Source organism: Chiloscyllium plagiosum, unplaced genomic scaffold (genome assembly GCF_037043375.1).
Source record: "Chiloscyllium plagiosum isolate Xiang-an unplaced genomic scaffold, Cpla_swu_hap1 HiC_scaffold_3, whole genome shotgun sequence".
NCBI lineage: Eukaryota > Metazoa > Chordata > Chondrichthyes > Orectolobiformes > Hemiscylliidae > Chiloscyllium > Chiloscyllium plagiosum.
Window position 1 is genome coordinate 38,456,449 of NW_028270141.1, and position 144,179 is coordinate 38,600,627.

Sequence of the window (144,179 nt, forward strand, 5' to 3'; positions counted from 1 at the left end):
GTTGATACTCCACTGATGATTCATACCAAAACACCCAGAGAAGATCGCCTTGCCTCATAATCTGATAAGGAAGTGTGACAAAGGGAATAGCCTGCCTCTCAACCCCATCAACCCCCATCTAACTGACAAGAAGTTGTTAAATTACATTCATCCTTTCACTCACTCTTAAATTAACAAGTAACACTTTACATATCTAACTCCAACAGTGAACAAATTAACAGAATTACTAACAGACAGAATAAATCTCTTCTAATTTCTACCTATTCTCTTACTGAATTAAATTCTAATAGGTGTACAGTTTCAATAATACAGGTCCCACTTATATAAATCCAACTAATAATAATAATAAATTAAAATTTAATTTCCCCATGTTCACACAGTTTACATCTTCTCCATTTTATCTCCAATCTTCCTTTTGGTGATCTCACGTCACAAACACCTTTCTTCCGACGATTGGTCTGTAACAATTTTGAGCTGGAAATACTGTGGTACCTTTGATGGGTCTTTTTAGAGAGCTTAATGATTTTTGCGAGAGCCTGATATTTACTGGACAGAAAACAGCTGACTCTTTGTTCAGATGACAGTTGCCTCTCTCCGAACGTTCAAATATCCTGATTTTATATATATTCCCCTTGTTTTCTGGGTAAAAATGCTGCTTCGTTGTTTGATACAAAATGTTTCTTTTTGGGTGCCATCCCAATTTGGAACCACAAACAAATCCTGCGAAGAGCCCTCAATGTGTTATGGAACAGGCCCAACCTGTCAAAACATCCTTGAGCAGGTAACACAGACCATAACTCTGCTATTTATTTTAGATAAGGTTGTAGCGGATAGTCCCAGAGTGAATCGACTGATCAGACTGCAGAGTATTAAACAAACAGAATTCATTTACAAAATTACAGAATGAAACACAACAAACCAAAAATAGAATATCTGAATAACTTATCTGATCCAAACCCGACAGGTTATCCTGACTTAATAATGTTGTTCCAAAATACTTCCAACAGTCCCAATAAACAAACCCTTAGCACAAAGGGGAACACTGACACAAAAAAGCTGACAGGTTACGAAGTCAGAAGGGCAGAAGGAGAGGGAGTGCATCCAGTTTCAGCTGTGACCCTGACTCAACTAACCACCAAACTGACCTGACCTGCACAGCCAGAAAGCTGTCCATGTCCCCTTGATTATACCAGTTTTTTTTAAAGACTTGAAAGCTTCCTGAATGAAGCATTATCTCTTGGGTATAAAAAAGGGGCCCCCTAATCTATTCAAACCCAGTCTAGTAGGAGCCTGGCCAATTAGCCTCTCAATGAAAAAAACTCATGGACAGAGTAACTTTGAGAAAGGACCAGTTTTGTGACAGCTTCCCCTTCAAAAGAAAACTGAACTATCAATGTCCAAAAATGGCTATATTTCTTCAAAACACCCTAAAAGAATCAGTTAGTACTCTAAAACATACACATTCACTGACTCTGGATTAGAGTGGTGCTGGAAAAGCACAGCAGTTCAGACAGCATCCAAGAAGCAGGAACGTTGACGTTTCGGGCAAAAGCCCTTCATCAGGAATACATGCAGAGTGCCTGAAGTGTGGAGAGATAAATGAGAGGAGAGTGGAGATGGGGAGAAAGTAGTATAGAGTACAATAGGTGAATGGGGGTGGGGATGGAGGTGATAGGTCAAGGAGGAGGGTGGGAGAAGATAGCAAAGAGTACAATGGGTGAATGGGGGTGGGGATGAAGGTGATAGGTCAGAGAGGAGGGTGGAGTGGATAGGTGGAAGGAAGATAGGCAGGTAGGACAGGTCATGGGGGCAGTGCTGAACTGGAAGTTTGGAGCTGGAGTGAGATGGGGGGAGGGGAAATGAGGAAACTGGTGAAGTCCATATTGATGCCCTGGGGTTGAAGTGTTCCATAGCGGAAGATGAGGCGAGTTACCTCCAGGCGTCGGGTGGTGAGGGAGTGGCGGTGAAGGAGGCCCAGGACCTCCATGTCCTCGGCTGAATGGGAGGGGGAGTTGAAATGTTTGGCCACAGGGGCAGTGTAGTTGATTGGTGCGGGTGTCCCGGAGATGTTCCCTGAAGCGCTCTGCTAGGAGGCGCCCAGTCTCCCTAATGTAGAGGAGACCGCATCGGGAGCAATGGATACAATAAATGATATTGGTGGATGTGCAGGTAAAACTTTGATGGATGTGGAAGGCTCCTTTAGGGCCTTGGATGGAGGTGAGGGAGGAGGTGTGAGCACAGGTTTTATAATTCCTGTGGTGGCAGGGGAAGGTGCCAGGATGGAAGCATGGATTGTTTGGGGCGTGGACCTGACCAGGTAGTCACGGAGAGAACGGTCTTTGCGGAAGGTGGAAAGGCGGTCGGGAGGGAAATATATTCCTGGTGGTGGGGTCCGTTTGGAGGTGGCGGAAATGTCGGCGGATGATTTGGTTTATGCAAAGGTTGGTAGGGTGGAAGGTGAGCACCAGGGGGGCTCTGTCCTTGTTACGATTGGAGGGGTGGGGTCTGAGGGCGGAGGTGCTACTTTCTCCCCACCCCCACCTTCCTCTCATTTATCTCTACACCCTTCAGGCACTCTGCCTGTATTCCTGATGAAGGGCTTTTGCCCAAAATGTCGATTTTCCTGCTCCTTGGATGCTGTCCAGAATCTGGTTTCCAGCATCTGCAGTCATTGTTTTTACCTACATTCACTGACTCTAATCATGCAAACATGCACAGCTACATTCAGATTCAATCTGTGGTTTTCCCACCACTGAATACCTGTTTCTCTTTCGGGTCTCAACATTGTGTTGGCAATCACACTTTCTCATCCTGCCACATTCACAATTTTCAAATTGATTGGCTGTAACAACAAGCTCCATATAAACAGTTTGCAATTTTCTTCCTTAAATTTCTCCACAAACTTCAATGGGTTATGATCAGTGTGTACTGTTGTCTCAGTTGCATTGTTAGTAACATAAAGACTGAAATGTTGTACACCCAACACCAAGCTCAAAGTCTCCTACTCAACTGTTGAATATTTCTGTTGATGAATCCTCAACTTCCTGGAGAAATACCCACTCAGTCTTTCTATCTTCTCATTGTCTTCCTGCAAGAGCACAGCACTGACAACCACATCACTTGCATCGAGAGACACCTTGAAAGGCTTTGCGTAATCCAGTTTGGCTAATACAGGGACAATGGTTAACACAGCTTTCAGGCTGTCAAACATCTTCTGACTATCCACTGTCCACTGAAACCTCTTGTCTTTCTTCAGCAATTCAGTGAGTGGAGCAGCCGCACTGCTAAAATTCAGCACAAACTTTCAATAAAATCTACTCAATCCCCGGAACAATAGTAGTGCTCGTTTTATCGATGGTATGGGAAATCCCCCAATGACCTTCATTTTCGCATCCAGTGGGGCCATTTATCCATGTCCAATAGTATGGCCCAGGAAGGTGACTTGGGCTTTGGCAAGGTTTTAACAAGGTTTATCACCAAGCCTGCCTTTCAAACTCAGTGGAAAAAGTCCAATAAATGTTGTAAATGTCCCTTCCCTGAGTGAATAAAAATAACCAGGTCATCGATGTACATCACACAGCTCGGCATCTGGCAATGACCTTATTGGGTAGTCTCTGAAATGTGGCTGGCACATTTTTCATACCAAACAACATGACTTTAAACTGGTACAGTCTGTTTGGCATTATGAAAGCCAAAACTGCCTTTGCTCTTTCTGACAAACGGACCTGCCAGTAGCCTCTGAGCAAGTCCAACTTCGAAATGTAAGTTGCTTGTCCCACCTTTTTAACTCAGTCTTCCAACCGCAGATTCAGGTGTGCATCAATCCTTGTTACTGCATTGACATTGCAATAGTCCACACATAACCACTGGGTACCAACTGGTTTTGGCACCATTAGTATGGGTGAGATCCAGCTACGGAAATGGAAATGTGTTGCTGGAGAAGCGCAGCAGGTCAGGCAGCATCTAGGGAACACGAGAATCGACGTTTCGGGCATTAGCCCTTCTTCAGATCCAGCTACGGTAACTCACTTCAATTATGTCATCTCAGAGCAGGCGCTCTATCTTCTTCTGAACCTGTGCCAACTTTAAAGCATTCTGCCTATAAGGATGTCGCTTAATCAGAACAGCATCTCCTATATCTACATCATGCACAATTAGTTTAGTACTTCACAGTTTATTTCTGCATATCTCCCCATGTGATAATGTTGTGAAAGTGTAAGGGGTACTGTACCTTTAAGAGAGTTGAAGGTCTTAACAAGCACACAGAGTGCTGGAGAATTCTCAATGTAACATTTGGTCCAGCAGCTAGCAGTACCTGGGTTGGTACGAGGCAAAAAATCAAATTCAAAATTGGCCAATCAGTTTACATTATGCCCCGAGATACTAAACTTCAATCAAGTTTTGGGGTAGTTCTTTGCCTCTCAAATTTTAACAGATTACAGCACAATTTAAATCATTTCTGTGTTACAGGTTAAAATTAGTGAGGGGGGGGGGGTTTACCCCACGTCATAGCAATAGGAATATCACTTTCAGGTCATTTCAATTTTTCTCAGGAAAGTAACTCAATAATTTATCCCAACTTTTGCACCTTCCTCATTGTCTAATTTAATTTGAGGAATATCCAATTCGTAATCCTCTGAATTTGATTCTTCCCTCTGTATTGTAATCATTAATACCTTCTCCTCTTGCTTTCCTTCCCCCTCAAAATACCTTTTGAGCATATTCATAGAGCACACTCTGTGAGATTTCTTCCTGTCTGGAGTTCCTATCAAGTTGTTCACCTCACTCAATTTCTTTTCAATTTGATAAGGTCCACTAAAACTTGCTTTTAAAGGTTCACCTATTACTGGAAATAACACTAATACCTTATCACCGAGAGCAAAATTGCAAATTTTTGATTTCATGTCCATTTCCTGTTTCATTGCATGTTGTGATACTTTTAAATGCTGTCTAACCAACTCTCCAACTCTATTTAATCATTCCCTAAACTTTGACACATAGTCCAAATATGTGATCTCTACATTCTGACTCACTAATTTCTCCTTAATCAGTTTTAATGGTCCTCTCACTTCATGCCCAAAAACAAATTCAAATGGACTGAATTTGGTTGATTTATTTGGTGCTTCTCTGTTGGCAAAAAGCACAAACAGAATTCCCTAATCCCAATCGTGGGCGGCACGGTGGCACAGTGGTTAGCACTGCTGCCTCACAGCGCCAGAGACCCGGGTTCAGTTCCCGCCTCAGGCGACTGACTGTGTGGAGTTTGCACATTCTCCCCGTGTCTGCGTGGGTTTCCTCCGGGTGCTCCGGTTTCCTCCCACAGTTCCAAAGATGTGCAGGTCAGGTGAATTGGCCATGCTAAATTGTCCGTAGTGTTAGGTAAGGGGTAAATGTAGGGGTATGGGTGGTTTGCGCTTCGGCGGGTCGGTGTGAACTTGTTGGGCCGAAGGGCCTGTTTCCACACTGTAAAGTAATCTAATCTAATCAATTGTCTGGATAGTCCTGACAATAAGCCCTCAACCTTGTCTTTAATGTTTGATGCCACCTTTCTAGTGCTTGCTGTGATTCTGGACGGTACCCAATAGATTTGAATTGTTTTATTCCTAAACTGTATGTAACTTCCTTGAGTAGTTTGAATGTGAAGCTTGACCCTTGATCTGACCGTATCTCTATTGGTAGTCGGTACGCAGTGAAAAATTCGAGTGATTCCTCTGCAATCTTTTTAGCTATGGTATTGTCTAATGGAACGGCCTCTGGAAATCCGGTCAAAACATCCATTATTGTTAACAAATACTGATTCCCACCTTTTGTTTGAGGTAGGGGAGCTCCGCAATCAACTAAGACTCTTGTAAAATGTTCCTCAAATGCTGGAATAGGTATTAAAGGTACAGATTTTATTACCACCTGTGGTTTTCCGAATGCCTGATATTTATGACACATCTGGCAAAATTCAAGTACATCCTTGTCTAGTTCAGGCCAGTAAAAATGTTTTTGTATTTTAGGCTGTGTTTTTCTCACCCCTAAATGACCTCCAAATGGTAGCTCATGTGCCACCTACAACACATCCTTTCCACACCCCACTGACAAGACAATTTGATAAATTTCTGCCCAATTGCCATCTGCCTGAATTTGTGATGATCTCAATTTCCACAATAAGACATAATTTTTCAGATAATAACAATCAAGGATACATTCAGATTCCATTTCTGTAAATGCCTTTTGATACAACTGCTTTAAATTTTCATCTTTCTGCTGTAACTCAATTAGTTTAGCTGAGCTAAAGATGTCTGCAGTGTCATCTATTTGCTCCTGTTTTGTCTCAATTATCTGATCAAACAAAGTCTGCTAATGCCATTTCAGCTACCTTAACTGTAGCTTTGATTTCTCCTGATTCAACTGGTGACTTTGTGACCTCATTACCACACAATCAGGAAAGATTCCACAATATGACACCTGCATTGCTTCAATTTCCTGAGTCTCTACTAGCTTTTCAACCACAGTAGGCCGTGCTCCTACTGGTGAATCAGCTGTATCATTCACAAGGACAAATTGTATTCCTGGAGCTGAGAGTTTGTCCAGTACTCCTCCCACAAATTCTCCACTCTTTTCTGGACACTTGAATCTCACTTTACATAAATGAATGCTTTTTGTCTCACCATGAATTCACATTACAGGTACATTTTCTGGCATTAGTCCTTCAGAAGTACATATCTCATTACCTTTTAACTTCACAGACTGAGAGGGTCCTGTGTCCCTTAATATTGTAACCGCTTTACCTGCTACTCCTGGCCAATGTGAATCAACTTTACCTTTGCAGGTATATTTTCTAAGCAGGTCTGGCATTTCCTCCTTAACCAACCTCCGATCAGCTTGTACATTCTGATGCAGCTTTCTCGCTTTCACTGCGCTTTCTGTTACCATTCCAACAAAGTTCCCAGGCTTATCTTGCTTTCCCACATCCAGCTTTCCAGTGCTTCACCTAGCCCACCAACACTGATTTCATGTGGCCTACTTTATTGCAATGTAAACACCAGAGCTTTTTAACTTTTTTTCCCTTCAAGGGTTTTTTTTTAACTTGTGGTAAGTTATCCTTCTGATCTTCACTGAGATCTACCTTTCCCTTTCCACGTGAGGATTTCTCTTTGCCCCAATTTCTATCCCTCATGGACTGAAATTGATTTTGGAAGCCAAACCGTGCTTTATGGACCAGCTCATAACCATTAGCCACTTGAGCTGCTAACCTTGCTGTTTAACTCTCTGCTCTTCCACACGAGTTTGCACTACTTCAGGCAGTGAATTTTTGAATTCCTCCAAAATAATTGTCTCTATTTTTAACACCCTCATCCACCTATCAAAATTACTTTGTTTGATTATTTCAAACTCAATATAGGTTTGACCAGGATCCCTCCTTAGATTCCTGCAACATTGTCTGTGGGCTTCTGATACAAGCTTGTATGGACTTACAATGGCTTTATTCACCTCCTCATACTTCCCAGATCCCTCCTCTGACAGTGATGCAAGTACCTCACTAGCTCTACCTCCAAGTTTGTTTGGATCAATAAAATCCACATGGTGGCTGGCCACTGCATTTGTTTAGTCACATTTTCAAATGAGATGAGAAAGGCTTCCACATCCCTATCATCAAATTTAGGCAATGCTTGAATATACTTAAACAGTTTCGCACCGGGCTTTTGAATACCATGGGTTTGCTCATCCTCATCTTTTCCTCACTAGACATAACTTCAGCTTTCATCTCCATCCTTCTAAGCTGATTGTCTTTTCTAAGTGTCATTTTCTGAAGTTCTGCTTTCATTCTTAACTCAAACTCTTTCATTTCTGCTGCCCTTTCCTTATCTCTCGCCTCTAACTCAAGCTGCTTCATTTGCCAATGAATTTTAGCGATCTCTACAGATCCTGATGGTGTTTCCAGCAAATGTAATTGCTGAGCTATTGTTGTAATCATCTCATCTTTCCTCACGGTAGGAGGTCGCTTCAACTCCAGCTTTTCTGCTAGTTCCCACAGCTTGGCCTTACCTACCTTTTGTAAAAAACCCCAAGATCACTTCTTCCACCCCCAGAAAACTCTTGGTGACTGAAGGAGCCATTGCTATCCCAAGCGCTGTTCAAACCAAACAAATCAACACCAGGAACAAAGACACTGACACTACCACTCGCTGCCTCCAAGTCCAAACAATTCAAATCACAAATCCCAGTTTGGAACTACAAACAAATCCTGCAAAGAGCCCACAAACTGTTATGGACCAGGCCCGACTCCTCCAAACATTTTTAAGCAGGTAGCCCAGACCGTAACTCCACTATTTGTTTCAGGTAAGTGTGGATTGGATATTCCCAGAGTGAATTCGCTGGTCAGACTGCAGAGTTTTAAACAAGCAGAATTTATTTATGAAATTGTGAAATGAAGCACAACAAACTGAAAATAGAATACACAAATAACTTATCCTATCTGAATCCCACAGGTTATCCCGACGTAATGATGCTGGTTCAAAACACTTCCAACAGTCCCAATAAACAAAACCCTTAGTGCATAGAGTAAAAATGTCAGAAAAAGCTGATAGGTTATGAAGTCAGAAGGGCAGAAGGAGAGAGAGAGTGTCCAGTTTAAACTGTGATCCTAACCCTCAAACTGAACTGACCTGTGCAGGTCAGGAGCTGGCCATGCCCCCTTTATTATGCCAGTTTTTTTAAAGACTTGAAAGCTTCCTGCCTGAAGCATTATCTGTTAGGTGCAAACAAAAAGCACCCCAATAATCTATTCTAACCCAGTCTAATTGGAGCCTGGCCAATTACCCTCCACTGAAAAAATCTCATGGGCACAGTAAGTTTGAGAAAGGACCAGCAAACATGACATGTGAAAAAAGAATACAAGCATGGACTACTTTCTAAATGGTGAGAAAATTCGTAAAGCCAAAGTACAAAGGGATCTGGGAGTGCTAGTTGAGGATTCTCTAAAGGTAAACATGCAGGTTGAATCCGTGATTAAGAAAGCGAATGCAATGTTGTCATTTATCTCAAGAGGGTTGGAATATAAAAGCACCGTTGTGCTACTGAGACTTTATTAAGCTCTGGTTAGGCCCCATTTGGAGTACTGTGTCCAGCTTTGGTCCCCACACCTCAGGAAGGACATACTGGCACTGGAGCATGTCCAGTGGAGATTCACAAGGATGATCCCAGGAATGGTAGGTCTAACATATGAGGAACGGCTGAGGATCCTGGGATTGTATTCATTGGAGTTTAGAAGATTAAGGGGAGATCTATTAGAAACTTAGAAGATAATACATTGCTTGGAAAGAGTGGACGCTAGGAAATTGTTTCCACTAGGCGGGGAGACTAGGACCCGTGGACACAGCCTTAGAATTAGAGGGGGTCAATTCAGAACAGAAATGCGGAGACGTTTCTTCAGCCAGAGAGTGGTGGGCCTGTGGAATTCATTGCCGCAGAGTGCAGTGGAGGCTGGGACGCTAAATGTCTTCAAGGCAGAGATTGATAAATTCTTGATGTCACAAGGAATTAAGGGCTACGGGGAGAATGCGGGTAAGTGGAGTTCAAATGCCCATCAGCCATGATTGAATGGTGGAGTGGACTCGATGGGCCAAATGGCCTGACTTCCGCTCCTATGTCTTATGGTTGTATGGTTTTATGGTGATGTCATTCATCTATTCTTCCTGCTAAACAGTCCAAGCTGTTCTGTTTTCTCTTGTCAATTGATATTTCCCTGAATTACGATTAACTTATAAGTTTTACAACCTGTTAATTTATGAGAGCTGGAACTTCGGAATTGGCTACAATGTTATGTTAAGAAGAAATGATTCTTTAATATTTGAAAGAAAGGTTTGTCTATTATCAATATTTATTTATTCATGTGTGTCAATGTAATTTACTACACGCGAAGCAATTCTCATGTGATGCCAGAGCTCACCACCAACATTATGTTCCCCAGGAAGAAATCAGCAAGCTCTGTTAGAAATATGATTCGGGATCAATAACAAAAACAGGAATTGCTGGAGTAATTCAGCCGGTCTGGCAGCCTGTGTAGAATGAAAACAACATTAACATTTCGAGTCCATTGAGACTTCATCAGAACTGTTAACAGCTCAGAGAAAGTGGTATCTACAGTGAAGCTTAAGTCCGTGAGGAGGTGAAGGGGAGATGTGAACAGATATGTCGTAACAGAACTTAGAGTAGAGAAATACAAACATAGGAGCTAAACACAGAGATAATGGATAGCAGGCCAGGTCAGAAGAAAAACTGAAGAAGTGATCGTAAGGAAAAGAGTGAACACAATAGGTGAGCTGTGATGAATATATGCAATCTGATCATGGGCATGGGGTGTGTGGGAATCGGCCACTGTGTTAAAATCAGACCATATCACAACAAGACCGATTGTTGTGGGAACAAAAACCAGAGAAGGGTGGAATCAGACATAAACGTTATTGAACTTGACATTAAGTCATCGAAGCTGCAGGATCTCAAAGCAAAAGATTAGAGATGATTAGATTACTTACAGTGTGGAAACAGGCCCTTCGGCCCAACAAGTCCACACCAACCCGCCCAACACTACTGGCAATTTAGCATGGCCAATTCACCTAACCTGCACATTTTTGGACTGTGGGAGGAAACCCACACAGACACAGGGGGAATGTGCAAACTCCATACAGTCAGTCGCCTGAGGTGGAAATTGACCCCGGGTCTCTGGTGCTGTGAGGCAGCAGTGCTAACCACTGTGCCACCGTGCCATCAAATGTTCGTTGATTTTGTGCTGAGATTCACTGAAAAACTGCAGCAAGCACAAGTCGGAAATGCTGCCCTGGGAACGCAGGGGTAGGCAGCTGGGAGCTCATGGTGAGTGTGCAGCACCCTCACCTCTTTATTATAGTTTAGGGACCAGTAACATTTATTTATAAAGTAAACAATGGACTTGTTGAGAGAATAAAGCCACAAGATTTGATGGTTTTGAATAAACCTAACTCTTTACTATAGAAGGCGAACACGATTGCAATGTACAGTCCATGTGTAACTCATTTCTAACATTCAGAATTGAAGCATGGTACACATGGGTAATATCCTGTGATGGAACACACCACAAGGCACATCACATAGAAAATAATGACATGACAGTTCCAATTGCTATCTCAGCTACTCCACTCAGATGTAAATAACATGATGCATCATTACACATCATAACACGTCACCAGGAATCACAGATTATTGTTACTTTTTCTGATCCAACCTTGAAACTTGCTCTCAACAGCCTTTCTGTCATGGACTGACACAACTGCTCCTGTCATTGATCAATCATCCTACTGTCCTGGGTTCACATTCCCCTTGTCTCTGAATCTACACTCCAGTCCTTACCCACAGGGACAGGTCCACATTTTCATCTGCAGCTCATTGTAGCAAATACCTGGTTTCTCCCTCAGTTCTAACCATCTCAGTTGTACAAAGATTTACTGCTTATGGGGTTTGTCAATGCCCCCTCTCTCAGTGTGCTGAAATGTTAATGTTCTCACGCTTATTCTAACCAAATCAGCCTTTGTAGCTCTGCATTCATGACACAGTAAAATTAAAATCTTTAAAGACCCTCAAAGTTAACTGCTATGGTTCCAAATCAAACATTTTTAATAACCAATCACAAACTCTGCAAGTAATCAATTGGTCTCCAGTCTTAACAAAAGTCTAATCAGTGCATTCACTGTACAGTAAAGCTAGCAGAGAAAAAATAACTTAGCGAGTCATCTGATTGGTCTATGCTAGAGGGCTCTAACATTTGTAAATGATACAGAAAGTCAATCTTCTGGCATTCAGTTTCTTTAAGAGAAATTCAAAGAGAAATAGCAAAATCAGCTCTGGGGAATGGGGTAAAGGTTTGCCTCAGCAATAACTGCATCATAACCAGAGTGTTTTTGGACAGAGGCAAATGCTGAAAGACATAAGAGTGACATTAGCTGTATGTGTAAACTCATAATCATGATGGAGATGGCAAGCTTGCATGGTTGTGTAAAAATAGGACCAGTTTTGCCTTAACTTCATACCATTCAGAAATGATAACCTTCTTCACAATGACATTGACTCTCCTTATGATTCAAAAAGATTTCTCAATATGGTTTCTGTTTCTCTCAAATGTTGTGGCATGGGTTTGCACGGTGGTTCATTGGTTAGCAAGCTCCCTGACAGTTCCCCAGGGACCTGGGTTCGATTCCGACCTCTGACAATTGTCTGTGTGGAGTTTGCACATTCTCCTTGTGTCTGCATAGGTTTCCTCCGGATGCTACGGATTCCTCCCACAATCCAAAGATGTGCAGGTCGGGTGAATTGGCAATGCTAAATTGCACATAGTGTTAGGTGCATAACTCAGAGGGAAACGTCTCTGGTAGGGTTATTCTTTGAAGGGTTGGTGTGGACTTATTGGGCCAAATGGCCTGTTTCCACCATGTAGGGAATCTAATCAAATCATTCTCTCTAGTCTGGGAATGGGAAAGTGAACGTGTGGAGCTATCACCATGCAGGAATGATTAAGGCTTATGGATAGTGCATACCATTCCAACTCGTCAGGTATATTTCAAAATGGTTATCACTTACAGACAATACATTCACTCCCAACAGTCTCTCATTTCTTCTTACCAATATGATTCCTGCTGGGAAGCAGATCACTTGAGGACTTGAGATGTTTTGTGACACCAGATGGCATTGTTGGAAGAAAATGGAGCTTGGAAAGCACAACCTTTGAGAGAAACAAAAACCATATTGAGAAATATTCTTGAATCACAAGCAGAGTTGTTGTCAGTGTGAAGAAGGTAATTATTTATGAATGTACAAATAAAGATCAAATGTAATCACACACTTCTGGGTTGTTTCAAAACAATTCAAAATGGTCCAAAGATGAAAGATCAGTGTCAGCAAAGTTGGAGCCCTTAACTGAATTTCAGTCTCTCAAACAAGAATTGGATTGATTTTCTTCATTTTTCAGCAATCTTTCAATCTGTGCCCAGGGAACTTTCAGAACCTTCTTAAACTCTTCCCTGAAATTCCTCTGGGTAGCTGCATAAATGCACGTGTTTGTGCAGGAATTCAAATGTTTTATCATCACTCCACACTCAGTGGCGATATACACAGAGGATGTACGGTCTCCTTAATAGTAAGTTGTGTTTGTTAGTCTTGTCGTTACAACAGTCACAATTGCTGGCAGCCACAACAATATAAAACTTCCTGATATTGTGAAGAGTAAAATGATGGATTTCATTCTTTTTTCCATCTCTGAACCTCTCTCATTCTCACTTGTGTGACCCCGGAGAGCTCTACAGACTTTTGTGGCCATGACAACACATCATACAGTCAAAGAATTTAACAAAATGAGTAAGATGAATGGGAGCCAAACACGCCAAACACTGTGAAACCAGGTGAACACAACACCAAAAGTTGAGGAAAGAAAGGCAAAACTTCCCTCACAGCACCACAGCATTTTCCTAATTCCATGTCCATGTTCACATCCATACCAAACAGGAATATCCTTTATAATGATCAAGATAGAGAATATTGTTATCACCATAGATGCTGTTCCCTTGGTGCAGTATTTTGATTTAAACCTCTGGTGGCAGATAATTATAAAACAGTCAAAAGTGAACAAGACAGTGAACCAAACCGTCAAATCAGGGTTGACAATAGTCGCGTACAAAATGAAAGTGCTCACAGGAGTGTGAGATAGAAATGAATGTGGAAAATGATAACTGAAAATATAATACACCATTATATTGATGATCAAAACCATTAAATTTGAGGTTGCCATAGCTATCATGTAGAGAGAGATACATTTTGAAAGACCGCATTTTCCTTGGTAGAGGATTGCAATTGTCATGATGTTCACTCTAAGAAAAGAAAAAAGATTATAAGTGCCACAATCTAAAATATTTTATTGCAGGTAGACAACAAAACATTCAAAGAATCAATTTATAATATTCAGCAAGAATACATTTCATTGAAAATCAAAAACACAGTGAGTTCGATCCATACCAGGAAGTTGCGGACAGTAATTGGAATCATTCATTAGGTGTGAGTATTTCTCACAAGGGCAGCAAATACTCCCCATTTCAAATTGAACAGAGAACATTTCAGAGTTCAATGATTTTCTGAGAGTGGTGGAGTTAACTGTCAGCCAGACCCAATAATGATGGAAGATTACCTTTTTCTTAGCGAAGTAGCTGGGATTTTACTGAATAAAAAATGATATTAGTTACATCATCAGTGTCAGGTTAGATTTCTTTATTCCAATTATTTATTGAATTGATATTTTCCCACCTGCAATGGAGGGACTGAGACCTATGTTCCCAGAGCAGTAGCCTGAGGTTTTGGACTTTAAATCTAATGATATTGTCAGTATACCATCAGTATACCTCCATTCAGCATTGCATGAGGTAATGTTAATGTTGCAATTAATTAAAACACAATGGATTGTTGGGAATATGTTAGAATCCAGCAGAGACCTCCAAACATTGAGAAAAATTAAAACAAAACTAGAACACTAAATTAACTGGCCATGATTATAATAACAAGGGATATCAAAGAAAGAGAGTAGCTAAACTATATGTTAGCCACTCAGTACAAATCATAGCACAAATTATTATGGATATGGCAGAGATATAACCTGCTTGGGCGGGTCGCTTTTGTGGGCGGCACGGTGGCACAGTGGTTAGCACTGCTGCCTCACAGCGCCTGAGACCCGGGTTCAATTCCCGCCTCAGGCGACTGACTGTGTGGAGTTTGCACGTTCTCCCCGTGTCTGCGTGGGTTTCCTCCGGGTGCTCTGGTTTCCTCCCACAGTCCAAAGATGTGCAGGTCAGGTGAATTGGCCATGCTAAATTGCCCGTAGTGTTAGGTAAGGGGTAAATGTAGGGGCATGGGTGGGTTGCGCTTCGGCGGGTCGGTGTGGACTTGTTGGGCCGAAGGGCCGGTTTCCACGCTGTAATGTAATCTAATCTGTAATCTAAAAAAAATATTTTGCATTTGTCTGTAAAATAGATATCCCTGGCTGGTTTCTCAGGCAATCCAGGGATTCCAGGAATGGGTGGGAAAGTGAAGTTGAAGCCAAAACTCACTCTTGATTGTTTTGAGTGGCTGAACAGGCTCAAAGGGCAATATAGTGCATTCCTGCTGCTATCTCTTATTATCTTTTGAATTTAATATACATATTTATGGAGATACAGTTTGAGAGCATTTTACCCAATTCCATGCAAATATCAATGTCACAATATGAGAAAAATTATTATCAAAGTCATCATGTGAAAGGCTTACCTACACATTCATGTTACATCGCTATGTTGGCACCAAATGACAGTTTGGTCCAAAAATACTGTCGTTTGCTAAACTAAACTAAAATCCTTGCACATAAACTTGCGCATTATAACATCTAGAAGCTTAAAAGATTCAAGAAATGTGGAAATCAAGAGCAAGAGATTCATGAGTTGGTCCCAACAACTACCAAAGTTATGACACAATCACACAGGAAACATATCTCATTATTGTATCCGAAAACAGGGAGAATATCTACACTGATTCACAACAAGCAGATTACAATAACTCACCAGGGACACCAACAATTGAGAGAATTATGTAGTAACTCTCTTTCACAAGCAGAATAATTTGAAGTTGTTCCATTCTGAATTGTGTCCAAGCTGAAATGTGCGACTGGTGCATGGCTGATACATGAGCAGGGAATTCTCTACTTATTCACACATCAATCCCCCAGTGAATCAGACAGATTACATCATTAGTGACATTAACTACAGCAATGTAACAAATAAACTCAAATCTTGTTTTTGTTTGTCTAAAATTTCACCAAAAAAAAAGAGTTTGAAAATGTTATTGACCAATTTGACAGAAGGTATGCAGTGAAACAACTTTTCACAATATAGATTGGAATCTGTCACTGTTGTGGTGGTACTGTCTCTATTCATACAGGATTGTGGGAGATAGATTCTCAATATCTGTTATCCTGACTGTGCTCTTCATTCATCCAAAATGTCCCTTTCCTCCACTACCAAAAATTAGCATATTTTACCAGGATTAATGATATCATACATATGCACCAGAGTTCACTCTGCTACTGTAATAGTAGTTATACCTTACTCTGCCAGTAATATTAACACTGTTCTTCCAGTACAAGTTGTAATTTGCATTATCAGGAGCTTGTTATTCTGGTACTAGTGGCAACCTACCTAGACACTTGAGGTAACTGTGTTATTGCAGTTCTATTATATCCAACATTGATACGAGAGTTGATTATATTACTTTCAGTACTAATAATACCCTACAGCGACTTGAGAGTTAGCCATGTTTCTCCAATACTCATGGTACCTTACATTTACACTAGAATTACTCATATAATTTTAATTACCTATTCTGGATTCAACCAAAGAATGAGTTAAATCCAAAATAGTAACGTATCACAAATTAAAATTAATTAATGATTTCTTAGCAGGGACAATCTGAAGAATCGGTAGCGATTATTTGATTGAGATTTACATGAGTTTGTCATAGAGAATAGTGAGTTCATGACTCGTATTTTAAAATTCAATGAGGAGAACTAGAGGTTATTTTCAGACCTTTAAGTATAGGAGTTAATATATTATGGTGCGTTACACAGGATGTTAGTGGGGCCTCGTTTGTAGTTCAGTGTCCAGTTCTGCTTCCACTATTATTGAAGCACCAGGGTCCCTGTTTCAATTCCAGACTTGGGCAATGGTCTGGATGGCGTTTGCACATTCTGTCCATGTCAGTGTGGGTTTCCTCCGGGTGCTCCGGTTTCCTCCCACAGGTCAACGGTGTGCAGGTCAGGTGAATTGGCCATGCTAAATTGCCTTTAATGTTAGGTGCATTAGTCAGAGGGAAATGGGTCTGGGTGGGTTACTCTTTGGAGAGTCGGCGTGGACTTGTTGGGCCGAAGGGCCTGTTTCCACACTGTAAGGAATCTAATCTTAAAAATGATGCTGAAGTAGAAGTAATGGAGAACATAGAAATGGCAGCGGAACTGAACAAGTATTCTATGTCATTCTTCACTGAGTAAGACGCAAGTAACATCCAAATATTCAAGAGTGGCAGGGGGCAGGGGTGAATATCATGGCCATCATCAAGCAGAATGTGCTAGAAAAAACTGAAAGTCTAAAAGTGGATAAATCACCTGGACCAGATGGACTACACCCCAGTGTACTGAAGGAGGTAGCTGAGCAGAAACTGGAGACATAAGTGGCGAACTTACAGGAATTACTGCAGTCAAGGAAGGCCCCAGAGGATTGGAAGATCACAAAAATAATTCAGCTGTTTTAGAAGGGCTGTGTGGCAGAAAGCAGAGAGTTGTTAAAAAAGATTCTTTGTCAGGATAGCAACCAATGACTAGTGATGTTCTGCAAGGCTCAATGTTGAGTCTACAATGTTTCCTTTGATATAATAATGACCTAGATGAAAGAATTGAGGACGTTCTGGCTGAGTTTACAGATGATACAAAGAATTGGTGAGGGAACAGGTAGTATTGAGGGGATGGGGAGGTTGCAGAAGAACTTAGACAGGATAGGAAAGTGACAAGGAAGTGGCAGATGGAATACACTGTGGGAAGTATGATGTCATGAACTTTGGCAGGAAGAATAGAGGCATGCATTATGTTCTAAATGGAAGAAAATTTAGAAATCTGGAGTACAAAGGGAATGGGAGCCCATGTCCAAAGTTCTCTTAAGGTAAACTTGCAGGTTGAATCGGCAGTTAGGAAGGTAAATATGATGTTTTGAAAGGAATAGAATACAAGAGCAGGGAAATCCTTCTGAGGACTTATAAGCCTCTGGTCAGACCACATTTATATTATTGTGAGTTAATTGGCATTTCTCTGTGTTGTTCTGTTAAAAGGAAAGGAGTCTTTAATTTTAGAAATTGGGGTCTGTCTATAATCAATATTTATACATGTATGTTGACATACTTCATTACATTCAAAGTAATTCATATTTTTTAGCAGAGCTGCCCACCAACATGACGTTACCCAGGAAGAGATCATCAAATTCTACTACAATCTGATGAGGGACCAATAACAAAATTAAGAAATTCTTGGAGAGACACTGCAGGTCTGGCAGCATGTGGAGTAGGAGGGTTGATGCAGCATTTTGGAGATTTTACTCTGAACTGTACCAGTCCGAAAGTTGTGAGGATGGGCGGGTTAGGATGGCATCTTTTATCAAGAATCTGGATCTTCCGGGTGTAACACCCAAACAAGAGTCTTCCCTTAATGCCCCATTGTCAGTGCAAGAGTTGTAGGAGGCTGAGAAGCAGCTCCAGAGCTGAAAGGTGCCTGGTTCTGACAGACTTCCCAGTGAATTTTATAAGGAATGTATAAACATACTGTCAGGACCGATGCTCAGTATGTTCAATGATTCGCTCAGTCATGCCTTCTTCCACCATCTTTAAGGGAGGCTCATATCTCTCATATTCTTAAAAAAGAGAAGGTCTCAGAGGATTGTGCTTCCTATAGGCCCAGCTCGCATCTGAATGTTGATTTCAAAATCCTATCTAAGACTTTTGCACTCAGACTAGAAACTGTGCTGACTTTTATTATTAAGGAGGACCACAAGACTTTATTAAAGTCCTCAAATCATCTAATAATGTCAAGAGGTTATTCAGTGTGATCCAAGCATGTTGACAACAAGCTGTACAGGCATTGGTGATCTCTCTAGATGCAGAAAATGCATTCGAGCGAGTTGAGTGGCCGTAACTTTTTTATACTTTGGAATGGTTTGATTTGGGTGAAGTCTTTATCAGATGGGTAAAGGTTCTTTATAGTGACCCTCTGCCCACAGTTCTCACCAAGCGTGTGCGGTCAAGCAATTGTACTATCCTTAGGAGCAGTCGACAGTCACCTCTCACCATTGCTTCTTACATTGGTGATTGATCCGCTGGTGGAGACAATACATAGGGATCCCAAAATATCTGCTCCAGAAGTGGGAACGAAGTCGCATAAGATCACATGGTATGCAGCTGTTTCTCTTTATATTAGATTCCCTGCAGTGTGGAAACAGGTTATTTGGCCCAAGAAGTCCACACCGACTCTTCAAAGAGTAACTAACCCAGACCCACTTGCCTCTGACTAATGCACCAAACACCTTGGGCAATTTAGCATGGCCAATTCACCTGACCTGCACATCTTTCTGGCTTTTATTGGTAGAGGAATTGAGTTCCGGAGTCCTGAGGTCATGTTGCAGTTGTATAAGACTCTGGTGCGGCCATATCTGCAGTATTGTGTGCAGTTTTGGAGCCATACTATAGGAAGGATGTGGAGGCACTGGAACGGTGCAGAGGAGGTTTACCAGGATGTTGCCTAGTATGGTAGGAAGATCGTATGAGGAAAGGCTGAGGCACTTGGGGTTGTTTTCATTGGAGAAAAGAAGGTTTAGGGGTGACTTGATAGAGGTGTACAAGATGATTAGGGGTTTAGATAGGGTTGACAGTGAGAATCATTTTCCTCGTATGGAGTCAGCTATTACAAGGGGCATAGCTTTAAATTAAGGGGGGGTCGGTATAGGACAGATGTTAGGGGTAGGTTCTTTACTCAGCGAGTCGTGAGTTCATGGAATGCCCTGCCAGTAGCAGTGGTGGACTCTCCCTCATTCTGGGCATTTAAGCGGGCATTGGATAGGCATATGGAGGATAGTGGAGAAAGTGAAGACTGCAGATTCTGGAGATCAGAGCTGAAAATGTGTTGCTTGAAAAGCGCAGCAGGTCAGGCAGCATCCAGGGAACAGGAGAATCGACGTTTCGGGCATAAGCCCTTCTTCAGGAATGAAGCCTGAAGAAGGGCTTATGCCCGAAACATCGATTCTCCTGTTCCCTGGATGCTGCCTGACCTGCTGCGCTTTTTCAGCAACACATTTTCAGCATATGGAGGATAGTGGGCTAGTGTAGGTTAGGTGGGCTTGGATCGGCGCAACATCGAGGGCCGAAGGGCCTGTACTGCGCTGTATTCTTCTATGTTCTATGTTCTATGTTCTATGTTCTTTGGACTGTGGGAGGAAAGAAGAGCATCCGGAGGAAACTCCCGCAGACACAGGGAGAATGTGCAAACTCCACACAGACAATCGCCCAAGGCAGGAATTGAACCCAGGTCCCTGGCACGGTGAGTCAACAGCACTAAGCACTGAGCACCATGCCACCCCTTGTTGTCTTTTGTAAAACCTAACAATTTCGGTACCTCATCTGATACAATGCATCAACTCGTTTGGGGTTTTTTTTTCCAGGTTAAAAGAAATCGGAAGCCATGCCTATGTGTGGTCTCCCAATAATTCCTGATCTCGAGGATGAGTCTTGATTTCCCTTTAAATTGTCACCGGGGTGGGGTAGGACGGGATGTTGTTCATTACTTAAGTATATTCATTACTCCCTTTGACCTTTACAAGGCAAACATTGAAGAGACTGAATGGCCGGGTCAGTTCTTTCATTTGGCATCGTAAGTGACCCCTTATTAAATTAACTAAATTACAGCTATCCCACAGTTTGAGAGGATTGGACCTCCCGGGTATTAAAAACTATCAATTAAGCTTGTTGTTATCTTCTGTGAGTGACTGGATGTATGGGGACCCTCTCTCACTATGGTTGGACATCGAACTGTCTCAGGCAAGGTGCCCCCTTACTCGCTTATTGTTCTTGGACAAAATGAGGACAGTTAAGGAATATTGCCATCACCCAATAGTAATCAATACTGTTAAAGCATGGAGGGCAATGTGGCAGTGGGAAGGCAATATTTCCAAAACATCATTTCTTACACCCATAATTGGGATGCTGGGTTTTCAAATGGGATGATGGATTCAGGTTTAAACTTTGGTCAGCTCAGGGGGGGGAGTATCTTGCCTGAATGACCAATTTGAGGGGGACATATTGACCAGTTAGCTCAGATATACGAGGGACCTTTTCCGGTTTTTTTTCAAATCAGGGACTTCAGTCAGTAAAGAACTACACTCCTAACTGACTCTTACTGATCCAACATAGAGAAGAGGGTGCTTAGTGCTAAGAACATGCTTTCTGTCAGTGCGCTTCACCAACTGTTGGGAGAGGGCTCCTCAACAAGACTGAGCAACTTTGTAAGGTATGGGAGAGGGAGCTGGGCATCTAGATCTCCTCAGAAACATGACAGGATATCTGGGAAAATGCAAGAAGGATCTCGAATTGCAATAGGACCCATACCTTGCAATTGAAGATTCTCCACAGGGTGCACTTAGATCCAGATTGCTTCTCATAATTTAAAGTGGGGTATCATCAACATGTCCCAAGTGCAAAATGAGTACAGGTAATCTCACTGACTGTCTCTGGTCCTGCCACAGGCTCCGGACATACTGGACGGCTGTGGTAGGTGAAATAGAGAGGATCTTGGAGACAGAGGTGTAGATGGACCCGGTATCTCTTTTTCTTAGCCTAGCTAATGTACCTCCTTTAGATGCACACACAACATAAAACTTTTCAGTATCCTCACTTTTTGTACAAAAAAAGCCATTCTGTTCAGGTGGGTACCCGAAAATCCCTCGGGGCTGTTGGGCTGGTGTAAGCTAGTCATGGAGCACATCCCTTTGGATTTTCTCACAATTTTGGTGAACCACAAAACTGAGAATTTCTGTAGAATGTGGTGGCCCTTTTTGGATTGCTTGGGCACAGATTATTCTGCCACATTGATAAGGGCTTTCATATAGCCTCGACGATTGTTAGCGAGTTTTGAGAAGATTTGTAGCTCGAATTGAGGTTCTGGGTGTAGGTTTGCTCACTGAGCTGGAAGGTTCATTTTGAGACAGGTAATCTCACTGACTGTCTCTGGTCCTGCCACAGGCTCCGGACATACTGGACGGCTGTGGTAGGTGAAATAGAGAGGATCTTGGAGACAGACTAGGTAACATCTTCAATGAGCATCCAGACGAAGCACTGCTGATGATTCTTGCTTTCTGTTTATATGTTTGGGTTGATGATATCATTTCCTGGGGTGATGTCATTTCCTATGGTGATATCATTTCCTTTTCTTTTTTTCAGGGAATGGTAAATGGGGTCAAAATCTATGTGTTTGTTGATAGAGTTCCAGTTGGAATGCAATGCTTCTAAGAATTCTTGTGCGTGTCTCTGTTTGGCTTGTCCTAAGATGGATGTGATGTCCCAGTCGAAGTGGTGTCCTTACTTATCTGTACGTAAGGATGCTAGTGAGAGAGGGTCATGTTCTTTTCTGGTAGTTGATGTTCATGTATCCTGATGACTAATGTTCTGCCTGTTTGTCCAATGTAGTGTTTGTTACAGTTCTTACATGGTATTTTGTAAATGACATTACTTTTGCTCGTGGTCTGTATAGGGTCTTTCAAGTTCATTAGCTACTGTTTTAGTGTGTTTGTGGGTTTGTGGGCTACCATGATGCCAAGGGGTCTGAGAAGTCTGGCAGTCATTTCCGAGATATCTTTGATGTAGGGGAGAGTGGCTCGGGTTTCTAGGGTTTTTTGTCTGCTTGTTTGGGTTTCTTGCTGAGAAATTGGTGGACTGTGTTCATTGGGTACCCACTTTTTGAATACGCTATATGGGTGATTTTCCGCTGTTCTGTGTAGTTCCTCTGTGCTGCAGTGTGTGGTGGCTCATTGAAGTAATGTTCTAATGCAGCTTCATTTGTGGATGTTGGGATGATTGCTTCTGTAGTTCAATATTTGGTCCATACGTGTTGTTTTCCTGGAGACAATGGTTTGAAGTTCCCCATTGGCTGTTTGCTGTAATGTAGGTAAAAACAAGGTCTGCAGATGCTGGAAACCAGAGTCTAGATGAGAGTGGTGCTGGAAAAGCACACCAGGTCAGACAGCATGCAAGGAGCAGGAAAATCAACGTTTCGGGCAAAAGCCTGATGAAGTCAATTTTCCTGATCCTTGGATGCTGTCTGACCTGCTGTGCTTTTCCGGCACCACCCTGTTCGCTGTAATGTGACACCTAGGAATGGCAGTTTGTTGTTGTTTTCCTCCTCTTTGATGAATTTTATGCCAGTAAGGCTATTACTGATGGCCTTGAAAGTTTCCTCTAATTTGTTTCGTTTCCTGATGACAAAGATATCATCCACATAGCAGACCCAAAGTTTGGGTTAGATGGTTAGCAGAGCAGTTTGTTTGAGTCTCTTCATTACTGTCTCTGCTAAGAACCCTGATCTCAGAGATCCCATGGGTGTGCCTTTGGTTGGTCTGAAGGTTTTGTTGTTGAAGGTGAAGTGGGTTGTAAGGCATAGTTCCACTAGCTTGACGATACTGTCCTTATTGATGAAGTTGCTGTGGTGTGGTGTTGTGTGATTTTTAACTTGGTGCTTGGTGCATGTGTCTTTGGTTCTTCTAATCGTGTCATGTGTGTTTCCTTGGCCACGTTAATGTTGATTAATGTGAACAGGGCTGTTACATCGAAGGAGACCATTGTTTCATCCTCTTCTATCTTGGTATCTTTGATAGTCTTCAGGAATTCTTGGGTAGAGTGGATGGAGTGGTGTGAGTCTTCCACTAAGTGTTTTAGTGGTGCAGCTCCTTGGCTAATCTGTAAGTTGGTGTTAAAGGTGGCAAGACTATCAGTCTGAGGGTGGCTCCTGGCTTGTGAATTTTGGGTTATCTTTAAAAGCATGGTGTATTGGATGCATCTGGTTTCATTTTTTGGATGCCATTTTTTGCAAATTAGCAGACAAAATGCATCCAGAAACCCTCGCCACTCTCCCCTACATCAAAAACATCTCAGAAATGACAGCCAGACTACTCAGACCCCTTGGCATCATGGTAGCCCACAAACCCACAAACACACTAAAACAGCAGCTAATGAACTTGAAAAACCTGATACAAACAACACGCAAAAGTAATGTCATTTACAAAATACCGTGCAAGAACTGTAACAAACACTACATTGGACAAACAAGCAGGAAACGAGCCACCAGGAAACATGAGCATCAACTAGCCACAAAATGACATGACCCTCTCTCACTCGTATCCTTACGTAAGGAACAACACCACTTCGACTGGGACGACACATCCATCCTAGGGAAAGCCAAACGGAGACATGCATGAGAATTCTGAGAAACACGGCCTTCCAACCGGAACCCTATCAAAAAACACATGGACTTGGACCCCATTTACCAACCCTGAGAAACAGAACAGGAAATTACATCACCATAGGAAATGACATCACCAACCCAGAGAAATCCAAACATATAAATAGAAAGCAGGAATCATCAGTAGTACTTCGTCCAAGGGCTCACTGATAATGTTACCTAGTCTGGTGATGAAACGTCTCAAAATGAACCTTCCAGCTCGGAGAGAAAACTTACATCCAAGATGATTGTGTGTAATGAATCTAATATCCAAAGAGGAAAAGTTACAGACATGTGAATAAGTATAAATTAATACTCTCGATGTTCAAGAGCTTTTTTATTGTCTCATTCAACCATATTATTACTATCATTTATTTATTAGTGGTTAGTTGTTCATTGTTATTTATTTATCAATGTAATTAAATCCACATTTAATGCACTTTTTCATTGTACTGTTTTGAATTGTCTTGTTTTGGATTTGTTGCAATATTTTTGTAAAAATTCTTTTTCAACCAAAATATATGTTGAAAAAGTGAAATGTCTGGAATTCAATTCCTTTAACAGCTTTAGTCAATGAGAATGTCAATTTAGTCTTGTTTGGGCATTATAAACAACAGAATGTCTATGGAGTGGCTAAGTAAGTCCCTCAAGGACTTTGGGATGTTCTGTGATACCAGACATTTGAGAAGAAATGTGGAGCTTGGAAAAGACAACATTTTAGAGAAATAAAAGTCACACTTTGAGGCAACCCATTAGAATTCCATGAATCATAAGACAGGTTATTGTTAGAGTTAAGACAGTGATCACTTAAATAAAAACCAAATTTAATCACAAATCTGTGAATTGTTTCAGAAGCCAACTTAAAATAGGCAAAAGAGGAAAATTCATCCTCAACAAAGTCAGAGAAATGGAATTCTAGTCTTTCAACAAGGTCCAAGTTGATGTTGTTTCTTTTTCAATGATCGCTCAATCAATGCCCAGGGAAATTTCAGTACCTTCTTAAATTCTTCCCTGAAATTCCTCTGGGTCGGTGCATAAATACATGTATTTGTGCAGGAATTCAAATGTTTATCATCGCTCCGCACTCAATGGCAATGTACGCGGGGTTGTACGGTCTCCTTGATAGTAAGTTGTGTTTGTTAGTTTTGTTGTTACAAAGCTCACATTTGTTGTCAGCCACAACAATATAAAACTGCCTGATATTGTGAAGAGTAGAATGATGAATTTCCTTCGGTTCTCCATCTCTGAATCTCTCTCATTCTCATGTGTGTGACCCCGGAGAGCTCTACGGGCTCTTGTAGCCAATACAACGCATCTCACTGTCAAAAAATTTAATAAAATGATTAAAATGAATGGGAGCCAAACACGCCAAATGCCAGGAAACCAGATGGACACAATACCAAAAGTTGAGGAAAAAAATGTGGGCGGCACGGTGGCACAGTGGTTAGCACTGTATGCCTCACAGCGCCAGAGACCCGGGTTCAATTCCCGCCTCAGGCGACCGACTGTGTGGTGTTTGCACATTCTCCCCGTGTCTGCGTGGGTTTACTCCGGGTGCTCCGGTTTCCTCCCACACTCCAAAAATGTGCAGGTTAGGTGAATTGGCCATGCTAAATTGCCTGTAGTGTTAGGTGCAGGAGTAAATGTAGGGGAATGGGTCTGGGTAGGTGCGCTTCGGCGGGTCGGTGTGAACTTGTTGGGCTGAAGGGCCTGTTTCCACACTGTAAGTAATCTAATCTAAAAAATACCAAACTTCCACGACAGCCCCAACCCATTTTGTTAATTACGTGTTCATGTTCATATGCAAACCAAACAGTGATGTTCTTTATAAAGACCAGGATAGAAAATGTTGTTATAACCATAGATGCTGTTCTCTTGGTGCAGTATTTTGTTTTCAATCTCTGATAGCAGATAATTTTAAAACAGTCAAATGTGAAAGTGACAGTGAACCAAACGGACAAATCAAGGCTGACAAGTACAGACAGGAGTGTGAGACAGGAACAAATGTGGAAAATGATAACTCAAAATATAATACACCATTATATTGATGATCAAATTTACAGCTGCCATGGCTATCATGTAGAGAGAGATGCAGTTTGAAAAACCACACTTTCCTTGCAACAGAATTATAATTGTTATTAGGTTCTCTGTAAGAAAGCAAAAGAAGAAAGTATAAGTACCATGATCTAAAATATATTGTTGTAATAAAACAATAATGAACAACAAGAATACAGTCCACTGAAAATCAAAAACTCAGTATGGAACCTCCCAGGAAGTTAAGGACAGTGATTTTATTCATTCATCTGGTCTTTCTAACTGGATCAGTGAGTATTTCCCATTTTCAATTAATCAAAGAATTTCAGAGTTCACCATTTTTCTGTGAGGTGTGGAATCAATGTCAGCCAGATCCAATAATGATGGACAATTTCCCTTTCTAAGGGAAGTTTGTGAAATAGATGGGAATTTTATTTTTAAAAAATGACATTGGTTACATGGTCACTATTAGGTTCTCTTTTTAAAACGATGGTTACTTATTAAATTTAGATTTCTCCAGGTGCCATGGTGCCATAGAGAGCCACGAACCCGGAACATTAGTGTGAGATTTTGGATTTTGAATTGAATTATATTGTCAGTGTACCATTACCCCACTAAGCTTAGCATGAGATTATGTTAGTGTTACATTGAATTAAAGCACAATAGAGGATTGGGTATCTGTTAACATCCAGTTAAGCCCACCAAACATTGGTAAGAATGGACAAAACAACAATATGAAAGTAAACAGACCATGAATATAACAGCAGATGCTCATGGCCTTCAAAGGGATATCAAAAGAAAAAGAGTAACTAAATTGTATGGTAGTCCCTTTGCAAAAAGGCACTATTTCAAATTAATATAGATATGACCAATGGCAGATATATTGAAAAAATATTTGGGTGTGTCTTTACAAGAAATTTTTCATCCCAAAAATAAGGAAGAAGCTAGTGCCTATTTAGAGTAAGGAAATTAAACACATTAATATCAATTGGGTAACCTTAAGGAAGTAGAATTAGAGCTTGCTGAGTCAAGGGTAATAACATGGATAGAGGGTTAGGTACGCACAGTGTCACCACTGGTTCACTTTATTTTTAACTTCCAGATATTTATTGAATTCAAATTTCTCCATCTGGGGAAAGGAGAGTAAGAAAAAATTGTGCATTTTTATATTGGCAGACCATGACAAGTTGAGTGCTGCAAGAATCAGTGCCCTTCACCTCAGTGATTTACAGACTACATTAAAAAGTGTTAGGGAAAATGTATCTAAGTCTGGTGGCAATACAAAGTAGGGTGGTAATGTTAGCTGCAAAGACAATTTAGAGATGCTTCAGAGAAACTAAGACAAGTCAATTGAGTAGACAACACCATGGCAGGTGGAGTATTAAGAGGGCAAGTTTGACGTTGCAAGAATAGAAATTCTGAATATTTTTTTAAAAGGCATGGAATTTTCAGAGAGACCTGTATTTATATGTACAAAAAAACACACAAATTCAGTCAAAGTGAAATATTTTTGATGTTGGAAAGGCGGAGTGAATTTGGCCGATATCCCCCAAAGTTTAGTAGAATGGGCAAGTTGTTTGATGAAACACTCCAGATTTTGAAGGGAGTTATCCATGATCAATACATACTGGAAAGTATTCCCGTTGACTGGGCAATCTAGTATATATGAACACAGTCTCATATATGGAACACAATAAGTTCGGAACCGGGTGAAAAATTGCTTCTTCAAAGGATTGACGATTTATGGAAGTTGACTGAGCAATCTAGTATATATGAACACAGTCTCAGTTACAGCACAATAATTTAGGAAGCAGATGAAAATTTACTTCATCAAAGGATTGACAATTTATGCAAATTTGTATTCCACAAGAGTGTAGATATTCTATCACTGACTGAACAAGATAGAACTTTGGTTCCTCAGGCAGTCTAAGGATGTATGGAATGGTGGGAAAGTGGAATTGAAATGCAAGATCAATTATGATCGCTTTGAATGTGTGAACAGGCTCAAAAAGCAGTGTGGTAAGGTCCTGCTCCTATCTCTTGTGTTTTTATTAATCTAATTTCAACAAATTTTGTGAAATAGGTTGTGAGCATTTTACTTGATTCCATGCAAACATCAACACAGCAGTGTGAGAAAAATCATTATTGTAGCCATCATGTGGAAAATCTGCCCACACATTCATCTTACAGCCCTATGTTGGCACTAAATGACAGGATGGTCCAACAATCCCAGAATTACTTGTGTTATTATGGGACTAATTTTACTTACACAATCTGGATTCAAACAAAGAACAGGCAAAACCAAACCGTGTAGCAAATTAGCATTAAGTAATGACTTCATAGGAGGGACAGCATGAAGCAGCAGTGACCATAATATTTTTGAATTTTATATTAGTTTGAGGGCGAGAAACTTTGATTCAAGACTTGCATGAAAAATTTCAATGATAACTAGAGATCATACTCAGACCTTTGAGTATCAGAGTTGAGACATTCAGTTGAGGCTGTCCAGGACATTGATGAGTTGTGTACAGAGGGTTGTGTACAGTTCTGGTCAAACTGTCAGAAGGATATTACTGAGGGGGTTTAGAAGAGATTTACAGGATGTTACCTGGAATGGAAGGTTTGAATCATAAGGAGAGCTGGAGAGGCTGAATTGGTTGGGATTGTTTCATATTGCAGTGTAGTATTTTGCGAGTTGACTTTATGGAGGTTTATAACATTATAAGGGATTTAGATAAGGTGAAGGCAGATTTTTTTTCCCTAGGCTGGATGATTTCACGACTAGGGGGCATAGATGTTAGGTGAGAGGAGAAAGATTTAATAGGACATGAGGGCAATCATTTTACACAGAGCGTGCTTCATATGTGAAGTGAATTTCCAGAGTAAGTGGTGGATGTGGGTCCAGTTAAAAAGTTTAAAGACATTTAAATAAGCACATGAATAGGAAATATTTGGAGGGATATGGGCCAAGCGCAGGCACGTGGGATTAGTTTAATTTGAGAAACTTGGTCAGCATGGACTGGTTGGACTAAAGTGAGTGTTTCCCTGCTGGATGCCTCTATGATTCTCTCACTCTATGATTCTTGTTAGATTGGAAACTATGGCCAGCTCAGTACAGTTGGGGATTCAATCACGGCTTGTGTCTAAGCTTCTATTGCAATCCAAGCCACACAAGTCCCGCCACCTATCGTCCTGGCTGTGGATGCAAAGGAGTTTGAACTGTGTGAACTGTGAAAGCAAACATAATTAGTGATATAATTCATTTGCCCTTTCATGTCCTCTCCTGACAATTATAAACTAATGTACTGTCTCCAGTAATTCAGTATGTCACTGAAGTAAGATTAACTTTTCTCGCGTAGTTCCAACTTTCTCCATTGTACGAAGCAATTATTGCATACGGGATTTTTCAATGTCCCTTCTCTCAGTGTGATGAAATGTTCATGTTTAGATTACATTAGATTCCCGACAGTGTGGAGACAGTCCCTTCAGACCAACAAGTCTACACCAACACTCTGAAGAGTAACCCACCCAGACTCATTTCCCTCTGACTAATACACCTATCACTACAGGCAATTTAGCATGGCCAATTCACCTGACCTGTACATCTCTGGACTGTGGGAGGAAACCGGAGCACCCGGAGGAATCCCACGCAGGCATGTAGAGAATGCGCAAACTCCACACAGACAGTCGCCTGAGGCTGGAATCAAACCTATGTCACTGGTGCTGTGAGGCAGCAGTGTTAATCACTGAGCCACCATGCCACCCCTGTGCTCAGGTTTCTTCTGAGCAATGCCACCTCCCCCACACAGCTTCCTATTAACTCAATCCAGACACTCACCCTATCACTTTGTCAGCTCCTCTTAATTCCTCCTGAGGCCTGATTTCACACGGTTCGCCAAAGGCTCTTGGCTTCTTCCCTGAAGGACAGCTAAAATTCCATGCTTCAAAGAGGGAGTCTGCCCCTCTTTCTGTACAAATAAACTGTGACCCCTGGGCAATCCTTTGTGACCCTTTTAATACCTTGCAATGAGCCCCTTCACTACTGCATGACATGGAGACACACAGCCCAACTAAGCCAGCCTTCCTACTTCTATATTCTCAGAAAAGGGAAATTAAAATCTTTAAAGACCCTCAAAATTGACTGCTATGGTTCCTAACCAGAACTTTGAGTCACCACTCCCAGTCTCTGCAAATACTCAATTCTTGATAACTGCTCTGTTACTGTAAACAATGTCTTAACAATTTAGTTACAATAATGTAACTGTAGCAGAGCAAATTTAAACAGAAAAATCATTTAATTGGTCCATATTAGAGGGATATAACATTTTTAGGATGATACAAAAGATCAACCTTCAGGCAGTCAGGTCCTTAACAGTTTCAATACTTAAGGAAGTCAAAGAGAATAGCAAATTAGTCTTGGAAATATCAACAACATGTCTAGGGAATAGGATAAACATTTAAATAATAAAGCCTTTGTTTTCAGCCCAGTCACACAGAAGGCAGGCACACAAATACATACAGTTAAGGGACAAATAAAAGAATAATCCTGGCCAGATTACTGAAGTGGTTTTCACGATGCATTGTTGATCAGGGTCACATTTACAGTTTACTCAGTTAGAGGCAGTATTACTTGTCAGTTAGGTTTCTTTCTCTGAACTTCCAAGAGATGCTCCCGGGGGCTTAGACAGGGAGCTTTCAAATCTTCATGCTGTAGCATTAACAGCCAGATTCCTCCTTTTACAGAAAACACAGTCCAAAATATAATCTACACTCCCTAAAATGAAACAATGATATCCTAATAAACAGTCACCAGACTCAAACTGTCCACTTTACTTTCTTCCCACATAGGATGCCAGACCTGCTGAAAGTTGCCAGCTATTTCTGTTTACATTTCTGACCACTCACAAGGTCCCATTTGTCATTCAACTTCTGCCATCTTCTTGAGCAGAAGGTCTTATTCCAGACTTGCTGGAACCAATTCCCAGCTACTAAAGTCACTAATAACCAATGTCTGCTATCTGTTTAATCATAATGCTCTTCGCCAGTGATGAAGCATCTGCAAAACATTTCAATCAGGAAACAACATGCAATTAACTTCCAGACCTGGCCTTACAAATAGACAAACTTTGATTAGCCAGTTTTCTTTTTAACACAAACTTTTGTTACTATCCAAAAGCCAATTTGAGTTCATGGTTTCCAGCTCACTCCTGCAAAACAAAACTGTTGCTTTAAGAAAAACAATATCAATGAAAAATCAGCAAGGGCTCTATTGTTTTCAAGGTGATACAAAAAGACAATCTTCTTGTATTCAGTTCCTTTTGCAGATTAATAAACTGAGAAAGTCAAAGAGAGTGGTAACATCGTCTTGTTTGGGAAATATCAGGAACATTCCAGGAAATGGGCTGAATATTTGCCAAAGCATTAACTGCATCAGAGGCAAATGCTAAAGGGTATAATTGTGACCTCAAATGTACAAATGTACAAATGAAATATTCATGAAGAAGTCAAGGTTGCATGGTTTTGTAAAATATAATCAGTTTCCATTTATATTGAGATCATTCTCTCTGGTGTGGAGGATTGTGAGTGAAAATATGGAGGTCTCCGGGAGCAGGAGGTAGTCAGGTTTATGAATAATGCAAAGTGTTCTAATTCATCTGGCAAATGTCAAAATGGTGCATCAGTACATCCTGTGCATTCATTCCCAATTATCTCCAGTATTTCTTTTACAGTTTTTTTTCCTCTAAGAAGCAGGTCACTCAAGGATTGGGATGTTTGTGAAATGAGAGAGCATTCAACCAAGAAACATGAAGCATCGAAAAGATAAGGTTTAAGGTGAATACAAATGAGACATTGAGGCACCTCAATAAAATTCCATGATTCAAAACCAGAGTTATGGTTGGTATTAAGAAGGTTATCACCTAGAATTCCACAAATAAAGACTAGATATAACCACACACCTCTGGATTGTTTCAGAAGCCAACTTAAAATGGCCAAAGAAGGAACATTTAGACTCAGCAAAGTAGGTGCTGAAATGCAATTCTATTGTCTCTAACAAGGTCAAGGTTAATTTTGTTTTTTTTTAATTTTTCAGTCAGTGCCCATGGAAGTTTCAGAACTTTCTGAAACTCTTCCTTCTCATTCCTTTTAGTAGCTGCATAAATACAAGCCTTTGTGCAGGAATTCAAATGTTTTATCATTGCTCCGGACTAAGTGGCATGTATTCAGGGGATGGACGGTCCCCTCAATATCAAGGTGGGATTGTTAGTTTTGCCTAAACAAAGTTCACATTTCGTGTCAGCCACAACAATATAAAACTGCCCAATATCGTCAAAAGTGAAATGATGGATTTCCTTCAGTTCTCCATCTCTGAATCTCTCTCATTCTCATGTGTCTGACCCCGGAGAGCTCTACGTGCTTTTATGGCCACGAGAACATATCTCACTGTCAAAGGATTTAACAAAATGTTTAAAGTGAGTGGGAACCAAACAATCCAGATGCTATGAAACAAGACGGACACTATGCCGACACTTGAGGATAAAATCGACAAATTTCCCTGACAAGCCCACCTTGTTTTGTTAATTACATGTTCATGTCGTATGCGAATCAAATAGGAATAGTCTTGATGAAGAGCAGGGCAGAGAACATTGTTATAACCACGGGTGTTGTTCACGGTGCATTATTTTGCTTTCAACCTCTGGCAGCAGATAATTATAAAATGATGAAAAGTTAAAGAGACAGTGAACCAAACAGTCACATCAAGGCTGACAAAAGTCATGTACAAAATGAAAGTACACTCAAGTGTGAGACAGGAATGAATGTAGAAAATTATAACTCAAAATTTAATGCACCATTATATTCATGATGAGACCAGCCATTTTTCTGTTTTCATGGCCACCATGTAGAGAAATACACTTGGAAAGACCACACATTCCTTTGAAGAGAATTACAATTGCTATTAGGTTCACTGTAAGAAAAGGTGGCATTTCCGCCACCTCCAAACGGACCCCACCACCAAGGATATATTTCCCTCCCCTCCCCTATCAGCATTCCGTAAAGACCACTCCCTCCGTAACTCCCTTGTCAGATCCACACCCCCCACCAACCCAACTTCCACTCCCGGCACCTTCCCCTGCAACCACAGGAGGTGCAAGACTTGCGCCCACACCTCCCCCCTCACCTCCCTCCAAGGCCCCAAAGGAAACTTCCATATCCGCCACAGATTCACCTGTACCTCCACACATATCGTCTATTGCATCCTTTGCACCCGATGTGGCCTCCTCTATATTGGGGAGACAGGCCGCCTACTTGCGGAGCGTTTCAGAGAACACCTCTGGAACACCCGGACCAACCAACCCAACCACCCTGTAGCTCAACAGTTCAATTCCCCCTCCCACTCCACCAAGGATATGCAGGTCTTTGGACTTCTCCATCGTCAGACCACAGCGAAACGACGGTTGGAGGAAGAACGCCTCATCTTCCGGCTAGGAACCCTCCAGCCACAAGGGATGAACTCGGATTTCACCAGTTTCCTCATTTCCCCTCCCCCCAGCCTATCTCAGTCAAATCCATCAAATTCAGCACCGCCTTCCTAACCTGCAATCTTCTTCCCGACCTCTCCGCCCCCATCCCAGTCTGACCTATCACCCTCACCTTGACCTCTTTCCACCTATCACATTTCTGACGCCCCTCCCCCAAGTCCCTCCTCCCTATCTTTTATCTTAGCCTGCTGGACCAACTTTCCTCATTCCTGAAGAAGGGCTAATGCCCGAAACGTCGATTCTCCTGTTCCCTAGATGCTGCCTGACCTGCTGCGTTTTTCCAGCAACACATTTCCATCTCTGATCTCCAGCATCTGCAGACCTCACTTTCTCCTCACTGTAAGAAAAAGAAGGGAGAGGTTATAAGTGCCCCCTAATAGTTATAAACCCCCTAATAGTCAGAGGGAAACTGAGAAACAAATTTGTAAGGAGATCTCAGTTATCTGTAAGAATGATAGGATGGTTAAATTGGGGGATTTTAACTTTCCAAGCATAGACTGGGACTTGCATGGTGTTAAGGGTTTAGATGGAGCTAAATTTGTTAAGTGTGTACAAGACAATTTCCTGATTCAGTATGTGGATGTAACTACTAAAGAAGGTGCAAAACTTGACCTACTCTTGGGAAATAAGGCAGAGCAGGTGACTGAGTTATCAGTGAGGCAGCACTTTGGGACCAGCGACCATAATTCTATTAGCTTCAAAATAGTGATGGAAAAGGATTGACCAGATCTAAAAGTTGAAGTTCTAAATTGGAGAAAAGCCAATTTTGATGGTATTAGGCAAGAACTTTCAAAAGCTGATTGGGGGCAGGCGTTCGCAGGTAAAGGGACAGCTGGAAAATGGGAAGCCTTCAGAAATGAGATAACGAGAATCCAGAGAAAGTATATTCCTGTCAGGGTGAAAGGGAAGGCTGGTAGGTATAGGGAATGCTGAATGAAATGCAGGAAGCATATGTCATGTATAGACAAGATAAATTAAGTGAATCCTTAGAATAGTGTAAAGGCATTAGGAATACACTTAAGAGGGATATCAGGAGGGCAAAAAGGGGACATGAGATATTTTGGCAAGTAGAGTTAAGGAGAATCCAAAGGGTTTTTACAAATACATTAAGGACAAAATGGCAACAAGGGAGCGAATAGGGCCCCTCAAAGATCAGCAAGGCTGCCTTTGTGTGGAGCCGCCAGGGATGGGGGAGATACTAAAAGAGTATTTTGCATCGGTATTTCCTGTGAAGAAGGACATTGAAGATATAGAATGAAGGGAAATAGATGGTGACATCTTGAAAAAGGCCATATTACAGAGGAGGAAGTGCTGGATGTCTTGAAATGCATAAAAGTGGATAAATCGCCAGGACCTGATCAGGTCAGAACTCTGTGGGAAGGTAGGAAAGTGATTGCCGGGCCTCTTGCTGAAATATTTGTATCATTCATATGCACAGGTGAGTTACCAGAAGACTGGAGGTTGGCTGATGTGGTGCCACCACTTAAGAAAGGTTGTAAGGACAAGACAGGGAACTATAGACCAGTGAGCCTGATGTTGGTGTTGGCAAGTTGATGGGGGAATCCTGAGAGACAGGACGTACATCTGTTTGGAAAGGCAAGGACTGATTAGGGATCATCAACATGTCTCAAAAACTTGATTGAGTATTATGAAGAAGTAACAACGAAGATTGATGAGGGCAGAGCGGTAGATGTGATCTGTATAGACTTCAGAAGGTATTCGATAAGATTCCCCATGGGAGACTGGTTAGTAAGGTTAGATCTCATGGAATACAGGGAGAACTTGCCATTTGGATACAGTACTGGCTCAATGGTAGAAGACAGAGGGTGGTGGTGGAGGTTTGCTTTTCAGATTGGAGGCCTGTGACCAGTGGAGTGCCACAACGGTCGGTGCTGAGTCCACTACTTTTCATCATTTATATAAATGATTTGGATGTGATCATAAGAGGCATAATTAATAAGTTTGTAGATGACTCCAAAATTGGATGTGTAGTGATAGAGAAAAAGATTACCTCTGATTACAACAGGATCTTGATCAGATGGGCCAATGGGCTAAGAAGTGGCAGGCAGAGTTTAATTTAGATAAATGCGAGGTGCTGCATTTTGGGAAAGCAAATCTTAGCAGGACTTATACACTGAATGGTAAGGTCTGAAGGAATGTTGCTCAACAAAGAGACCTTGCACTGCAGCTTCATATCTCCTTGAACGTGGAGTCACAGGTAGATAGGATACTGAAGAAGGCATTTGGTATGCTTTCCTTTATTGGTCAGAGTATTAACTAAAGGAGTTGGGAGGTCATCTTGCAGCTGTACAGGACATTAGTTAGGCCACTGTTGGAATATTGCATGCACTTCTAGTCTCCTTCCTGTCAGAAAGAAATTGTGAAACTTGAAAGTGTTCAGAAAAGATTTACAAGGATGTTACCAAGGTTAGATGATTTGAGCTATAGGGAGAGGCTGGGGCTGTTTTTCCTGCAGTGTCGGAGGTTGAGGGGTGACCTTGTAGAGGTTTATAAAGTCATGAGGGGAATGGATAGGATAAATAAACAAAGTCTGGGGGATTCCAAATCTAGAGGGCTTGACTTTAGGGTGAGAGGGTAATGATATAAGAGACCTATGGGGCAACTTTTTCATGCAGTGGGTGGTACATGTCTGGAATGAGCTGCCAGAGCAAGTGTTGGAGGCTAGTACAATTGCAACATTTAAAAGACATCTGGATGGGTATCTGAATAGGAATGGTTTGGAGAAATATGGGCTGGGTGCTGGCAGATGGGATTACGTTGGGTTAAGATATCTGGTCGGCACGGGCAAGTTGGACCGAACAGTTTGTTTCCGCGCTGTACACCTCTATGACTCCATGGCTATTCATTTCTCAGATGAAGGTATTTCTAGCAAGGCCAGCGACTGCTTCCCATTTCAAATAGAAAGAAAACATTTTAGAGTTCATTATTTTGCCATTGGTGTGGACAAATGTAGGCCAGATCCGATAATGATGCAAGATTTCCCTTATTCAGGGAGATTAGTGAAATGTATAGGGCTTTAAAAAGAATTACACAGTCGATTACACAGTCACTATTCAGTGAGCTTTTTTTTTAAATGCCACATATCTACTGAATTGAAATGACACCCCTGCCATGGTGTGATTGAGACCCATATCCCCAGAACAGTACCCTGAGGGTCTGAATTTCTAATCTAATGATATTTCCATGTTACAAATTGAAGTTCAATACTCCTCTGAGAATTAAAACTGAAACACCGAGAGAAGATTGCCTCTTCATAATCTGATAAAGAATTGTGACAAGGGATATAACCAAATTCTCAACCCTGCAAGATGACCTCCCAACTCCTATAGTCAACCGCAATCTATTATAAAGGAATGGTTAAATGAAATGAAATTCTTTCACTCACTCTATAATTATCAAGTGACAATTTAATTATTTCATTCCAACAGTGAACAAATTTACAGAATTACTAACAAACAGACTAAATCTCTTATAACTTCTACTTATTGCTTTATTGAGCTAAATTCCAATATGTATGCTGTTTCAATGATACAGGCTCCACATAAATAAATCCAAGGAATAAGAATAATAAATTAAAATTTAATTTCTCCCAGTTCGCACAGTCTATGTCTTCTTTGCTTTATCTGCAATCTTCTTTCTGCTGATGTCACATCATAAATGTTGTTTTTCCAATGATTCTTCTGTGAGGATTTTGAGTTGGAAAACTATTATTATTGTGAGCTACATAAGTCATTAATCTAAAGTTATATTTTTTGTACTAATTCTGCATACAAATCAAACATTGGACGATACTGGTTTTAACTTATCGATGTGTTTCCTTTAAGCTCGCGATAATGCATCTGCAATAATATTTTTATAACTCGCAAAATGTACAATTTGTAAATTAAAATTCTATGACAGAAGCCCCCAATGAAATAGTCTCATATTTTTGTCCTTCAATCTTTCCAAAAAAGTGAGAGGTTTGTGGTTCGTGTATACAAAACTGTCTCTGAAACATTGTTTATAACACAAACATTAAAATGTTGTAAGGGCAGGACCAAACACAATACTTCTTTCCTGACAGTGGAGAATTTTTGAAAAATAATCAATTGGCTTATCAATTCTGCCATTATCTTCTTGCATCAGCACAGCTCCAATCACTTTATTGCTGGTGTCGATCGTGACTTTAAAGGTTTAAAAGAAATTTGGTGTAGCTAAAATTGGTGCAGTGGTTAACACAGCTTTTATGTTCTCAGGTGCCTCCTGGGAGTGCCCTGTCCATTGAAATTTCATGTTCTTCTTCAGCAAATCGATCAGCGATGCCACCATACTGATGAAGTTTGGGAACAATATCCAGTAGGAAGCATTCAGTCCAAACGATTGCAGCACCTCTTTCTTCGAAGATGGTCTTGAAAATTCCTTGATGGCCTTCATCTTCACATTCTTCACAGTCACATTCTTCAGGGTCACCCTTCCATGTCCGATGTTATATCCCAAGCACGTCACTTCTGCCTTTGAAAATTCAAATATTCCTATATTTAAGGCCAGTTTTTTTCTTTCTGTAGTCTTTCAAAGATCTCTGCCAAATGCACCATGTAGTCTTTCCACAAATGGTTAAAGATCACTAATTCAAATGTGGGCGGCACGGTGGCACAGTGGTTAGCACTGCTGCCTCACAGCGCCTGATGTCCCGGGTTCAATTCCCGCCTCAGGTGACTGACTATGTGGAGTTTGCACATTCTCCCCGTGTCTGCATGGGTTTCCTCCGGGTGCTCCGGTTTCCTCCCACAGTCCAAAGATGTGCAGGTCAGGTGAATTGGCCATGCTAAATTGCCCGTAGTGTTAGGTGAGGGGTAAATGTAGGGGTGGGTTGTGCTTCGGCGGGTCGGTGTGGACTTGTTGGGCCGAAGGGCCTGTTTCCACACTGTAATGTAATGTAATCTAATCATTGAGATAAACAGCACAATTAGTTATTCCTGCCACAACTCTGATCATGAGTCTTTGAAACATGGTGGGTGTGTTCTTCATTCCAATGGGCATTACTTTGAATTGATATATCCCTTTTATGGTTCCAAACACAGAAACTGCTTTTGCTCTCTCCAGCAAAGGTACTTGCCAGTAACCACAGAGTAAGTCCAACCTTGTGATGTAAGTGGCTTGTCCAACATTTCTTCAAAGTCCTCCAGCCATGGAATTGGGCATGAGTCTGATTTAGTTACAGTGTTGACTTTCCGATAATTCATGCAGAACCATTGAGAACCATCAGGCTCCAGAACCAACACGATTGGTGAACTCCACATGCTCTGACTCGACTTGATGATGTCTTCTTGGAACATCATTTCCACTTCCTTCTCTACCTGTGCTACTTTGAGAGGATTAACTCTGTAGGGGGTGTTGATTAATCAGAACAGCATTCCCTACATCAATCTCATGCACAACAGTATTAGTCCTCCCCATTCTATTCCTACATACGTCCTCATATTGCTGCAACAAACCTTTCAACTCAGTTTTCCATTCCAGAGACTGATAGTTTACTAACCAATCCCATTCTTTCAGGACTTCCTCATTTGACAATCTAATCTGAGGTACACTAAAATCTGAATCATCTGGATTTGATTCCTCAATCTGAGGGGCAGTAACTAATAAATTTTTTTCCAGTTCTGTCTAAATCTGTCCAAAACTATCCAAATCCCGGATGCGAACACCCAATCTGTTATGACACAGAGGTCAACATTCCTCTAATAATTCGACCAAAACACCCAGAGAAGATCACCTTGCCTCATAATCTGATAAGGAAGTATGACAAGGCTAATAACCTGCCTCTGTTGTGGAGAAAATATAGAGAACCACCAGGAGAAGCAGAGAGTTCTTCAAGAAGTAGGTCTTTTATTTGCAAACAAAAAACCGTGACACTGAGAAAGCTGATTCTCGAATGCCCCGAACATCAGGGTCCATGGATTTTTATATCTTTTTTATCATGTTTCTGTTAGTTTATCAGCATGTCCAAATCTATTAGCCAAAGTACCTCACTCTAGCTACACAATAAACCAGTGGTGTTAGTACCCATTATCTCTTTAGCTGTACATTCTACTTAATGTTATTCTAATGCCATGGTTAGATATGTATTGCTAAATGTGCTACAGTGATCTTCAATTGCCGACTAATCTTTCATGATAGATATTTAGCTATTCCATCTGTTACAATAGTCTCCTGTCTCAAGCTGACTCTACTATTAATTAGATATTTTGATGTCATGTCCCAAATATTTACAGTCCCAATCCTGTCATAATAACACTTAACAGAGAAACTTGCTTTATTACTTGTGTTATCTCATCTCGTCATAGTGACCTTTCAGCCTTAACTTACGCTGCTAATTGGTGAAGAATGTTCCACTCTGGTTATCCCATCCTGCTTCCACAGAACACAGATTCACAGTGGTCATCATGCTTTAACCCTTCCCATGCTTTCATGTTCTTTATTTTCCATACCTCTCTACCCCCAATCCGTTATAAAGTAGTTGTTAAATGAAATAAAATCTTTTCACTCACTTTTAAATTAACAAGTAACAATTTATGTAACTAACTCGAACAGTGAACAAATTAACAGCATTACTAACAAACAGAATAAATCTCTTCTAACTTCCACATATTCCCTTACTGAATTAAATTCTAATAGGTATGCTGTTTCAATAATACGGGTCCAACTAATAAGAATAATAAATTAAAATTTAATCTCCCCATGTTCACGCAGTCTATGTCTTCTCCACTTTATCTCCAATGTTCCTTTTGGTGAGCTCACATCACAAACACCTTTCTTCCGATAGTAGTCATGATTTGGAGATGCCGGTGTTGGACTAGGGTGTACAAAGTTAAAAATCACACAACACCAGGTTATAGTCCAACACGTTTAATTGGAAGCACGCTAGCTTTCGGAGCGACGCTCCTTCATCAGGTGATAGTGGAGGGCTCAATCGTAATACAGAATTTATAGCAAAAATTTACAGTGTGATGTAACTGAAATTATACATTGAAAAATTGATTGTCTATTAAGCCTTTCATCTGTTAGAAAACAGTGATAGTTTCACTTCTTTCATGTGTAAATCACAAAACCTTCTTTTTAAAAAGTTGCACTCTCGAGTTAGCTGTTAACAATGGTGATAGCTAGACAATATGTTGAAGGTGTTGGCCCCTGTGCTCTCTGTCTATGACCTGATGTTTAGATTGATTCTAATCTAAAAAGTGAGATGACGGAGTTTTACATAAATTCATACAGTTTTTGAGCAAAGTACAATGTAACTCTGCAAGTACAAATTCACCCCACAAAATATATGTATGCATGTGGGTCTTTGTCTGTGTGTGTGTGTGTGTGTCTGTCTGGCTGGGTTGGGGGTTGTGAGTGTGAGAAAGTGTATGTGTGTGTGTAGTGAGTGCAGAGTGTCTTCGGTCTGTGAGGGGGTGCATGTGTGAGCGTTAGAGTGTACGTGTGTTCGTGCGTATGTGAAAGTGTGTGTGTGTGTAGGAGTATGTGTGTGTGTGTATAGTGTAATGGTGGTCACCTGTAATGTGACATGAACCCAAGGTCCCGGTTGAGGCCCTCCCTATGGGTACCGAACTTAGCTATCAGCCTCTGCTCGGCCACTTTTCTCTGCTGCCTGTCCCGAAGTCCACTTTGGAGGATGGTCACCCGAATGTCCTGGAACACTGAAGTGTTCCCCAACTGGGAGGGAACCCTCCTGTCTGTTGATTGTTGTGCGGTGCCCGTTGTCATGGCCTTTGCTCAGTTTCCCCAATGTACCATGCCTACAGGCATCCTTGCCTGCAACGTATAAAATAGACAACGTTGGCTGAGGCACATGAATACCTGCCATGTACAAGGTAGGAGGTGTCCCCACGCATAATGGTGGTATCTATGTTCACACTCTGACACACATCTTACAGCGTCTACCGTGATAGGGTTGTATGGAGTTGTCCTGAGAGTCGGGCAGTTTGCTACAAACAATTATCTGTTTGAGGTTTGGCGGCTGTTTAAAGGCAAGTAGTGGAGGTGTGGGGAAGGTCTTGGTGAGGTGCTCATCCTCATTGATCATGCAGGTCACAAAGAACATGGCGTAATTTTTCAGCCCCTGGGAAGTACTGAACAACGAAGGGTACCCTGTCAGTTGCAGCACGTGTCTATCTCCTGAGGAGATCATTACAGTTCCTTGCTGTGGCACGTCGGAACTGCAACAGTACACACTGCAAGACGTGTCAGAGTGTGGACATAGATACCACCATTACGTGTGGGGACACCTCCCACCTTGTACATGGCAGATACTCATGTGACTCAGCCAACGTTGTCTATCATGTAGAACGCTGAGCTCAAAAACTGCATGAATTTATGTAAAACTCCGTTATCTCACTTTTTAGATTAGAATCAATCTAAGCATCATGGCATAGACAGAGAACACAGGGGGCCAACACCTTCAACATATTGCCTAGCTATCACCATTGTTAACAGCTAACCGGAGGTGCAACTTTTTTACAAAAAGGTTTTGTGATTTACACATGAAAGAAGTGAAACTATCACTGTATTCTAACAGATGAAAGGCTTAACAGACAATCAATTTTTCGATGTATAATTTCAGTTACATCACACTGTAAATTTTTGCTAAAAATTCTGTGTTACGATTGTGCACTCCACTATCACCTGATGAAGGAGTGTCGCTCCGAAAGCTAGCGTGCTTCCAATTAAACCTGTTGGACTATAACCTGGTGTCGTGCAATTTTTAACCTTTCTTCCGATGATTCTTCTGTGAGAATTTTGAGCTGGAAATACTGTGGTGCCTTTGATGGGTCTTTTTAAAGAACTAAAAGATTTCTGTCAGAGCCTGATATTTACGGTTCAGAAGACTCTCTGTTCAGATGGCAGTTGGTTCTCTCCTAACTTCCAAATATCCTGGTTTTATATTTATGCCCCTTTGACGCATAAAGATCTGACAACTTGATTGGCTTCCAGGTGTCAAAACAAACCATTTTAAATTTAATTGGTGCTTCATCTCCAAGTGTCTTTTTAAATTAATTGGCTGACTTTAAACTGTTGTCTGGGTAAAAATGCTGCTTGACTGTTTGATACAAAATGTTTCATTTTGGGTGCAAACCCAATTTGGAACCACAAACAAATCCTGCAAAGAGCCCACAATGTCTTATGGAACAGGCCTGACCACTCAAAACATTTTTGAGCAGGTAACCCACACCGTAACTCTGCTATTGGTTTCAGATAAGTGTATAGTGGATATTCCCAGAGTGAATTGGCTGGTCAGACTGCAGAGTTTTAAACAAACAGAATTAATTTATGAAATTATGGAATGAAACACAACGAACTGAAATTACAATACCCGAATAACTTATTCTAACCAAACCAGACAGGTTATCCCGACTTAATGATGTTATTCCAAAATACTTCTAACAGTCCCAATAAACAAACCCCTCAGCACAAAGAATTAAAATGACACAAAATGCTTACAGATTACGAAGTCAGAAGGGCAGGAGGAGGATGAGAGCATCCAGTTTCAACTGTGACCCTGATTCAACTAATCCCTGAACTGAACTGACCTACACAGTTAGAGAGCTGACCACGCCTCCTTGATTAAAGTTATTTTAAAAGACTTGAAAGCTTTCTACCTGAAGCATTATCTCTTAAGTATAAACAAAAAGGGCCCCATTAATCTGTTCAAACCTAGTCTACTTGAAACCTGGCCAATTAGAACAGTACAGCACAGAAGAGGCTCTTCAGCCCACGATGTTGTGCTGACCATTGATCCTCATGTATTCACCCTCAAATTTCTGTGACCATATGCAGGTCCAGCAGTCTCTTAAATATCCCCAATGACCTTGCTTCCACAACTGCTGCTGGCAACGCCTTCCATGCTCTCACAACTCTCTGTGTAAAGAACCCGCCTCTGACATCCCCTCTATACTTTCCTCCAACCAGCTTAAAACTATGACCCCTCGTGTTAGCCACTTCTGCCCTGGGAAATAGTCTCTGGCTATCGACTCTATCTATGCCTCTCATTATGTTGTATACCTCAATTAGGTCCCCTCTCCTCCTCCTTTTCTCCAGTGAAAAAAGTACGAGTTCAGTCAACCTCTCTTCATAAGATAAGCCCTCCAGTCCAGGCAGCATCCTGGTAAACCTCCTCTGAACCCTCTCCAAAGCATCCACATCCTTCCTATAATAGGGTGACCAGAACTGGATGCAGTATTCCAAGTGCGGTCTAACCAAAGTTTTATAGAACTGCAACAAGATCGCATGACTCTTAAACTCAATTCCCCTGTTAATGAAAGCCAAAACACCATATCCTTTCTTAACAACCCTGTCCACTTGGGTGGCCATTTTAAGGGATCTATGTACCTGCACACCAAGATCCCTCTGTTCCTCCACACTGCCAAGAATCCTATCCTTAATCCTGTACTCAGCTTTCAAATTCGACCTTCCATATGCATCACCTCGCATTTATCCAGGTTGAACTCCATCTGCCACCTCTCAGCCCATCTCTGCATCCTGTCAATGTCCCGCTGCAGCCTACAACAGCCCTCTATACTGTCAACGACACCTCCAACCTTTGTGCCATCTGCAAACTTGCTGACCCATCCTTCAATCCCCTCATCAAAGTCATTAATAAAAATTACAAACAGTAGAGGCCCAAGGACAGAGCCCTGTGGAACACCACTCACCACAGACTTCCAGGCAGAATATTTTCCTTCTACTACCACTCCCTGTCTTCTGTTGGCCAACCAATTCTGTATCCCGACAGCTTGGTTCCCCTCAATTAGTCCCTCATTGAAAAAATCTCATGGACAGAGTAACTTTGAGAAAAGACCAGCCTGGTTACAGCTTCCCCTTCAAAAAAAAGAACTATCAATATCCAAAACTGACTTTGTTTTTCGAAACCTCAAGAAAAAATTGGTTAGTACTCTAAAACATGCACATTAACTGACTATAAACATGCAAACATGCACAACTACATTTTGATTCAGTCTGCGGTTCTCCCACCACCTCTATTTCTCATTCGAGTCTCAACAATGCCTTTGCAATCACACTTTCTCATCCTGCCACAGACACAATTTTCAAATTGATTGGCTGTAACAACAAGCTCCATATAAGCATTCTGCAATTGTTATCCTTAAATTTATCCACACATCTCAATGTGTTATGATCAGTCTATGCAATTGTCTCAGTTGCCTTATTAGTAACATAAACACTGAAAGGTTGCACAGCCAACATCATGCTAAAAGTCTCCTTCTCAACTGTCAAATATTTCTGCTGATGAATGCTCGACTTCCTGGAGAAATATTCGATCGGTCTTTCTATCTTCCCATTATCTTCCTGCAGGAGAAAGGCACCAACACCCACATCACTCGCATCGATAGCCACCTTGAAAGGCTTTAAGTAAGCCGGTGTGGCTAATATAGGGGCATTGTTAACACAGCTTTCCGGCTGTCAACACCTTCTGACAATCTGCTGTCCACAAAAACTTATTGTCTTTCCTCAGCAATTCAGTGAGTAGAACATCCGCACTTCTAAAATTCAGCACAATTTCGATAAAATCTACTGAATCCCAGGAAGCATAGTGCTGCTCTTTTTGTCGATGGTATGGGAAATCCCCCAGTGACCTTCATTTTCGCATCCAGTGGGGCCATTTATCCATGTCCAATAACATGGCCCAGGAAGGTGACTTCGGCTTTGGCAAGGTTTTAGCAAGGTTTATCACCAAGCCTGCCTTTCAAACTCGATCAAATAAGTCCAATAAATGTTGTAAATGTTCCTTCCATGAATGACTAAAAATCACCAGGTCATCAATGTACCCCACACAACTGGGTAATCCAACAATGACCTTATTGGGTAGTCTCTGAAATGTGGCTGGCACATTTTTCATACCAAACAACATGACTTTGAACTGATACAGTCCATTTGGCATTACAGAAACCAAAATTGTCTTTGCTGTTTCTGACAAAGGTACCTGCCCGTAGCCTCTGAGCAAGTCTAACTGAGAAAAGTAAGTTGCTTGTCCCACATTTTTAAAACAGTCTTCCAACCGTAGAATCGGGTATGCATCAGTCTTTGTAACTGCATTGACTTTGAGATAGTCCAATTTTAGAGGATTATGCCTATAACGATGTTGATTAGATAGGAACAGTATCTCCTATATCTACATCATGCACAATTAGTTTAGTACTACACAGTTTATTTCCGCATATCTCCCCATGTGATAATGTTATGAAGGTGTAAGGCGTAATGTACCTTTAAGAGAGTTGAAGGACTGAGCAAGCACACAGAGTGCTGGAGAATTTACAATGTAACATTTGGCCCAGCAGCTAACAGTGCCTGGGTTGCTATGAGAAAAAAAAACAAATTCAAGTTGGGCCAATCAGTTGAAATTATGCCCCGAGATACGAAACTCCGAACCAGTTTGAATTTGGAATTTTGACAATATTAAAACCAATGAAAGATCCGGGAAAAATTCAACAGTTGAAGGAGAACTGTTAAAAGACCAATAGATTTAGGCTGCTGGTAAGAATGCTCCGCGAGATACCTGTCTGGCGAAGGCATTTGCACAGGAATGAAAAATCGACACCGACTTGGAGAGCAAATCTACAAAGGAAGATACCAAGAGAAGATTCAACAGCTGGCTGATTTTGAAATTTGAATTTTCTGCAGATCTTAATCAGGAGTTTTATTGAACTAGTATTGCAGAGAAGAAGGTAAAAAGAATAGGTTTCGATAAATAAGTTGTAAATAGTCGTTAATAGTAGTTAGACTTTAAAAAATAAAGTTGTTAATTTTTACTTTAAGTAGTGACTTTTGGGATAGTTCTTTGCCTCTCAAATTTTAACAGATTACAGCAAGTGTTAAATCATTTCTGAGTTGCAGGTTTAAATTAGTGATGGGGGGTTTACCCCATGTCATAATAATAGTAATAACTGTTTCAGGTCATTTCAATTTTTGTCAGGAAGGTAACTAAATAATTTGTCCCAATTTTTTAACGACTTCGTCATTTGCCAATTTAATTTGAGGAACGTCCAATTCAGAATCTTCTGAATTTGGTTCTTCCCTCTGTGCTATAATCATTAACACCTTTTCCTCCTGCTTTCCTTCCCTGTCAAAATACCTTTTGAGCATACTCATATAGCACACTCTGTGAGATTTCTTCCTGTCTGGAGTCCCTATCAAGTAATTCGCCTCACTCAAGTTCCTTTCGATTTGATAAGATCCACTAAACCTTGCTTTTAAAGGTTCACCTATTACTGAAAGTGACACTAATATCTTATCACCGATAGCAAAATTGCAAATTTTTGATTTCTTGTCCATTTCCTGTTTCATTTTGCATGCTAAGATACTTTTAAATGCTGTCGAGCCAACTGCCCAGCTGTATTTAATCATTCCCTAAATTTTGACATATCGTCTAAATATGTGGTCTCTAAATTCAGATTTACTAATTTCTCCTTAATCAGTTTTAATGGTCCTCTCATGCCCAAAAACTAATTCAAAAGGATTGAATTTGGTTGGTTCATTTGGTACATCTCTGATGGCAAAAAGCACAAACAGAATTCCCTTATTCCAATCATCTGGATGGTCTTGATGATAAGCCCTCAACTTGGTCTTTAATGTTTGATGCTACCTTTCTAGTGCTCCCTGCAATCCTGGATGGTACGCTGTAGATGTGAATTGTTTTATTCCTGAGCTGTCCATAATTTCCTTGAATAGTTTGGATGTGAAGTTTGACCCTTGATCTGACTATCTCTATTGGGAGTTTGCATGTTGTGAAACATTTGAGTAATTCCTCTCCAATCCTTTCAGCTGTGATATTGCATAATGGAACAGCCTCTGGATATCTAATCAAAACATCCATTAATGTTAACACATACTGATTCCCACTTGTTGTTTGAGGTAGGAGACCGATGCAATCAACTAAGACCCTTGTAAAATGTTCCTCAAATGCTGGAATAGGTATTAAAGGCACACGTTTTATTACTGTCTGTGGTTTTTCAATTACCTGACATGTATGACACATCTGGCAAAATTCAAGTGCATCCTTGTCTAATCCAGGCCAGTAAAAATTACTTTGTATTTTAGCCTGTGTTTTTCTCACCCCTAAATGACCTCCAAGTAGTAGCTGATGTGCCACCCACAACACCTCCTTTCCATACCCCAAGACAAGACAATTTGATGAATTTCTGCCCAATTGCCATCTGCCCTGAATTTGTGATTGTCTCCATTTCCACATTAAGACATAATTTTTCAAGTAATAACAATCAAGGATGCATTCAGATTTTATTTCTGTATATTCCTTTTGATACAACTGTATTAAATTTTTATTTTTCTGATGTAACTCAATTAGTTTAGCTGAGCTAAAGATGTGTGCAGTGTCATCTATATGCTCTTGTTTTGTCTCAACTATCTGATCGAACACACACACGAAAATGCCACTTAAGCTACCTTATCTGTACTCTTTGAACGCTCCTGTTTCAACTGGTGATTTTATGACCTCATTACCACACAATCAGAAAAGATTCCACAACATGACACCTGCATTGCTTTAGTTCCCTGAGTCTCTACTAGCTTTTCAACCACAGTAGGCCATGCTCCTACTGGTGAATCAGCTGTATCATTCACAAGGACAAATTGTATTCCTGGAGCTGAGAGTTTATCCAGTTCTCCTCCCACAAATTCTCCATTCTTTTCTGGACACTCGAACCTCACTTTACAGAAATGAGTGCTCGTTGTCTCACCATGAATTCGCATTACTGGTACCTTTTCTGGTAATAGTCCTTCAGAAGTACATATCTCATCATCTTTCAGCATCACAGACTGAGAGGATTCTGTGTCCCTAAATATCGTAACCTCTTTACCTGCTATTCCTGGCCGATGTGAATAAACTTTACCTTTGCAGGTATATTTTCTAAGCCGATCTGGCACTTCCTCCTTAACCAACCTCCGATTTGCTTGTACATTCTGATGCAGCTTTTGAGCTTCCACTGCACTTTCTATTACCATTCCAACAAAGTTCCCAGGCTTATCCTATTTTCCTACATCTGGCTTTCCAGTGTTTCACATGGCCCACCAACACTGTGATTTCATGTGGCCTACTTTATTGCAATAAAAACACTGGAGCCTTTTAACTTATTTGTCCCCCTCAAGGGTTTCCCTTTTACCCTGTGGTAACTTATCCTTCTGATCTTCACTGAGATCTATCTTTCCCTTTCCACATGAGGATTTCTCTTTTTCCGAATTTCTATTCCTCACGGACTGAAACTGTTTCTGGGAGCCAAACCGTGCTTTATGGGCCAGCTCATAAACATCAGCCACTTCAACTGCTAACCTTGCTGTTTTAGCTCTCAGCTCTTCCACATGAGTTCACACTATTTCAAGGCAGTGAATTTTTGAAGTCCTCCAAAATAATGATCTCTCTAAGATAGTTGTAGATTTGCTGTATTTTCAATGTCCTTGTCCACCTATCAAATTGCTTTGTTTGATCCTTTCAAACTCAATATAGGTCAGACCAGGATCCTTCCTTAGATTCCTGGAACTTTGTACGTAGGCTTCTGGTGCAAGCTCGTATGCACTTAAGATAGCTTTGTTCACCTCCTCATAGTCCCCAGATCCCTCCTCTGATAGTGATGCAAGTACCTCACTAGCTCTATCTATAGGTTTGTTTGGATCAATAAAATCCACATGGTCACCGGCCACTGCATTTGTTCAGTAATGTTTTCAAATGAGCTGAAAAAGGCATCCGCATTCCTCTCATCAAATTGAGACAATGCTTGAATATACTTAAACACTTTCACGCCAGGCTTTAGACTACCATGACTTTGCTCATCCTCCCCTCTTCCTCACTAGACATTTCTTCAGCCTCCATCTCCATCCTTTTAAGCTGACTTTCCTTTCTGCTTTCATTCATAACTCAAACTCTTTCATTTCTGCTGCCCTTTCCTTATCTCTCGCCTCTAACTCAAGCTGCTTCATTTGCAATTGAATTTTAGCGATCTCTACAGATCCTGATGGTGTTTCCAGCAAATTTAAATGCTGAGTTATTGCTGTAATCACCTCATCTTTCATCAAGGTAGGAGGTCACTTCAACTCCAGCTTGTCTGCTAATTCCCACAGCTTGACCTTACCTACCTTTTGTAAAACTCCCAAGGTCACTTCTTCCACCCCCAGAAAACTCTTGGTGACTGAAGGAGCCATTGTTATCCCAAGCGCTGTTCAAACGAAACAAATCAACACCAGGAACAAAGACACTGACACCACCATTCGCTGCCTCTGAGTCCATAATTTCGAATCCCAAATCCCAGTTTGGAACTCCAAAAAAATCCTGCAAAGAGCCCACAAACTGTAATGGGCCAGGTCCAATTCCTCCAAACGTTTTTAAGCATGTAGCCCAGACCGTAACTCTGCTATTTGTTTCAGGTAAATGTATTGTGGATATTCCCAGAGCGAATTGGCTGATCAGACTGCAGAGTTTTAAACAAACAGAATTTATTTACGAAACTGTGGAATGAAACACAACAAACTGAAAATAGAATACCCAACTAACTTATCCTATCCAAGCCCGACAGGTTATCCCAACTTAATGAAGTTGTTCCAAAATACTTCCAACAATCCCAATAAACAAATCCCTTAGCACAAAGAGTAAAAATGACTCAAAAGGCTTACAGGTTATGAAGTCAGAAGAGCAGAAGGAGGGGGAGAGTGTCCAGTTTCAACTGTGACCCTAACCCTCAAACTGAACTGACCTGTGCAACTCGGGAGCTGGCCATGCCCCCTTGATTGTACCAGGTTTTTTAAAAGACTTGAAAGCTTCCTGCCTGAAGCATTATCTGCTAGGTACAAACAAAAAGTACCCCAAGAATCTATTCTAAATCAGTTTAGTTGGAGAGTGGCCAATTATTCCCCTCTGAAAAACACTCATGGGCACAGTAACTTTGAGAAAGGACCAGCAAACAGGACATGTGATGTCATACATCTATTCTTTCTTTTCCCCCATTTAACAGTCCAAGCTGTTCTGTTTTCTTTAATCAATTGGTGTTTCCTTGAATTAAGAATAACTTATAAATTTTACAACCTGCTAATTTATGAGATCTGGAACTTTGGAATTGGTCACAACGTTGTTATGTTAAGAAGAAAGGAGACAGATTTCAGAGATAGAGAAATATAAACACAGGAGCTAAACATGAAGATAATGGATAGCAGGGCAGGTCTGAAGAAAAGCTGAAGAAGTGATCATAAGGCAAAGAGTGAACACAATGGGTGAGCTGTGCTGAATATATGCAATATGGTAATGGACCTAGGGGTACGTGGGGATAGACCAATGTGCTAAAAGTAGCCCATGTTACAACAAGACCGGATGTAGGGTGGGAACAAAATCCAGGGAAGGGTGGAATCAGCCACAAAAGATATTGAACTTGACATTAAGTAATCAAGGCTGCAGAATCTCAAAGCAAAAAATTAGAGATGTTCTTTGATTTTATGCTGAGCTCCACTGAAATACTGCAGCAAGCCCAAGTTAGAAATGCTGCCCAGGGAACACAGGGGCAGGCAGATGGGTGCTCAGGGTGGATATCCAGCACCCTCAGCTCTTTATTATAGTTTAGGGACCAGTAACCTTTATTTGGAAAGTAAACAGTGGACTTGCTGAGAGAATAAAGCCGCAAGATTTGATGGTTTGAATAAACATAATTCTATTATAGAAGGTGAACATGATTGCAATCTACAGTCAATATACAACTCATTTCTAACATTCAGAATTGAAACATGGTACACATGGGTAATATCCTGTGATGGAACACACCACAAGGCACATCACATTGAAAATAATGACATGACAGTTCCAATTGCTATATCAGCTACTCCACTCAGATGTAAATAACATGATGCATCATTACACATCATAACACTTCACAAGGAATCACAGTTTATTGTTACTTTTTCTGATCCAGCCTTGAAACTTGTTCTCAAGAGCCTTCCTGTCATGGACTGACACAACAACTGCTCCTGTCCTTGTCTGATCATCCTACTGTCCTGGGTTCACGTTCCCCTTGTCTCTGAATCTACACTCCAGTCCTTACTCACAGGAACAGGTCCAGATTTTCACCTGCAGCTCACTGTTTCTCCCTCAGTTCTAAGTGGTATAAAGAATTACTGCTTATGTTGTTTTTCCATGCCCCCTCTCTCAGTGTGCTGAAAGTTAATGTTCTCAGGCTCATTCTAACCAAATCAGCCTTTCTACCTGCATTCATGACACAGTAAAATTAAAATCTTTAAAGACCCACAAAGTTAACTGCTATGGTTCCTAACCAAACTTTTTGAACAACCAATCACAAACTCTGCAAGTAATCAATTCTTGACACTTGGTCTCCAGACTAAACAAAAGTCTAAACAATGTATTCACTATATTGTAAAGTTAGCAGAGAAAAATTAAATTAGAAAGTCATCTGATTGGTCTATGTTAGACGGCTCTAACATTTGCAAATGATACAGAAAGTCAATCTTCTGGCATTCAGTTTCTTTAACAGTTTCAGTCATTGAGAAAGTCAAAGAGAAATATCAATCAGTCTAGGGAATAGGGTAAGGGTTTGCCTCAGCAATAACTGCATCATAACCAGAGTGTTTTTGGACAGAGGCAAATGCTGAAAGACATAAGAGTGACATTAGCTGAGTGTGTAAACTCATAATCATGATGAAGATAGCAAGCTTACATGGTTGTGTAAAAATAGGATCAGTTTTGCTTTAACTTCAGATCATTCAGGAATGATAACCTTCTTCACAATGACAATAACTCTCCTTATGATTCAAAAAGATTTCACTTTATGGTTTCTGTTTCTCTCAAATGTTGTGGCATGGGGATGGCATGGTGGCTCCGTGGTTAGCACTGCTGCCTCACAGCACCAGGGACCCGGGTTCAATTCCGGCCTCTGGTGACTGACTGTGTGGAGTTTGCACGTTCTCCCCGAGTCTGCGTGGGTTTCCTCCGGGTGCTCCGGTTTCCTCCCACAATCCAAAGATGTGCAGGTCAGGTGAATTGGCCATGTTAAATTGCACATAGTGTTAGGTGCATAAGTCAGAGGGAAATGGATCTGTGTGGGCTACTCTTCGGAGGGTTGGTGTTGACCTATTGGGCCAAATGGCCTGTTTCCACAGTGTAGGGAATCTAATCAAATCATTTTCTCTCATCTGGGAATGGGAATGTGAAAGTGAAAGTGTGGAGCTATCAGCATGCAGGAATGATTAAGGCTTATGGATAGCGCATACCATTCCAACTTGTCAGGTATATTTCAAAATGGTTATCACTTACACACAATACTTTCGCTCCCAACAGCCTCTTTTTTTTACCAATATGATTCCAGCTGGGAAGCAGATCACTTGAGGACTTAAGATGTTTTGTGAGACCAGATGGCATTGTTGGAAGAAATATGGAACTTGGAAACCACAAATTTTAAGAGAAACAGAATCCATATTGAGAAATATTTTTGAATCACAAGCATTGTTAGCATTGCGAAGAAGGTTAGCATTTATGAATGTACAAAAAATGATCAAACGTAATCACACACTTCTGGGTTGTTTCAAAAGCCAATTCAAAATGGTCCAAAGAGGAAAGATCAATGTCAGCACATTTGGAGCCCTGATCTGAATTTCAGTCTCTCAAACAAGATCGAAATGGATTTTGTTCATTTTTCAGCAATCTTTCAATCCATGCCCAGGGACATTTCAGAATCTTCTTAAACTCTTCCCTGAAATTCTTCTGAGTAGCTGCATAAATACATGTGTTTGTGCTGGAATTGAAATATTTTATCATTGCACCACACTCAGCAGCGATAAACGCAGGGGATGTACCGTCTCCTTGATAGTAAGTTGTGTTTGTTAGTTTTGTCGTTACAAAGGTCACAATTGCTGGCAGCCACAACAATATAAAACTGCCTGATATAGTGAAGAGTAAAATGATGGATTTCCTTCTTTTCTCCATCTCTGAATCTCTCTCATTCTCATGTGTCTGACCCCAGAGAGCTCTACGAGCTCTAGTGGCCAAGACAACACATCGCACAGTCAAAGAATTTAACAAAATGATGAAGGTGAATGGGAGCCAAACATGCCAAACACTGTGAAACCAGGTGAACACGATACCAAAAGTTGAGGAAAGAAAGGCAAAACTTCCCTCACAGCACCACTGCATTTTCTTAATTCCATGTCCATATTCACATCCATACCAAACAGGAATATTCTTTATAAAGATCAAGATAGAGAATATTGTTATCACCATAGATGCTGTTCTCTTGGTGCAGTATTTTGCTTTAAACCTCTGGTGGCAGATAATTATAAAACGGTCAAATGTGAAAGAGACAGTGAACCAAACCGTCAAATCAAGGCTGACAACAGTCATGTACAAAATGAAAGTGCACACAGGAGTGTGAGACAGGAACGAATGTGGAAAATGATAACTGAAAATATAATACACCATTATATTGATGGTCAAAACCAATAGATTTGCTGTTGCCATGGCCATCATGTAGAGAGAGATACATTTTGAAAGACCACACTTTCCTTGGCACAAAATTACAGTTGTCATTATGTTTGCTGTAAGAAAAAGAAAGGGGAGATTATAAGTGCAACAATCAAAAATATTATGTTGCAGGTAGACAACAATAAACATTCAAAGAGTCAATTTATAAAATTCAGCAAGAATACATTTCATTGAAAATCAAAACTCAGTGAGTTTGATCCATTCATGTCTTACCAAAACATTACAGATGTTAATTGGAATCATTCATTAAGTGTGTGTATTTCTAACTTGCGCAACAAGTATTCCCGATTTCAAATTGAACAGAGAACATTTCAGAGTTCAATGCTTTTCTGTGGGTGGTGGAGTTAACTGTCAGCCAGACCCGATAATGATGGAAGATTTCCTTTTCTCAGGAAGATTAGATAAATCGCTGGGATTTTACTGAATAAAAAAAGGCATTATTTATATCATCCATGTCAAGTTTGATTTCTTTATTCCAATTATTTATTGAATTGAAATTTCCCCACCTTCAATGGAGGGACTGAGATCTATGTTCCCTGAGCAGTAGCCTGAGGTTTTGGACTTTAAATCTAATGATATTGTCAGTATACCATCACCTCCATTCAGCATTGCATGAGGTAATGTTAATGTTGAGAATCTTTTAGAATCCAACAGAGACCTCCAAAAGTTGATAAAAATGAAAACAAAACTAGAACACTAAAATAACTGGCCATGATTATAATAACAGATGGTCATGGCCTTTCAAGGGATATCAAAGAAAGAGAGTAGCTAAGCTATATGTTAGCCACTCAGTACAAATCATAGCACAAATTATTATGGATATGGCAGAGATGTTAAATAAATATTTTGCATTTGTCTTTAAAGTAGATATCACTGGCTTGTTTCTCAGGCAATCCAGAGATTCCAGGAATTTGGGGTGGGGGGTGGGGGGAGTGAATCTGAAGCCAAAACTCACTCTTGATTGTTTTGATTGGCTGAACAGGCTCAAAGTGCAGTATAGTGTATTCCTGCTCTTATCTCTTATAATCTTATGAATCTAATATTAATATTTGTCAAGATACAGTTTGAGAGCATTTTACCCAATTCCATATGAATATCAATGTCACAATTTGAGAAAAATTATTATCGAAGTCATTATGTGGAATGCCTACCCACACATTCATGTTACATTGCTACATTGGCATCAAATAAGAGTTTGGTCCAAAAATACTGTCATTTGCTAAACTAAACTAAAATCCTTGCTCAGAAACTTGCGCATTATAACATCTAGAAGCTTAAAAGATTCAAGAAATGTGGAAATCAAGAGCAAGAGATTCATGAGTTGGTCCCAACGACTACCAAGGTTATGACACAGTCACACAGGAAACATATCTCATTATTGTATCCGAGAACAGGGAGAATATCTACACTGATTCACAACAAGCAGATTACAATAACTCACCAGGGACACCAACAACTGAGAGAATCGGGTAGTAACTCTCTTTCACAAGCAGAATAATTGGAGGTTGCTCCATTCTGAATAGTGTCCAAGCTGAAAGTGTGTGACTGGTGCATGGCTGATACATGAGCAGGGAATTCTCTATTTATTCACACATCAATCCTCCAGTGAGTCAGACAGATTACATCATTAGTGACATTAGCTACAGCCATTTAACAAATAAACTCAAATCTTGTTTTTGTTTGACTAAGATTTCAGCAAAAAAAAAGTTTGGAAATGTTATTGACCAATTTGATAGAAGGCATACAACACAACAACTTTTCACAATATAGATTGTAATCTGTCACTGTTGTGGTGGTACTGTCTCTATTCATACAGGATTGTGGGAGATAGATTCTCAATATCTGTTATCCTGACTGTGCTCTTGATTCATCCGAAATGTCCCTTTCCTCTACTACCAAAAATGAGCATATTTTATCTGGATTAATGATATTCTATATTTGCACCTGGGTTCACTATGTTACTGCTATACTCGTTATATCTTACTTTGGCAGTAATATTAACTGTGTTATTCCAGTACAAGTTGTAATTTGCATTATCAGGAGCTTGTTATTCTGGTACTAGTGGCAACCTACCTAGACACTTGAGGTAACTGTGTTATTGCAGTTCTATTATATCCAACATTGATACGAGAGTTGATTGTATTACTTTCAGTACTAATAATACCCTACAGCGACTTGAGAGTTAGCCATGTTTCTCCAATACTCATGGTACCTTACATTTACACTAGAATTACTCATATAATTACAGCATTAATTTTAATTACCTATTCTGGATTCAACCAAAGAATGAGTTAAACCCAAAATGGCAACATATCACAAATCAAAATTAATTAATGATTTCATAGCAGGGACAATCTGAAGAATCAGTAGCCATCATATGATTGAGGTTTACATGAGTTTGTCATCGAGAATAGTGAGTCCACGACTAGTATTTTAAAATTCAATGAGGAGAACTAGAGGTTATTTTCATACCTTTAAGTATAGGAGTTAATATATTATGGTGTGTTAAACAGGATGTTAGTGGGGCCTCGTTTGTAGTTCAGTGTCCAGTTCTGCTTCCACAGTTATTGGAAGGATATTATTAGGCAGGAGGTGGTTCAGAAGAGACTGACCGGGAATGGAAGGTCTGAGTTATCAGGAGAGGCTGTATCAACTAGGTGGGCTCAGACTATTTCCAATGGAGTGGAGTGGATTGAGAGACAACCTTAAAGAGTTTCATTAAATCATAAGGGATATAGATAAGGTGAATGGCAGGTGTTATTTCTTTCAGGTGGGTGATGTCAAGACTAGGCAGCATTTTGTTTCAGTGAGTGGAGAAAGATTTAAATAAGACTTGAGGGGCAATTTTTTTCACACAGTGTGTGGTGCCTGTGTGGAATGAACTTCCAAAGTGGTGGTTGTGGGTACAGTGGAAACATTTAAAAGACATTTAGATAGGTACATGAATAAAAAAATGTTTGGAGGGATATGGACCATGGGTAAAAGAGAGAGAACAGTGGACATTGAGTCACTGGAAAATGACGCTGGAGTAGAAGTAATGGAGAACATGGAAATGGCAGAGGAACTGAACAAGTATTCTGTGTCATTCTTCACAGTGTAAAACGCAAGTAACATCCAAATATTTAAAAGTGGCAGGGGGCAGGGGTGATATCATGGCCATCACCAAGCAGAATGTGTTAGAAAAAACTGAAAGGTCTGAAAGTGGATAAATCACCTGGACTAGATGGGCTACACCCCAGCGTACTTAAGGAGATAGCTGAGCAGGAACTGGAGGCATAATTGTGAACGTTCAGGATTTGCTGCAGTCAAGGAAGGCCCCAGAGGACTGTAAAATCACTAATGTAGCTCTGCTGTTTTAGAAAGGCTGTGTGGCAGAAAGCAGAGAGTGGGGATAAAAGAGTCTTTGTCAGGATGGCAGCCAGCGATTAGTGCGTCCACAACTTTTTACTTGATACAATAATGACCTCGATGAAGGAATTGAGGACATTCTGGTTGGGTTTGCAGATGATACAAAGAATTGGTGGAGGAACAGGTAGTATTGAGGAGATGGGGAGGTTGTAGAAGAACTTAGACAGGATAGGAAAGTGACAAAGAAGTTGCAGATGGAATACAATGTTGGAAGTGTGATGTCGTGAAATCTGGCAGGAAGAATAGAGGTATGAATTATCTTCTAAATGGAAGAAAATTCAGAAATCTGGAGTGCAAAGGGACTTAGGAGTCCTCGTCCAAGGTTCTCTTAAGGTAAACTTGCAGGGTGAGTCAGTAGTTAGGAAGGCAAATGCAATGTTTTGAGAGAACTAGAATATAAAAACAAGGATGTACTTCTAAGGATTTATAAGGCTCTGGTCAGACCACATTTAGATTTAGATTACTTACAGTGTGGAAACAGGCCCTTCGGCCCAACAAGTCCACACCGCCCCGCCGAAGCGCAAGCCACCCATACCCCTACATTTACCCCTTACCTAACACTACGGGCAATTTAGCATGTCCAATTCACCTGACCTGCACATCTTTGGACTGTGGGAGGAAACCGGAGCACCTGGAGGAAACCCACGCAGACACGGGGAGAGCGTGCAAACTCCACACAGTCAGTCGCCTGAGGCGGGACTCGAACCCGGGTCTCGAGCGCTGTGAAGCAGCAGTGCTAACCACTGTGCCACCGTGCCGCCAGATTATTGTGAGTAATTTTGGGCCCCATATCTGAGGAGGGATACACTGGCCCTGGAGTGGTTCCAGGGAATGTTCATGAGAATGATCCCAGGAAAGAAAGGTTTAACAGGAGAAACACTTTAAGAATCTGGATTTATTTTCAATTAAGTTTAAAAGGAGGTGGGGGGGAGGAGATATCATTTAAACTTATAGAATATTGCATAGCCTGGATACAGTGTGTGTTGGGAAGATGTTTCCATTAGCAGGAGAGACCGGAATTGGAGGGAGCAGCAGTAGAGTCATGGGAAGACCCTTCTGAACTGAGATGAGGAGAAAATTCTTTAGCCAAAGAGTTAATAGTCTATGGAATTCATTACCCAGTTCATTGAGTATACTTAGGACAGAGATACATAAGTTCTTGATTGTCAATGAGATCAAAGATTTTGGGAAGAAGGGGTGTGAATGGGGTTGAGAAGCTTATTAGCCATGATTGAATGGCAGAGCAGAATTAATGAGTTGAATGCCCTAATTTCTGCCCCTATGTCTTTTCATCTGATGTTCTAAGTGCTGGCAGATGGGAATGGTTTAGTTTAGAGAACTTGGTCAGCATAGACTGGTTTGATCAAAGAGATTCTTTCTGTGTTGTGTGACTCTATGATTCTATGACTATAATTCTTGACAGATTGGAGGTTATGGCCAGCTCAGTACATTTGGGGTTTGAAGACTGGCTGGTGTCTGAGCTCCCATTGCAATACAAACCACACAAGTTCTGACTCCTCTCATTCTGCTTCTGGATACCAGAATGCAAAAGTGTTTGTAGGTGCATGAACCGTGAAAGCAAACATAACGAGTGATGTCATTCATCTCTTCTTTCTTTTCCCCTCTTTAGCTTCACAAGCTGTTCTGTATTCTCCAGTTAATTGGTATCGCTCTGCATGTTGTTCTGTTAAGAAGAAAGGATTCTTTAATTTTAGAAATTAAGATCTGTATAAAATCAATATTTATACATGTCTGCTGGTGTTACATTTGAAGTATTTTCATATGTTTTGACAGAGCTGACCACCAACATTATGTTACCCAGGAAGAGATCACCAAGTTCTAGTACAATCTGATTAGGGACCAATAATAAAATTAAGAAATTCTTGGAGAGACATTGCAGGACTGGCAGCATGTGGAGATAGGAGGGTTAATGCAGCATTTCGGAGATTTTACTCCGAAATTTGAAATTGTGAGGATGGGCGGGTGAGGATGAAGTCTTTTGTCAAGAATCTATATCTCCTGGGTGTAACACCCGAACAGGAGTCTCTCCTTAATGCCCATTGTCAGTGCAAGAGTTGTAGGAGACTGTGAAGCAGCTCCAGAGCCGAAAGGCGCCTGGTCCTGATGGACTTCCCAGTGAATTTCACAAGGAATTTATAAATATACTGTCAGGACCAATGCTCAGTATGTTTGACAATTCGCCCAGTCGGGGTCTCCTTCCACCATCTTTAATGGAGGCTCATATCTCTCTTATTCTTAAAAAAGAAATGGTCTTAGAGGATTATGATTCCTATAGGCCCATCTCACTTTTGAATGTTGATTTCAAAATCCTATCTAAGACTCTTGCACTAAGACGAGAAACTGTATTGCCTTCTATTATTAAGGAGGACCAGACGGGCTTCATTAAGGGCTTCAGATCATCTAATAATGTCAGGAGGTTACTCAATGTGATTCAAGCATGTCAATAATAATCTGTACAGGGATTGGTGATCTCTCTAGATACAGAAAACGCATTTGACCGGGTCGAGTGGCCGTACCTTTTTTATGGTTTGGAACAGTTTAGCTTGGGTAAAGTCTTTATCAGAGGGATAAAGCTTCTTTATAGTGACCCTCTTGCCATGGTTATCACCAATAGTGTGTGGTCAAGCAATTTTAATATTTTTAGGTGCAAGTGACAGTCCCCTCTTGCCATTGCTTTTTACATTGGTGATTGGTCCGCTGGTGGAGGCAGTACATAGGGATCCCAAAATATCTGCTCCAGACGTGGGAACGAAGTCACATCAGATCACATTGTATGCAGTTGACGTTTTTTTTTGGATTTGATTCCCTACTGTGTGGAAACAGGCTATTTGACCCAACAGGTCCACACCAAACCTCCAAAGAGTAACCCACCCAGACACATTTCCCTCTACCCTAACACCATGAGCAATTTAGAATGGCCAATTCAACTGACCTGCACATCTTTGGACTGTGGGAGGAAACCCTCAGAAACACGGGGAGAATGTGTAAACTCCACAGGGAGAGTCATCCGATACAAGAATCGAAACTAGGTTCCTGGCACTATGAGGCAGCAGTGCTAAGCACTGAGCCACTGTGCCACTCCTTGTTACCTTTTTGTCAAAGCCAATAGTTTTGGTACCTCATCTGATACAATGTATCAATTTGTTTGGTGTTTTTCTCGGGCTACAAATCAACTTTATGAAATTGGAAGTCATGCCTATAGGTAGTATCCTGAAAATCCCTGGTCTTGAGGGTGTTGTGGGTTTAATTATCAGCCTCGGAGTCAGAGTCGGGGTTTAATGACAGAGTTTATTGTACAAGAAAATACCAGAGATCTAGGGAGAGAAAGACTCCAATCTGGTCAGCTGTGAGTCTTCTCTCATCCCGGAGCACATGTCAAGATACTTGTATACAGTTTGTGATATAATAGGTCAGTGATGAGGTTACTGTCTCTGTAACATGATTTGTTTATTGTAAACATTGCAGAATTGTTAATAGATTTGGTGCAGTTATTGTTAGTTCCAGCGCAACCTTTGTTAATTTCAGCTTGGCCATTGTCAGTTTCAGCACAGACATTGTCAGTTTCAATGTCTACATGGAAATCCATTGCTGTAGTAATGGGCTGTAATCACTCTTCCTGAGAAGGACAATTATTGCAGCCTTGGCTATTATCACTCTGTATTGATTCTGTGTCAGACTGTTAGCATTTCTATCAAAGGTGTTGGCTGGACCCAGACACTTCAGCGGGCAGTATTCACTACTCATGTGTATTCTCTCCCTTATCTGCCTTAAACTAATCAACTAAGTTGTGAGTGCATTGTGCTGCTATTCTGGTGGCCCCAGGCAGTGTCTGTGTTTGTTCTGCTGTTTCTCTCCATATTTTGGTTTGGCAGCCATCATGTGTGTAAAGTGGCCAACTTATGGCTCAGCGGCCATCTGGTGTGTTCATGTGCTGAATGTCACCCTGCCCTGTGCCATCTCCCACTTCAAGAATGAATCTCAATTTTCCTTTAAGTAGTCTTGGAGGGGTTTCTTACCTTTGGTATATTCATTACTCCCATTTTTGATCAATTATTAAAGTTAATTTTGTCCATTTATTTGACAGAATCAAACAAGATCTTCGAAGGTGGAAGGCATTTCCAATTTCTTGGTTAGGTTGGATGCCCCTCATTACAATGGATATTCTTCTCCACCTATTATACCCTGTGTGAATGATCCCTTTGATCTTTACTAGACAAAAATTCAGGCGACGGAACAGTTGGTTCAGTTCTTTCATTCGGGTGTTGTGGGGAAAGTCAACAGCCTCGGAGTCAGAGTCGGGGTTCAATGACAGAGTTTATTATACAAGGAAATACCAGAGCTCCAGGGAGAGAAGGACTCCAACCTCACAGTGGTCAGCTGGGAGTCTTCTCTCATCCAGGAGCACATGTCTGGAGGGGTAAGCATCATAAGTGAGCCCTTATTAAATTAACTAAATTGTAGCTATACAACAGTCTGGGAGGAGTGGACCTCCTGTGTATTAAAAACTATCAATTAAGCTCACTGTTATCTTACATGAGTGACTGGCCCTATGGGGATCATCTCTCACTATGGTTAGACATTGGCAGCTTTGGCAGCTTGGTGGGGGGGGGTGCTGTCTTGCCTGGGTGACCAATTTGAGGGGGACATATTGATGCCTTTTGACCAGTGAGCTCTGAGTTATCTAGTAGGGACCTTTTCCAGCTTTTGTTTCAAATCAGGGACTTCATTCAGTAAAGAACTACACTCCTAACTGAATCTTATTGATCCAATATGGAGAAGAGGGTGCTTAGTTCTAAGAACATGCTTTCTTTACCGCCTGTAGGGAGGGGGCTCCTCAATGAGACTGAGTAACTTTGGAAGGTATGGGAGAGGGAGCTGGTCATTGAGATCTCCTCGAAAACCTGGAAGCATATCTGGGAATACTCAAGAAGGATCTCGAATTGCAATAGGACCCATGCCTTGCAATTGAAGATTCTCCACAGGGTCCACTCAGTCCATGACCGCTTCTCACAATTTAAAGTGGGGTATCATCAACAGGTCCCAATGAGTACGGGTAATCTCACTGACTGTCTCTGGTCCTGCCACAGGCTCTGGGCATACTGCAGGGCTGTGGTAGGTGAAATAGGTAGGTCTTGCAGACAGAGGTGTAGATGGACCCGATTTCTCGTTTTGCTGGCCTAGCTAATGCACCTCCTTTACACCCGCACAAAAAAAATCTTTTCAGTATCCTCACTTTTTGTGCAAGGAAAAACCATTCCGTTAGGGTGGTTGCCTGAAAATCCCCCAGGGTGGTCGGACTGGCGTAAGCTAGTCATTGAGCACATCCCTTTGGATTTTCTCACAAGTATGGTGCACCATAAAACAGAATTTCTATGGAACAAGGCAGTCTTTTTTGGATTACCTGGGCACAGATTTGTCTGCCACGTTGATAAGGGCTTTCATATCACCATGACGATTGTGCATTATGAATCGAACACCCAGAGAGGAAGAGTTATGAACATATGAATATGTATAAATTAATACTCTCGATGGTCAACAGCTATTGTTTTGTCTCAATAAGCTGTATTACTACTATCATTTGTTAGTTAGTGATTAGTTGTTTGTTGTTACTTATTTATTTATGTATTTAATTTTATATATATGTATATTACACACATATTTATACACAAGTATGTTTTCTCATTGTACAGTTTTGAATTGTCTTCTTTTGGATTTGTGGTAATATTTTTCTAAAAAATCTTTTTCAACAAAAATACATATTTTAAAAAGTGAATTTAGTTCCTTTATCAGTTTCAGTCAACAAGAACGTCAAGGAGAATGGCAATGAAGTCTTGTTTGGGAATTATCAACAACAAAATGTCTAGGAAATGGCTAAGTGGGTCCCTCAAGGACATGGGATGTTCTGTGACACCAGAGGACATTCAAGAAGAAATGTGGAGCTTGGAAAAGACAAAGTTTGAGAGAAATAAAAGTCATACTTTGAGGCATCTCATTAGAATTCCATGAATCATAAGCTGAGATATTATTACTATTAAGACAGTGATCACTTAGAAATCAGTATATAAAGACCAAATTTAATCACAAGTCTGTGAACTGTTTCAGAAGCCAACTTAAAATAGGCAAAGGAGGAAAATTCACCCTCAGCAGAGTCAGTGAAATGAAATTCTAGTCTCTCAAACAAGGTCCACGTAGATTTTGTTTGCTTTTCAACAATCGTTCAATCAGAGCCCAGGGAAATTTCAGAACCTTTTTAAACTCTTCCCTGAAATTCCTCTGGGTAGCTGCATAAATACATGTGTTTGTGCAGGAATTCAAATGTTTTATCATCGCTCCACACTCAGTGGTGATATACACAGGGGATGTACGGTCTCCTCGATAGTAAGTTGTGTTTGTTAGTTTTGTTGTTACAAAGCTCACATTTGCTGTCAGCCACAACAATATAAAACTGCCCGATATCGTGAAGAGTAAAATGATGGATTTCCTTCGATTCTCCATCTCTGAATCTCTCTCATTCTCATGTGTGTGACCCCGGAGAGCTCTACGGGCTCTTGTGGCCACTAGAACATATCTCACTGTCAAAGAATTTAACAAAATGATTAAGATGAATGGGAGCCAAACACGCCAAATGCCATGAAACCAGATGAAAGCTACTCCAAATGTTGAGGAAAAAAATACCAAATTTCCCCGACAGCCCCATCGCATTTTGTTAATTATGTGTTCATGTTCATATGCAAACCAAACAGTAATGTTCTTTATAAAGATCAGGATAGCGAATATTGTTAATACCATAGATGCTGATCTTTTGGTGCAATATTTTGCTTTCAACCGCTGGTGGCAGATAATTATAAAACGGTCAAACGTGAAAGAGACAGTAAACCAAACGGATAAATCAAGGTTGACAACAGTCATGTACAAAATGAAAGTGCACACAGGAGTGTGCGACAGGAATGAATGTGGAAAATGATAACTGAAAATAAAGTACACCATTATATTGATGATTAAAACCAATAGATTTGCTGCTGCCATGGCCATCATGTAGAGAGAGATGCACTTTGAAAAACCACACTTCCCTTGGGACAGAATTATAATTGTTATTAGGTTCACTGTGAGAAAGCAAAAGAAGAGAGTATCAGTACCATGATCTAAAATATATTTTTGAAAACAAGCAATATTAAACAACACGAATGTATTCCATTGAAAATCAAAAAAGTCAGTATGTAAGCTCCATCCACAACTTACCCTGAAAGTTAAGGACAGTGATTTTATTCATTCATCAGACCTGGGTATTTCTAACTAGGCCAGCAAGTATTTCCGATTTCAAGTTGACCAGAGAACATTTCAGAGTTCAACATTTTACTGTGGGTGTGGAGTCAATGTAGGCCAGACCCAATAATGAGGGAAGATTTCCTTTTCTGAGGGAAGTCAGTGAAATAGATGGGAATTTTATTTTTTAAAAATGACATTGGTTATATGGCCACATTTAGGTTCTCTTTTTAAAATGATGGATATTTATTGAATTCAGATTTTCCCAGCTGCTATGGTGTCATAGAGAGCCATGACCCCAGAACATTAGCGTGAGATTTTGGATTTCTAATTGAATCATATTGTCAGTGTACCATCACCACCATAAGTTAAGCTTGAGGTTATATTAGTGTTACAATGAATTAAAGCACAGTGGAGACTTGGGAATCTTTTAACATCCAGCTGAGGCCACCAAAAATTGATAACAATGGAAACAACAATATGAATGTAAACAAACTATGAATATAATAGTAGATGCTCATGGCCTTCAAAGGGATATCAAAGAAAAAGAATAACTAAATTGTATGTTCGTCCCTTCGCAAGAAGGTACCATTCAAATTTCTGTAGATATGACCAAATGGTGGAGATATTCAACAAACATCTTGCGTCTGTCTTTACAATAAATTTTTCATACCAAAAATAAGAAAGAACCTAGTGCCTATTAAGAGTAAGGAAATTAAACAAATTAATATCATCTGGGCAACCTTAAGGAAGTAGAATTAGGGCTTGCTGAGTCAAGGGTAGTAACATGGATAGAGGATTAGGTATGCACAGTGTCACCACTGGTTCACCTGTTTTAAATTCAGGTTATTTATTGAATTCAAATTTCTCCACCTGGGGAAGGAAGAGTAAGAAAAAATGGTGCATTTTATGTTGGCAGATCATGACAAGTTGAGTGCTGCAAGAATCAGTGCCTTCACCTCAGGGATTTACAGACTACATTAAAAAGTGTTGGGGAGTAATGTATCTAAGTCTGTTGACAATACAAAGCAGAGTGGAAATGTAAGCCACAAGGAGAATTCAGAAAAACTGCAGAGAAACTAAGACAAGTCAATTGAGTAGACATCAACATGGCAGTTGGAGTATTAAGAAGGGAAGTTTGAGGTTATTCACTTTAGTCATAAGAATAGAAATTCTGAATATTTGTTTAAAAGGCATGACATTTTCAGAGAGACGTGTATTTATAAGTACAAAAAAACCGCACAAAGTCAGTCAAAGTAAAATATTTTTGATATTGGAAAGGTGGAGTGAATTTGGCCGATATCCCCCAAAGTTTAGAAGATTGTGCAGATTGTTTGATGAAACATTCAAGATTCTGAAGGGAGTTATCCATGATCGATACATACTGGAAGGTATTCCCATTGACTGGGCAATCTAGTATATATGAACACAGTCTCAGACACAGACACAATAATTTAGGAACCAGATGAAAAATTACTTCATCAAAGGATTGCCAATTTATGCAAATTTGTATTCCACAAGAGTGTGGACATTCTATCATTGGCTGAACAAGATAGATCTTTGGTTCCTCAGGCAATCTCAGGATGTAGGGAATGGTGGGAAAGTGGAATTGAAACACAAGATCAGTTATGATCGCTTTGAATGTGTGAACAGGCTCAAAGGGCAGTATGGTAAGGTCCTGCTCCTATCTCTTGAATTCTTATTAATCTAATTTCAACAAATTTTGAGATACAGGTTATGAGCATTTTACTGATTCCATGCAAACATCAACACAGCAGTGTGAGAAAAATCATTATTGCAGCCATCATGTGGAAAATCTGCCCACACATTCATCTTACAACCCTATGTTGGCACTAAATGACAGGATGGTCCAACAATCTCAGCATTCATTGCACTAAACAAAAATCCTTGCACACAAACATGCCCATTATAACATCTATAAGATTATCAGATTAAAGAAACATGGAAAACGAGAGCAAGAGGTTCATGAGTTGGCTCTGACAACTATTAAAGGTGTAACACAGTCACAGAAATGTGTCACAACATTGAACAAGGAGGTAGAACAGGGAAATATTTATCCTGATTCACAACAAGCCGATTACAGCAACTCACCAGGGACACCAATAGCTGAGAGAATCGGGTAGTAACTCTCTTTCACAAGCAGAATAATTGGAGGCTGCTCCATTCTGAATACTGTCCAAGCTGAAAGTGTGTGACTAGAGCATGGCTGATACATGAGCAGGAAATTCTCTATTTATTGACACATCAATCCTCCAGTGAGTCAGACAGATTACTTCATTAGGGACATTAGCCACAGTGGTTCAACAAATAAAATCGAATTCCTTTCTATTTGTCTAATGTTGTAGCAGATAAAACATTTGAAAGTGAAATTTAACAATTTGACAAAGCACCTGCAAAGAAACAACTGTTCACAAATATGAATTGGAATCTGTCATTATTGTGATGGTCCCATTTCTGTTCATACAGGATTGTTGGAGACAGATCCCTAATAGCTGTCACCCTGACTCTGCTCTTGACTTATCTGTAATGTCCCAATCCTTCACGCCCACAATTGAGCACATTCTACCAGGATTAATGGCATCATATATTTACACTGGACGTCACCATGTTATTGCAGTATTACTTATACATTACTTTGGCAGTAATATTAACTGTGTTACTCCAGTACAAGTTGCATTGGCATGACTGTACTCTGGTACTCGTGACATGGACACTCAAGTTAACTTTGTTTCTCCAATACAAAGTATACCTTACATTTACACTTGAATTGACTCTTCAAGCATCACATTGGTTAGCACTTAGGCCAGGGACCTGGATTCAATTCCACCCTCAGGTGACTGTCTGTGTGGAGTTTGTACATTCTCCCTGTCTGCATGGGTTTCCTCCCACAGTCACAAAGGTGTGCAGGATAGGCGAATTGGCCGTGCTAAATTACCCATGGTGTTGATGGATGTGTAGGTTAGGTGTATTGGCCATGGGAGATGAAGGGATGGGACAGGAGGATGTGTCTTTTGAGAATTAATATTGATTTGTTAGGCCAAATGGCCTGTTTCCTCACTGGAAGAATTCCATTGTGTTACTACAGGATTAATTTTACTTACACATTCTGGATTCAATCAAAGAGCAGGCTGAACCAGACATGGTATTGTCCAACAAATTTGAATTAATTAATGACTTCATAGGAGGGATGACATGAAGCAGCATTGGACACAAGATGATTGAAATTTGCATTCAGTTGAGAGAGAGAATAGTGCAATCAAGACTTGAACGAGGATAACATGAGATCATACTCAGACCTTTGAGTACCGCAGTTGAAACCTTATGTTCAGGTTGTACAGGGCGTTGGTGAGGCCACCTTTGGAGTACTATGTCAATTCCATTTGCAATCTTATAAAAAAGGATATTGTTAAACTGGAGAAGGTTCAGATGAGATGTGCAGGATGTTGCTGGGAATAAAATGTTAAAGTTATAAGGAGAGCATTGAAGTGTGTGAGTTTGAATGGTGACCTTGCATAGGTTAATAAAATCATGAGGGGTAAAGATAAGGTGAACGACAGTTTCCTTTCTCTGGGGGTCGGGGATTTCAAGATGTCGGGGCATGATTTTATGGAGAGGAGAAAGGTTCAAATACGATGAGAGGCTATTATTATAGACAGAGGAAGTTTAGTCTGTCTAAAATAGATTTGTGTGTGGAATGAACATCCAGAGGGCGTGGCAGATGTGGGTACAGTTAAAGCTTTTAAAAGATGTTTAGATAAGTACATGAATAAGAAATGTTTGGAGGGATGTGTGTCAAACCCAGACAGGTGGAACATGTTCAGTTTGGGACTGGTTGTACCCAAAGGATCTGTTTCCGTGTTGTGTGACTCTTTGATTCTATGACTCTATGATTCTTGCGAGATTGGAAGATATGGCCAGCTCAGCGCAGCTACAGTCTCAGCTTCCATTGCAATTCAAACTACACAGGTTCTGACTCCTGTCATCCTCGCTGTGGACAGCAAAGTGCAATGCTGTTTGTAGCTGCATGAACTGTGAAAGAAAACACAAGTGACATAATTCATCAATTCATTCTTTTCCCCTCATTAACACTGCAAGCAGTTCTGTCTTAGAGTCACAGAGATGTACAGCACAGAAACAGAACCTTCAGTCCAACCCGTCCATGCTGACCAGATATCCCATCCCAATCTAGTCCCACCTGCTAGCACCTGGACCATATCCCTCCAAACCCTTCCTATTCATATACCCATCCAAATGCCTCTTAAATGTTGCAATTGTATCAGCCTCCACCACTTCCTCTGGCAGCTCATTCCATACACGTACCACTCTCTGTGTGAAAATGTTGCCCTTAGGTATCTTTTATACCTTTCCCCTCTCACCCTAAAACTATGACCTCTAGTTCTAGACTCCCCGAACCCAGGGAAAAGACTTTGCCTATTTACCCTATCCATGCCCCTCATAATTTTGTAAACCTCCTCAGCCTCTGACGCTCCAGGGAAAACAGCCCCAGCCTGTTCAGCCTCTCTCTGTAGCTCAGACCCGCCAACCCTGGCAACATCCTTGTAAATCTTTTCTGAACCCTTTCAAGTTTCACAACATCTTTCCGATAGGAAGGAGACCAGAATTGCATGCAATATTCCAACAGTGGCCTAACCAATGTCCTGTACAGTTGCAATCTCTCAACTCCTGCACTCAATTCTCTGACCAATAAAGGAAAGCATACCAAACGCATTCTTCACTATCCTATCTACCTGTGACTCCACTTTCAAGGAGCTATGAACCTGCACTCCAAGGTCTCTTTGTTCAGCAACACTCCCTCGGACCTTATCATTAAGTGTATAAGTCCTGCTAAGATTTGCTTTCCCAAAATGCAGCACCTCATATTTATCTGAATTAAACCCCATCTGCCACTTCTCAGCCGATTGGCCCATCCGATCAAATCCTGTTGTAATCTGAAGTAACCTTCTTCGCTGTCCACCACACCTCCAATTTTGGCATAAACTGCAAACTTACTAACTCTACCTCTTATGCTCACATCCAAATCATTTATATAAATGAAACAAAAATGCATCCAGCACCGACCCTTGTGGCACTCCACTGGTCACAGGCCTCCAGTCTGAAAAACAACCCTCCACCACCACCATCTGTCTTCTACCTTTCAGCCAGTTCTGTATCGAAATGGTGAGTTCTCACTGTATTCTAAGAGATCAAACCATGCTCACCAGTTTCCCATGGGGAACCTTTCAAACGCCTTACTGAAGTCCATATAGATCACACCTACCACTCTGCCCTCATCAATCTTTTTGCTACATAAACGAGAAGGGATTCTTTACTTTTAGGAAGTAACATTTTCCTGAAATTAATGTTTATTCATGTGTGTAGATATAATGTGTTACATGTGAAGCAATTCACATATTACGCCTGAGCTGCCCACCAACATGATGTTACCCAGGAAGAGATCACCAAGTTATATTTCAATCTGATTAGGGACCAGTAACAAAAACAGAAATTGCTGATAAAACTTAGCAGCTCTGGTAGATTACATCGGAAGAAAGTCGAGATAACATTTCAAGTCTAGTGCCACTTCATCAAAACTGTCAGTAGTTTGGAAAAAGTGGTTTTTATACTGAAGCTGATCTGGGAGAGGAAGTGAAGGGGAGAGGTGAGTGTAAATGTGGAGACAGAGCTCAGGGAGAGAGAAATACAAACAGGGAAGGTAAATAAGGAGATCATGCATGGTAGACCAGGGCAGAAGGCAACCTGAATAAATAATAACAAGAGCTAACAGTGAGAAAATGGGTTAGCTGCACTGAAAGCACACAAAAAAATAATGCGCCTTGGAGTGTGTGGGATTGGTGGCTGTGCTAACAACAGCCCGTTTCATAATAGGACCAGCTGTGGGCTAGGAAAAGAATCATGGAAGGAGGGAATCAGACAGTAAAGATATGAATTCGACATTACATCTGAGAGGCTGTGAGGTGGTAAAGTGAATATTTAGAGATTGATCTCCAAGCATGTGCTGAGCTTCACTGGAATACTAAACTCAGCCTGAGATAAAAGTGCTGGCCAGGGAACAGGGTGGTGTGTTTAAGTGACAAGAAACTAGAAGCACAGGGTCAATATCCAGCATCCTTAGTTCTTTGTTTCATTTTATGGAGCAGTAAACTTTACTTGTAAAGTGAACACTGCATTTACTAAGAGAATAAAGTCACAATATTCCATGGTCTTGAGCAAATGTAGCAGTTCACTCTACAACATGAGCATGAATGCAGTCTACAGTCCATGTACAACGTGTTCCTAACATCCCAAATTGAAATGTGGTACACGTGGATAATATCCTATGATTGAACACATCACAACGCACATCACATAGTAAATGCTTCCAGGACAGATCCCATGGATATCACAGCAACTCCACTTAATTGCGGACAACAAGGTGGATCATCAAATATCACTAAACTTCACAATGATTCGCACTGTTTTTTTTAAGAGCCTTTCTGTCATCGACAGTCACAACTAACCGCCCCTTTCATTGACTGATCATCCTTCAGTCCTGGGTTCACGTTTCCCTTGTCTCTGAATCTACACTCCAATCCTTACTCACAGGGACAGCTCCAGCTTTTCACCTGCAGCTCGCTGCATCAAATACCTGGTTCCTGACTTTCTCAGTTGTATGAAACAATTACTACTTATGGGATTTTTCAATGCCCCAGCTCTCAGGGGGCTGAAATGCTCTGAGGATTAATCTGAGCAATACCACCTTCTTCACACAGTTTCCCACCAACACAATCCAGAAACTTCCCTTACCACTTTAGGGCAGCATGGTGGTTCAGTGGCTCAGAGCTCTGAGCTCAAAAACTGCATGAATTTATGTAAAACTCTATTATCTCACTTTTTAGATTAGAATCAATCGAAACATTATGGCATAGACAGAGAACACAGGGGGCCAACACCTTCAACATATTGTCTAGCTATCACCATTTTTAACAGCTAACCCGAGAATGCAACTTTTAAAAAAAAAGTTTTGTGATTTACACATGAAAGAAGTGAAACTATCATTGTATTCTAACAGATGAAAGGCTTAATAGACAATCAATTTTTCAATGTATAATTTCAGTTACATCACACTGTAAATTTTTGCTATAAATTCTGTATTACGATTGAGCCCTCCAATATCACCTGATGAAGGAGCGTCGCTCCGAAAGCTAGTGTGCTTCCAATTAAACCTGTTGGACTATAACCTGGTGTTGTGTGATTTTTAACTTTGTACACCCCAGTCCAACACCGGCACCTCCAAATCTGACCTAATCATTCACTATACTGTGATGTCAGGAAAGCAAGTGTAAATAGCAAAGTCATCGAGCTCGTCTCTGTTAGAGGGCGCTAGCATTTTCAAGATAACACACAAAGTCAAACTTCTGGAAATCAGTTCCTTTAACAGTTTCAGTCTTTGAGAATGTCAGCTTAGTCTTGTTTGGAAATTACCAACAATAAAATGTCAAGGAAATAGATAAGTACTTGCCTCAGCAATAACTACAGTTTCTTCTCCGGAGGCAAATGCCGAAAGTTATAAGTGTGACCTCATCCAGATATGCAAATTACATCTTCATGCATGATTGTGTCACAACTGGATTAGTTTCCTTATCATGTCAGATCATTCTGTCTGGTCTGGAGTATTGTTAATGAAAAAATGTAGGGCTCAGAGGACCGGAACCAGTAAGGCTTATAAATAAGCTCCAATTCATCTGGTATATTTTAAAATGGTGTCCCAGTATACACTGTACATTTATTCCCAACTATCTCCAGTATTCCTTTTGCTGCTTGTTCCCTCTGGAAAGCAGATTCCTCAAGGACTTGGGATGTTCTGTGACTCAGAGAGCATTCAAGAAGAAACGTGCAGCTTCGAAAAGACAAAGCTGAAGACAAATGAAAACCACACTTTGACGCATCTCATTAGAATTCCAAGGGTCAAACACTCAGTTATTACTACTAAGTCAGTGATCACTTAGAAATCAGTAAATAATCAGTTAATCACAAGCCTGAGAATTGCCAACTTAAAATAGCCAAAAGAGGAAAGTTCAGCCTCAGCAAAGTAGGTGAAATGGAATTCTAGTCTCTCAAACAAGGTCCAGGTTGATGTTGTTCATTTTTCAATGATCTTTCAATCAGTGCCCAGGGAAATTTCAGAACCTTCTTAAACTCTTCCCTGAAATTCCTCTGGGTAGCTGCATAAATACACGTGTTTGTGCAGGAATTCAAGTATTTTATCACTGCTCTAGACTCAGTGGCGATATACACAGGAGATGTACGGTCTCCTCAATAGTAATTTATGTTTGTTAGTCTTGTCATTACAAAGCTCACATTTGCTGTCAGCCACAACAATATAAAACTGTCTGATATTGTGAAGAGTAAAACGATGGATATCTTTCGGTTCTCCATTTCTGAATCTCTCTCATCATGTGTGTGACCCCGGAGAGCTCTGCAGGTTCTTGTGGCCATGACAACACATCTCACTGTCAAAGAATTTAACAAAATGATGAAGGTAAATGGGAGCCAAACACGGCAGATGCTGTTAAACCAGATGAAAGCCACACCAAAAGTTGAGGAAAGTAAGGCAAAATTTCCCTGATAGACCCATCGCATTTTGTTAATTACATGCTCATGGTCATACGCAAATATGAATGGTAATATTCTTTGTAAAGATCAGGATAGAGAACATTGTAATAATGATGGAAGTTGTTCTCTTAGTGCAGTGTTTTGCTTTGAACCTCTGGTGATAGATAATTATAAAACGGTCAAATGTGAAAGAGACAGTGAACCAAATGATCAAATCAAGACTGACAAGTCATGTACAAAATGAAAGTACACACAGGAGTCTGAGACAGGAATAAATGTGGAAACTGATAACTGAAAATAAAACACACTATTATATTGATGATCAAAACCATTAGATTTGTAGTTGCCATGGCCACCGTATAGAGAGAGATACACTTGGAAAGACCACACTTTTCTCATGAGAGAATTACAATTGTTATCAGGTTCACTGTGACAAAAGAAAAGGAGTGAGTAGAAGCACCACGATCTAAAATATATTTTTGCAAAAGACAACATTAAGCATTTAAAGAATCAATTCACAATGTTCAACAGGAATACGTTCCATTGAAATTCAGAAACCCAGTAAGCTAAGGACAGTGATTTTATTCATTCATTAGATGTGGGTATTTCTCACTAGGCCAGCAAGTGTTCTCCATTTCATATTGACCAGAGAGCATATCGGAGCTCACCATTTTACTGTGGTTGTGGAGTCAAATGTAGTTCAGACCTGATAATGACGGAGCATTTCCTTTTCTAAGGGAGATTTGTAAAATAGTCAGGATTTTTTAAATAGAAAAACAACATTGCTTGCATCATCAGCATTAGGTTAGATTGTTTTATCCAGATATTTAATGAATTCAAATTTCCCCAGCTTTGATGATGGGATTGATACCCGTGTCTGCAGAACAGCAGCTAAGGTTTTGGATTTCTAATCTAATAATTTTGCCAGTATACCATCACCTCCGTTAAGTGTATCATGAGGTTATGTTGATGTTGCAATGAATTAAAGCACAATGGAGGATTGAGAATCTTTTAGAATCCAGCAGAGATTACCAAAAGTTGACAAAAAATCAAAAAATAGAATATAATAACAGATGTTCATGGCCTTCCAAGGCTTACCAAAAGAAAGAGAGTAGCTAAACCAAATGTTACTCTCTCACTACAAATCACAGTACAAATTGTTACGATGTGGAGGGATGTTGAACAAACATTTTTTATTCATCTATGCAAATCAATGTTTCATACCAAAACTAAGGTAACCTAGGGCCAATTAAGTGCAAGGATATTAGACAAATTAATATCAGCTGGAGAACGTTAAGGAAATAAAAATAGGATTTCATGAATCAAGGATAATACTTTAACATGGATATAGAATTGGACATGTACAGAAAGGGAAAATATGCAAAATGAAGAATATTTGCAGACCAGCATAAGTGGAGTGCTACAGGAATCAATGCATTGGCCTCAGTGATTTGCAGACTACATTAAATGGAGTCAAAAATTAATGCAACTGGGTCTGATGACAACTCAAAACTGGGTGACAATGTAAGCTGCAAGGAGAACTCAGAGAACCTGCATAGTGACTGAAACAAGTTAATTCAGTACACAACAGCGTGGTAGTTGAAGAATTTAGCGGGGACATTTCACATTAGTCACTTTCATTAGAAGAATATAAACTCTGCAGATTTGCTTCAAAGTCATGAAACTTGTAACTTTTCAGAGGGACCTGTGTGCACTTTTACAAGAAATAAAGGCAGTTAGTAAAAGTGAAATATTTTAAAAATTGCAAAGGCCAAGTCAATTTGAATGACTTCCCCCAAAGTTTAGACAAATGAGGAGGTTGTCTCAGGAAATGTTCAAGACTCTGAAGGGGCTTGATAGATAGACATAGAGAGGTATTCCCACTGACTCAGCAATCTAGAATATATGAACACAATCTCAGATACAGGGGCAATAATTTAGGAAACAGCTGAAACATATCCTCATTAAAGGATTGATAACTGATGGATGTTTTTATTCTACAGCATTGTGGATGTTCTCAGTCAGTCCAGAGATTGTGGGGATGGGTGGGAAAGTGAAGCTGAAGCCAAAGATCAGTCATGATAATTTTGAATGACTGAACAGGCTCAAAGGGCAGTATGGTATATTTCTGCTCCTATCTCTTGTGTTGCTATTAATCTAATTTAAATATTTATGGAGACACAGATTGAGAGCATTTTACCTGATTTGATGCAAGTACCAACATAGCAATGTGAGAAACATTATTATTGAAGCCATCATGTCGAAAATCTACAAACACCTTCATCTTACAGCCCAAGGTTGGCACAAAATGACAGGATTATCCAACAATCCTAGCATTCACTGAACTAAACTAAAACCCTCGCACACAAACTTGAACATTATAACATCTGCAAGATTATCAGATTGAGAAATGTGGAAAACATGAGCAAGAGGTTCATGAGTTGGTTCCAATAACTATCAACGATGTAACACAATTACATTGGGAAATGCATCACATTATTGAACAAGGAGGTAGAACAGGGAGAATACTTATCCTGATTCACAACAAGTGGATGACAGCAACTCACCAGGGACACCAATAACTGAGAGAATTTGGGTAGCTGAGGAGTGACCTTCTTGAACTTTATCAAATTATCAGTGGTATAAGTATAGTGAATGGCAGGCATCTTTTCCCTAGGTTGGGGGAATTTTAAGACTGGAGGGCATATTTTTTAGGTGAGAGGAGAAAGATTTAAAAAAGACGTGAGTAACAATATTTTAACACAGAAAGTGCTTTATGTCTGGAATGAATTTCCAGAATAAGTGATGGATGTAAGTACAATTACAACATTTAAATTCGTCTCTCCTTTCTTTTTCCATCCTGAACTGTATAAATTGATCTGTTTTCTCTTGTCAGTTGGTATTTCTCTGAAACTAAACTAACTTTTAATTTAAACAACAGATAAATACTGAGAACTGGAATATCATTATTGGCTGCAAAAGCATCTTCTTAAGAAGGGATTCTTTAAATTTAGAAAGTGAGGTTTGTCTATAACCAATACATTGTCATGTGCATAGGTATACTTTGTTACATGTGAAGCAATTTACATATTATGCCAGAGCTCACCACCAACACAATGTTACCCAGCAAGAGAACACCATGTTGTATTATAATATGATTGGGGATCAATAACAAAAACAGGAAGTGCTGGAGAGACTCAGCATGTCTGCCACATGTGGAGGAAGAAAGCCAACGCAACATTTCAAGTCCAGTGACACTTCATCACTTATGCTGAAGCTCAACTGGAGGAGGAGGTGAAGGGGAGAGGTGAGCGGATATGTGTGAGGAATACAAAGTGATGGATGCAAAAAAGGTGCAAAAAAAGCAAGATCAACATTACTTTTGATATTTGAGAGGACCTTTCAGAATTCTAATAACAGCCAGGAAGAAGCTCTTCTTGAACCTTTTGGTATGTGTGTTTAAGCTTCTGCCTGATGGAAGAGGTTTGAATAGATTATAATCTGTATGAGAGGGGTCTTTGATGATATTGGCTGTATTTCTGAGGCAGCGATAAGTGTCGATAGAGTCGATGGATGGAAGGTTGGTTTGTGTGATGCACCAGTTTGTCTTCACAACTATCTGTAGTTTTGAACGGTCCTGGGCAGAGCAGTTGCCATACCAAGCTGTGATGCATGCAGATAGAATGCTTTCTATGGTGTATCTACAAAAGTTGGTGAGAGTCCTTATGGATATGCTGAATTTCCAGAGGAGGAGGTATTGTGCCTTCTTGCTCATTGCATCAATGTGATTGGGTCCAGGACAGATTGTTGGTGATCGTCACTCCTCGGAAGTTGACACTCTCAACCATCTCCACCTCAGTTCCATTGATGTCAATATGGACATGCTCTCCAATGTGCCTCCTGAAGTCAATGAGCAACTCTTTAGTTTTGCTGATGTTGAGAGAGGTTGTTACCTTTATATCATGCCACCAAGCACTCTATCTCTTTCCTGTAATCTGTTTCGTCATTGTTGGATATCCAGCCTACAAAGATGGTGTCACCAGCGAACTTGTGGATGGAGTTCAAATAAAACTTGGCCACACAGTCATGAGAGTACAAGGGGCTGAGTACACAGCCTTGCGGGATGTCAGTGTTGAAGGTTGTCGTGGAGGAGGTGCTGTTGCACATCCTCACTGGTTGCGGTCTGTGAGTCAGAAGGCTGATCCAGTTGCAGGGGGCAGAGCAGAGACCTAGGTCTCGGAGTCTGGAGTTAGTTTGGTTGGGATTATAGTGTTGAGTGTGGAGCTGTAGTCAATAAGTAGAAGCCTGATGTAAGTCTCCTTCTATCCAGATGTTTCAGGGATGAACGTATGGTTAGGGAGATGATGTCTGCTGTGGACCTGTTGTGCCAGTAGGCAAATTGCAAGGGATCAAGGCAGGCTGGGAGGCCAGAGTTAATGTGGGCCATGACTAACTTCTCAAAGTACTTCATAATTATGGAGGACATAGTCACTGGGCTTTAGTCATTGAGGCATGTTGCGTGTGTTCTCTTTGGTACCAGGATGATGGTGGTCTTCTTGAAGCAGGTGGGGACTTCAGATTGTGGTAAGGACAGGTTAAAGATGTCAGTGAATACCTCCACCAGCTGGTCCAGGCAGGATCTGTGTACATGGTCGGGGACTCCATCTGGCCCGTCGCTTTCTATTGTTTCACTCTCAAGAAGGCCGATCTGACACCTGCAGAGGTGACTGAGGGAACAGTTCAATCAGGGGCTGTCAGGGCAGGTGACACAGTTTCACTGACCTTCCGTTCGAACCAAGTGTAAAATGCATTGAACTCCTCAGGGAGGGATGTGAATTTGTGCACTATTCTGTTCTGCTTCACTTTGTAGCTCATTATTTCGTGCGTGCCTTGCCACAGTTGGCAGGTCTCTGTGTGGTTAGCTTGGATCTCTAACTTTGGTATTGCCTCTTGTCATCTCTAATGGTCTTATGGAGGTCGTCTCTGAATCTCCTGTGAAGGTCAGGGTCGTCTGACTTGAACATTGCATACCTGGTCTTCAATAGGCAATGGATTTCCTGGTTCATTGATGGTTTCTGGATGGGGAACATAATTTCCCCCATTTGTGTTCTTTTTGCCTCTTGTCTCACAGTGTCTACCAACTCCCAGCTGTAACATCTCAGACCTCTGACAACTCCTGGCCTGTGACTCCCAGCTTCTGACAACTCCTGGCCTTACCACAAACACAACAAGGGGTCATTCTGGATAGGCATAGTGGTCCTCCAGCCTGACATAGTGACCCACCATGGCATCTCCCAACATGGCATGTCATCCACTCTGCCTGGCGTGGTAGTCCTCCGGGTTGGTACGTAGCCTGGCATGGCCTCCGTATCTTCTCCCAGTTAAAAATGTCTCCAGAGTGATCTCCCAGCCTGATGAATGTCAAGGTGAAGCCAGGCAGGGTCTGGAGCCAAGGCCCATTGCAGACTGGAGGCTATGTGTCAGCATGTCTGGGTTCGAAGATTGTTGTTCTAACCTTTCATTTCTGCAATGCTGGACATTTTATTTCTCTATTGTCTAAGATTTATAACTGAAGAATTTGTACAGGAATATATAGTTTAGGTGCATTAATCAGGGGAAATGTGGAGTAATAGGTTAGGACAATGGGTCTGGGTGGGATACTATTCAGAGGGTCGATGTGGACTTGTTGGGCTGAAGGGCCTGTTTCCATACTGTAGGAATTTTAATTCTAACCAAGGTATCTTTGTTCCAAAATAGCACTGAAATTGGCAAATTATAAACTTTTCACTGTACTCACTTGATTAATTGTGACAATAAAGCAAATTCAATTCAATATGGATTGCCTTCTTTGGCACATAGTCCTCTACACACTTGCTAATGAAGTACATGACAGTGATGGCATACTGATCTAGATTGGCCACTGAGTTATTTGAAAATGGAGCAGTCCACCAATTCAAAGCAATCGCACAGAGCTGTTTTCACAGCCTCAGACCAGCACTGTCCTGCTTTTTGTACTGGGTCCATACATTTTACCTTCTGCATGTAAGCTGGGAGGAGGAACACATTGCTGTGATCAGATTTTCCAAAGTGTGGATGGGTTTTGGAGCATTAGACATTTTTGATGCTTGTGTAGCAATGTCAAGGATATTCAGCGTTGAAACTTTATTGCTGGAACAGCACAGCAGGTCAGGCAGCATCCAGGGAACAGGAGATTCGACACAGGGCCTGTGCCCGAAACATCGAATCTCCTGTTCCCTGGATGCTGCCTGACCTGCTGTGCTGTTCCAGCAATAAAGTTTCAACTTTGATCTCCAGCATCTGCAGACCTCACTTTCTCCTCAAGGATATTCAGCCCATGGTTGGACAGGAGAGGTGTTGATGTTAATGTAGCATCCCTTTGATGTTGGCCTGGTTGAAGTCACTGGCTACAATGAATAAGGCTTCAGGGTATTCTTCACAAGGTGAACACTAATGCATTCTACAGTCCATTTGGAATTAACATGTGGAACACAAGGATAATATGCTGTTATTGAACACACCACAGAGCACATCACAGAGAAAATGTTTACAGGACAAATCCCATGGACACCTTAGAAATTCCACTCAGATATGAATGACATGGTGGATCATTGAATATCATTAAACTTCACAAAGAATCACAGTGTTTTGTTTTTCACTTTTGTCAATCCAGCCTTGAAGTGTGCTCTCAAGAGCCTTTCTGTCATTGACAGTCTCAGCGACTGCTCCTGTCATTGACCGATCATCCTTTTGTCCTGGGTTCATGTTCCCCTTGTCTCTGAATCTACACTCAAGTCCTTACTCTCAGGGACAGCTCCAGCTTTTCACCTGCAGCTTACTGCATCAAATGCCTGCTTTCACCCTCAGTTCTAACCTTCTCCATTGCATGAAGCGATTACTGCTTATGGGATTTTTCAATGTCCCTCTCTCAGTGTGCTGAAATGTTAATGTTCTCAGGCTTCTTCTGAGCAATACCACCTCCCTCACACAGCTTCCCACCAACACAATCTAGAAACTCCCCTTCCCACATGTATCAGCTCCTCGAGACTCCTCCAGAGGCCTGAAATCACAGGATTAGCTAAATGCTCTTGACATCTTCCCTGCAGGATAGCTAACAATCTACACTCCAAAGATGAAGTCTCTCCCTCTTCCTTTCCAACTAAACTGCGAAACTGGAACTGCTTCTCAATGACCTCTGAACTGCCCTTAGTGACCAATTAAAAATCTTGCAATGGGCCCTCCATTATCGCATGGCATGGGGACAGAGAGCCAAAACAAACCAAGCATTCTACCCCTGTATTCACAATGTGGCGGCATGGTAGCACAGTGGTTAGCACTGTGGCCTCACAGCGCGAGAGACCTGGTCCTCAGCGCCTCAGGTGACTGACTATGTGGAATTTGCTCATTCCTCCCATGTCTGCGTGGGTTTTCTCTGGGTGCTCCAGTTTCCTCCTGTTTGGGTAAGGTAAATTGGCCATGCTAGAGTGCCTGTAGTGTTAGGTGAAGGGGTAAATGTAGGAGAATGGGTGTGGGCTTGTTGGGATGAAGGGCCTGTTTCCACACTGTAAGTAATCTAAACAGAGTGAAATTCATCTATTCTTTTCCTTCTCTAACAGTACAAACTGTTCTGTTTCTCTCATTGATTGTTATTTCTCTGAATTGAGTTTAACTTTAAAGTTTAACAACCTGTTAAGTCACGGGGGCTGAAATTTCATTGGTGCACCCAATGTTATTTTGTGAAGTCGAAGGAATTCTTTAATTTTAAAATGGAAGGTTTGCCTGTCATCAATTTTATTCATGTGTGTAGATATAATTTGTTACAGGTAAAGCACTTCACGTTATGCCAGAGCTGACCACCAGCATGGTGTGACCCAGAAAGAGATCACCATATTATATTGCAATCTGATTAGGGACTCGATAGCAGAATCAAAGGGCAGTAACATGTATTCCTGCTCCTATCTCTTGTGTTCATGCAAATCTAATATAAACAAATATGGAGACATCCTTTGTGAATGTTGTACTGATTCCATGCAAAAGTCAACACAGTATTGTGAGACAAATATATTATTGAAGCCATCATGTGGGAAATCTCCCCACACATTTATATTACAGCCCAATGTTGTCACTAAATGACAGGATGGTCCAAAACAGCAAACATTCAGTGAACTAAACTAAAATCCTTGCACACAACCTTGCACATTATAGAATCTATAAGATTACCAGATTGAAGAAACGAGGAACACAAGAACAAGAGGTTAATGAGTTGGTTCCAACAACTATCAAAGGTATGACACAATCCCACAGAAAACATATCACATTATTAAATAAACAGGTAGATCAGGGAGAATATTTATCCTGATACATAACAAGGAGATTACAGCAATTCACCGGGGACACAAGCAACTGAGAGAGTTGGGTAGCAACTCTCTTTCACAAGCAGATTAATTGGAGGTTGCTCAATTCTGAATATTATCCAAGCTGAAAGTGTGTGACTAGTACATGGCTGATACCTGGGCAGGGAATTCTCCATTTATTCACACATCAAACCTCCAGTGAGTCAGACAGGCAGCATTATCAGTGATATTCCCTATTGTGATTTAACAAACAAACTCAAATCCTTTTTTTGTTTGTCTAACATTTCAGAAGAAAATGTGTTGAAAATACTATGAAACAATTTGACAGAACAACCTACAATGAAACAACTTTGCACAAATGTAGATTGGAATCTGTCAATATTGTGGTGGTACTGTCTCCATTCATGTAGGATTGCTGGAGACTGATCCCCCAATAGCTGTCATCCTGACTCTGCTATTCACTCATCTGTAATGTCCTATTCCTTCTCTACCATAAGTGAGCATATTCTACCAGTATTAGTGGTATCAAATATTTTCACTTGAGTTCACTACACTACTGCACTACTAGTTATACATTACTTTGGCAGTAACAACAACTGTGTTACTCCAGCACAAGTTGTATCTTGAATTGGCATGACCATGTTACTCTAGTACTAGTGGCAACCTACCTTGACACAAGGGTTAACTGCAATGCTCGAGCGCTCGTGATATCCCGCATTGTTACTGGAGCTGATCATGTTACATCCAGTGCTGATGCTACCCTAAAGTGACATGAGAGTTGATCTTGTTACTCCAGTACTCATGGTAACTTACATTAAAACTAGAATTACTCGTGTTATTACGGAACACATTTTACTGATACATTCTGGATTCAATGAAAGAACAGGATAAACCAAAAATATTAGTGTATGACAAATTAGGATCAATTAATGAATTTGTAGGAGGGGCAACCTAAAGCAGCAGTGGTCATCATAATATTAAATTTTACATTAATTTGAGAGAGAGAATAGTGGATCAAAGACTAGCATTTTAAACTAAAATGAGTATAATGAGAGATCATAATCACACCTTAAGCATAGGAGTTGGAATGTTATGTTTGAGGTTGGACAAGACATTGATGAGGCCTCTTCTGGAGTACAGTGTCCAGTTCTGGTTGCCTTATTATAGGAAGGAGGTTATTCAGCTGGAGAAGGATCTGAAGAGATTTACTAGGATGTTTCCAGGAATACAAGGTTCAAGTTATAAGGAGAGGCTGGATATGCTGGGAAATTTTGTGGTGTAGTGCAAGAGTTTGAGAGGTGACCTTGTCGAAGTTTATAAATTCATGACGGGTATTGATAATATAAACAGCAGGTCTCCTTCCCCCAGGCTGGAAGACTTAAAGAGGAGGGAGTGTATTTTTAAGGTGAGAGGAGAAAGATTTTAAAAAGATATGGGGGGGAATGTTTTTACACAGTGTGTGATTTAAGCGTGGAATGAACTTCCAGATGAAATGGTGGATATGGGTAAAATTACAATGTTAAAAGACATTTGGATAAGTACATGAAGAAGAAATGTTTGATGGGGTGTGGACCAAGCGCAGGCAGGTGGAACATATTTAGTTTGGGAAATTTGGTTGACAAGGACTAGTTACTCAGAAAGGTTTATTTCCGTGCTGGATCACTCTATGATCCTATGACTCTATGACTCTTGCTAAATTGGAAGTTATGGCCAGCTCAGTACGCTTGGGGACTCAACCATGGCTGGTGTCTAAGTTTCAAGTGTGTGGTGCTGGAAAAGCACAGCAGGTCAGGCAACATCCAAGGAGTAGGAGAATTGAGTTTCAGACATAAGCCCTTCAAAATGTTGATTCTCCAGCTCCTCGAATGCTGCCTGTCTGCTGTGCTTTTCCAGCACCACAATCTCGACTCTGATCTCCAGCATCTGCAGTCCTCACTTTCTCCAGTATCCAAGCTTCCATTACAATACAAACCAAACAAGTTTGATTCCTGTCATCCTGGCTGTGGATACCAGAATGCAAAGGAGTTTATAGATGCATAAACCGTGAAAGCAAACACAACAAGTGACATAATTCATCTATTCTTTTTTTTCCCCTCCTAAATGGTAAAAACCATTCTGTTTTCCCTTGTTAATTGGTATTTCTCTGAATTAAGATTAACTTTTAAGTTTAACAATCTGTTAAGTCATGAGAACGTAAATTTCATTGATGACTGTAATGTTGTTTTGTGAAAGAGAAGGGATTTTAATTTTAGAAAATAAGGTTTGTCTACAATCGATGTTTATTCATGTATGTAGATATAATTTGTTACATGTGAAGCAATTGACATGTTTTGCCAGAGCTGACCACCAACATTATGTTACCCAGGAAGAGATCACCAAGTTATATTACAATGTGATTAAGGACCAATGACAAAAACAGAAATTGCTGGAGAAAGTCAGCAGGTCTGGCAGCATGTGTAGGAAGAAAGCAAAGCGAACATTTCAAGACCAGTGGCACTTCATCAGAATTGTTAGCAGCTTGGAAAAAGTACTTATGCTGAAGTGGGTGAAAGGTGAAGAGTTAAGGTGAGGGGATATGGAGACAGAGCTCAGAGAAAGAGAAATGGGAACAGGGTAGGTAAACAAGGAGATATTGGTTGGCAGGACAGGGGAGAAGACAAGCTGTATAAGTGATAATAAGAGCTAAGAGTGAGAAAATAATGGGCCAGGAGTATATTAGAATTGGTGTCTGTGCTCAAAATAGCCCTTGTCATAACAGGCCTGGCTGTGAGGTGGGAAAAATCCATGGAAGATGGAATCAGACAATAAAGTCATTCAACCCGATGTTAATTCTGAGAGGCTGCAGGCTCCCAAAGTGAAGAATGATAGATTGTTCCCCGAACTTGTGCTGAGCTTCACTAGAATATGACAGCAAGCCCAAGATATAATTACTGGCCAGGGAACACGGTGGTGTACTGAAGGAGAAGGCAACTGGAAGTTCAGGGTCAATATCCAGCATCCTCAGTTTTTGTTTTATTTTAGGGACCAGTAACCTTTATTTGTAAAATAAACAGTGGACTTGCTGAGAGGATAAAGCCACAAGATTCCATTGTTTTGAACAATCATAACACTTTACAATGGGTAATATCCTGCCATTGAACACACCACAGCGCACATCGCAGAGAAAAATGCTTCCAGGACAGATCCCATAGATATCTCAGCAACTCCCTCAAATGTGAATCGCGTGATGGGTCATGAAATATCATTAAACTTCAAAAGTCATCACAGCTTTTTCTTCATTTTTAACTTTTGCCGATCTAGCCTTGAAACCTGCTCTCAAAATCCCTTCTGTCATGGACTGTCCCAGTGAATGCTCCTGTCATTGACCGATCATCCTTCTGTCCTGGGTTCACATTCCCCTTGTCTCTGAATCTGCACTCCAGTCCTTACTCACAGGGACAGCTCCAGCTTTTCACCTACAAATGGCTGCACCAAATGCCTGTTTTTTTCCCTCAATTCTAACCTTCTCCGTTGTATGAAGCAATTACTGCTATGGGAATTTTCAAAGCCCTCACTCTCATTGTGCTAAAACGTTAATGTTCTCAGACATCTTCTGAGCAATACCACCTCCCCCCACACAGCTTCCTACTAACACAATCCCCTTCCCACTTTATCAGCTCCTCGAGAATCTTCCTGAGGCCTGACTTCACAGGATTAGCCAAGCGCTCTTGACTTCTTCCCTGCAGGTCAGCTAAAAATCTATGCTGCAAAGAAGTAGTCTGCCCCTCTTGCTGTCCAACTAACCTGTGACCCTGGAACTGCTTCTCAGTTATCTCTGGGCTATCCTTTATGTCTCATTGAAAACCTTTCAATGAGCTCCTCCACGATTGTATGACATGGAGACAGAGAGCCGAACCAAAGCAGCCTTTCTACCCCTGCATTTACAACACAGTAAAATTAAAATCTTCAAAGATCCTCAACATTGACTACAATGGTTCCTAACCAGACTTTTTTGAGTAACCCAAGACTCTGCGAATGATCAATTCTTAACAACAGGTCTGTGGCTTAAAAAGAAGTCTTAGAAATGTAATCACCATATCGTAAAGTTAGAGAGTAAAATTAAATAATAAAGTCATCCAATCTGTCTATGTTAGAGAATATATAAGAGAAAGGCAACTTACTCTTGTTTCGGACATGCCAACAACAGCTCTAGGGAATAGAATACATTTTTAAACAATGCATCCTTTGTTTTCAACCCCATTCACACAAAACACAGACAGACAAAGAAACACTGTGAAGGGATATAGATAAGAATAAAATAAAACTGGCCAGATTACTGAAGTGGTTTTCATGAAGCATTGTTCCACAGGCAAAGATGATGCTTTCTTGGTTCATTTTCTGAAGGTGTCAACCAGGGTCAGTTTGCTCAAATAAAGGCAGTGGTACCTATAAGTTAGGTTTCTAATCACTGAACTTCCAAGAGATGCTCCTGGGAGGTTAAACAAGGAACTTTCAAACCTTCATGCTGTAGCATCTACAGCTGCATTCCTTCTTTTACAGAAAAACCAATCCAAAACACAATTTGCAATCTGACCACTCCCTAAAATAAAGCAAAGATTATGTTAACTCAGGAACCAAAGGCAGTTAACGTCTGGGTCTGTCTTCACAAATAGGGTAAAGTTGTTTGCTTGCTTTCCTTTCAACATAAACTGCTGCCCACCCCGAGGCACAAGTCAATTTTAGTTCACACTTACTAGTTTACAACTCCAAAACAAAATTGATGAAATAATGAAAACAAAAATAATAAAGCATCTGTGAGAGCTTTAAGACTTTCAAGATGATACAAAAAAACAATCTTCTGGCACTTAATTCCTTTAACAGTTTCAGTAGTTTAGAAAAAAAGACAAAGGCAACTTAACCTTGTTTGGAAAATATTGACAACAGCTCCAGGGAATGGGATCATTATTTGCCAAAGGAACAACTGCATCATAACCAGAGTTTCTTTTACAGAGGCAAAAGCCAAAAGATATGAGTGTGACCTCCGCTGGATGTGCAATCTACATATTCATGAAAAAGACACCAAAGTTGCCTAGTTCAGTAAAAATAGGGTCAGTTTCCCTTTAACTTCAGATCATTCTCTGTGGTCTGGAGGATTGCGAGGATGGGAACCAGTAAGATTTATCAATAATGCATACTGTTCCAATTCACCTGGTATACTTTAAAATGATGCTCCAGTACACCCATACATTTGTTCCAAAATATTTTTGGTACAGGGAAGCAAGTCCCTCAATGACATTGGATATTCTCTAACATCAGAATGCATTCTAAGAAGAAACATAGAGCTTGGAAATCACAAATTGACATATCTGATTAGAATTCCATGAATCATAAGCTAAGTTATTGTTACTACTAAGAAAGTTAACACTTAGAAATCCACAAATAAAGATCAAATATAATCACACATTTCTGGTTTGTTACAGAAGCCAACTTAAAATGGCCAGAGGATGAATGTTCAGCCTCAGCAAAGTAGGAGCTGAAACAGAATTCTAGTCTCTGAATAAAGATCTAGGTTGACATTGTACATTTTTCAACAATCTATCAGTCAATGTCCAGGGAAATTTCAGAGCCTTCTTAAACTCTTCCCTGAAATTCCTCTGAGTAGCTGCATAAATACATGTGTTTGTGCAGGAATCCAAAAATTTTATCATCGCTCCAGACTCCGTGGCAATGTACGCAGGGGATGTACGGTCTCCTCGATAGTAAGTCGTGTTTGTTAGTTTAGTCGTTACAAAGCTCACATTTGTTGTCAGCCACAACAATATAAAACTGCCTGATATCGTGAAGAGTAAAATGATGGATTTCCTTCGGTTCTCCATCTCTGAATCTCTCTCATTCTCATGTGTGTGACCCCGGAGAGCTCTACGGGCTCTTGTGGCCACGAGAACACATCTCACTGTCAAAGAATTTAACAAAATGATTGAGGTGAATGGAAGCCAAACCCGCCAAATGCTGTGAAACCAGACGGACATTACACCAACAGTTGAGGAGAAAAAAGTCAAACTTCCCCGACAGCCCCATTGCATTTTGCGAATTAAGCGTTCAGGTTCATACGCAAACCAAAGAGGAATATTTTTAATAAAAATCAGGATAGAGAACATTGTTATAACAATTGATGCTGTTCTCTTGGTGCAGTATTTTGCTTTCAACCGCTGGTGGCAGATAATTATAAAACGGTCAAATGTGAAAGAGACAGTGAACCAAACAGTCAAATCAAGGCTGACAATGGCCATGTACAAAATGAAAGTGCACACAGGAGTGTGAGACAGGAATGAATGTGGAAAATGATAACTCAGAATATAATATATCATTATATTGTTGGTCAAGACCAGTAGATTTGCTGTTGCCATGGCTACCATGTAGAAAGAGATACACTTGGAAAGACCACACTTGCCTTGGACGAGAATTACAATTGTTATTAGGTTCACTGTAAGAAAGAGAAGGGAGATATTATAAGTATCACTAGATACAAAATATTGTTGGAAACAAACAATAAGAAATAGTTAAAAAATCAATTCAAAATGTTCAATAAGAATACATGATTTGGAGATGCCGGTGTTAGACTGGGGTGTACAAAGTTAAATATCACACAACACCAGGTTATAGTCCAATAGGTTTAATTGGAAGCACACTAGCTTTCGGAGCGACGCTCCTTCATCAGGTGATAGTGGAGGGCTCAATCGTAACACAGAATTTATGGCAAAAATTTGCAGTGTGATGTAACTGAAATTATACATTGAAAAATTGATTGTCTGTTAAGCCTTTCATCTGTTAGAATACAATGCTAGTTTCACTTCTTTCATGTGTAAATCACAAAACCATTTTTTTTAAAAGTTGCATTCTCGGGTTAGCTGTTAACAATGGTGATAGCTAGTCAACATATTGTCTAGCTATCACCATTGTTAACAGCTAACTCAAGAATGGAACTTTAAAAAAAAACATTTTGTGATTTACACATGAAAGAAGTGAAACTATTCTAACAGATGAAAGGCTTAACAGAGACTCAATTTTTCAATGTATAATTTCAGTTACATCACACTGTAAATTTTTGTCATAAATTCTGTTACGATTGAGCCCTCCACTATCACCTGATGAAGGAGCGTCGCTCCGAAAGCTCGTGTGCTTCCAACTAAACCTGTTGGACTATAACCTGGTGTTGTGTGATTTTTAACAATAAGAATACATTCCACTGAAAATCAAAAACTCAGACAGGACAGGACAGATATTTCATTCATTCATTAGATATGGGTATTTCTAACTAGGCAGCAATTATTCTCAATTTTAATTGATCAGAAAACATTTCAAAACTCACCATTTTGTTGTGGGTATTGCATCAAATGTAGGCCAGATTACACACTGATGGAAGATTTCCTTTTCTAAGGGTGAATGGTGAAATCGATTTTTTTTAAATAAAAGGTATGACATTGGTCATGACCACTTTTTGGTTAGCTTTTTAAAATTTCAGGCATTTATTGAATTCAAATCTCCCACCTGCCATGGTGTGGTAAAGACCCATGCCCCCAAAACAGCAGGCTGAGGTTTTAAGTTTCTATTCTAATGATATTGCCAGTACACCATCACTTCCAGTAAGCTTAGCATGAGGTGATCTTAATTTTGCAATGAATTAAAACACAATGGAGAATTGGGAATCTTTTAGAATCCAGCAGAGGGCATCAAAATTGACAACAATGGAAAAAATAGAATATGAGAGTAGACTGGTCATGAATATAATAACAGATGTTCATGGCTATCAAAGGAATACCAAATAAAAGACAATAGTTCAACTATATGTTAGTCCCTTAGTTAAAAAACCCAAATTATTATGAATATGAGCAAATGGCAGAGATATTGAATAAACATTTTGTATCTATTTTTACTATAAATGTCTCATATCAAAAATAAGGAATAACCTATTTCCTATTAAGAGTAAGGACATTAAACAAATTAATATCAGCTGGAGAACCATGAGGAAGGAATATTAGCACTTACTGAGTCAAGGGTAATATTTTAACATGGAGACAGAATTGGATTTGCAGAAGGTCACAATTACATTTGCCTTTTTTATTAGTTCCAGATATTTATTGAATTCAAATTTCCCCAACCCAGGAAGGGAAAGTAAGAATAAATGGAACATTTTTAGATTGGCAGACCATGACAAGTTGAGTGCTACAACTGTCAGTGCGTTGGCCTCTGTGGTTTATAGAATACAATAAAAAGACACAGAGTAATGTATGTAAGTCTGTTGACAATATAAAACTGTGTGGGAATGTAAGCTGCAAGGAGAAGTCAGAGAAGCAGCACAGAGACCAAGACAAGTTAATTGAGTAGACAATGACATGACAGTTGGAATATTAAGTGGGGAAGTTTGACATTATTGACCTTAATCAAAACAATGGAAATTCTGAGTACTTGTTTAAGAGGCATGAAGCTTGCAATGTTTTGAAGAAACATGCGTGCAAGTGTACAAGCAACACAGAAAGTGAACCAAAGTGAATTGCTGTGAATACTGGAAAGGCCGAGTAAATTTGGTCCATATCCCAGAAATTTAGAAGACTCATGAAACACTCATGATTCTGAAGGGGCTTTAATGATCAAGCCTGAAAGGTATTCCCACTGATTGGGCAATCTAAAATACATCTACACAGTCTCAAATATGGCAGCAATGATTTATGAAGTAGATGGAAATATTCTTCAGTAAAGGATTTCACAATCTATGGAAGTTTGTATATACAAGATTATGGATGTTCTATCACTGGCTGAGAGAGACAGATATCTGGTTTCTCAGACAATCCAGAGATGTAGGGAAGGGATGGGGGGAAGTGGTGTTGAAGTGCAAGATCAGCAGTATGGTGTCTTTCATGGGGGATTTCAAGACTGGGGTACATTTTTAAGGTGAGAAGAGAGAGATTTTAAAAAGACTTGTGGGACAAATTTTACACACAGAGGGTGGGTCACGTGTGGAATGAACGTCCTGAAGTGGTGGTTATGGGCACAATTCCTACACTCAAAAGACATTTGGATAAGTACATAAATTGGCAAAGTTTGGCAATATGGGCCAAAAGCAGTCAGGTGGGGCTAGTAGAGTTTGGGATTATGTTTGATATGAATTGGTTAGTCCAAAATGTCTGTTTTTGTGCTGTATGACGCAATGACTTTTTATATGGAGATACAGTTTGCGAGTATTTTACTTGCTTCCATGCAAAATATCAATGCAACGATGTGAGATAAAATTATTTTTGAAGTGTTATGAAGTCAAAAGCATATACAGTCCCTTTAAGATAGAGAGAGTGCTTTTTTGAGCTGAGAGATTTTGACAACACGTGTCTGTGACTAGCAATCAGAGTTACAGAGATACTGAGAATTGATAGTATGTAACAATTAGCAGTAGGGTTATTAACATTAGTTTGGGTTGGGCTTTTTTTGAAAGTAAGATAACCAGATTTGAAATTAAATCAATTAATTTAAATATGCCCCAGACACCAAAAAAAAGAATTTAAATTTGATTGCATTGACAACTTCGGACCAATGAGATGGCTGGAGTAATGGAGTATACAAAGAAGGACATTTTTGCATTTTTGCTAAAAAAAAAGTAATCTAATCTAATCTAATCTTCCCAAACCAAATCTATACGGACGGGTGGAGGAGTGGATTTGTGGAGGGGTGGAGTGATATGCTTTAGAGAAAAAAGAAAAAATAAGAAAAAAAAAAAGTGGACGGCATGGTGGCACAGTGGTTAGCACTGCTGCCTCACAGCGCCAGAGACCCGGGTTCAATTCCCGACTCAGGCGACTGACTGTGTGGAGTTTGCACATTCTCTCCGTGTCTGTGTGGGTTTCCTCCGGGTGCTCCGGTTTCCTCCCACAGTCCAAAGATGTGAATTGGCCATGCTAAATTGCCCGTAGTGTTAGGTAAAGGGGTAAATGTACGGGAATGGGTGGGTTACGCTTCGGCGGGTCGGTGTGGACTTGTTGGGCCGAAGGGCCTGTTTCCACACTGTAAGTAATCTAATCTAATTTTGAAAACTGATCACAACTAACTGCCCATCTATCATGGAAAGCTCTCAAAGAAATCTCTAAGGAGGCATTATCTATTTAAGAGGTACCAAGACATTTGATAACCTAAAATACTCAAGTATAAAGTAAGAGGAAGACTCAGGAGAAAACAGCAGATTTGGAAAGAAGCAGAAGGAAGGCTGCAGGAAGAAGAGAAGACCATCCATGTGGACTTTAAGAGATTAAGTGCTAGTTTATTGTTATCATTAAAGTGTTATTGGAACTGCATATTAATAGAATTGTGGTCATGGATAGTGGTTAGTTAGGGGAACGTTTGGATTGTTATTAGTTCTGTTAGTGTTGATTGTTATGGTTAAATAAATAAATTGTTACTCTCTATTTATCCAGTGAAAATCAGGGAACTTTTTTCATTCACACATTTTAACAGATTACAAGGTGGGGTGCTCATCCCTGGGTGGCTTAGTTTAGTTAGAAGAAGGGGTCAATCTCTGTATCATAACAGACGTCATTATGTGGGAAAATCACCCACACATCGTATTACATGTATTGCATTACATTTAGGGCGGCACGGTGGCTCAGTGGTTAGCACTGTTGCCTCACAATGCCAGGGACCTGGGTTTAATTCCCACCTTGGGCAACTGTCTGTGTGGAGTTTGCACATCCTCCCCGTGTCTGCGTGGGTTTCCTCCGGGTGCTCCGGTTTCCTCCCACAATCCAAAGATGTGCAGGTTAGGTGAATTGGCCATGCTAAATTGCTCATAGTGTTATGTGCATTAGTCAGAGGGGAATGGGTCTGGGTGGGTTGCTCTTCAGAGGGTCGGTGTGGACTTGTTGGGCCGAAGGGCCTGTTTCCACACTGTAGGGAATCTAATCTAATCCCTATGTTGGCACTAAATAACAGAATTGTCCAAAGATCTTCGCATTGATTGTACTGAACAAAAATTCTTACACACAAACTTTAACATTATTTCAAGTCTCGGATTAAAGAACCAAGGAAAGTAAGAGCAAAAGGTTCGTGAGTTGGTTCCAACAACTATCAAAGATGTAACACAGTCACATTATTGAACAAGCAGGTAGATCAGGGGGAGCATTTGTACTAATTCACAACAAGCAGATTATACTAACTCACCAGGAACACCAATAGCTGAGAGAATCGGGTAGTAACTCTCTTTCACAAGCAGAATAATTGGAGGTTGCTCCATTCTGAATCGTGTCCAAGATGAAAGTGTGTGACTGGTGCATGGCGGATACATGAGCAGGGAATTCTCTATTTATTCACACATCAACCCTACAGTGAGTTAGACAGATTACATCATTAGTAACATTAGCTACAGTGATTTAACAAATAAACTCATTTATTTTTGTTTGTCGAACATTTCAGAAGAAAAAGTCCTGAAAATGCAATGGAGCATTTTGACAGAACAACCTACAATGAAACAATGTTTCACAAATATAGATTGAAATATCAGTGTTGTGCCGGCACTGTCTCTATTGATAAAGGATTGCTGGAGACAGATCCCCCAAAAGCTGTCATCCTGACTCTGCTGTTCACTCATCTACAATGTGCCATTCCTCTACTACCAAACGTGAGCACATTCCACCAGTATACGTGCTATCAGATATTTTCGCTAGAGTTCACTATGTTACTGCTGTACTAGTTATACCTTATTTTGGCAGTAATATTAATTGTTTACTCCAGTACAAGTTGAATCTTGAATTGGCGAGACTGTGTAACTCTGGTACTAGTGGCAATCTACCTTGACACAAGAGCTAACTCTGTTACTCCAGAGCTCATGATATCTGCCATTGATACGAGAGCGGACCATATTACTTCTGCTGTTAATGCTATCCTAAAGTAACATGAAAATTTACCATGTTCCTCCAAAACTAATGGTATTTTGCATTTACACTAGAATTACACATGTATGATGGAGCTAATTGTACTTACACATTCCAGATTCAATCAAAGAACAGGGTAAACCAGACATTTTATTGTATGACGAATTAGGATTAATTATGGACTTCAGAGGTGAGACAACCTAGAGGCGCAGTGTATAATTGAATTTTACATTAGTTTGAGAGAAAGAATAGTGCGTCCAAGACTAGCATTTTAAACTAAAATGAATGTAACTAGAAATTTTACTCAGGCCTTTGAGTATAGCAGTTGCAATGTTTTGTACAGGACATTGGTGAGGTCTCTTCTGGAGTACTCGGTGTATATCTGATCCCCTTGTTATAGAAAGGAGATAATTCAGCTGGGGAGGATCAGAAGAGATTTACCAGGGTGTTACCTAGAATGCAAGATTTGAGTTCTAAAAAGAGGCTGGATTGCCTGGGAGACTTTTTAGTTGCATGTAGGAGGCTGAAAGATGACCTTACAGAAGTTTATAAATTTATGACGGGTTTAGATAAGGTAAACAGAAGGATTTTTTTCGCTCATGTGGGGGACTTCAAGACTAAGGGGATATATTGAAGGTGAGAGAAACATTTTTAAAAGACACAATGGGCAGGTTTTTACACAGTGTGTGCTTTGTGTGTGAAATGAACTTCTAGAGGAAGTTTTGGATATGGAAACAGTTACAATGCTTAAAAAAAAATTTGGATAAGCACATGCATAAGAAATGTTAGGAGGTTTATGGGCCAAGCGCAGGCAGGTGGGAGTAGTTTAGTTTGGGAAACTTGGTTGGCACAGATTGGTTGGACTGAAGGGTTTGTTTCCACGCTGGATAACTTGATGATTCTATGACTCTATGATTCACATGAGATTGGAAGCTATGGCCAGCACAGTACAGTTGGAGATTCACTCACAGCAGGTGACTAAGCTTCTACCGCAAACCAAGCCACACAAGTTCTGACTCCTGTCGTCCTGGCTGTGGATGCAAAGATGTTTGTGGGTGTGTGAACTGTGAAAGCAAACACAACAAATAATGTAATTCATCTATTATTCCCTTTCTCCTCTTGACCAATGCAAACTGATCTGTTTTCTCTAGCCTATTGATATTTGTCTGAATTAAGACTAACTTTTAAGCTTATCAATCTGTTAAGTCATGAGAACTGGAACTTCATTGGTGACCACAATGTTGTTATATCAAGGAGAAGGGATTCTTTAATTTTAGGAAGTAAGGTATGTCTACAATCAATATTTATGCATGTGTGTAGATATAATTTGTTACATGTGAAACAATTCAGATGTGATGCCAGAGCTGCCCACCAACATTATGTTCCCCTGGAAGAGATCACCAAGTTATATTACTATCTGATTAGGGGCCAATAACAGAAACAGAAATTGCTGGTGAGACTCAGCAGGTCTGGCAGCATGTGTAGGAAGGAAACTGAGTTAACATTTTGAAACCAGTGACATATCAGCAGAACTGCTAGCAGCTTGGAAAATGTGGTATGTATGCTGAAATGGAAGTGGAGGAGGAGGTGAAGGGTAGAGGTGAGCGGATATGTGGAGACAGAGGTCAGGGAGAGAGAGAAATATGAACAGGGGAGGTAAACAAGGAGATAATGGATATCAGGCCAGGGTAGAAGAAAAGCTGAATAAGTTGTAATAAGATCCAAGAGTGAGAAAATGGATTCATTGTGCTGAATGCATGCAATGTTATAAAGGTCCTAGGAGCATGTGAGAATGGCTGCCTGTGCTAAAAGGAGTCCATGTCATAATAGAAACCGCTGTGGGGTGTGCAAAACCATAGCAGAATGGAATCAGACATTAAAGTCATTCAACTCGATGTTAGTTCAGAGAGGCTGCTAGCTCCCAAAGTGAAGAATGATAGATCCTTCTCCGAGTTTGTGTTGAGCTTCACTGGAATACGAAAGTAAATCTGAAAGAGATATGCTGGCCAGGGAACACAGTGATGGGTTGAATTGGCACACAACTGGAAGCTCAGGGTCAGTATCCAGCATCCTCAGTTCCTTCTTTATTTCAGGGACCAATAACCTTTATTTGTAAGGTAAACAATACATTTGCTGAGAGAATAAAGTCACAAGATCCCATTGTTTTGAACAAACGTAACACTTCAGAATCTGAACACATGGATAATGTGATGCGATTGAACACACCACAGTGCACATCACATAGAAAATCCATCCAGGACAGATCCTGTGGATATCACAGCAACTCCATTCAGATCTGAATCACACAGTGGGTCATCAAATAACACAGTGTTTTGTTTTTAACTTATACCAATCCAGCCTAGAACCTTTCTGTCATGGACTGTCTCAATGATTACTCCTGTCATTGACCGATCATCCTTCTGTGCTGGGCTCATGTTCCCCTTGTCTCTGAATCTACACTCTAGTCCTTACTCACAGAGACAGCTCCAGTTTTTCACCTACAGCTCGCTGCAACAAATGCCTGGTTTCTCCATGAGCTTTAACCTTCTCCGTTGTATGAAGCAATTACTGCTTATGGGAGATTCCAAAACACTCTCTCATGGACTGAAATATGTTATGCACCTGGCCAGGCCCCCTCAAAACATTTCAAGAAGTAGCCTGGACCAAACTTTGCTAGTTGTTTTGAGCAGGTGTAGAGTAGATATCCCAGGAGTGATGTCGCTGGCCCAACCACTCAGTTTTAAACAAAACAGAATTTATTTGCAAGATCACCCAATGAAACACAAACAAAAGAAAGCAGAATATACCATAACTTAACCTCTCCAAAAACCCCACAGGTTATCCCAATTTAATGATGCTGTTCCAAATACTTGCAACAATCCCCATCAACACACCTTGGCAAAAAAGGTAAAATTTAACAGAGGCTCCTACAGGAGAGATGTCAGAGAGAGAGGAGACCAGCATGGACTGGCTTCTTTCGGTCCAGCAACTTCACAACAAGCACTTGCTCAAACCAGAGTAAAGCTGAGCTGGGAGAACTGGCCACTCTCTTTTCATTGTATAAGTGATTTTTGTTTTTAAACCTAAAAGCTTCTTCAAGTAGATAAACCCCAGACATTTTGGAAGCTGGACTTGCTAAAAAAAAATGAAGGAAACATAACTTTGTTAAATCAGCAGCAACATTACAAATGTTAATGTTCTCAGGCTTCTTCTGAGCAATACCACCTCCCCCACACAGCTTCACACCAACAAAATCCAGAAACTCCCCCTCTCACTTTATCAGCTGCTCTAGACTCCTCTTGAGGCCTGGCCTCACTTGGTTAGCCAAATTCCTTTGACTTCTTCCCTGCAGGACAGCTGAAAATACACTCTCCAAAGAAGGTGTCTTCCCCTCTTTCTGTCCAACTAAGCTGTGACCCTGGAACTGTTGTTAGTGGCTCCCAGACTATCCTTTGTGACTCATTGAAAATCTTGCAATGAGCTCCTCCACTATTGCATGACATGGAGACAGACAGCCAAACAAAAGCAGCCTTTCTAACTCTGCGTTCTCAACAGAGTAAAATTAAAATCTTCAAAGACCCTCAACATTGACTGCAATGGTTCCTAACCAGATTTTTGAATAATCCAAGACTTTTCAAATAATCAATTCTTGGTACCAAGTCTGTGGTTTAAAAGAAAGTCTTAACAATTTAATCATCATACAGAAAAGTTAGAGGGCAAAATTAAATTACGAAGTCATTTAATCTGTCTACGTTAGAGAGCTCTAATATATTTAGCCTGATGCAAAACGTCTGGCATTCAGTTTCTCCAGCAGTGTCTGTCATTGAGAATGTATAAGACTATGGCAACTTATTCTTGTTTTAGAAATATCAACAACAGCTCTAGGAAATAGAATAAATATTTAAACAATACAGCTTTTACTTTCAGCCCCATTCACACAAAACATAGACAGACAAAGGATCACTGTAAAGGCATAAAGGAAAACATAAAACAAAACTGGCCAGATTACTGAAGTAGTTTTCATGAAGCATTGTTCCACAGGCATAGGCAATGCTTTCTTGTTTGATTTCATGAAGGTGTCGATCAGAGTTACATTTACAGTTCACCTCAGATAAAGGCGGTGATCATTAGAAGTTAGATTTCTAAACTCTGAACTTTCAAGGATGCTCTTGTGAGATTAGACGGGGCATTTTCAAACCTTCATGCTGAGTATCAATAGCCAGATTCTTTCTTTTACAGAAAACACAGTCCAAAACCCAATTTACAATCTGACCATGGCCTAAAACAAAACAAAGATGATTTTAACTTTGCTTTCTTCTGTCAGAGGCTGCCAGACCTGCTGCGATTCTCCAGCAATTTCTATTTTGATGTCTGACTATTCCCTGACAGACTGACTGTTTCCACCGTAGGTTCCCAGTTGCTATTCAACACCTGCCATCTCATTGTGCTTAAGATCTTTTCCAGACTTGCTGGAACCAATTTCAGGTACTGGCCTCACTAATAACCAATGTCTGCTATCTGTTTAATCGTAATGCTCTTCTCGAGTGATGAAGTATCTGCAGAACCTTTTGATCAGGAGCCAACATGCAATTAACTCTCAGGCCTGGCCTCACAAATAAGCTAAAGTTGCTTGGTACATTTTCCTTTCAACATAAACTGTTATTCACAAACCAGATGTTAACTTTAGTTCACACTTTCCAGTTCACAACTCCAAAATGAAATTGATGAAATAATGAAAACAAAAATAATAAAGAATCAGTGAGAGCTTTACCACTTTCAAGGTGATACACAAAGGCAATCTTTTGGCATTCAGTTTCTTTAAAAGTTTTAATAGGATGAAACGGAACTTGGAAAAGACAAAGTTGACAAGAAATGAAAATCACACATTGACATATCTGATTAGAATTCCAAGAAGCATAAGCTGTTCATGCCACTACGAAGCAGGTTATCACTTAGAAATCCACAAATAATGACCAAATATAATCACACACCTCTGAATTGTTTCAGAAGCCAACTTAAAATGACTAAAGTAGAAAAGTTTAGGCTCAGCAAATTTAGGGCCTGAAATGCAATTCTAGTCTCTCCAATAAAATTTATTTTCTTCATTTTTCAACAATCTTTCAATCAGTGCCCAGGGAAATTTCAGAACCTTCTTAAACTCTTCCCTGAAATTCCTCTGAGTAGCTGCATAAATACATGTGTTTGTGCAGGAATTCAAATATTTTATCATCGCTCCGCACTCAGTGGCGATGTACACAGGGGATGTACGGTCTCCTCGATAGTAAGTTGTGTTTGTTAGTTTAGTTGTTACAAAGCTCACATTTGTTGTGAGCCACAACAATATAAAACTGCCCGATATAGTGAAGAGTAAAATGATGGATTTCCTTCGGTTCTCAATCTCTGAATCTCTCTCATTTTCACGTGTGTGAACCCGAAGAGCTCTACGGACTTTATTGGCTAGTAGAACACATTTCACTGTCAAAGAATTTAACAAAATGATTAAGGTGAATGGGAGCCACACACGCCAAATGCTGTGAAACCAGACGGACAGTACACCAACAGTTGAGGAGAAAAACACCAAACTTCCCCGACAGCCCCACTGCATTTTGTTAATTGCATATTCATGTTCATATGCAAACCAAACAGGAATATTCTTTATAAAGATCAGGATAGAGAACATTGTTATAACAATAGATGCTGTTCTCTTGGTGCAGTATTTTGCTTTCAACTTCTGGTGGCAAATAATTATAAAACGGTCAAATGTGAAAGTGACAGTGAACCAAACGGACAAATCAAGGCTGACAACAGTCATGTACAAAATGAAAGTGCACACAGGAGTGTGAGACAGGAATGAATGTGGAAAATGATAATTCAAAATATAATATACCATTACATTGTTGATCAAGACCAGTAGATTCGCTGTTGCCATGGCTACCATGTAGAAAGAGATACACTTGGAAAGACCACACTTTCCTTGGGCTAGAATTACAATTGTTAATAGGTTCACTGTAAGAAAGAGAAAGGACAGATTATAAGTAGCATGATAAACAAGATATTGTCACAAGTAAACAACAATAAACATTTAAAAAATCAATCCAAGACATTCAACAAGAATACATTCTACTGAAAGTCAAAAACTCAGTCAGTAAGAGCCATCTGTGGTTAACTCAGGAAGTTAATAACGATTATTTTATTCATTCATGAGATGTGGGTATTACTCACCCTTTCAGCAAGTATTCTCCATTTCAAATTGACTGGAAAACATTTCAGAACGCATCATTTTGTTGTGGGTATAGTGTCAAATGTCAGCCAGACCCAATAATAACAGAAGATTTCTTTATCTAAGGGAGATTAGTAAAACTGATGGATTTTTTTTTAAAGGATGAGATTGGTTTCATGGTCATTATTTGGTTAGCTTTTTAAAAGTTTAGACATTTATTGAATTCAAACATCCCCTCTTCCATAGTGTGATAGAAACCCATGTCCTCCGAACAATGACCTGAGGTTTTGGATTTCTAATCTAATGATATCGCCAGGATACCATCAGCTCCACTAAGCATAGGATGAGGTCATATTAATTTTGCAATGAATTAAAGCACAATGGAGGATTGGGAGTATTTTGCATTCCAGCAGAAGCCACTAAAATTTGAGAACATTGGAAAAAATAGATTATATAATAACAGCTGTTCATGGCATTCAAAGGGATAGCAAATGGAAAACCGTCACTGAACTATATGTTAGTCCATCAGCAAAAAAAAAGTTTAAATTATTATGAATATGAGCAAACAGCAGAAATACTAATGTAACATGTTGTGTCTGTCTTTACAGTAAAGGACATTGAACAGAAAATTAGAGATGCATGTGATAAGGGAATATTAGTGATCATGGATGATTTTAATCTGCACATAGATTGGGCAAATCAAATTAGCCACAATGCCATAAAGGAGGAATTCTTGGAGTGTATATGGGATGGATATCTTGACCGATACGTAGAAAAAAACAATTGGAGAGCAAACCATCATAGACTGGGTACTGTGTGATGAGAAAGGAATCATAGCCAATCTAGGTGTGGGGATAACTGATCATAAAATGGAATGTTTTATCAAGATGGAGAATGAGATAGTTGATTTGGAGACTAAGGTGCTAAATCTTAATAAAGAAAACTATGAAGATATGAGGTGTCATTTGGCCTTGTTAGATTTACTTGCAGGGAGAATTACTTGCAGTGATGACAGTGACAAACATTTAAGGAAGACATGGGGGAACTACAACAACTGTTTATTCCAGTCTGGCACATAAGTACAATGGGTAAGAGGGCCAACCCATGGATTACAAAGGAAATTAGAGATAGTACAGGTGTCCCCCGCTTTTCGAACGTTCGTTTTATGCAACTTCACTTTTACGAAAGAGTGACATTAGTACCTGTTTTTGTGAATCAGAAGAGGATTTTTGCTTTTCAGAAAAATCACGATACTTTTTCCCATATAAATCATACAGCTTCTCTTTACGTTATTTTCAGCTTGTGAAAGATTTCCTGGAACACCCTACTTTCGGATTGCGGGGGATACCAGTATCCAATTCAAGGAAGAAACATATAGATTGGCGAAGAAAAAGAATAGGTCTGAGGATTGGGAGCAATTTAAAATTCAGAAAATGAGCTGCCAGAGGAAGTAGTGGAGGCAAGTACAATTGCAACATTTAAAAGGCATCTGGATGGGTATATGAATAGGAAGGGTTTGGAGAGGTATGGGTCAGGTGCTGGCAGGTGGGATTAAATTGGATTGGGATAACTGGTCGGCATGGATGAGTTGGACTGAAGGGTCTGTTTCCATGCTGTACATCTCAGTGACTCTATGACTCTAAACTCAGGCCAAGAGATTGATTAAGAAGGGGAAAATACAGGATGAAAGGAAGCTTGTAGGGAACCTAAAGACTGACACTAAGAGTTTCTATAGGTACATAAAGAGAAAGAGATTAATGAAGACAAATATTGCTCCCCACAGACAGAAACAGGGGAATGTCTAATAGGGGACAAAGAAATGGCTGAACAACTGAATGCAAACTTGGGTCTGGCTTCACAAAACAGGACACAAATCAGGTACTGGAAATGTTGGAGAATGCAAGATGTAGTGAGAGGGAAGAACTGAGGGAGATCAATATTAGTAGAGATATGGTGCTGGGAAAATTGAGGGGATTGAAGGTGGATAAATCCCCAGAATATGATAATCTACTTCCCAGAGTACTTAAAGAACTGCCTCTGGAAATAGTAGATGCATTGGTGGTCATCTTCCAGGATTCTACAGACTCTGAGAGATTCCCTGTAGATTCAATGGTAGCTAATGTTACTCCAATATTCAAAAAGAGAGATAGAGAGAAACCAGGGAATTGTAGACAAGTAAGCCTAACATTGGTAGAAGGGAGGATTCTCGAATCCATTACCTAGGGCTTAATAGCAGAGATTTAGAAAGCAGTAGCAAGATCAGATAAAATCAGCACGGATTTATGAAGAGGAAATCATGCTTGGCAAATCTGTTGGAATTCTATGAAGATTTAACTGGTAGAGTTGACAAAGGGGACCCAGTGGATGTTGTGATGATGCTACTCCTTTAACAAGATCTTTCTGTCCTTTTTTGTTTATGAGATGGTCATAAAGGCAGAGGTTCCGATATGTCTTGAAATAGCTACTTGTGAACGCTTTCAAGTTTTTTTTAAAACAGTTGTACAATGAAAAGTGAGTGGCCAGTTCTCCCAGTTCAAGATTTGATTTAGTTTAGTTTTACAAGCAATCAGGTTTTGAGACTGCTGGTCAAAGAAACAGCTCCATGCTGATCAGTACAGTACATTACAGTACTCCAGTACAGTACAGTAGAACAGCACAGTACATGAAAGGTTGAGATATAAGTCCTTTGGCCCCCAATGTTGTGCCGAGCTTTTATCCTATTCTAATATCAAATTAACCTCCATACTCTTCATTTTACTATCATCCATGTGTCTATCCAGGAATCGCTTAAATATTTCTAATGTATCTGACTCTATTACTGCTGCTGGCAGTGCATTCCACACACCCACCACTCTCTGTGTAAAGAACTTACTTCTGACGTCTCACCTAAACTTTCCTCCAATCACCTTAAAATTATGCCTCCTCATGATAGCCATTTCCACCCTGGGAAAAGGTCTCTGGCTATCCATTCTGTCTACGCCTCTCTTCATCTCATACACTCTATCTAGTCACCTCTCATCCTTCTTCACTCCAATGAAAAAAGCCCTAGCTTTCTCAACCTTTCTTCATAAGACATGCCCTCCAGTCCAGGAAGCATCCTGGTAAATCTCTTCTGCACCCTTTCTAAAGCTTGCACATCCTTCCTATAATGATGCAACAGAACTGAACACAATATTTCAAGTGTGATCTAACCAGGGCTTTATAGAGCTGCAGCATAACCTCGTGGCTCTTAACCTCAATCCCCCCTTAATGAAAGCCAACACACCATACGTCTTCTTAACATTCCTATCAATTTGGGAGGTAACTTCGAGGGATCTATGGACGTGGATCCCAAGATCCACACTATTCCTCCACACTGCCAAGAATCCTGCCTTTAATCTTGTAATCTGCATTCAGACTTGACCTTCAAAATGAATCACTTCACACTATTCCACTTGCCTCTCTCTCTCTCTAATATCTCTCCTGTAAGAACCTGTGTTTGATTTTACCTTTTTTGCCTAGGTGGAGTTGTTGGGGATTACTGCAAGTACTTGGAACAGCATTATTAAGTTGTGATAAAGTCAGTTGAGTTTTCAGATAGGTTAAGTTATTAAAAATTTGATTCGGTTTTGTTCGTGTTTCATTAAGTAGTTTGCTAATAAATTCTGCTTTTTTCTAAAACTGAGTGATTGGGCCAGCTGCATTACTCCTGGAATATCCATTTATACCTGCTTAAAAATACAAGAAAAATTAGGGTCTTGGCTTCATTCTTGATATGTTTTGAGGGGATCTGGGTTGGTTCATTACATTGCGAAATATTTCAATTTTCTGAAAACATTTGACAAAGTCCCACATAAGAGATTATTGTGCAAGATTAAAGCATATTCCAGCAACACATTGTGGGATTGGGGGAAACGTACAGGGATGGATAGAAAACAGGTTGGCAGAGAGGAAATAAGGATATAATTAATGGGTCCTTTTCAAATTGGCAGACTATAACTAGCGGATACCACAGGGATTGGTGCTATGACCCCAACTACTCACAATATATATTAATGATTTGGATGAAGGGACAAAATTAACATCTTAAAGTTTGCAGATGATACCAAGTTCGGTGGGAAGGTGAACTGTAACTGGTTTGCAGAGATACTTCAGCATGATTTGGACAGGTTGGGTAAGTGGGTAAATCAAAGGCAGATGCAGTATAATTTTGATAAATTTTGGAAGCAAAAACAAGAAGGCAGATTGCTACCTGAATGGCTGTAAATTGGGAGAGGAGAATGTGCAGTGGGCCCTGGTTGTTCTTGTGCATGTATCACTGAAGGTGGGTATGCAGGTCCAGAAGGCTGCAATGTAGGCAAATGGTATGTTAGCCATCATTATGAGAGATTTCGAGCACAGGAACAGGGCTGTGTTGTTGCAGTTATACAGGGCCTGGGTGAGGCCACACTTAGAATATTAGGAGAAAGTGAGGACTGCAGATGCTGGAGATCAGAGCTGAAAAATGTGTTGCTGGAAAAGAGCAGCAGGTCAGGCAGCATCCAAGGAGCAGGAGAATCGACGTTTAGGGCATAAGCCCTTCTTCAGGAATGAGGAAGGTGTGCCAAGCAGGCTAAGATAAAAGATAGGGAGGAGGAACTTGGGGGAGGGGCGTTGGGAATGCGATAAGTGGAAGGAGGTTAAGGTGAGGGTGATAAGTCGGAGAGGGGGTGGGGGGCAGAGAGGTCGGGAAGAAGATTGCAGATCAAGAAGGCGGTGCTGAGTCCGAAGGTTGGGACTGAGATAAGGTGGGGGGAGGGGAAATGAGGAAGCTGGAGAAATCTGCATTCATCCCTTGTGGTTGGAGGGTTCCTAGGCAGAAGATGAGGTGCTCTTCCTCCAGGCGTCGTGTTGCCATGGTCTGGCGATGGAGGAGGCCAAGGACCTGCATGTCCTTGGCGGAGTGGGAGGGGGAGTTAAAGTGTTCAGCCACTGGGTGGTTGGGTTGGTTGGTGCGGGTGCAGCGGATGCAGTAAATGATGTGTCCGGAGGTGCAGGTGAATTTGTGACAGATATGGAAGGATCCCTCGGGGCCTTGGTGGGAAGTGAGGGGGGGAGGTGGGGGCTGCACCCAATGTGGCCTCCTCTACATTGGGGAGACAGGCCACCTACTTGCAGAACGTTTCAGAGAACACCTCTGGGACACCAGCAAGGCGTGGCTAGATATAGCATTTGGGGTGATTGGGAACAAACTTTATGCAGAGAAAGCTGGATTAGCCTACTGAGTTGGACAGTCAGCCATGATTGAGATGAATGGTGTAGTAGACTTGAAGGGCTGAATGGCCTCCTCTTGCTCCTACCTTCTATGTTTCTATGTAAATGTCCTTACCAAAAATAAGGAGTAACCTATTAAGAGTAAGGAAATTAAACTAATTAATATCGGTTGGAGAACCAGGAGGAAGGAAAATTAGCCCTTACTGAGTCAAGGGTAATATTTTAACATAAATAGAGGATTGGATATGCACAGGGTCACAATAACAATTGCCTTTTATCATTCCAGATATTTATTGAATTCAAATTTCCTCACCTGAAAAGGGAAAGGAAGAATAAATGGAGTATTTTTACCTGGGCAGACCATGCCAAGTTGCATGCTACAAGAATCAGTGCTTTGATCTCAGATATGTATAGAATACAATAAAAAGGAGAAAATAATGTATCTAAGTCTGTTGACAATGCAAAGCTGGGTGGGAATGTAAGCTACAAATCGAACTCAGAGAAGCTGCATAGAAACTAAGACAAGTTTCTTGAGTAGGAAACAATGTGGCACTTGGGGTATTAAGAGGGGAAGTTTGAGGTTACTGACCTTCGTCATAACAATGGAAACTCTGAGTACTCGTTTAAAAGGCATCAAACTTGCAACTTTTCAGAGAGACCTCTGTGCACTTGTACAAGAAACACCAAAAGTAAACAAAAGTGAAATACTATGGATACTGGAAAGGCAGAGTGAATTTCGCCATTATCCCCTGAAGTTTACATGAAGAGGCTTGATTGATCAATACTGAAAGGTATTCCCATTGAATCGGCAATAAAGGATAACTGAACACAGTCCCACATGCAGGGTCAAATATTTAGAAAAACATTCTTCATTAATGGATTTCACAATCAATGAAAGTTTATATTCCACAAAGTTGTGGATGTTCTATTACCGGCTAAGAGAGATAGATCTTTGGTTTCTCAGGCAATCCAGGGATGTCAGGAATGGTGGGAAAGGGATGTTGAAACCCAAGATCAGTCACAATCGTTTTGACTGGGTGAGCAGGCTCAAAAGGCCATATGGTGTATTCCATGGGCAATTTCAAGACTGGGAGTACATTTTTAAGGTGCAAGGAGAGAGATTTCAAAAAGACCTGCGGGCAAATTTGGTACACAGAGGGTAGATCACGTGTGGAATTAACATCCAGAGGAAGTGGTGGATGTGGATACAATTCCGACATTTAAAAGAGATTTTTATCATGGCATTAACAGAAAACGCTTGGAAGGAAATGGGCCGGAGGCGATTAGTTGGGCCTAGTTTAGTTTGGGATTATGTCCAACATGAACTGGTTGGTCAAAAGTGTCTGCTTCCGTGCTGTAATACTCTTTTATTTGGAGATAAATGTTGAGATCATTTTACCCGATTCCATGCAACTATCAAGATAGCAATGTCAGGCAAAATTATTATTGAAACTCTCATGTGGGAAAACTACCCACACATTTATATTACACCCCTATGGGGGCAATAAAATAACAGGATGGTCCAAACATCCGAGCGTTGACTGAACTGAACAAAAACCCTTGCACTCAAACATGCCCATTATAACATCTATAAGGTTATCAGATTAAAGAAACGTGGAAAACAAGAGCAAGAGATTCATGAGTTAGTTCCAACAACTATCAAAGGTGCAACACAGTCACACAGCAAATATATCACATTATTGAACAAGGAGTTAGAACAGGGAGTATATTTATCCTGATTCATAACAAGCCGATTACAGCAACTCACCAGGGACACCAACAGCTGAGAGAATCGGGTAGTAACTCTCTTTCACAAGCAGAATAATTGGAGGCTGCTCCATTCTGAATTGTATCCAAGCTGAAAGTGTGTGACTAGTACAAGTCTGATACAGGGGCAGGGATTTCTCTATTTATTCACACATCAATCCTCCAGTGAGCCAGATTACATCATTAGGGACATTCGCAATAGTGTTTTAACAAATAAACTCAAATTCCCTTTTTTGTTAGTCTAATGTTTTAGCAGAATAAATGTTTGAAAATGCTATTGAGAAATTTGACAGAACAACCTACAATGAAACAACTTTTCATGAATATAGTTTGGAATCTGTCAGTAGTGGGATGGTACCGTCTCTATTCATACAAGATTGCTGGAGACAGATCCCCAATAGCTGTCATCTTGACTTAATCTTGACTTATCTGTAATGTCCCAATCCTCCACTAGCACAAGTGAGCATATTCTAGCAGTATTAGTGGTATTGCATATTACCACTAGAGTTACAGTGATACTACATTACCAACTATACCTTACTTTGGCAGTAACATTAACAGTATTACTCCAGTGCAAGTTCTATCTTGCATTGGTATGACCATGTTACAATGGTAGTAGTGGCAACCTCCTTTGAAATTAGACTGAACTGTGTTACTCCAGCTCGAGTGAAATCCTACATTGATACTGGAGCTGATTACTTCCAGTGCTAATGATACCCTACAGTGACATGAGAGATAATGGTGTTACTCCAGTTATATTGGTACCTTGCATTTACATCAGGGTTACTTGCATTATTACGGTACCAATTTTACTCATACATTCCGGATTCAACCAAAGGACAGGCTAAACCACACATGGTATTTGACAGCAAATTAGAATTAATTAATGACTTCATAGAAGAGTGACCAGAAGCAGCAGAGGCCATAATATTTTTGAATTTTACATTAGTTTGAAAGAGAGAAAATAGTCGGTCCAACTCTAGCATTTTAACCTTAAATTATGATAACCACAAATCATACTTAGACCTATCAATGCAGGAATTGAGACATGATGTTGAGGTTGAACAAGATGTTGGTGAGGCCCATTTTGGCGTACTGTGTCCAGTTCTGGTTGCCCTGTTATAGGAAGGATATTATTAAGTCAGCGAGGGTTCAGAAGAGACATACGGGATGTTGTCGGGATTGGAGGGCTTGAGTTATAAGGAGAGGTTGGATCAGATGGGACTTTTTTCACAGGAATGTAGAAGGTTAACAGGTGACCCTTATAGAGGTTTACAAAATAATGAGAGGTATAGGTGCTGTGAATGGCAAGTGTCTTTTCCCTAGGATGGGGGATTTCAAGACTGGGGGTATATTTTTAAGGCGAGAGGAGAAAGATTTTAAAAATGCATGAAGAGCAACAATGGTTGGGAAAGTGGAGCTGAAGTCAAAGATCAGTCAAGATCATTTTGAATGATGTAACAGGCTCAAAGGGCAGTGTGGTGTATTTCTGCTCCTATCTTGTGTTTTCATATGGATCAATTTTAAATATATATGGAGAAACAGATTAAGAACATCATACCAGATTCTGTGCAAATACTATTACACAGAGAGTGGTTTTGCATGTAGAATGAACTTCTGCAGTAAGTGGTGGATGTGGGTGCAATTACAATGTCTAATGATTTGGATGCGAGCATAAGAGGTGCAGTTAGTAAATCTACAGATGACACCAAAATTGGAGGTGTAGTGGACAGCGAAGAGGGCTACCTCAGATTACAACAGGATCTGGACCAGATGGGCCAATGGGCTGAGAAGTGGCAGATGGAGTTTAATTCAGATAAATGTGAGGTGCTGCATTTTGGGAAAGCAAATCTTAGCAGGACTTATACACTTAATGGTAAGGTCCTAGGGAGTTTTGCTGAACAAAGAGACCTTGGGGTGCAGGTTCATAGCTCCTTGAAAGTGGAGTCGCAGTAGATAGGATAGTGAAGAATGCATTTGGTATGCTTTCCTTTATTGGTCAGAGTATTGAGTACAGGAGTTGGAAGGTCATGTTGCAGCTGTACAGGACATTGGTTAGGCCACTGTTGGAATATTGCGTGCAATTCTGGTTTCCTTCCTATCGGAAAGATGTTGTGAAACCTGAAAGGATTCAGAAGAGATTTACAAGGATGTTGCCAGGGTTGGAGGATCTGAGCTATAGGGAGAGGCTGAACAGGCTGGGGCTTTTTTGCCTGGAGTGTTGGAGGCTGAGGGGTGACCTCATAGAGGTTTACAAAATTATGAGGGGCATGGATAGGATAAATAGACAGGGAGTCCAGAAATAAAGGGCATAGGTTTAGGGCAAGAGGGGAAAGATATAAAAGAGACCCACAGGGCAACGTTTTCACACAGAGGGTGGTACGTCAATGGAATGAGCTGCCAGAGGAAGTGGTGGAGGCTGGTACAATTGCAACATTTAAGAGGCATTTGGATGGGTATATGAATAGGAAGGGTTTGGAGGGATATGGGCCGGGTGCTGGCAGGTGGGACTAGATTGGGTTGGGATATCTGGTCGGCGTGGATGGGTTGGACCGAAGGATATGTTTCCATGCTGTACATCACTATGACTCTATGACTCTATGACATTTAGAAAAGTACATGAGTAAGAAATGAATGGAGGGATATGGGCCAAATGTAGATTGGACATGTTTACTTTGAGAACTTGGTCGTCATGGACTTGTTGGACTGAAGGGTCTATTTCCCTGCTGTATGACTCTATGATTCTATGACTCAATGATTCTTTCGATATTGGAAGTTACGGCCAGCTCAGTACACTTGAGCTGGTGTCTAACCTTGCATTGCAATACAAGTCACACATGTTCTGGCTTCTGACATCCTGGCTGTGGATACCAGAATGCAAAGGAGTTTGTAGGTGCATGAACTGTGAAAGAAAACACAACAAGTGATGTACTTCATCTATTCTTTCTTTTCCACTTCATAACAGTCAAGCTGCTATGTTTTCTCGAGTTAATTGTTTTTTCTCTGAATTAAGATTATCTTTAAAATTTTACAACTGTTAAAGTCATGAGAACTGCAATGTCATTGGTGGCCACAATGTTGTTCTGTGAAGAAGCAGGGATTCTTTAATTTTAGAAAGTAAGGTTTGTCTATAATCAATATTTATTTGTGTGTGTAGATGTAATGTGTTACATATGAAATAATACACATGTTATGCCAGAGCGGACCACCAACATTATGTTACCCAGGAAGAGATCATCAAGTTATATTGCAATCTACAATACAATATACATCATAATATCCTTTTATTGCCATGTGTACTGCATTGTAGGAGTGCAGTGAACAGCTTTTACAATGTCTGCCTTTTTACAGTTACATCTTAGATACAAGTACGTAGTACACGTCTTGGTTACAGCAGAGGAACCAAAGCAGTTGCATGACTTACAGAGTTGAAAAATTAGTTAAAAATAGGATGCCATTAAAGGGTTGACATTCCAGTAAGATAGGAAATTTCGGATAAACATTGCAGTGTCACAGCTCAGTGCAGACCCTCCACATGTGGTCTGACTGCTCATACCAGACGCCAGTCCACCAGCCGTCAGCACTCTGCTCCTAGACCCAGACCACTGGACTCAGCTGCTCCAAGGTAAGCTGCTCCTGGAACACGCTGTTTATAGAAAAATCTATAGTCCAAAGGTGGAGTCTGAATCGCTTTCGGTCAAATTTAACTGTGACCCTGGAACTACTTCTCTGTGATCCCTGGGCTGTCCTCTGTGACCCACTGAAAACCAGTGGCCTACCATGGGGAACCTTATCAAACGCCTTACTAAAATCCATATACGCCACATCTACCACTTTACCCTCGTTTACCTCCTTAGTCACCTTCTCAAAGAATTCAATAAGGTTTGTGAGGCACGACCTGCCCTTCACAAAACCATGCTGACTATCCTTGATCACATTATTTCTATCCAGATGTTCATAAATCCTATCCCTTACAATTCTCTCTAAGACTTTGCACACAACAGAAGTGAGACTCACTAGCCTATAGTTACTAGGGTTATCCCTACTCCCCTTCTTGAACAAGGGAACCACGTTTGCTATCCTCCAGTCTTCTGGCACTATTCCTGTAGACAACGAGGACATAAAAATCAAGGCCAATGGCTCTGCAATTTCCTCCCTTGCTTCCCAGAGAATCTTAGGATAAATGCCATCAGGCCCAGGGGACCTATCTATTTTCACCCTTTCCAGAATTTCCAACACCTCTTCCCTACATACCTCAAAGCCGTCCATTCTAATTAATTGTGACTCAATATTCACATCGGCAACAATGTCCTGCTCCTGAGTGAATACTGACGAAAAGTATTCATTCAGTGTCGCCCCAATCTCTTCAGCCTCCACACGCAACTTCCCACTACTATCCTTGACTGGACCTATTCCTACCCTAGTCATTCTTTTATTCCTGACATACCTATAGAAAGCCTTAGGGTTTTCTCTAATCATACCAACTAAGGACTTTTCATGTCCCCTCCTTGCTGCTCTTAGCTCTCTCTTCAGATCCTTCCTGGCTACCTTATAACTCTCAATCGCCCCAATTGAACCTTCACGCCTCACCTTTACATAGGCCGCCCTCTTCCATTTAACAAGGGATTCCAATTCCTTATTAAACGACGGCTCCCTCACACGACCCTTTCCTCCCTGCCTGACAGGTACATACTTATCAAGGACACTCAATAGTTGCTCATCTAATTGGTTGATGTTTTTAAGATGATACAAAAAGTCCATCTTCTGGCATTCAGTTCCTCTAACAGTTCCAATAGTTATGAAATTCAAAAAGAGTGGTAACTCAGGCTTGAGTGGGAAATATCAGCAACAGGCCTAGAGAATGGGATAAATACTGAAACAACACAATCTTTGTTTTCAGCCCCATTTACACTAAAGACACACAGATAAATAAACACGAAAGGGATAAAGAATTAAACTGGCCCGATTACTGAAGTGGTTTTCACGATGCATTGTTCCATATGCATAGACAATGCTTTTTTAATTGATTTTCTGAAGCTATCGATCAGAGTCACATTTACAGTTCACTCAGTTAGAGTCAGTAATACTTATAAGCTAGTTTTCCTTCTCTGAACTTCGGAGAGATGCTCCTGCGGGTTTAGACAGGGAGCTTTCAAATCTTCATGCTGCAGCATCAACAGCCAGATTCCTTTTACAGAAAATACAGTCCAAAACCCAATTTAACCTATGACCACTCCTTAAAATAAAACAAAGATGATAATCTGATAAAGCATCAGATTTCAAATAATAGCATTGTTTTTTTTCCCAAAGAGTCTGTCAGACATGCTGAGATTTGCCAGCAATTTCTGTTTTTATTTCTAGCGCTCACTGCTCACCATGTTCCAGGGCTTACTGTTCATGGTGCTCCAGGGCTCACTGTTCACAGCGTTCCGGGGCTCACTGCTCATGGTGTTCCAGGGCTCACTGTTCATGGTGTTCCGGGGCTCACTGTTCACAGCGTTCCGGGGCTCACTGTTCATGGTGTTCCGGGGCTCACTGTTCACAGCGTTCCGGGGCTCACTGTTCATGGCGTTCTGGGGCTCACTGTTCACAGCGTTCCAGGGTTCACTGCTCATAGTGTTCCAGGGACTCACTTCCCATGGTGTTCCAGGACTCACTGTTCACAGTGTTCCAGGGCTCACTGTTCACCATGTTCCAGGGCTCACTGCCCATGGTGTTCCGGGACTCACTGTTCACAGTGTTCCAGGGCCCACTGTTCATGGTATCCAGGGCTCACTGCTCATAGTGTTCCAAGGCTCACTGCCCATGGTGTTCTGGGGCGTACTGTTCACAGTGTTCCAGTGCTCACTGTTCACAGGGTTCGAGGGCTCACTGCCCACGGTGTTTCTGGGCTCTCTGTTCATAGTGTTTCAGGGTTCACTGTTCATGGTGTTCCAGGGCTCTCTGCTCGCGGTGTTCCAGGGCTATCTGCTCGCGGTGTTCCAGGGCTCTCTGCTCAATATGTTCCAAGGATCTCTGCTGGTGGTGTGCCAGGGCTCTCTGCTAGCGGTGTGTCAAGGCTCTCTGCTCGCGGTCTGTCAGGGCTCTCTGCTCATGGTGTTCCAGGGCTCTCAGCTCATGGTGTGCCAGGGCTCTCAGCTCGCGGTGTGCCAGGGCTCTCTGCTTGTAGTGTGCCAGTGCTCTCAGCTCATGGTGTGCCAGGGCTCTCTGCTCATGGTGTGCCAGGGCTCTCTTTTCTCAGTGTTCCAAGGCTCTCTGCTCGCGGTGTTCCAGCGTTCTCTGCTCGGGGTTTTTTAAGGCTCTCTGCTCGCAGTGTGCCAGGGCTCTCTGCTCGTGGTGTTCCAGGGTTCTCTGCTCATGGTGTGTCAGGGCTCTCTGCTCATGGTGTGCCAGGGCTCTCTGCTCGCAGTGTTCCAGGGCTCTCTGCTCGTAGTGTGCCAGGGCTCTCAGCTCATGGTGTGCCAGGGCTCTCAGCTCATGGTGTGCCAGGGCTCTCTTTTCTCAGTGTTACAAGGCTCTCTGCTCGCAGTGTTCCAGTGTTCTCTGCTCGTGGTGTGTCAGGGCTCTCTGCTCGCAGTGTGCCAGGGCTCTCTGTTCGTGGTGTTCCAGGGTTCTCTGCTCATGGTGTGTCAGGGCTCTCTGCTCATGGTGTGCCAGGGCTCCCTGCTCACGGTGTGCCAGGGCTCTCTGCTCACAGTGTGCCAGGGTTCTCTGCTCGTGGTGTGCCAGGGCTCTCTGTTCACAGTGTTCCAGGGTTCACTGTTCACAGTGTGCCAGGGTTCACTGTTCATGGTGTTCCGGAGCTCTCTGCTCACAGTGTTTCAGGATTCGCTGCTCGCAGTGTTCCAGGGGTCACTGCTTACGGTGTTCCAGGGTTCACTGCTCACAGTGTTCCAGGATTCTCTGCTCATGGAGTTCCAGGGCTCACTGTTCACGGCGTTCTGGGGCTCACTCTTCACAGTGTTCCAGGGTTCACTGCTCAGGGTGTTCCAGGCCTCACTGTTCATGGTGTTCCAGGGCTCACTGCTCAAGGTGTACCAGGGCTCACTGTTCATGGTGTTCCAGAGCTCACTGTTCACAGTGTTCCTGGGCTCACTGTTCACAGTGTTCCGTGGCTCACTTCACAGTGTTCCAGGGCTCACTGCTCATAGTGTTCCAGGGCTCACTGCTCAAGGTGTACCAGGGCTCACTGTTCATGGTGTTCCAGGGCTCACTGATCACAGTGTTCCATGGCTCACTGTTCACAGTGTTCCAGGACTCACTGTTCACAGCGTTCCAGGGCTCACTGTTCACAATGTTCTGGGGCTCACTGTTCACAGTGTTCCAGGGCTCACTCTTCATGGTATTCCAGGGCTCACTGCTCATAGTATTCCAGGGCTCACTGTTCACAGTGTTCCAGGGCTCACTGTTCACCATGTTCCAGGGCTCACTGTTCACAGTGTTCCAGGGCTCACTGCTCATAGTGTTCCTGGGCTCATTGCCCATGGTGTTCTGGGGCTCACTGTTCACGGTGTTCCAGGGTTGACTGTTCACGGTGTTTCAGGGCTCTCTGCTCGCAGTGTTCCAGGGCTCTCTGCTCATGACGTTCCAGGGCTCTCTGCTGGTGGTAGCCAGGGCTCTCTGCTCGCGGTGTTCCAGGGCTCTCTGTCATGGTGTTCCAGGACTTTCTGCTCGTGGTGTTCCAGGGTTCTCTGCTCGTGGTGTGCCAGGGCTCTCTGCTCACTGTGTTCCAGGGTTCACTGTTCACGGTGTTCCAGGGCTCTCTGCTCACAGTGTTCTAGGGTACACTGCTCACAGCATTCCAGGGCTCACTGCTCACGGTGTTACAGGGCTCACTGTTCACAGTGTTCCAGGGCTCACTGTTCACAGTGTTCCAGGGCTCACTGCTCGCCGTGTTACAGGGCTCACTGTTCACGGTGTTCCGGGGCTCTCTGCTCACAGTGCTCCAGGGTTCACTGTTCACGGTGTTCCAGTATTCGCTGCTCCAGGGGTCACTGCTTACGGTGTTCCAGGGTTCACTGTTCACAGTGCTCCAGGGCTCACTGCTCGCCGTGTTAGAGGGTTCATTGTTCACGGTGTTCCGTGGCTCTCTGCTCACAGTGTTACAGGGTTCATTGTTCACAGTGTTCCAGTATTCGCTGCTCCAGGGGTCACTGCTTACGGTGTTCCAGGGTTCACTGTTCACGATGTTTCTGGTTTCACTGTTCAAGGTGTTTCAGGGCTCACTGTTCACTGTGTTCCAGGGTTCACTGTTCACGGTGTTTCAGGGCTCTCTGCTCATGATGTTCCAGGGATATCTGCTGGTGGTGTGCCAGGGCTCTCTGCTCGCGGTGTTCCAGGGTTCTCTGCTTGCGGTGTGTCAGGGCTCTCTGCTCATGGTGTTCCAGGGCTCTCTGCTAGCGGTGTGCCAGGGCTCTCTGCTCACGGTGTTCCAGGGTTCTCTGCTCGTGGTGTGCCAGGATTCACTGTTCACAGTGTGCCAGGGTTCATTGTTCATGGTGTTCCGGGGTTCTCTGCTCCCAGTGTTCCAGGGTTCACTGTTCACGGTGTGCCAGGGTTCACTGTTCACGGTGTTCCGGGGCTCTCTGCTCACAGTGTTCCAGGGTTCACTGCTCACAGCGTTCCAGGGTTCACTGTTCACGGTGTTCCAGGGCTCACTGCTCACGGTGTTACAGGGTTCACTGTTCATGGTGTTCCAGGGCTCACTGCTCGCAGTGTTACAGGGCTCACTGTTCATGGTGTTCCAGGGCTCATTGCTCGCGGTGTTACAGGGCTCACTGCTCACAGTGTGCCAGGGTTCACTGTTCACTGTGTTCCAGGGCTCATTGCTCGCGGTGTTCCAGGGTTCACTGTTCACGGTGTTCCAGTATTCGCTGCTCCAGGGCTCACTGCTTACGGTGTTCCAGGGCTCACTGCCCATGGTGTTCTGGGGCTCACTGTTCACGATGTTTCAGGTTTCACTGTTCACTGTGTTCCAGGGTTCACTGTTCATGGTGTTCCAGGGCTCTCTGCTCGCGGTGTTCCAGGGCTCTCTGCTCGCGGTGTTCCAGGGCTCTCTGCTCATGATGTTCCAGGGTTCTCTGCTGGTGGTGTGCCAGGGCTCTCTGCTAGCGGTGTGTCAAGGCTCTCTGCTCGCGGTGTTCCAGGGCTCTCTGTCATGGTGTTCCAGGACTTTCTGCTCGTGGTGTTCCAGGGTTCTCTGCTCGTGGTGTGCCAGGGCTCTCTGCTCACTGTGTTCCAGGGTTCACTGTTCACGGTGTTCCGGGGCTCTCTGCTCACAGTGTTCTAGGGTTCACTGCTCACAGCGTTCCAGGGCTCACTGCTCACGGTGTTACAGGGCTCACTGTTCACAGTGTTCCAGGGCTCACTGTTCACAGTGTTCCAGGGCTCACTGCTCGCCGTGTTACAGGGCTCACTGTTCACGGTGTTCCGGGGCTCTCTGCTCACAGTGCTCCAGGGTTCACTGTTCACGGTGTTCCAGTATTCGCTGCTCCAGGGGTCACTGCTTACGGTGTTCCAGGGTTCACTGTTCACAGTGCTCCAGGGCTCACTGCTCGCCGTGTTAGAGGGTTCACTGTTCACGATGTTTCAGTATTCGCTGCTCCAGGGCTCACTGCTCGCGGTGTTACAGGGCTCACTGCTCACAGTGTGCCAGGGTTCACTGTTCACTGTGTTCCAGGGTTCACTGTGTTCCAGGGCTCATTGCTCGCGGTGTTCCGGGGTTCACTGTTCACGGTGTTCCAGTATTCGCTGCTCCAGGGCTCACTGCTTACGGTGTTCCAGGGCTCACTGCCCATGGTGTTCTGGGGCTCACTGTTCACGATGTTTCAGGTTTCACTGTTCACTGTGTTCCAGGGTTCACTGTTCACGGTGTTCCAGGGCTCTCTGCTCGCGGTGTTCCAGGGCTCTCTGCTCGCGGTGTTCCAGGGCTCTCTGCTAATGATGTTCCAGGGTTCTCTGCTAGCGGTGTGTCAAGGCTCTCTGCTCGCGGTGTGTCAGGGCTCTCTGTCATTGTGTTCCAGGGCTTTCTGCTCGTGGTGTTCCAGGGCTCTCTGCTCATGGTGTGCCAGTGCTCTCTGCTCATGGTGTGCCAGGGCTCTCTGCTCGTATTGTGCCAGGGCTCTCTGTTCGCAGTTTTCCAAGGCTCTCTGCTCGCGGTGAGTCAGGGCTCTCTGCTCACGGTGTGCCAGGGTTCTCTGCTCGCGGTGTGCCAGGGCTCTCTACTAGCGGTGTGTCAAGGCTCTCTGCTCGTGGTGTTCAAGGGCTTACTGCTCATGGTGTGCCAGGAATCTCTGCTCATGGTGTGCCAGGGCTCTCTGTTTGCAGTGTTCCAAGGCTCTCTGCCCGCGGTGTTCCAGCATTCTCTGCTCGTAGTGTGTCAGGGCTCTCTGCTCATGGTGTGCCAGGGCTCTCTGCTCATGGGGTTCCAGGGTTCTCTGCTCATGGTGTGTCAGGGCTCTCTGCTAGCGGTGTTCCAGGGTTCACTGTTCACAGTGTTCCGGGGCTCTCTGCTCACAGTTTTTCAGGGCTCTCAGCTCACAGTGCTCCAGGGTTCACTGTTCACGGTGTTCCGGGGCTCTCTGCTCACAGTGCTCCAGGATTCACTGCTCACAGCGTTCCAGGGTTCACTGCTCACAGTGTTCCAGGTTTCACTGTTCACGGTGTTCCAGGGTTCACTGCTCGCAGTGTTCCAGAGCTCACTGTTCACGGTGTTCCGGGGCTCACTGCGTACGGTGTTCCAGGGCTCACTGCTTACGGTTTTCCAGAGTTCACTGCTCTCGGTGTTCCAGGGTTCACTGCTCACAGTGTTCCAGGATTCGCTGCTCATGGAGTTCCGGGGCTCACTGTTCACGGCATTCCAGGGCTCACTGTCACAGTGTTCCAGGGCTCACTGCTCATAGTGTTCCAGGGACTCACTGCCCATGGTGTTCCAGGGCTCTCTGCTGGTGGTGTGCCAGGGCTCTCTGCTAGCGGTGTGTCAAGGCTCTCTGCTCGCGGTGTGCCAGGGCTCTCTGTCATGGTGTTCCAGGGCTTTCTGCTCATGGTGTGTCAGGTTTCTCTGCTCGCGGTGTGCCAGGATTGTCTGCTTGCGGTGTTCTGGTGTGTGCTGCTCACGGTGTTTTGGGATTCACTGTTCACAGTGTTCCTGGTCTCACTGCTCATGGTGTCCCAGGGTTTGCAACTCGTGCTTTTCCCAGACCCACTGCTCCTGGGACATGCTGCCAGCACCTGATTCTGCACTGCTATTAAGCTCCGATCCTGAGAGGAGTACAGAAACAAAACAGAGAGAAGAAAAAGCTGAATAAAGGTAAAGAGCATACGGAATCTTATTCAGAACCAATATCAAAAACACAAATTGCTGGACAGACCAAATTGCAGGTTGGCAGCATGTGTAGGAAGAAATCCGAGTTAATATCTTGCAACCAGTGAAGCTTCATCAGAACTGTTAGCAGCTTGGAAAACGTGACATTTACACCAAAGGGAGGAGGTGGATGGGAGAGAAGAGCAGAGATTTGGAGACAGAGCTCACAAGGAGAGAAATACGAAGGGGGTAGGCAAACAAAGAGATAAGGGATAGCAGGCCAGGACAGAATAAACCCTGAGTAAGTGATAATAAGAGCTAAGAGTGACAAAAGGGCTGAGCTGTCCTGAATGCATGCACTGTGATAATGGGCCTAACAGTCTGTGAAATGGGTGTCTGAGCTAAAAGCAGCCAATGTCATAACAGGACTGACTGTGGGATGGGAATAAACCATGGAAGAATGCAATCAGATACCAAATTTACTAAATGGATGTTACATCCTCGAGGCTCCTCCAGGCTCTCAAAGTGAAAAATTAGAGTTTGTTCAATGTGCTAGTTCTGAGCTTCGCTGGAATACTACAGCAAGCCTGAGGCAGTAATGCTGGCCAGGGAACACAGTGATGGGTTAAAGGAGTAGGCAACTGGAAGCTCAGGGTCAGTATCTACCATCCTCAGTTCTTTGGTTTATTTTAGGGATCAGTATCCTTTATTTGTAAAGTAATCAGTGGACTTGCTGATAGAATAAAGACACAAGATTTCATGATTTTGAACAAACAGAACACTTGATTTGATGTGATTCGATTTGATTTCATTCCATTTATTATTGTCTCATGTACTTCAGTACAATGAAAAGTTTTCTTCTGTGTGCAGTACAGGCAGATCCCACCATACAAAGTGCACAGGGTGAGAGAACAGAGCGAGGAATACAAAGTGGCATCTGCAAAGAAGGTGCAAAAAAAAGCAAGATCAACATTATTTTTGACATTTGAGAGGCCATTTCAGAATTTAGTAACAGCCAGGAAGAAGCTATTCTTGAACTTCTTGGCATGTGTGTTTAAGTTTCTGCCTGACAGAAGAGGTTTAAAGAGATTATAACCGGGACAGGATCGGTCTTTGATGATGTTGCCTGCCTTTCCGAGGCAGGCAGAGGTGTAGATGGAGTCAGTAAATGGAAATTTGGTTTGTGTGATGGACTGGGCTATCTTCACAACTCTCTGTAGTTTCTTACAGTCCTGGGCAGAACCGTTGCTGTACCAAGCTCTGATGCATCCCAGATAGAATGCTTTCTTTGGTACATTTACAAAATTTGGGGAGAGTCCATATGGAAATACTGAATTTCTTTAGCCTCTTGAGGAAAAAGAGATGATATTGTGCTGGCTTGTTGGTGGTTTTTGGTGATTGTCACTCTGAGGAGCTTGACGCTGTCGACCATCTCCGCCTCAGCTCCATTGATGTCGATAAGGGCGTGCCCTTCTCCGTGCTCCCTGAAGTCAATACTCAGCTCTTTAGTTTTGCTGATGTTAAGAGGGAGATTGTTATCTTTGTACCACGCCACCAAGCACTCTATCTCTTTCCTGTCTTCTGTCTTGTTACTGTTTGATATCCGACCTACAACAGTGGGGTTGTCAGGGAACTTGTAGATGGAGTTCAAACAAAATTTGGCCACAGGGGCATGAGAGTACAGGGAGTACCATAAGGGGCTGAGCACACAGCCTTTCAGGGTGTCAGTGTTGAGGATGTTCGGGGAGGAGATGCTATTGTCCATCCTCACTGATCACGGTCTATGGGTCAGGAAGCTGAAGATCCAGATGCAGAGGGCGGAGCAGAGACCTTGGTCTCGGAGTTTGGAGGTTAGTTTGATTGGGATTATAGTGTTGAGTGTGGAGCTGTAGTCAATAAGTAGAAGCCTGACGTAAGTATCCTTACTATCCAGATGTTTCAGGATGAGTGTATGGCTAGGGATATGGCGTCTGCTGTGGATCTGTTGGACTGGTCAGCCAATTACAAGGGATCAAGGCAGGCTGGGAGGTCAGAGTTAATGTGGACCATGACAAACCTCTTGAAGCACTTCATAATTATGGAGGACAGAGCCACTGGGAGGTGGTCATTGAGGTGTGTTGCATGTGTTCTCTTTGGTACTGGGATGATGATCTTCTGCTTGAAGCTGTTGGGGACTTCAGATTGTGGCAAAGAGTGGTTAAAGATGTCAGCGAATCCACCATCTGGTCTATGCAGGATCTGAGCACATGGCCAGGCACTCCATCTAGGCCATTGCTTTCAATGGGTTCACTCTCAAGAAGGCTGATCTGACATCTGCAGCAGTGACTGAAGGAATAGGTACATCCATGGTTATCAGGACAGGTGATACAATTTCACTGACCTTTCATTCGAACTGAGTATAAAATGCATTCAGCTCATCCGGGAGGGATGTACTTTTGTCAGCTATTCTGTTCTGCTTCACTTTGTAGCTCATTGTGTTGTGCAGGCCTAGCCACAGATGATGGGTGGCCGTGTGGTTAGTTTGGGTCTTTAACTTTGGTATTGCCTCTTGGTATCTCTCATGGCCTTACGGAGGTCGTATCTGAATTTCTGTAAAGGTCAGGGTCACCTGACTTGGACATTACACTTCTGGTCTTCAGTAACCAATGGATTTCCAGGTTTATCCATAGTTGCCGGTTGGGGAGCATACATTTTCCTCTTCATGTTCTCTTCTTCTGTCAAGGCCTCTGACGACTCCTAGCTCTGACGTCTCCCATACTTGAGTGGCAGTCTTCCAGAGATATGTGGCAGTCTCTCAGCCTGGCATGACCTTATCATCTTCTCCCAGTTAAAGATGTCTCCAGAGTGATCTCCGAGCATGATGAATGTCGAGGTGAAGCCAGGCACGGTCTGGAGCCAAGGCCCAGTTCAGACTATTGTTCTAACATTTTATTTTTGCAATGCCGGACTTTTTATTTCACTATTGTCTAAGATCTTTTAACTGAAGAATCTGTACTTATGTATCTTTGTTCCTAAAATAGCACTGCAACTGGCAACTTATACATTTTTCACTGTACTCACTTGAATAAGTGTCACAATAAAACAAATTCAATTCAATATGGATTGCCTTCTTTGGCACACAGTCCTCTACACACTTGGTAATGAAATACATGACAGTGATGGCATACTGATCTAGATTGGTTGCTGAGTTCTTTGAACATCAAGCAGTCCACCAATTCCAAGCAATCCCACAGAAGCTCTTCCACAGCTTCAGACCAGCACTGTCCTGCTTTCTGTACTGGATCCACACATTTTACATTCTCCTTGTAAGCTGGGAGGAGGAACACATCGTTGTGATCTGATTTTTCAAAGTGGAGACAGGTTGTGAAGTGCTGGGGATCTTTGATGCTTGTGTAGCAATGGTCAAGGATATTCGGCCCATGGTGGCCAGAAGAGGTGTTGATGTTGATGTAGCACCCCTTTGATGTTGGCCTGGTTGAAGTCATTGGCCATAATGAATAAGGCCGCAGGGTATTCTTTACAAGGCGAACACTAATGCAACCTACAGTCCATGTACAACTCATTTCTAACATCCAGAATTAACATTGGCAATATGCTGTCATTGAATACATCACAGAACACATCACATAGAAAATGTTTACAGCGCAGATCCCATGGATAGGTCAGAAACTCCACTCAGCTGTGAATGACATGGTGAGTCATTGAATATCATTAAATTTCACAAGGAATCACAGTTCTTTTTACTTTTGCTGATCCAGCCTTGAAACTTGCTCTCAGCAGCCTTTCTGTCATGGACTGTCACAGCAACTGCTCCTGTCATTGACCGATCATCTTTCTGTCCTGGGTTCACATTCCTCTTGTCTCTGAACCTGCACTCCAGTCCTTACTCACAGGGACAGCTCCAGCTTTTCACCTGCAGCTTACTGCATCAAATGCCTGGCTTCTCCCTCAGTTCTAACCTTCTCCATTGTATGAATTGATTACTGCTTGTGGGATTTTCTTATGCCCCCTCTTTCAGTGTGCTGAAATGTTAATGTTCTCAGGCTTCTTCTGAGCAATACCACCTCCCCCACACAGCTTCCCACCAACACAATCCAGAAACTCCCCCCTCCCACTTTGTCAGCTCCTCTCAACTTCTCCTGAGTCCTGACTTCACAGGGTTAGCCAAGCACTCTTGACATCATCCCTTCAGGTCAGGTGCATCAGCCCGTCTTTCTGTCCAACTAATCGGTGACCCTAGAATTGCTTCTTAGTGATCCCTGGACTGTCCTGAGTGGCCTATTGAGAACCTTATAATGAGTCCCTCCACTATTGAATTTCATGGAGACAGAGAGCTGAACCAAACCAGACTTTTAACCTCTGCATTCACAACACAGTACAATTAACATTTTCAAAGGCCCTCAAAATTGACAGCAATGGTTCCTAACCAGAATTTTTGAATAACCAATCCCAGACTCTGCAAATAATCAATTCTTGACACCAGGTCTGTTCCTTAAACTAAACTCTTGGAATTTAATTACCCGACTGTAAAGTTAGCAGAGCAAAATTAAATAACAAAGTCATCTAATTAGTCTATGTCAGAGCACACTAATATTTCTAAAATGATACAAACAATCAACTTCTGCCATTCAGGTTCTTTAGCAGTTTCAGTCATTAAGAAAGTGAAAAGAATGACAACTTAGTGTTGAAAATATCGACAACAGGTTTAGGGATTAGGAGAAAAATTTTAAAAGTACAGATTTTGTTTTCAGCCCCATTCACACTAAAGGCACACAGCCAAATGAACACAGTTAAGGGATAACTAAAAGAATAAAACTGGCCAGATTACTTTCGTGGTTTTCATGACACATTTTTCCAAAGGCATAGATTATGCTTTCTTAGATGATTTTCTGAAGATATAGGTCTGGGTCATATTTACAGTTCATTCAGTTAGAGGCAGTATTACTTAGAAGTTAGTTTTCTTTCTCTGAACTTCCAAGAGATGATCCTGGGGGTTTAGACAGGGAGCTTTCAAATCTTCATGACGTAACATCAACAGCCAGATTCCCTCTTTTACAGAAAACACAGTCCAAAACCCATTTTACACTCTGACCACTCTCTAAAATGTAACAAAGATAATGTTTTTATAAAACACACCAGACTTAAAATGTTAACTTTGCTTTTTTTGAAAGAGTCAGCCAGACCTGCTAAGAATTGCCAGCAATTTCTGTTTTTGTTTCTGATCACTCCCTGACAGACTGACAGTTTCCTTCACGAGGTCCCAAATGCCATTCAACATGTGTCATCTTCTTGAGCATAAGGTCATTTTCCAGACTTGCTGGAATCAATTCCCATTCACTGAACTTACTAATAACCAATGTCTGCCATCTGTTTAATCGTAATGCTCTTCCCCAGTGATGAAGCTTCGGCAGAACATTTTAATCGGGAACCATCATGCCAAAACCTTCCAGGCCTGGCTTCACAAATAAAATAAAGGTGTTTCGTCTGTTTACCTTTTAACACAAACTGTTGCCCACAGGCCAAAAGTCAACTTCATCTGATGGTTTTCAGTTCACAGCTACAAACCAAGAGTGATTTAAAAAGACAAATAGAAATAATGAAAAATCATTGAGCGATCTAACATTTTCAAAATGGTATAGAACATAGAACAATACAGCACAGAATAGGCCCTTCAGCCCTCGATGTTGTGCTGACCTTTGAACTAATTTAAATAGGTTGGGGACCAGCATTCTGGCAGGCAGGTTTGCTACTGTAACACGGTTACGTTTAAACTAAGTAGCAGGGGGGAAGGGACAAACTGAGTGTTTAAGAAGAAAATTGAAGGGAAAGTTAGAACAAGGGAAGTCAAGAAAGACAACTGTACCAATGAAGCAGAAAACTCAAAAAGGGACCATGCTGTAAGGTTGAGTGAAATAGGAGTTGATGGGAAGGATGAGGGCAGTAACAAATTAGAAATACTATACATGAATGCACGAAGCATTAGAAATAAGATGGATGAGCTTGAGGCTCTTTTGGAAATTGGCAGATACGATAGTGGGGATAACTGAGATGTAGCTTGAAGTGGACAGGGCCTGGGAAATGAATATTCAAGGCTACATGTGCTATCGTAAGGACAGACTGACGGGCAGAGGGGGTGGGGTGGCCATGTTGGTAAGGGATGATATTCAGTCCCTTGCACGGGGGGACCTAGAATCAGGGGATGTAGAGACAGTACGGATAGAGCTGAGAAATTCTAAGGGTAAAAAGACCCTCTTGGGAGTTATCTACAGGCCCCCAAAGAGTAGTCTGGATGTAGGGTGTAAGTTGAATAAGGAGCTGAAATTGGCCTGTCGCAAAGATGTTACTACAGTTGTTATGGGGGATTTCAACATGCAGGTAGACTGGGAGAATCAGGATGGTATTGGACCTCAAGAAAGAGACTTTGTGGAGTGCCTCCGAGATGGATTCTTAGAACAGCTGGTGCTGGAGCCTACCAGGGAGAAGGCAATTCTGGATCCGGTATTGTGCAATGAACCAGAATTGGTCAGGGACCTCGAAGTGAAGGAGCCATTGGGAAGTAGTGACCATAACACAATAAGCTTCAATCTGCAATTTGAGAGGGAGAGGGTACAATCGGAAGTGACAATATTTCTGTTGAATAAAGGGAACTATGGAGCTATGAGGGAGGAGCTAGCCAAAGTTCAATGGTGCAATACCTTAGCAGGGATGACAGTGGAGGAACAATGGCAGATATTTCTGTGTATAATGCAGAAGATGCAGGATCAGTTCATTCCAAAAAGGAAGAAAAATCCTAGGAGGAGGCATGGGTGGCCGTGGCTGACGAGGGAAGTTAAGAAACATATAAAGTTAAAAGAGAAAAAGTATATCACAGCAAAGATAAGTGGGAAAACGGAGGACTGGGAAGCTTTTAAAGAACAACAGAGGATTACTAAGAAGGAAATACGCAGAGAAAAAATGAGGTAAGAAGGTAAACTGGCCAAAAATATAAAGGAGGATAGTAAAAGCTTTTTTAGGTATGTGAAAGGCAAAAAAATGCTTAAGACTGAAATTGGGCCCTTGAAGACAGAAACAGGGGAATATATTACAGGGAACAAAGAAATGGCAGAAGAATTGAATTGGTACTTCAGATCTGTGTTCACTGGGGAAGATACAAGCAATCTCCCTGAAGTAACAGTGACTGAAGGACCTGGACTGAAGGGAATTTATATTTGTCAGGAATTGGTGTTGGAGAGACTGTTAGGTCTGAAGGTTGATAAGTCCCGGGGCCTGATGGTCTACATCCTAGGGTACTGAAGGAGGTGGCTCGAGAAATCGTGGATGCGTTGATGATTATTTTCCAGAGTTCGATAGATTCGGGATCAGTTCCTGTGGATTGGAGGGTGGCTAATGTTGTACCACTTTTTAAGAAAGGTGGGAGAGAGAAAGCAAGAAATTATAGACCAGTTAGTCTGACCTCAGTGGTGGGAAAGATGCTTGAGCCTATTATAAAGGATGAAATTACGACACATTCTGGATAGCAGTAACAGGATAGGTCAGAGTCAGCATGGATTTATGAAGGGGAAATCATGCTTGACTAATCTTGTGGAATTGTTTGAGGATGTAACTCTGAAGCTGGATGAGGGAAATCCAGTAGATGTAGTGTACTTTCAGAAAGCTTTTGATAAAGTTCCACATAGGAGGTTAGTGAGCAAAATTAGGCCGCATGGTATTGGGAGCAAAGTACTAACTTGGACTGAAAGTTGGTTGGCTGACAAGAAACAAAGAGTAGTGATAAATGGCTCCATTTCGGAATGGCAGGCAGTGACCAGTGGGGTACCACAGGGATCAGTGCTGGGACCGCAGCTTTTTACAATATATATTAATGATATAGAAGATGGTATTAGTAATAACATGAGCAAATTTGCTGATGATACTAAGTTGGGTGGCAGGGTGAAATGTGAGGAGGATGTTAGGAGATTACAGGGTGACCTGGACAGGTTAGGTGAGTGGTCAGATGCATGGCAGATGTAGTTTAATGTGGATAAATGTACGGTTATCCACTTTGGTGGCAAGAATAGGAAGGCAGATTACTATCTAAATGGAATCAATTGAGGTAAAGGAGCAGTATAAAGAGATCTGGGTGTTCTTGTACACCAGTCAATGAAGGTAAGCATGCAGGTACAGCAGGTAGTGAAGAAGGCTAATAGCATGCCGGCCTTCATAAGAAGAGGGATGGAATATAGAAGCAAAGAGGTTCTTCTGCAGCTGTACAGGGCCCTGGTGAGACCTGGAGTACTGTGTGCAGTTCTGGTCTCCAAATTTGAGGAAAGACATTCTGGCTATTGAGGGAGTGCAGCGTAGGTTCACGAGGTCAATTCCTGGAATGCCGGGACTACCTTACGCTGAACGACTGGAGCGACTGGGCTTGTATATCCTTGAGTTTAGAAGACTGAGAGGGGATCTGATTGAGACATATAAGATTATTAAAGGATCACTCTGGAGGCAGGAAACATGTTTCCGCTGATGGGTGAGTGCCGAACCAGAGGACACAGCTTAAAAATATGGGGTAGGCCATTTAGGACAGAGATGAGGAAAAACTTCTTCACCCAGAGAGTGGTGGCTGTGTGGAATACTCTGCCCCAGAGGGCAGTGGAGGCCCAGTCTCTGGATTCATTTAAGAAAGAGTTGGATAGAGCTCTCAAGGATAGTGGAATCAAAGGTTATGGGGATAAGGCAGGAACAGGATACTGATTAAGGATGATCAGTCATGATCATATTGAATGGTGGTCCAAACTCGAAGGGCAGAATGGCCTACTCCTGCACCTATTGTCTATTGTCTATTATAATTTAAGCCCATCCCCCTACACTATCCTATTATCAGCCATGTGCTTATCTAAGGATTGTTTAAATCTCACTAGTGTGGCTGAGTTAACTATATTAGCAGGCAGGGCACTCCACGCCCTTACCACTCTCTGAGTAAAGAACCTGCCTCTGACATTGTCTTAAATCTATCACCCTTCAATTTGTAGCTATGCCCCCTCGTACAAGCTGATGTCATCATCATAGGAAAAAGATTGTCACTGTCTACTCTATGTAATCCTTTGATCATCTCATATGTCTCTATCAAATCCCCTCTTAGCCTTCTTCTTTCCAATGAGAACAGACCCAAGTCTCTCAGCCTTTCCTCATAAGATCTTTCCTCCAGACCAGGCATCATCCTGATAAATCTCTTCTGCACCTTTTCCAATGTTTCACATCCTTCCTGTAATGGAGCGACCAGATCTATACACAATATTCCAAGTTCAGCCACAGTAGCATTTTGTATAGTTGCAGCATGATATTACGGCTCTGGAACTCAATCCCTCTATGAATGAAACCTAACAACCCATATGCCTTCTTAATAGAACTATCAACCTGGGTAGCAACTTTCAGGGATCTATGTACATGGACTACAAGATCCCTCTGCACATCCACACTACCAAGAATCCTTCCATTGTCCCAATACTCTGCCTTCCTGCTATTCTTCCCAAAGTGAAACACCTCACATTTAGCTGCATTGAACTCCATTTGCCACCTCTCAGTCCAATTCTGCAGTTTATCCAAGTTCCTCTGCAACCTGCAACATTCTTCCTCACTGTCCACTACTCCACTGACTTTAGTGTCATCTGCAAACTTACTAACCCACTTACCTATGCCTGCATCTGAGTCATTTATAAAAATGATAAACAGCAGTGGTCTCAAAACAGATCCTTGTGACACACTATAATAACTAGACTCCAGGATGAATATTTACCATCAACCACCACTCGCTGCCTTCTTACAGAAAGCCAGTTTCTAATCCAAACTGCTAAATAATCCTTAATCCCATGCTTCTGAATTTTCTCGGTAAAAACAATGGCTGCAGAGTATTCCTGTTGAAGGTCTTTTGCCCGAAACATTGATTTTCCTGCTCCTCAGATGCTACCTGAACTGCTGTGCTTTTCCAGCACTACTCTAATTCTGAATTTTCTCCAACAGCCTACCATGTGAAACCTTATCAAAGGCCTTACTGAAGTCCATGTAAACCACATCATCTGCCCTACCCTCATTCACATATTTGGTCACTTTCTCAAAAAACTCAATGAGGTTTGTGAGACATGACCTGTCTTTGACGAAACCATGTTGACTATCTGCAATCAAGTTGTTGTTTGCTAGATGATTATAAATCCTATCTCTCATAATCCTTTCCAAAACCTTTCCTGCAACATAAGGCTCACTGATCTATAACTACCTGGGTCATCTCTACTGCCCTTCTTGAACAAGGGCACAACATTTGCAATCCTCCAATCCTTTAGCAATAAGCCTGTAGACAATGACGACTCATAGATAAAAGCCAAAAGCTCCAGCAGCTCCTCCCCAGCTTCCCAGAGAATCCTCGAATAAATCCCATCCGGCCCAGGGGACTTGTCAATTTTCACTCCTTCTAGAATTGATAACACCTCCTCCTTACTAACCTCGATCCTTTCTAGTCTATATCTCGCATCTCATTCTTCTCCTCGACAATATTCTTTTCGTGAGTGAAAACCATGAGAAATATTCATTTAGCACCTCTCCAACCTCCACAGCGTCAACACACAACTTCCCACTTTTGTCTTTGACTGGCCCTATTCCTACCTGAGTCACCCTTTTATTCCTCACATTCCTATAGAAAGCTTTAGGGTTCTCCTTTATTCCTTATTGCTAAAGACTGCTCATGTCCTCTCTTTGTTCTTTTTAAATCTCTCTTTAAATCCTTCCTAGCTAATCTGAAACTCTCCACCGCCTCATCTGAACCATCTTGTCTCATTGTCACATAAACCTTCTTCTTCTGCTTAACAAGAAATGCAATTTCTGTACTAAACCATGGTTCCCTTACCTTATCACTTCCTCCCTGTCTGACAGGGACATACCTATCAAGGACACGCAATATCTGTTCCTTAAACCAGCTCCACATTTCAACTGTCCCCATCCGCTGCACTTTGCTACCCCATTCTATACATCTTAAGTCTTGCCTGATCGCATTATAATTATCCTCACCCATCGATAACTCTTGCCCTGTGGCATGTACCTATTCTTTCCATCAGTAAATTAAACTTAACCAAATTATGGTCACTTTCTCCAAAGTGCCCACCTACCACTAAATCAAACACCTGGCCTGGTTCATTACCAAGCACCAGATCCAGTGTGGCCTCACCTCTTGTCAGCCCTTCGACATGCTGTGTCAGAAAGCCATTCTGCACATATTGGGCAAAAACTGATACATCCAACGTACTAGATTTATAGCATTTCCAGTCAATGTTGGAGAAGTTAAAGTCCCCCATAATGACCATCCTGTTCTTTTCACTCCTACCCAGAATGGTTTTGCCGATCTTCTCCTCCACATCCCTGGAACTCTGCAGAGGCCAATAAAAAACTTCCAGCAGTGTGACCTCTCTTCTCCTGTTTCTAACCTCAGCCCATGCTACCTCAGTAGACTAGTCCTCACCAATAGTTCTTTTCGCCACCGTTATACTATCCTTGACTAACAAGGCCACACCGCTCCTCTTTTCCCACCTTCCCTGTTCTTAATGAAAGATCTAAACCCTGGATCCTGCGACATCCATTCCTGACCCTGCTCTATCCATGTCTCCAAAATGACCACAACATCGAAGTCCCAGGTATCTATCCATGCTGCAAGATCACCTACCTTATTTCAGATACTTCTGGCGTTGAAGTCAACACACTTCAAACCAACTTGCTGTCTGCCAGCACATTCCTGTGATGGTGAAATCTTGTCCATGCCTTCCCTACTCAAATCCTCCTGTGCACTGGAACTACACCTCAGGTTCTCATCCCCCTGCTGAGTTAGTTTAAACCCACCCGGATAGCACCAGCAAATTTCCCACCCAGGATATTAGTACTCCTCTGGTTTAAGTGAAGACCGTCCTTTTTGTCGAGGTCCCACCTTCCCCAGAATGTGCCTTCAGTTACTTTAACAGTTTCAGCAATTGAGGAAGTCAAAGAGAATGGCAACTTAGTCTTGATTGGGAAATACCAACAACAGCTCAGAATGGGATAAATATTGCCTAAGCAGCAACTGCAATATAACCAGAGGCAAATGCCAGCAGGTATAAATGTGAAGTCAATCAGATGTGCAAACTACATATTCATGTAGAAGAGGCAAAAGTTGCTTGGTTTTGTAAAAATAGGATCAGTTTCCCTTTAACTTCAGATTATTCTCTCTGATCTGGGGGATTACAAGTGAAAACATGGAGATCTTGGAGGGTAGGAAGCAAAAAGGCTTATGGATAATGCTGGAGACATCTCTCCAAAACAGCTATCATCTGACACTTCTCTTGACTCATCTGTAATGTCCCAATCCTCCAGTACCACAAATGAGCATATTCTTAGGATTAGTGGTATCATATATTTGCACTAGAGTTCACCATGTTACTGCAGTACTAGTTATACCTTACTTTGGCAGTAACATTAACTGTGTTAGAACATAGAAAATTACAGCGCAGTACAAGCCCTTCAGCCCTTGATGTTGCGTCGACCTGTGGAACCAGTCTGATGCCCATCTAACTTATACTACTCCATTATCATCCATATGTTTATCCAATGACCATTTAAATACCCTTAAAGGTGGTGAGTCTACACCTGAGTGCATTCCACGCCCCTATCACTCTCTGAGTAAAGAAACTACCTCTGACATCTGTCCTATACCTATCACCCCTCAATTTAAAAGCTATGTCCCCTCGTGCTAGCCATCACCATCTGAGGAAAAAGGCTATCACTGTCGACCCTATCTAACCCTTTGATTATCTGAGATGTCTCAATCAAGTCAATTCTCAACCTTCTTCTCTCTAGCGAACACAGTCTCAAGACCTCAGTCTTTCCTCATAACACCTTCCCTCCATACCAGGCAACATCCTAGTAAATCGCCTCTGAACCCTTTCCAAAGCTTCCACATCCTTCTGATAATGCAGTGACCAGAACTCTTCGCAATAATCCAAGTGCGGCCGCACCAAAGATTTGTTCAGCTGCAGCATGAACACATGGCTCCGAAACTCAATCCCTCTCCCAATAAAAGCTAACACACCGTATGCCTTCTTGACAACTCTATCAACCTGGGCGGCAACTTTCAGGCATCTATGTACATGGACACCAAGATCTCTCTGCTCATCCAAACTACCAAAAATCTTACCATTAGCTCAGTACTCTTTATTTCTGTTGCTCCTTCCAAAGTAAACCAGCTCACACTTTTTTTGCGTTAAACTACTACCACTCAGCCCAGCTCTGCAGCTTATCTATGTTCCTCTGTAATCTGCACTATCAGCATTATCCACAACTCCACCGACTTTCGTGTTATCTACAAATTTACTAACCCATCCTTCTACATCGTCATCTAGGTAATTTATAAAAATGACAAACAGCAGTGGCCCCAAAACAGATCCTTGCAGTGCACCACTCGTAATTGAACTCCAGGATAAACATTTCCCATCAACCACCACTCTCTGTCTTCTTTCAGCTAGTCAATTTCTGATCCAAACCACAAAATCACCCTCAATCCCATGTCTCCATATTTTCTGCAATAACCTACCATGGGGAACCTTTTCAAATTCCTGAAGAAGGGCTTATGCCCGAAACGTCGATTCTCCTGTTCCCTGGATGCTGCCTGACCTGCTGCGCTTTTCCAGCAACACATTTCCAGCTCTGATCTCCAACATCTGCAGACCTCACTTTCTCCTCAACCTTATCAAATGCCTTGCTGAAATCCATATGCACCACATCATGCCTCATCCATCTATTTCATCACCATCTCAGAGAACTCAGAAAGGATTGTGAGACATGATCTACCCTTCACAAACCGTGTTGACTATCCCTAATCAACTTATTCCTCTCTAGATGATTATAAATCTCATCTCTTAAAAACTTTTCCAACACTTCACGCACAACCGAAGTAAGGCTCACTGGTCTATAATTACCAGCACTGCCTCTACTCCCCTTCTTGAAGAAGGGGACAACATTTGCTATCCTCCAGTCTTCTGGCACTATTCCTGTAGACAATGACCGACATAAAGATCAAAGCCAATGGCTCTGTAATCTCCTCCCTGGATTCCCAGAGAATCCTAGGATAAATCCCATCCAGCCCAGGGGACTTATCTATTTTCGCACTTTCCTAAATTACCAACACCTCCTGCTTGTGAACCTCAATCCCATTTAGTCCAGTAGCCTGTATCTTAGTATTCTCCTCAGCAACATTGTCTTTTTCCAGTGTGAATACTGACGAAAAATATTTATTGAGCGCTTTCCCTATCTCCTCTGTCTCCACGCACAACTTCCCACTACTATCCATGATTGGCACTAACCTTTCTCTCGTCATTCTTTTATTCCTGATATGCCTATAGAAAGCTTCAGGGTTTTCCTTGATCCAATCTGCCAAAGACTTCTCATATCCCCTCCTGGCTCTTCTTAGTTCTCTCGTTAGGTCTTTCCTGGCTAACCTGTAACTCTCAAGTGCCCTAATTGAGTCTTCATGTTTCATCCCAGCATAAGCCTTCTTCTTCCGCTTGTTACTCTAGTAAATGTTGAATCTTGTGTTTGCATGTTCGTGTTATCCTGGGACTTGTGGCAACCTACCTTGACATTAGAGTTAACTGTGTTACTCCAGTACTTGTGATATCCAACATTGATAATTGAGCTGACTGTGTTACTTACAATGCTGATAATACCTTACAGTGAGTTGAGAATTAACTGTGTCACCCTAGTACTAATGGTAGCTTGCATTAACACTGGAATTAATTGTGTTCTTATGGTACTCATTTTACTTACATATTCTGGAGTGAACCAAATAACAGGCTAACCTCGACAGGTTATTGTTGAACAATTTAGGATTAATTAATGATTTCATAGGAGGGATAACCTGAAGCTGCAGTAGCCATAATATGATTTAATTTTACATTAGTTTGAGAGAGAGAATAGTAGGTCCAAGACTAGCCATTTTAAACTTAAATGAAGACAAGTACAGATCATAAAATCAGAACTAGAAAGCTTCATACAGTCAAGAATGAGAGATCCTGTTCAGCTTCTGGTAAGATGGCGGTGGAATTGGTTTCTGAGCCCAGAGCCTCTCTGCTTTATCTGCTTTTCCTTTCTTTGCTTTTAACTTTCTTTTCTCTGTTTTATTGTTATTTTTTCTTTTTCCCTCTTTTAGTTTACTTACTTCTTGAGTTCATGGCATCAACGGTGGCCAGTCAGCCCAGTACAGACTCATGATGGTGGCACCGGATAGAGTTTGGTTTCTTCATTGACAGGGCAGTCCGAGCACCGATTCATCATTGTTGCATTGAAGGTGAGTTTGGGTTCCCAGTGGCATCTGTGACCACTGCAAATACATGGAGATAGCGGCGGTGGAGGCAAGTTTGGACCCAGTATGAGTATCGGCAATGGCTCCATCAGCGAGGTGGTCCTGAAGTGGACTCATGGCAGCAGTGGAGTTGGTTTTGGACTGGTGTGGTACCCAATGGCAACAGTGGTGTCAAATTGACGAGGTCCAGTGAGGACTCATGGTGGCAAGGACTTCTGTGGAGGCAAGATGGCACCCCAGAGTGGCACCTTTCATTCCAGGATCATTGGCGCAGGGAAGGGCCACTATGCAACACTTTTCACTGTATTTTCTAAGAAACTACATTTGACAATAAATAAATCAGCTTAAGTGAATTGATGAAAGATTAAAGGATAGGTCAATAGGGATACGGTGGCAGAAATTAAAGGGAATACATCAGGATACATGCAATGGAAAGACTCAAATGAGAAAGAGAAATTTCAAGCATGGTACCTACCATCCATATTTATCTAAAAAGATTAAGAGTAGTTCTGAAAAAGGGTCATTGAATTTGAAACACTAACTCTGATTTCTCTCCACAGATGATACCAGACCTGCTGCGTTTTTTCCAACAATTTTATAGAGTCATAGAGATGTACAGTATGGAAACAGACCCTTCGGTCCTACCCATCCATGCCAACCAGATATCCCAACCCAATCTAGTCCCACCTGCCAGCACCCGACACATATCCCTCCAAACTCTCCCTATTCATATACCCGTCCAAATGCTTCTTAAATGTTGCAATTGTAAGCAGCCTCCACCATTTCCTCTGGCAGCTCATTCCATACAAGTACCACCCTCTATGTGAAAACGTTGCCCTGTAAATCTCTTTTATATTTTTCCCCTCTCACCCTAAACCTATGCCCTCTAGCTCTGGACTCCAGGGAAAAGACTTTGTCTATTTACCTTATCTATGCCCCTCATAATTTTATAAACCTCTATAAGGTCACCCCTCAGCCTCCAACATTCCAGGGAAAACAGCCCCAGCCTGTTCAGCCTCTCCCTACAGCTCAAATCCTCCAACCCTGGCAACGTCCTTGTAAATCTTTTCTGAACTCTTTCAAGTTTTTCACAACGTCTTTCCGATAGGAAGGAGACCAGAATGGCACACAATATTCCAACAGTAGCCTAACCAATGTCCTGTACAGCCGCAACATGACCTCCCAACTCCTGTACTCAATACTCTGACCAATAAAGGAAAGCATACCAAACGCCTTCTTGCGACTCTACTTTCAAGGAGCTATGAACCTGCACTCCAAGGTCTCTTTGTTCAGCAACACTCCCTAGGACCTTACCATTAAGTGTATAAGTCCTGCTAAGATTTGCATTCCCAAAATGCAGCACCTCGCATTTATCTGAATTAAACTCCATCTGCCACTTCTCAGCCCATTGGCCCCTGGTCAAGATCCTGTTGTAATCTGAGGTAGCCCTCTTCGCTGTCCACTACACCTCCAATTTTGGTGTCATCTGCAAACTTACTAACTGTACCTCTTATGCTTGCATCCAAATCATTTATGTAAATGACAAAAAGTAGAGGACCCAGCACCGATCCTTGTGGCACTCCACTAGTCACAGGCCTCCAGTCTGAAAAACAACCCTCCACCACCACCCTCTGTCTTCTATCTTTCAGCCAGTTCTGTATCCAAATGGTTAGTTCTCCCTGTATTCCGTGACATCTAACCTTGCTAATCAGTCTCCCAAGGGGAACCTTGTCGAACGCCTTACTGAAGTCCATATAGATCACATCTACTGCTCTGCCCTCATCAATCCTCCTTGTTACTTCTTCAAAAAACTCAATCAAGTTTGTGAGACATGATTTCCTGCGCACAAAGCCATGTTGACTATCCCTAATCAGTCTTTGCCTTTCCAAATACATGTACATCCTGTCCCTCAGGATTCCCTCCAACAACTTGCCCACCACCGATATCAGGCTCACTGGTCTATAGTTCCCTGGCTTGTCCTTACCACCCTTCTTAAACATTAACACCACGTTAGCCAACCTCCAGTCTTCTGGCACCTCACCTGTGACTATCGATGATACAAATATCTCAACAAAAGGCCCAGCAATCACTTCTCAAGCTTCCAACAGAGGTCTAGGGTACACCTGATCAGGTCCTGGAGATTTATCTACCTTCACGCATTTCAAGACATCCAGCACTTCCTCCTCTGTAATATGGACATTTTTCAAGATGTCACCATCTATTTCCCTACAGTCTATATCTTCCATATCCTTTTCCTCAGTAAATACTGATGCAAAATTTTGTTTTTATGTGGGTTAAAAGTCGTATCAACCATAAAGAGAAAAACATGTACTATGTATAGGTGAGAGCCAGGTGAAATGTTTTTTTTTTAAAACCGCAGCAAACAATGACCAGAAGGAAGGAAAATAAGAAGGAAAAATAGAATGTGAGAAAAAACTAGATAATAACATACAAACAGATAATATGTTGCCTAAGATATTTTAAAAATGAAGAGTTAACAGAATACATATGAAAGTGAGTCTGGTGAACTTATAATGGAAAAGAAGGAGATGGCAGATAAGTATAACTGGCATTCTGCATTGATCATCATTATAGACGCTATAATATAGATCCCAGATGTATCTGCACATCAGGAACTGTGACACTGTCCAAATGTTTGGAAATTCCAGTTAACAGGATGTTGAGTTCTCATGGATTTTATCCAAGGTTTTCAAAGAAATAGCTAGTGTGATAACTATGAGCTTCTTTTAATTTTCCAAAATTCTCAAGATTCAGGGATTGTTCTATTACATTATAACATAACAAGTGTAATGTCTTTAATCTAAAAGGGAGAATAGAAGATTGAATAAAGGGAAAATACTGCACATGCTGGAAATCTGAATCTTAACAAACTTGAAACATTAACTTTGTTTCTCCCTCCACAGATGCTGCCAGACCTGCTGAGTTTCTCCAGCATTCTCCGTTTGTTTAGAGTAAAAGATTGACCAGCCATCAGGGAAACTATCAATGAATTAATCTTTATCTGATTTGCAGGCTGTAATGAGAAGAGTGCAGCAAGAACTGCACTTCTGTGTTGGAACTAAACACCAGCAAGCTTAGTTTCTCTTCTGTAAAGTCATCCTCATCTCGTTTTTTGCGGCATCTGCCAACAAACTGAACAGTAATCTCTTGGAATTGAGCTAAATTGAGTTAATTTGAGTCCCATGAGTTAAATTGATAACCTGAGCTAATCTCTTCAGAATGTTTCTGTTTACCCACAGAAAGAACTAAGGTATTAATTCTGTAAAGCACATTCTTAAGCATGATATTCAGAGCTATGTTCTTGGGTTCATAGATCATTCGATTTGTAAAAGAAGACTGCAAATATTTCTTGAATTTCAGTTCATAATTAAGTGTTTGTCTTGAATTTCTCATTTGAGTTTTTTTTTAAAGTGAAGTGTTTGTTTATTTCATTTGCTGATTTTGCTTCTCTGTCCTTTTTACTTTTCTCTCTTTACTTCTGTTTCTCTTTATTTTTCATTGTTGTTGTTCCTTTCCTGTCATTTTAAAACTGCTCCTTTAAGAAATGAAGTTTTTTAGTGGGAGGTTCCTTCCTTCAGGTGATGTTTACAGAAAGCAAAGAATAATGATTTCATGTGGACATTCCATACTCTCTTGTCAAGTTTAAGAAACAAAATGTTGAAATTTTGAAACAATCTTTGGACACAGATAAGCCTTCTTACTGTACAAAACCATCTCAAAGTTTAATTTTCACTGTATTTTCTTTGCAGCAGAGTGCATGACTGTGACTTTTCCTAAGAGGATCTCTCAGAGAGGCTCATTGAATTAGTAATCACATCAACACCAATTAAAGCCCTTAGGAAGGACAACATAAAGGATCATACCATTGATGCATTACTTGAGGGTGGGTATTCATATAAAGCAATAGTTGAAGGCCAATAAGTGTTGCATGCATTAAGTGCAGCCAAGACTCTCATTATGCACCAATCCTGGAAGTTCTGTTGCAGATACAGTTTGGTTCCCCTATCCTAAAGCTGTCCAACCTTCTTGTGATATGCAAACATACAGGCAAGAAGTGACAGTAGGCATTCAGTTCTTTCAGCCTGCCTCACCATTCAAAAAGACCATGGTTTATCTAATCTTAACTTCAACTCTACCTTCTTGCATATCCCTGATAACCTTTCACCCCTTTGGTAATCAGGAATCTATCTACCACTGCCTTAAAAAAATTTAATGATTTTATATCCACCTGCTTTTTGAGGAAGAAAATTCAAAAGGTTCACAACTGTCTGAAAGAGAGAAATGCTGCCTCATCTCACTTATAAATGGGTGCCCCCTTATTTTTAAATTGATGAACCCTAGTTCTAAATTCTCCCTCAAGAGGAAGCATTCTTTTGACATCCACCTGGTCAGGTCCCCTCAACATCTTATATGTTTCAATACGTCACCTCTGACTCCTCTAAACTCAGAAGATACAAACCTAGTCTATGTAGTCTTTTCTGATAAGTCAATTCACTCATTCAGGTATTAGTCCAGTACACCCTCTCTGACCTGCTACCAATGTATTAACATTCTTCCATAACTACAGTGACCTGTACTGATGAAAGGCTTTTGCCTGAAACGTTGACTCTCCTGTTCCTCGCATGCTGCCTGACCTGCTGTGCTTTTCCAGCACCTCACTCATGCCTTTGATCTCCAGATCTGCAGTCCTCACTTTCTCTGGTCTACACTGTACACAGTAGTCCAAATATGGTTTCACCAATGCCTTGTATAACTAAAGCATGACCTCCACACTCTTGCATTCAATTCACTCCTGCAAATAAAACATCATATTCTATTAACTTTCCTCATTACTGATTACAGAATAACCTGTAATTCATACATCAGGACGCTCAGATCTCTCTTCATCTCAGAGCTCTGCAACCTCTCACCATTTAAATAATATACTTTACCTTTATTCTTTCTGCTAGATCTGTAATCCAAGGAACTAGGAAATTTGTTTGCAAAGACTAAACCAGTTCCCAGGCCGATTCAGAGATGACCAACAAGATAGTACAGCTGCACAACACTGGCAGCAACTATTGAGAAGATGCACAAACACAAACACGCCAACGAGGTTCAGAATTAACTGAGCAAAATCAGATTTTTAAAAATACACAAAAAAAATGCAGCTGCTGTAAATCTGAAACAAAAACAGAAATTGCTGGAAAAAACTCAGCAGGTCTGGCAGCATCTGTGCAGAGAAATCTGTCTTAACATTTGGGTCCAGTGACACTTCTTCAGAGCTGTTTGCAGCTGGGAAAGAGTTAGTATACATGCTGATGGTGAGGTGGAGGGAGGAGGGAGGGAAAAAACGACAGGTGGAAATGGAGCCCAGAGAGAAAGAGAGAGAGAAACAGACAAGGGAAAGATAAAGATCAGCCTGGGAGAATCAATAGCTGCTAATGGTGACCATTAATGGGCTCTGTGTGGTAGCAGACCATGTGATGACCCAGGCCTGGTGTGTGGGAGTTAGGGTAAGGACATGGAAAATGGTGCCCAGACCTTAAAATTATTGAACCCCTGAGTCCAGAAGTTTGCACTGTCTCCAAGTGGAAAATGAGACGCTGAGATTCACTGGATCACAAGTCTGTGACAGAAATGTTGTCCAGGCTGCGTGGAAGTGTGTTGAATGCCAGGCAACCAGATACTTCGGGTCATTTTTCCAGAGAGAACATAGGAGTTCTGCAAAGTGGTCTCCCGGTCTGTGCTTTGGCTCCTCAATGCAGAGGAGTGAATAGAGTTCATAGATTGAGTGCAGTGCAGTAAATCACTGCTTCACCTGGAAGGTATGCCTGGGGCCCTGGATAGTGAGGAGGGACAAAGTAGATGGGCAAGCTTTATATTTTCTGCGATGGCATGGGAAGGTGCCCTAGGATGTGGGGTGATATTGGAAGTGGAGAAAGAATGGACAAGAGGTCCCAGAGGGAACAGTACCTGTGAAAGTTTGACAATGGAAGGGAGGACAGTATGTGTCTGATTGTGACATCCCACTGGAGGTGGAAAAATGGTGGCTACAGATCCTGTGGATGTGGATGCTGATCGGATGGTAGGTGAGGACCACAGGAACTTATTAATGTTGTGGGAGGGATAAGAGGGGGAGGGGCAGAAGTGCAGGGTTTGAGAATGTATTGTCAAGGTAACTATGGGAATTGATGGGTTTGTATTGGATATTGAGGATCAGCCTATCCCTCAATAGAAACAGAGATGTTGAGGAAGGAAGAGAAGAATCAGAGATCGAACAGGCGAAGGTGAGACCAGGCTGGGAATTGGAAGCAAAATAGATAAACTTTTCCAAGTCTGGACAAGAAAGGGAAGAAACACCAACGATGTCATCGATGTACCAGAGAAAGAACTGTGTGTGGGGGCCAACCTAGGATAGGAACAAGGAATGTTCCACGTATCCCATTCAGAAACAGGCATACCTGAGGCCCATGTGAGTACCCATGGCCACACCTATGGCCTGATGAAACTGAGAGGAGATAAAGGAGAAGTTGCTCAGGGTGAGGCCTGGCGGTCGAGGGTGGTGATGATAGGGACGGCTCAGGCCTCCTTTGCTCCAGGAAAAAATGGAGAGCCCTAAGGCCATACTGTTGGGGGATGGGCTTGTAAAGGTATTGCAAGTCCATGGTGAAGAGGAGGCAGCTGGAGCCCATGAACTGGAAATTATGAAACTGATGTAAATCATCAGAAGAATCGCGGATATAAGGAGAAAGGAACTAGACAAGGAGAGAGAAAAAATTGAGTCAAGGTAAGAAGAGATGTGTTCGTGGGGCAGAAGAAGACAGAAAGAATGGGTATGTCTGAGCAGTCCTGTTTGATGATATTTAGAAATAGATAGAAGCAAACTGTATGGCTTAGAGGCTGTGGTGGAAGATCACCTTATGAAATTCATGACCATTATGGACAAAACAGCCTGGTGTTCCAGGGTGGGACTAAGGTCCATGGAGAGATAGCAGGAGGTACCTGAGAATTGGCATTTAGCCTCTACAATGTGGAGGTCAGTATGCCAGCCAACAACAGTAACACCCTATCACCAGGCTTGGTTACAAAGTCATGGTTGGATCTGAGAGCACAGAGTGCAATCAGTTCACAGGAAGATAGGTTGAATTGGATGTCAAAAACAAAGAACTTAAGGTGACCAATCTCAGATCAACAGTTGTCAATGAAAATTTGAGAGCAGGTAAAAGGCCAGAGGCAGGGGTCCAAGTGGAGGGAAAATGTTGGAGGTGGGTGAAGAGAAGATGTAGAAAGGACTCTTGTTCAAAAGCCAGAGCAATGGAAGAAGAGTTCAACATCATGTCATTCCTGAATCTCATTCTGGGGTGGATGCAGTGGAATAAAGCTGAGACCTTTCCTGAGTACAGAATATTCAGCATTGGAGAACGGAAGGTCAGAAGGGAAAGTAAACAACTGATTTTCAGAACATATTCAAATTTCACAGGGTGTTCAAATTTTCCATATTATTGTGATCTCGCTCAGGACCAGTAACTTCTATTTTTAACACAGACAAGGTGTGAGGTCCAGGGGACTTGCAAATCAAATATAGCCAAAATACTCTATTGCTTTGAATAGACAAAAAAACTACACAGCATCAGAACAGTAATATGATTTCCAATAAATGTAAAACATATTTCTAACACCCAGAATTAACATGTGGTAAAAATCGGCAATAGTCTGCCCACTCCTCTCCCATTTATCTCTCCACCCCCGAGGCTCCCATCCTCTTCCTAATGAAGGGCTCTGGCCTGAAACGTCAATTCTTCTGCTCCTCAGATGCTGCCTGACCTGCTGTGCTTTTCCAGCAACACACTTTCGACTCTGAACTCCAGTATCTGCACACTTCACTGTCTCCTTGTAATTGAATATCCCAGAGTGCACATCTAATAACTATTGTGATCAAGACAGATCACACAGATCTCTCACTATTCTTCCCAGTGTGCACAATTCCAGTTTGTCATTGGCAGCTAGGTTCACCTCATCTGGTCCAGTTGCAGAAAGCAAATGCACACACTCGCTCCAAGTTCCACTGAATCATAAGTGGCACACAACTGCTAATAAGACCCCACAATTCAATTACCTCCGTGAGCCCTCACTACACAGAGCTATTCAACCACTCTTGAGCTGCCAGAGCCCTTCCTACACAAATCCCAGGTAGCACCACTCTCGTTAGCAGCACTACCCAACATGGAATCTGCTTCTGTTCTAGCTTGTTTCCTTCTCCAACTAACTGTGATCTTCGAACTCCTTTTCAGGAGCTCCCAAAACTGTCCTGTATGACTACTTGAAAACTCGCAATGTGACTGGTGTAGCAACCTCTGACTAAAGCTGACATAAATTAGCTAGAAAAGGAATTAGCAATTATATTTCGCAGATGTTCACAGATAGATTTGTGGTCTCCATACAGAGTTACCGGATAAGATAATGAAAGGTTCTGTGGGAGTCATTTGAGGGTCCGAATAAGAAAAGACAGGGGAATTTAATCAGATTTCTGTAGACAAGCAGTTCTAAACACTAAGCATTTTGATAAATAATATCTTTGAAAGGGTAAAGAGGTATTAACCACAGTCCCGAGTTTGTTACTTAGTAAAATGTGGAAGGAAATGTCTGATCCCACAGTATTTCCAACTTATTGGGTAATTAGAAATTAAAAATGCAAACAACAGACTAATATTAAGGGATGCAATCAAATTATTTTATTTCAGATAGCTGTAAGCAATTAAGAAAATTCCTGCACTGTCAACTGGAACAGAAACAGCAAATGGTATAAACAAATAACCATTAAGTGAGCACTATAGCATTATGAAAGGTAGAGGTAACCTTCGTTGTGACTGAGGATAAATAAATAATTGCAACTTCACTACTTAGCAAACAGCAGAGTACAGCTGTAGACAATTTGAGAAGATCCTTGCATCCAAAGAACAAGGGAAAAATGACAAAGACAAATTATAAGAGTGGGAGTGAGGTCATATCCTGTTGTACCATATGAATTCAAATAAGTTTGTTTTAATGACTTGATATAGCTGTACAAGTGATTGAATTTCACCTTTACAATGGAATTTGAATTGATGCTGTCTTATTTAGTAAAGGGACCAAATTTAGAACAGAGATGGTAAGGTTTTATACAAGAATTAAACCCTCTGATTTAAAATAACCTCATAGCATGCAAATAGCTGAGGTCATAAAACATAGCTGCAAGACAGAGAGACAGTGTTTGTTTGATCTCCCAGTGACAAGTGAGAGAGAAGCAGCTTCCAATTTAGCAATCTTGTCACAGAACTGAATTAACTTCATATTTAAGTTGATAACAATTGATAGAAATTAACATCCTTTCCCATCTTCCGTACTAAGGTTACTAGGGAAGATAAATTGCATGATTTAGAAGAATTCTTAGTGATAAATGAGTATTCAATTTGTTGGCAATTAATGTGATGTTAGTACATAGCATTGGGACTGCTTGTTTCCTAAGAGCTACCTGCCTTAGATTGTCACTTGTTCAACCAGAGAAATTAACACAAAACTTGAACAAAAAATCTTGGCATCAAAATCAGTCACAGACTTCTCGTTTGCTACCCACATACATGCTGCAGTGTGAAACAAGTGCATTTGACCACTCTTTTGGTATCTTGTAAATTACCACACAGATTAACTTGGAATATTTAAAATTGGAATCACAAAATTGGACAGAGGCTTATGTGCTCTTGAATTGATTCAGGTCTTTAGCTCTGACCCTAGCAAAGCTCTCAAAGCAAGATTTCGGTGGCACTAACCAATGCTCTAAGTAGGCAGCTTTTCCCCAGTGATTGCTGCATAACACCAGCTGGTAAATGGGGAAGAGATATCACAGATAATTTTAAAAATCACACAACACTAGGTTATAGTCCAACAGGTTTATTTGGAAGCACTAGCTTTCAGCACGCTGCTCCTTCATCAGGTGGTTGTCAACCTCCTAAAGCTAATGTTTCCAAATCAACCTGTTGGACTATAACCTGGTGTTGTGTGATTTTTAACTTTGTATACCCCTGTCCAACACTGGTATTTCCAAATAATGACATATAATTCTCTGTGCGTCAGGACAAACAGTGATTTGATTTGATTCATGTAACCAAGTACAGTGAAAAGCTTGTATTTTGTGAGCAGCACAGGCAGATCATAGGAAACATGGACATACAGATCATAGAGTGGTTAGACACAGTGAGGCATGCAAGGTTACGGCTACAAGGAGGTGCACAAAACAAGAACAACATTTTCAAGATCAACAATTATTTGAAGTTAGAGACGTCCATTCAGCGGTCTGATAACAACACAGAAGAGGCTGTTCTTGAACCTGTCGGTGAATGTGTTCATGCTTCTGTATCTTCAACCTGATGGAAGAGGTCGGAAGGGTGGGAGCAGTCTTTCATGATATAGACTATTCCATCTCAATATTTAGAGACTGTTTAATATATTAGTGTC

The 144,179-nt window shown here is 41.4% G+C and overlaps 4 protein-coding genes across 4 annotated transcripts; all 4 read right to left on the reverse strand.

Annotated features, from left to right (window-relative positions):
• Window positions 1-53,347: 53,347 nt before the first annotated feature.
• On the reverse strand, window positions 53,348-55,746 carry LOC148150563 (putative G protein-coupled receptor 139). Its single transcript, XM_087975829.1, has 2 exons — window positions 55,674-55,746; window positions 53,348-54,285 (listed from the first exon to the last, which is right to left on the reverse strand). Exons 1-2 carry the CDS (start codon window positions 55,744-55,746, stop codon window positions 53,348-53,350), a joined length of 1,011 nt encoding a protein of 336 aa, XP_087831955.1.
• An 8,080-nt stretch (window positions 55,747-63,826) lies between these two features.
• LOC148150564 (putative G protein-coupled receptor 139) lies at window positions 63,827-67,109 on the reverse strand. Its single transcript, XM_087975830.1, has 2 exons — window positions 67,037-67,109; window positions 63,827-64,764 (listed from the first exon to the last, which is right to left on the reverse strand). Exons 1-2 carry the CDS (start codon window positions 67,107-67,109, stop codon window positions 63,827-63,829), a joined length of 1,011 nt encoding a protein of 336 aa, XP_087831956.1.
• Window positions 67,110-68,881: 1,772 nt separating this feature from the next.
• Window positions 68,882-93,181, reverse strand: LOC148150565 (putative G protein-coupled receptor 139). Its single transcript, XM_087975831.1, has 4 exons — window positions 93,109-93,181; window positions 87,492-88,393; window positions 82,599-82,691; window positions 68,882-68,974 (listed from the first exon to the last, which is right to left on the reverse strand). The coding sequence occupies exons 1-4, from the start codon at window positions 93,179-93,181 to the stop codon at window positions 68,882-68,884; spliced, it is 1,161 nt and encodes a 386-aa protein (XP_087831957.1).
• Window positions 93,182-98,892: 5,711 nt separating this feature from the next.
• On the reverse strand, window positions 98,893-107,111 carry LOC148150566 (putative G protein-coupled receptor 139). The gene is made up of 2 exons (XM_087975832.1): window positions 107,039-107,111; window positions 98,893-99,824 (listed from the first exon to the last, which is right to left on the reverse strand). Exons 1-2 carry the CDS (start codon window positions 107,109-107,111, stop codon window positions 98,893-98,895), a joined length of 1,005 nt encoding a protein of 334 aa, XP_087831958.1.
• Window positions 107,112-144,179: the final 37,068 nt, after the last annotated feature.

Coding starts and splice junctions, on each gene's coding strand:
- LOC148150566 (XM_087975832.1), bottom strand. CDS start 107,111: ATGGAGCAGCCTCCAATTATTCTGCTTGTGAAAGAGAGTTACTACCCG. Junction 99,825..107,038: donor CTCAGCTGTTGGTGTCCCTG/GTGAGTTGCTGT, acceptor TCTTTCTTACAG/TGAACCTATTAACAATTGTA.
- LOC148150564 (XM_087975830.1), bottom strand. CDS start 67,109: ATGGAGCAGCCTCCAATTATTCTGCTTGTGAAAGAGAGTTACTACCCG. Junction 64,765..67,036: donor CTCAGCTATTGGTGTCCCTG/GTGAGTTGCTGT, acceptor GCTTTCTCACAG/TGAACCTAATAACAATTATA.
- LOC148150563 (XM_087975829.1), bottom strand. CDS start 55,746: ATGGAGCAACCTCCAATTATTCTGCTTGTGAAAGAGAGTTACTACCCG. Junction 54,286..55,673: donor CTCAGTTGTTGGTGTCCCTG/GTGAGTTATTGT, acceptor TTTTTCTTACAG/CAAACATAATGACAACTGTA.
- LOC148150565 (XM_087975831.1), bottom strand. CDS start 93,181: ATGGAGCAACCTCCAATTATTCTGCTTGTGAAAGAGAGTTACTACCCG. Junction 88,394..93,108: donor CTCAGCTATTGGTGTTCCTG/GTGAGTTAGTAT, acceptor TCTTTCTTACAG/TGAACCTAATAACAATTGTA. Junction 68,975..82,598: donor CAGTTAACCCTTGTGTCAAG/GTAGGTTGCCAC, acceptor TTTCTTTCACAG/TTCATGCAGCTACAAACAGC.